The sequence below is a fragment of the Petromyzon marinus genome, chromosome 3 (genome assembly GCF_048934315.1).
Source record: "Petromyzon marinus isolate PM22_M1 ecotype Great Lakes invasive population chromosome 3, UKy_Petmar_22M1.pri1.0, whole genome shotgun sequence".
NCBI lineage: Eukaryota > Metazoa > Chordata > Hyperoartia > Petromyzontiformes > Petromyzontidae > Petromyzon > Petromyzon marinus.
In genome coordinates, this window is record NC_133669.1 from 11,287,570 (window position 1) to 11,431,748 (window position 144,179).

General features: G+C 44.1%; 4 protein-coding genes across 6 annotated transcripts; 2 read left to right on the plus strand and 2 right to left on the minus strand.

Moving 5' to 3' along the window:
- Window positions 1-24,652: 24,652 nt before the first annotated feature.
- Window positions 24,653-42,227, minus strand: DDX1 (DEAD-box helicase 1). 2 transcript variants are annotated; one of them, XM_032974004.2, is made up of 26 exons: window positions 42,094-42,227; window positions 39,151-39,202; window positions 38,202-38,265; window positions 38,021-38,050; window positions 37,587-37,683; window positions 36,845-36,892; window positions 36,625-36,708; window positions 36,096-36,179; window positions 35,675-35,751; window positions 34,788-34,860; window positions 34,537-34,613; window positions 33,941-34,055; window positions 33,267-33,405; window positions 32,577-32,637; window positions 32,237-32,335; window positions 31,935-32,024; window positions 30,991-31,179; window positions 30,269-30,320; window positions 29,973-30,119; window positions 29,167-29,258; window positions 28,789-28,861; window positions 28,586-28,658; window positions 28,455-28,497; window positions 28,187-28,282; window positions 27,141-27,261; window positions 24,653-25,333 (listed from the first exon to the last, which is right to left on the minus strand). In XM_032974004.2, the coding sequence occupies exons 1-26, from the start codon at window positions 42,107-42,109 to the stop codon at window positions 25,203-25,205; spliced, it is 2,223 nt and encodes a 740-aa protein (XP_032829895.1). In that variant the 5' UTR covers window positions 42,110-42,227; the 3' UTR covers window positions 24,653-25,202. The 2 variants fall into 2 exon arrangements, with proteins under 2 accessions (XP_032829895.1, XP_032829906.1); XM_032974015.2 differs by lacking the exon at window positions 42,094-42,227 and adding an exon at window positions 41,663-41,818.
- A 913-nt stretch (window positions 42,228-43,140) lies between these two features.
- RTCA (RNA 3'-terminal phosphate cyclase) lies at window positions 43,141-62,599 on the plus strand. Its single transcript, XM_032974028.2, has 11 exons — window positions 43,141-43,426; window positions 47,484-47,584; window positions 50,652-50,795; window positions 51,799-51,922; window positions 52,262-52,320; window positions 53,083-53,224; window positions 54,737-54,861; window positions 55,572-55,630; window positions 57,017-57,111; window positions 59,537-59,641; window positions 62,370-62,599. The coding sequence occupies exons 1-11, from the start codon at window positions 43,379-43,381 to the stop codon at window positions 62,466-62,468; spliced, it is 1,101 nt and encodes a 366-aa protein (XP_032829919.2). The 5' UTR covers window positions 43,141-43,378; the 3' UTR covers window positions 62,469-62,599.
- A 15,154-nt stretch (window positions 62,600-77,753) lies between these two features.
- On the plus strand, window positions 77,754-120,304 carry LOC116953651 (venom phosphodiesterase CdcPDE-like). Of its 2 annotated transcripts, none has more exons than XM_076074053.1 (26): window positions 77,754-77,772; window positions 85,123-85,219; window positions 90,601-90,682; window positions 93,272-93,433; window positions 94,393-94,518; window positions 95,511-95,571; window positions 97,462-97,559; window positions 98,140-98,219; window positions 100,805-100,924; window positions 102,396-102,505; window positions 103,237-103,302; window positions 103,904-103,976; window positions 104,511-104,619; window positions 105,498-105,626; window positions 106,122-106,153; window positions 107,196-107,323; window positions 108,509-108,578; window positions 109,102-109,189; window positions 110,499-110,674; window positions 112,203-112,251; window positions 115,103-115,257; window positions 116,144-116,276; window positions 116,699-116,770; window positions 117,119-117,251; window positions 118,342-118,492; window positions 119,247-120,304. In XM_076074053.1, the coding sequence occupies exons 2-26, from the start codon at window positions 85,139-85,141 to the stop codon at window positions 119,415-119,417; spliced, it is 2,655 nt and encodes an 884-aa protein (XP_075930168.1). In that variant the 5' UTR covers window positions 77,754-77,772; window positions 85,123-85,138; the 3' UTR covers window positions 119,418-120,304. The 2 variants fall into 2 exon arrangements, with proteins under 2 accessions (XP_075930168.1, XP_075930166.1); XM_076074051.1 differs by lacking the exon at window positions 77,754-77,772 and adding an exon at window positions 82,505-82,771.
- Window positions 120,305-121,549: 1,245 nt separating this feature from the next.
- CCN2 (cellular communication network factor 2) lies at window positions 121,550-128,613 on the minus strand. Its single transcript, XM_032974060.2, has 5 exons — window positions 128,396-128,613; window positions 127,553-127,769; window positions 124,823-125,083; window positions 123,700-123,911; window positions 121,550-123,164 (listed from the first exon to the last, which is right to left on the minus strand). Exons 1-5 carry the CDS (start codon window positions 128,444-128,446, stop codon window positions 122,862-122,864), a joined length of 1,044 nt encoding a protein of 347 aa, XP_032829951.1. The 5' UTR covers window positions 128,447-128,613; the 3' UTR covers window positions 121,550-122,861.
- Between the last annotated feature and the right edge of the window lie 15,566 nt (window positions 128,614-144,179).

Below are 144,179 nucleotides of genomic sequence, written 5' to 3' on the forward strand. Positions count from 1 at the left end.
CCCTGGTCTCGTTCTCCACCCCTCCACACTCCCCCATTAGTGCCGCCCCTTGATTTGCGGATCGAGAGCGGCTGCTGACTGACGCGCTGACGCAGCTGCGTGTCTCTCCCATCCGTCGCGTCCGCGCTGGGACGTGCCCTCATTAGGGGGGTGGGGGGGGGCGCTGTGGTTCGTTACAGCCGTCGCGATCAAAAGTCTCTGAGTGAAGCGTCTCAGCCCGGCCTCTCCGCGACCGGACCCTGGCGTCTTGAGAGCCGCCAGCCCCCTGGCCACCCCCTTGGCCCTGCCCACAGCTCTCGCAGTCCCGCAAATTGATGCGACCCGATACTGTTTATAAGATTAATTTCCAGAAATTGATGCTGTTGAATTTCGTTCTTGTTCCTGTGACAAATTAAAACGGCGCTCTGCGTTTTATTGGGATGGTAATGAAAGATGGATGGGTTTTGGCTCTACAATGAAATATACTGTACGCTTCTTTTTACTTCTCAAGAAAGGCCATGACCTTAGAATTCTGGTAACATGAGGATCCTGTAATAACGGCTACGTATGCTGCACCGTATAATTATAACGTCCGTGCGTGAATACCATATTGTGAATTTTATTTCGGTGTGCCGGTACTAGCATTTAGAACAGCCAACGTGAATAAAGATTTGACTGTTCAACACCATGTCCCTCACATCCCCGTCGATGCACGGTGTCGAGCGGCGTGGCCACATTTAGATGCTTTATAAATCAAAATTATGTTGCATTCACTTACACGTGGAGACAACTTTTTTATTTCATGCCTTGAAAATACTAGAAAATGTAGGGGCATTTGATATGTAAGCAGCCTACTCTTATTAGGGTAACAAACAAACCTTAACATAGTAAAACGTTACGTGAAAATGTATTTGCCTTTGCAAAAAAAACCTAGTATTTTATTATGCCCAAATCTCAGAAGCGAAGCAAAGATTAGCGTGGTTAGTACGCGCTTTGGAGACTACCAGGGCTTCTCAGGTGTTGTAGGCACGGGGACTGCGTGGTGTGGCTAGGAGATGGCAGTGCCGAGTGATCCCCTCAGACAGTGTGGCTTTGCTCAAGTAAGCTATCAATTTGCAATTGCCAGTTCATTGAAATGCATGACATAGACCAATGCAAAACTACAACGCCACTGCCGTAATGGTTTAAAATGGTGGTTTTGATCCGTAGCTTGTACACCCACTGCCTTACGATTTTTTTTCTTTCATTTTTGTATTGAGCACCAACTGACTCTATTTGTCATTCCGAAATGAACCGGCACATCTGCTTGCAAGGGCATGCAAGACATGCAAGAAGAGGCGTGGGCGAGGTTTGCCTGGAGCGGAGTGGGAGCTGAGCCGCGGAGGAGATAAAAGGGAGACGGGTGACGTGAAAAATCTCTCCCGAGTAGAGGGAGCGCGCATCCCACAGCACCGTTAGCCGGCCACGGCGTGAATGAACTCTTTCCGGCGCGCGGACTCCACGCGACCCTGCCTCCTCCTCCTCCTCCGTATCCCACGGTGAGACAGGTTTACAATAGAGAGCTGCCAAGTTGTGCAATGCTTTGGAATGCCGCCTGGCTTCGGTTACGGGTTTTATTAACTTAGCGTCTGGAAAGGCGCGGCCATGCAGCTTTGGTGACTCAACTTCGTGGAGTGTCGGAAACAAGAGTGAAACTGCCCAAATAATTGTTTGGAACTTGTTGCTCATTCACTAAGCCTTTTGTTCCGGAACCCATTCCACATTCATGACTAATCTGTAAAAAAAAGTTAAGTTGCCAGTGGCATGAAGCATATTTTAAGCCTTTTACCTTTTGGCTGTCATTTACTAATTGCTATTCGAGTCAAGACATGAGATAAAGATGTTTTATTTATTGACTACCCATATCTTCGAGTGACACCTCACTGAGGAATGATTCCAGAGAAAGGACCACAGAAATTCTGCTAGTGTCTCTTCAATGGAATGCTCTCACCACAACATTTAAGATAGTACAGTTTCAGTGACGCATCTAAGAGATTTGCGATTTGTCAGTCGTCCGTTTTATACATCGCACTCATTACACACAAAGTGCTAGGCCACAAATGAACCACAATACCTCGCTGATCTCGTCAAGGAACAAAAACCATCACGTGAACTCCGGTAATTCTCGCAGCGGCTTTTGGCTAGCCATCGAACAAAGACGCTCACTGCATCGTGCGCCTTCAGATGAGCTTCTGCGGCCGTCTGGAACGGCCGTCCTTCCGATAGTAGGAAGCCACTGGAGCTATGCACTGGAACTATGCACAATATTGAAAACTAATTTATTTCAAATTGCTTTTTGTGTTTAGTTTGTCGTCCTTCCCCCGCACCTCCGATGAACGTTGGGATCAACTCATTGATTCCTGCGTGCGTGACACAGGCGTCAAATCACCTAGAGGATCAATTATTTTCAATTCCTAACCCATGTGTGTGATGGGCCCGCATGACCTCTGCTGCCTCAATAGAAAGAAACTCAATTCTTGAACGTTGATCACGAATCACGTCAATTTGACGATTCAATGCATCGTGGAGTCGGAAGTGGGGGGGGGGGGGGGGGAGGTTGCAAATAATAAAAAAATAACAATTACTGTCCTTTGTCGATCTACTGCTAGACGAAGGTATCTCTATGCTATACCAGTTATGATGGTTGTTTAACCATGCATCACGATGGTGGACAGTGCCAGTTAGTGGAGGGGGGGGGGTCTCCAGGACCAAGTTCGGTTATCACTCGCTCATAACGTTTTCCATGGGCCGAAATCATACGCACCGCTCCACCCCGTAAGTCATTGCCGAATCTCTACCGTCGCGATCTAACCCAAAAACCCTTTATTATGAGTAAGTGCTCACGTGTGGGGCCTTTCTGTGAGCGATTCGTGAGCTGGGCAGTAACGTTTACCTTAAGCCACCTTGGGGACACCCGCAGCACAGACAAAAGCATTTGGCGCGATGTCAATATTATCGACGGCAAAAGCCATGGGTCAGTGCAATATGTCCGATTGCGTCTCAGACATGCTCACGCAGCCCTGCCGGGTGGCACGAACGACGACCACACCATGGGGGACGGTGCCGTGATGGTCAAATCGGAGTGTGCGATCTGTCGGGCATTCACAGAAGGAATGGAAACAACGGCCAAGCAGTGGCAGCAAGCTCTCCCTTGCGTTCATGATCGAGATTTACGTAAACGTCTGGTAAACGTTTAAGCGGTCGACGCACACGTGCGGCCATGAATTGTCGCGTTCACGTGACACGTTATCGCAGATATGTGACCTCAAGCAGTTCGCAGATAAGAGGAGCTGATTTCTGTTATGGCCTGCAACCCCCCACCAACATCACACGACATTTGAGCAAGAGTGACCATAATTGGTTAATTTAATTGATACGAGCACGCTTGGCTGATGACCAAATTATCTGCGGTGGCGAGATGGGCAGCCATGGTAGCGAGTTAACTACCTCGCATGCTGTATATTTAGACGTTGCATGTCTCTCTTCCCCCGTGGTGGGTTTTTCCCTCCACATTTAGAAACATGCATTAGAGTATTTGATTGATATAAATTTCCAGGTGATGAGCCATCTTTTTTAGCTATCATTTGTGACAAGGTCGCTTCTGGTCAAAAAAACAGTTTATGTTAGTTTGCCCCTGAATGCAACCAATCTCGTTAGAACTCAGAAGCTGAGCAAGTGTTGAGCCTGTTTTGTACTTGGATGGGTGTCCACCTGGGCTTGTCAGGTGTTGTAAAAGTGGCGCTGTAAGATAGTCGATACCAGTGCTTACTGTCGCCAACTTGTGTGTGCGTGTGGATGTTCTCCGTGTAACTTGGTTAACCTTTAAGATAACCCAATTTTTCATTAAAGAAATGGGCCAAATATCTCAAAGCACAACGTGACTACTAGAATCAGTAAGGTTTGCCTGATATAATTGAATGTAATCTTTCCTAATCTGAATGGGAAAGTGTTTCTTGCATCCTGGTGACAACTCGAGTAAACCCTGAGCAGACTTTGAATTTGGGTGCATCACAAAAGCTGTTCTTGGGCTGTCTGAGCCTTTGGCTCCAGGGGAAATGCCAGGCAGTGGAAACACAACAATCACTCATTTAAAGGAATTAAATATCAGTAGGGCAGCTTTGTTAATTGAGAAGGAATGTTTAATTTATAAGGGGATGTTGAGAAGGGTTGAAACGTGGATTTTTTTTAATTAGGGGATTGATTTAGGAAATCTGCAGAGACACTGCGGGCAGATCTTGGTGATAGGCTGTTGAGCTATGCATGAGGGAGAGACATGCTGTGAGTGAGTATGGAGGTATGTATCAGGGAGACGGAAGCTGTGGGTGTGTGAGTGAAGCTATGCATCAGGGAGAGGGATGCTGTGCGTGTGTGGAGCTATGCATCAGGGAGAGGGATGCTGTGCGTGAGTGTGCAGCTATGTATCAGGGAGAGGGATGCTGTGCGTGAGTTCGTGGGGGGCGGTGGGGCAGGCGGCTGTCGCACAGTGAGAGTGATGTGAAGACAGAGCCCAATAAAACTTGCCTACAGGCACAGGCGTGCCTCCTGCTTGACTGCTTAAGGCTCATGCTTACTGGTGCTTGAAATAAAAATACTGCAACATTTTCAACAATTTATTGCATTATTTTTTTATAATGATTTCTCCATCCAACGTAACCTGGGCAGAGAGTGTGACGAAAGTATTGGCAAGAGGGCCTTGATTAGCTTCGCTCTTGTACAGCATTGTTCGGGTGGTTAAAGCCACCACCATTGATGCAGGAATCATTGGGGTTTTTTTTATTCTCAGTTTGCTACATAATAGCATGCGTCCGTTGTCCTATCAGATGCCAGCTCATGTCAGATGTGGAAACACGTGTCCGATATTACATTGGCCATTGTTCACAGCAGGCTTATGTTTTGAGCCATGCATTTTGCACTGTATCAAATTAAACTCCGAGGAAAAATGGTTTTAAAGCTTATTCAACGTTAATATATATTTTTTTAAAATGTTTCTTTATTAATTAATTTGTTTTTGTGTAACCAAATGTATTATCAATGTGTTATTTTCACAAATTAGCTTTTATTTATTAACCATACGACCCTTTTCAATGAATAATTGTGATTTTGGGTTCAGTGACTGATTGAAGTACTTTATTTTTCAATATACAGTCGTTACTCTGCTTGTGACTTTAAATGAGTTCGTTGTACAAGAGAGTTAAACATAGTTATTTATTGAAAATAATTAGAATGTTAAGTTTATTCTACGTTATTTTGGCAACTTGAAAAAAATTACTCAAATATTTTACCTAAAAAAATCCCTGGAGATGAAACATCTCGTATGGAAGGATATCCAGGGTGTGTGTATTTGTGCACGTGGTTGTGCACGTAGTATGTCAGTGCATGTGATATCAACATTTATCCTGGGCCTCGCCTAGGTTTGCTCAGTCTCAAATGAGTACTTGGTGCAGTATGAACAAATGGTGCTGGGTGTGCTGCTGGCAATGGCACTTCGTCATGTGCAGTGCGGGCCTTAATGGGTGATTTCTCACTTAACAGCACTTGTTCCAAAAGTCTACATGGAGGAATATTGTTGTGTTCATGTGTGCCCATACATGTGTAGTGTCAGCGGAGCAGGAGACAAGGTTTTTCAGGAGCACCTTCTTTATTAACGCCTTCACAGGTCCACAGGTTTGCCCTCGCACTCTCCCCAGTCGCCGAGCCTCGCCTTAACACAACCCTGACCGTGCAACACCGATGACGCCGACAGAGACAGCCAACAACTCTCCAGCCGCGCAATATCCAGCGAAGACGACGAGACGAGTCCACTCCCAGAAACGGCAGCCACGAGCTCCCGCTCTCGGCTGCTTTTATGCCACCCAGCGCGGCCTCGCTCCACCCTGGCCGCGCCTCCCTTCTCGAACCCACGAGCAGGTTCCAGGGGCTTCCAGATAAGGCTCTCCATGACCCTTGCCCCAGTTCCTCCGCCGTGCCGACACACACACCGTGTATATGCTCACCGGTGTGTCTACTGTTCATCCACCGCAGTTGCCGCTGCTGGACAACAGTCAGCGCTGTTACACTACACGTGTATGTATATGCGGGGAGCGGTTAGTGTAGTGGTTAGTGTAGTGGTTAGCGCGCTGCGTGACGAACCTGGCAACCCGGGTTCGATTCCCCCTCAAGGCCAACACCAGTGACGATTATCTGAACTGGTCCTGCGCCTCCCCCAAGTGGTCTCAAATTAGTACCTGGTGCGGTGTGTAAACATCGTCACGAAGGAGACAAAGGCGGTCCGGCATGATGTTGGCCACCCACCCACTCGTGTGCCGTGCCAGCCGTCATAGGTGCTCGCTAACAGCACTTGCCCCAACAGCCTGTTCAGGCTATACGGGGGATCTTTGTCTGTGTATGTACGTATGCATATAATGTATTCTAATACTTTGTAAATTTTTAACATGCATATTATAAGTCCAAATGTCTCTGCAAATTCACGAAATATATTTTATTTCAATTTGAAGCTTTCGTGACTGCAGGAATCAATACTCGCTGGTGCTTTCGGTAAAAGTCACGTAGTTAGAAAAAATAATAATAAAAGAACACGACGTTTCGGTCGCAACACAAGCGTCCGTCATCAGGTGAGAAAGAGTAATCTGCTGTTGTGGCTTTATATAGGCACGGGAGGAGGGGGGTGGGGCTTTGTAGAGTCGTGGCTGTAGGAGTTCACGGTGGGGAGAGGGGAGAGATGGGGGAGGGCTTGTGGCGTGCAGGGCCTATATTTAAAGCCACAGCAGCAGATCATTATTTCTCACCTGATGACGGACGCTTGTGTTGCGACCGAAACGTCGTTGTCTTTTATTATTATTATTTTTCTATCTACGTGACTTTTACCGAAAGCACCAGAGAGTATATATTTTATTTCATTTCAATGCTGCCTACATTTCCACGACCACACCACCTGTGTTGTACCCCGATGTTTACAGCATAAGTCAACTGTTAATAATGTTAACACAATATGATAAGGATAACAAAACTGAGAAAGTGACCTTTTTTTATTCCGTTGTTGAGAAACTCGTGCAAATTAATGACCGCACTCATTGTTAACTCTTTTTTATATATCATCCGGAAACTGTGTAGGTTCTTTCATTGTGATAAATTTCCGTGTTTTTGTCGAAGTCAATGTTACATACACACTGAGGCTGCCACTGAAACAATGTTGCTTTTGACGGCTGCCAAAAAGTATTTTGGGAATGATTCATTTTCCATTTCCACAACACAGAGTTTACTCGTACAACCTAGGAGCACCTGTTTAATTTCCGGAAAACCCACATTCGCAGTTTGATTACAGAGTACATATGCAACACAAATTGCGCTCGTTAGTGTGCCTATTTGCTTTCGCGGCACGCCATTCAAATTGAAATATCCTTACTTGTGCCCCCACACGCATTTAAGGGTCCGCGGTTAAATAAAGTGAGTGCTTAGGTGAGAACAGCTCTGTCAACATCCTTGTCGGAGCCACGCGGAGTGTGGCAGCATATATAGTTTTGTTAGTCTCACAAAAGACAAACACATTTCCCGTGAACAAAAAAAAAGCTGTGGATGATTGATGTTCGACGTGTTGCTTCGAAGATGACCTGGCACGTAATAATGATATAATAATCAAAGGCATGACAAAGACATTGTGCACATTGAAATTATATTGCAAAGACCAGGCTCCACGAATGGTATTTGCGTTTGTATAGCGATTTCGGATGTTAAGTTAGGTGGCCCTTTATTTACCGATCTTTATCTGTGAACTTTACACCCACGGTCATAAATTTACAATCCAGGCACACACTATTTTTCTTTAACGGTCTGTGAATGAAATGTGCGGGTGACACACTGTGTGTGTGTGTGTGTGCTCAGTCACAAAACAAAGACACAGTTCCTTCATTTAGCCTTAACAGACTGTCGAGGCACCTTTGAAGGGCAGCACGAAACGCGAGGCAGTGGGTGGCTATCACCACGCCCGGCCACCTTTGTCTCCCGAGTGACGATGTTTATACACAGCGCGCCAGGTACTCATTTGAGGTTGAGTCGACCTAGGGGGACTGCAACGACTGGTTCAGTTATTCGAACTCGGGCCGCCGTGTTCGTTGCACAGAGTGCTAACCGCTACATTACCGCTCCCCATCAGTCACGCAAAGGCACACAGTGACACGTGCAGGCCCAGTCACATGCAAAACACCAGCACACCCACATCACAAACATCACCCTGCTGTAAACTTCCTTCACGGGCATTGCACTTTTCATTCCAAAATGCCTTGCTTGAGAAAGTTCCGCAAATGAATTTAACAAAAAGTATTATTATCGACATGTATTTTAATGTTAATTGTTGCTTAATATATTTCTGGATATCTTGTGTAGCCACTTTATCAATTGTTTTTTTCTTGTCTTTTATCTGGCGAACACAAAAACAAAAAAATCGTACTCGTCTGTTAAAAAGTGTCGGCATGTACACATCGAGCACAAAGACAAATATGCCCCGTATACCCTTATCAGACTGTTGGGGCAAGTGCTGGTATCGAGCACCTATGAAGGCCGGTAGGCCAATCAGAGGGTGGGTGGTCAGCACAACGCCTTTGTCTCCCGAGAGACGATGTTTACACATCGCACTAGGTACTCGTTTGAGGCTGAGTTGACCTAGGCTCATGGACCCGTTCAAACATTCGCCACTGTCGTTGGCCGTGAGCGGGAATTGGAACTCGGGGAGTCCGCTGGGTTCGTAGCGCAGTGCGCTAACCGCGGCGCCACCGCTCCTCCCCCGCAGAATTTTCCCTCTGACCCACTATTGCCTTGTGTACACCTCGCACGCATACAAAGACACACAACTCTCTCTCTCGCTCTCCGCTGAACGCTCAAGCATGCAAACACGGAGTCAATATAAGTTCACGGCTTAGCGCCCGGCACCGTTGAGCAATCTCGAGCGTGGGCGTGGAATGTGCCCAAATACACTCCCGACGACACCTGATGCCCAGGTATGATGGCTGAAACCCACCGGCGTTGCACGCATTACATACGGGGGGGTTGCAAGCCGCCCACATGGGAGCGGACTCCGACGCTGACAAAAAAAATGGGATTCTTTAGCTTACAAGCTACAGATCTTGTGGTTTGGGGTAACCAAAGCAAAGATTGCCCATTTCATAACTTGCGTTGGCCGGCGTGAGAAAAAGGTGGCTGCTGTTACGGCGCAGGCTTAGTTGGGAAGGCGCGCGGATGTCCCCCCCTCTGACCCACCCGGTGCATCGATGTTGCGATGTTAACACCAGGGGTCTTAGGTAGGCGACGGACAAAAAAAATAAACACGGCCATTTAAGAGTTAAATATTAGTGGGATTTAGAATGTTTCAAAGAATGTAGTGTCAAAAAAAAGCATTCCTCTTATTCTGGTCCTTGTGCATTAACGTCTGAACAAGAATTGTGGCAGATGAGTTCTGCCACCTACTGGCAGCGATGACGTCATGTCGCAATGGTTCGTGAAGAGCGCACGCTTTTAACAGTTTCCATTGATGGTTCAGCACTGTGTTCCATTGGTTATCCAAATAGATACGCAGACAATACCGTCTCCTTCATATATCTGTCTCTCCACGTAAAACAAAATCAAGTTTATATTTAAACGCAATCACTATCCCAACGGCCTTCTGGCAGTGTGTACTTTATACTCTATGGTTCTTTCAGTAAAGTAACGTAAAATATTTTATTTTATACCTACGTGACTTTGCCGAAAGAACCAAAGAGTATGGATTCCTGCAGTCATGAAAGCTTCAACATCAAGAGTGTATACTTTCTGCAGCATTGATTCAAAGGAAGCAAACTCTGGACCGGGTTTCGACGTACATTGTCTAATCAGCATTGCCAGGCTTAACTGGGTGACAGATTGCTGAGATACAATATATATATTTTTACGTGATACCCTTTGTTATTTTAACACGTAGGCTTTCGCGATCAATATTATTCATAATAAAGGTGTTTAGGGTGAGATTAGTAGTGAACTAATTGTCTTTTGTCAACGTGACACTTTATTTTGCTGATTGGCCGTGTCGGGTGGTGGAGGGTTTCAACACATTTATAAATAACGCGATCTCACCCAAAAACCTTTATTATGAACCCTTTGTTATTGCGAGCAATGTCATATAAACCACGGGCCGATTGTGGCTGTGTTGCGTCGGGCTTTAGATCAAATGCTGAGCGAGTCGAGTCTGCTGCTCATGGAGTACACTCCATGTATTTTGAATACGAACAGCTGGGGATTCCTGAAAAGAGGAGAATCATGTTTACATGTTGATTTAAAGCTTTCGTGACTGCAGTAATTCATATTCTTAGTTTTTTCGGTAAAGTCACGTTGAAAAGAAACAACAAAATAATACAATATATAATATATAATTATTATTGTTTTATATATATTTTATTATTTTGTTGTTTCTCTTCAACGTGACTTTACCGAAAAAACTAAGAATATGTTTACATGTGTTTGCATTTAATGCCAATTGGTGAGAAACTTTACTAGCTTGGACTGGAAGCAATGCGTTAGCCAGTGAAGTGTCAATCAAAAAATATTCATACGTCGTTTACATAACTGATGGACAGCCTGTTGAGATGCATGATCTAATTCTAGATTTGAAGCTTTCGTGACTGCAAGGATTCATACTCTTTGGTTTTTTCGGTAAAGTCACGTAGATGAAAGAAAATCAAAATAAAGGAAAACAACTAAATCAAATCACGACGTTTCGGAGGCAACACAAGCTTCCGTCTTCAGGTGGAACAGTCACAGCAAGATAGCTGCATCAAGTGGTGAGCTCTGAGACCCTCGAGCTTATATACAGGTTAAGGTGGAGGGGAGGAGCCAAGCAGGGAACGCCGACGACGCCAAGTTAATCCGTCTTTTGTTATGTTGAGGGTTCGGGGGAAGCGGTGGTTCACTGCACGGGGGCAATGAAAAAGAGTAGAAAAATGGTAAAAAAAGGCTGTGCGCTTATAAGGTAGCTGCAGTTTTGACTTGGTTTATGACATCCTTCCAGTGGTTGCTTAATTTAAAACCATCCTCTCGGTTAAAGTTGTGTCTATGTTTGTAAATCTGGATGGCTTCATGGACAAATCTTTACAAATTGAGTTGTATCTGCGGTGACTGCTATATCGGGGAGACGAAACGACACATTTCTGACCGAATTCGCGAGCACAAATCAGATTTGAAACACGGCAGAACGAATTCTTCGGCCGTGGCTGATCATTGTCTCAACACAGCGGGTTCTCATGACATTGTTTTCTCCGATACCAAAGTACTATGCAAACCTCCCGGTTATTACCAAAGATTTGCCCATGAAGCCATCCAGATATACAAACATAGACACAACTTCAACCGACAGGATGGTTTTAAATTAAGCGACCACTGGAAAGATGTCATAAACCAAGTCAAAACTTCAGCTACCTTATAAGCGCACAGCCTTTTTTTTTTAACCATTTTTCATTGCCCCCGTGCAGTGAACCACCGCTTCCACCGAACCCTCAACATAACAAAAGACGGATTAACTTGGCCTCGTCGGCGTTCCCTGCTTTGCTCCTCCCCCCCCCACCTTAACCTGTATATAAGCTCGAGGGTCTCAGACCTCACCACGTGATGCAGCTACCTTGCTGTGACTGTTCCACCTGAAGACGGAAGCTTGTGTTGCCTCCGAAACGTCGTGATTTGATTTCGTTTTCTTTTATTTTGATTTTGTTTTATCTACGTGACTTTACCGAAAAAAACACAAAGAGTATGCATGATCTAGTTTGCACAGTAAACATAGTTCTTGAACGGCATTGTGTTTTAGATCAATTTCACATGTTGTTGAACGATGCCACCAACACACAGAATATATTTCTCTTCAATATGATGTCACAAGCTCTTCAATATCCACTGTTCAGCATAGGGGCACACTTTGATGATGATGTAATACACATTACATTACTTGACGAATGCCAGTGAGGGTGTTTGGATTCGGTGCAGTGTGGGATTACTTGATCACAGGGTATTGGTGTCTGGAAATTGAGTGAAGTAGGAGACGCGCTCTCAAGATAAGTGTACATTAGGATGATAAACAAGTCCAAATGTGAAAACCCAGGTTCAAGCTTGGGATTTGGAAAGTTTTAAAGAAATAAAACCACGGTTGTGTCATCTTCTCCGCAAAGTTAGACGTGTTTATCGAGTATTCCGCTGATCACAGCCCTGTCATCGAGTGGTTAGGCGTTGTACCTGATTACATCATTCACATGAGCGTGCATCCGTGAACAGAAGCAGTGATAATGTATCATAATAATAAACTCAAATATGAGTGTGTACATGAATGGCAAGATATATCCACTACATACGGGGACTGGAACGATTATCGCCTGCACTTTGTTTGGAATAGAGCTGGTGACCTGGAGATGTCTGGAAAAGCACGCAGAGAATATTTACAAAAATGGAGAAGTGACTGATGGTCAGCTGAACTATCGGAGTCAGACGTAAATTTATCGTCTCGCTGACTCAATTGCTGCTCCCTCTCGAGCCTTCGGATGAACTGTAAACGATACAGCAGGGTAATGTAGCACGTAGCAAATACTGCGCACGACACTTTTTTTTTGTTGAACGCATCTCTTTCACGGTGACTTGGCAGGTTTGCGGATAATATTTCAACAACAACAAAAAAAATCCGCTACGACATGCTTGTCTTTGCTCATGGCTTCAGACAGGTGTGCTGAGTAGTGTTTCCTTCCCGCTGTATCCCCCCGCATGGTTTCAGTCGAGGTCCCCTTACGCGCCCTTGCTGTGCGGACTTGGGTTTTCGCCGCATTAGCGGCGTGCTTCGTGTCCGCGACACGCGAGCGGGTGTGCGCTGTATTGTATTCGGTTCTTGCGTAGACGTCGCGAATCAATTGGCCTCCGTGGTGTGAGCTCAGCTGTAGCCTGGCTCGGCTTGCATGGGAACAGCTGACTGACAGCTGGCAGCAAGGGTCTGGTGTGATGGAAGGGGGGCGGCTGAACGTGCACGTCACGCATTATCTCCCAGAACGCAGCAAAGGAGTCTGCGTTCGTATAGGTGCATACATCTAGACGCGTGCATTTCGAGGTATGTCCCAGGGCCAGATCGTGATTGAAGGGAGGCTCGGGGTCTGTTTTCCTTTAGGAGCCCATCTTTGGGAGTGCATTTTTTTCGTCGAAATGTTGTCATCACCACTGCTTCTTACATATAGCTGTATGGGTTTTGTTGTTGTTGTTGTCAATCCACGTCCACATAAGGGCCTCGTCATGCGGTGCGGGCCACAGGGGTTATTTGACCATACTTCACCACGCTGCTGCGTGTGGGTTTGTGAAGGTTCGGGGGCATTGATATTGAAGCATAGTACAGCGCAACAATAGGTTTTTGTGCAACACTTGTTTAATCCATGCTTTACCGGATCTCGGTTTAAAATGCGATTGTTAAGCTTATTCAAAGTTGAAATGTTTTATTTTTTTACATTACGACATAACTGACAGTAAAGCACGTCGTGATACTCTCGCTCTAAATTTACTAATTTGTGACACTGAGAACCCTTGACCTCCCAACACAGCCAAACGTTGCAGAGCAACCCTCACAACCAAATTCAGCAAGTTAGTTACAAGAATTGTTGTACAACTTACTGGTGAGTTGAAACAAGAATAAATTGTGAGGTAAATCCTTGTGCACGTGACGATCAATTTGTGCGGCTGTGTCAGATAGTTTAACGTCACACATTTGGTCAGTTCATCACTTGGTTTAAACCGAAAATCAGTTCCGAATCATAATGTTGCCTACGAAAACCTGCATATTTAATCAACAAATTGCCCTATAGCATTCATCATAGTGCTACAGTATTTGTTTTTACCATTATAATCAACATATATAAAATGTTAGGGGCCAGTCAAAATCTGAGGCCTCAGACTGCAGCCCTTCAAGCCCCTGTGCTAAAGCGCACGGGATGCGACCTTTGACCAAATCAACTGGAACACACCCGATCTCGTCAGATCTCTGAACCTAAGCAGAATTAAGCCTGGATAATGCTCGGATGGGTGACTATCAAATGCATAAAACAGGCGTTGCAGTCTACTGCAGGGCTAGTGCTGTCAGCAGAGGGCAGTGGAGCAAAATCCACAGTTGCTCTGTACTATGCTCCTATGTCTATGCTCTTTGACTTCACCGACCAAGACTGACCAGCGTTATGAAGTGTGGTCTAACAACCCCCATAACCGAGCATTGCGTGGAGATTCCTTCATCCAGCAGTGATTTGACAAAGGGGTGCCAATTATACCGAAATGGCTTCAAAGTGACAATTTTAATTATGTTTAACTACTTTTTTATTATATATCTCACTCAGTGCAATCTAATTCAGTGTTTCATGGCTTCTCCAGTGGCATACGAGTCGGTCTGTATTGGCATAGCTATCATGCAGCATATGCCACCCTTGAAGTGTACTTCTGCGGTAGCCCAGTGCCCAATGACCCCACTCCAATATATCTAGAGGTTACATATCTGTGAAAATACCAAATCAAGAATGGCCCTGCCACGGAAACTTGCAGGAATTATCTGGGTCGCCTCAGCTGATGTGCTGTGAACTGACACCCTCTAACTGAATCCACTCCGTGGCAGGGTATTGCGCTCCAACTTGTTCCGACAGCTCATACACAAAACTGCTAGATGTACAATTAAACGACACATAGCGCATCATACACGGAGCACTGAAACTGCCACCAATAATATGGGATCCCTGTTCTGGCCTACATAGATGCATGCAATCTGCAAGGGAATTTACATAATTTTCTTGCCACTGACATTAACCAAGGTCTCAATGATGTACCTCTGCCAACTCAAGTTCTGATCCCCATTCTGGGATCGCGCCCTCACCATCTCACCCAGATCCAGAACAATGCTGGTGAACAGAGTGGAACTACACGGACATTCACAATGAGGACCTCATTCGAGACTCAAACATCGCACCCCTTGTCTTTGACATTCCTCAAAGACACCGGTGCAACCATCAACTCCATCAGAACGCCAACAAGCCGATGTGCCCATCCCCTTCATAAATGGAAAATTAAAGACAAGGAACATTGCGATGGTGGCCATGCAACCCACAATGAAGCAAATCTACACAAACGCTCCTGTAGCCCTTTCGTGGCCAACAGACCTCGACATTGGCATTGAGCTCTTGAACATTTTGCCATAAGCAAGAGCAGTATCGTAGCTTTTTGATATATCTACTGGTTATTCAGTGTTTTCTTTGTATCTCGTGCGTGTGGGTTTTCTCTGGGTGCTCAAGTTTCCCCATCCCACGCAGTGAAATATTTGATGAAGGAGTTGCCAAACATCCGCAGCAGGATCCTCCTTGGGAAAAAAAAAATTGCACGACTCACGGAGACTTTCCTGGACAAATAACAGGGCATTACGAATATTTTTTTACTTTTTTTCAGAGCCCGTGTAATATTACAGGACCTTAACTCGCATTGCTAGAGCAATGCTGCCAAAAATAAAAAAAAGCTTTTCTTTGCTGCTGATTATGTGGAGCCGTTGATGCGATGGAAGGCACACAAAAGGCACTGTGTTTAATGTTCATCTTAATGTGTGCAGTGTTAACAAGTGGGTAAATATCCTGGCTCTCACACCACTGGAACCCTTGACCATTAAGTGACTGCAATTTACTGTAATAAAACCTCCGACCGCAAGAGCTTTGAAGTAGATTAACCATAATTGGTGTATTTACGTTGGGAGTTTTTAGCTTGTGCCAAATCAAAGTTATTATGTTGTACACGGCATAAAACGAAGTCCATTCGTTACCAGTGCTCTCGGATTTTTTGGATTAAAACCCACAACATCCAACAACACCGTGCCAGCGATGCACCTACGTGAATGAACTCCGTTCATTCCAAAGCCACAAAACGCTTAATACATTTTTTTCCACCGCCCCCCATCGGGACCGCTCTACGACGGGATGGGATCGCCATTCACACTTTCATTAATAACGGACGGCGACGGCGTGACCCGCGGCGAGCGCGCGCCGAGTGCCGCGGAGCGCCGCTTGCCCGTGTAGCACGGAAACGGCAGCGAGACATCCTGGGCTGGAGGGGAGCACCTCCCGGGGGCGACCCTCACTTCCCGCTCCACGCAATACCCCCCCCCCCCCCCCCACTGAGCGGTCGCGCGCGCGCGCGTCCGTGAATCGCGCGATTCACGGACGTCGCCACGGGGGGCACGGAGATCCCTGCCACGAGCCGGAGGCGCTCGCCACCGGCCCGCTTCGCAGCGCGCACTTCAAACAAGCGGCGGATTCTTGTTGGTGTTGTTGTTGTTGTCCGCTGTTGCGTTGGTGGGAGAGCCACAATTCCCCTCCCGTTTTTTTTTTTAATACAGCTCTCTTGATGTGTTTCCTGGCTCGAGTGAGCGGATGTTTGTTTTTTTGTTGTGATATTCGACCTTTCGCGCCGCGTGCTTGGGAGTTTCAGTTGTCCGACGTTTTGCCTCCAGTTCCTCGCAGGTTCATACCGGAACAACACGCGGTAGAGAGCTATACAACCGTTAAAACCCCACGCAGTCGTAATGCTCATTTGAGTCACCTATCTGCACGGGTCAGACTCGATTTATGTAAGAATATAACTTTCCCTTTGGCTACGATCACACTGCTTTCAGGCGTCTTGTATGTCAGGGCTATTTTACTTCAGGAAAGAGTTCACAATCTTACGTTCAATAAACGTTGCGTTCCACAAGCTCCCCCCCCCCCTTCACTATCCAAATGGCTTGTTTGTGAAACATCTTCAAAGCTTTCAGTAGTGAAAAAGCACGTGTCCGCGTGACATCAAGGAAGTGTACCTGCCGTGTGTGCTTATGGCCTTAAAGTGGCGTTTTTAAAAGTCGGGCTTGAAAGATGTTGACGCACGAGCTGCTCACAAAGTTGCCGTCCACGTGACCTTTATTGTCATTTTTTTTAAAACAAAGCAGCTAAAATGTCCTGGGATCGTGTGCACATGTAAATCTAGACCGGAAAATATCTTAGAGTGTTTAAACGATTTTGAGAAAGTCACACACACACACATCTAACATGTTTAAGAAGCAAGTGGCTACACTTTGCTGCCCTTAACTCTGGAACTCGCTATCTCTGTCTATTCCGTTCACGTACAGGCCTAATTCCTTCCTATACCTCACTTCCTACGTTTCCATGCCATGATACATGCTCACCAATACCGCATTGTAGACTTATTACCACCACATCTAAAAAAAATATAAAAAAATAAGCTAACTCTCTGCTTTCTCCCATCACAGCTCCTCTTCACCAAGGAAGTGATGAAAGTTATGGAGTGTTCAGGAAGTGCAACTGCACCGCGACACACAGGCCGGAAGTGTCCAGTTTCCGAGGTACGGGCGAAGAGGGGAGGAATTGGACAAGGGGGTTTGGGGGGGGGCATTCAATACCTTGCACCAGGGCCCATGCCAACCACGTTGTTCCACTGCTCATAGATACAGTAATCACAATTCATGTCCCCCGACCCACCCTCCGATATGCAATTGTACCTAAACGCTTCATGAATGAATGTCACATTACGTTATAAAGAGTAGAGGCGCAGCCCTGCAATTGCTTGCTCATGTCACTGGTGGTTGAAGGGCTAGAACTAGATGAAGCTAGAGACAGCGCCTCTAAAGGCTATTTGGCTGACTCTTCCATACCGGCCAATTAAACTAAACTGTTGATATGTATTTTACCAGGTAAAGACCACTGAGCAATATAGCTCTTTTTCAGAAGCGATCTGGCCACAAAAAAATCACGGCTCAACAAAGGGGCTTACTTATCACGTGCAAATGTATCGCAGCCAAATACTCTAAAAACAGATTTCTAAATGTGGAGGACCTGGAAAAAAATGCACGGGACCATGGGGAGAACATGCAAAATCCAAATATACATCAGGCGTCAGGGTCGGGATCGAACCCACGACCCCCTGTAAACCACGCGAGGTAGTTAACATCTCGCCACCGTGGTGCCCCTTTGATATCTTGTAAGAGGTGAGATTCCCCACACTCTACCCCATTGCACACTTTACCCCACCACTTTCCGGAGGTGTAGCCATTTATACTGCTGAGTGGACATATGCGGGGGGCAGTGTGGGGGGGGGGGGGAAGAGGTGGCCGGAGGAGAGAGTTCAATAATGTTGCCCATTGTTCCAATTGCCTGGCCGGGAGATCGAACCGGCGACCTCTGGATTGCAAAGCGCAGCGTGCTGCTGACCATCGCACCACGGCGAGCGCCTCCCGTGTCGCATCGCGCTGCGCCGTGCCGACTCCTTTCATCACGTGGGCGCATTTCCGCGAGGGTCCGCAGCGTGCGTCTCGAAGGAAGGGCTACATCAGCACATCCCTCGCCCCGTAACCCCTACACGCCACAGCTGTTTGTTTGACATTACCCACACAGACCCTTCCCATTTCCATTCCCCTAAATAGACTCAATTAGCGCTAATTACGTTTAATTCACTTCCCGCACTTTTAAACTCTTGCGCGCAGGGGCCGAGACCTTAGAAACGAGTATGCCCCATCCCCTGCACCTCTCCCACCTCCCGCCCGAACCCACTCTCAAAAAACCCACGCTGATGTAAGTTGATGTGAGGCGTGTTTCTGTCTGCCATGGATGCCGGTTAGTGGTTATGTTATTGAAGTTGGAGAGACCGATGTTTGGAAAGGGAAGCGTTGTATTTGTAGTTTGTGTATTCAGGGCTCTCGGTTAATGGTGATAATAAATCATTTCATAGCCGAAGACCATTGCAATTCAAAATAAGTAAATAGAAAACAATAGCAGTCCATTAGGTTACAGTCAATTACCAGTGAAAGCTCTGCACCGAGGTAGCGGCGTGTGGCACAATTAGGTAAACGTTTGAGGCGGCCGGGCTGGACCTGTGGTCAGCGTGCTAACCGTCGAGCCGGTTAGCATGGAAGCCTGGGTTCGAATCCTGGTGCCACATGGCAATTTGCTGCCAGGAAATACCAAAGCATGCCTCCTATTGTACGGTGGATGTTAAAGGGCAGACTTAATGCACAGTAATAATAGCAAATCCTGAATTTTGAAATGAAAAAAGCTAATTTTTAAGTGTCACCATGATCAAGAATCATTTGGAGCTTCGCTCAGTTCGGTGTCTGGCTGTGAGCCAACAACGGGAATTGTAGATTTCTATAGCGGGAAACCGATTATATCAATGGTGGTATGACCATAACTAGTTTTCCGCGTACCTCTTGCAAATAAAACAATGCATAATAGCAAGCTGACAACTGTGTTGTTTGTGAACGTGTTATTTTGGTATAAATGTTCTTCGTAAAAATAATAATTGACACCCCCTTGTCAATCCACTGTTGGATGAAGGGCTGCCCTTGCCGTGTCGGGTCATGAAGGTTGTTTTGGCCATACTGCACTTCACATTGCTGACCAGTGCAAGTCGGTGAAGGTGGGGGGGTAGAACTAGTTCATATGTCACTTGATACCTCGCCACTGATGTTAGCCATGGCCGGCAATTTAACTCTGATCAAAAGGCCCAATAGCATACTGCACCAACCACTGCACCACAACGTCAACCGCGATTACATGGACTACATATGTATAATTGATATGCAGCACATTTTTAATTGCAGCCTGCAGTGTATTATTGTTTTAAAGATTATGAAAGCATCTCATAAAAAGAGATGAAAAGGGGGAAAATAATTCATCACACTGTTTTTCACCAACTAGCCAAAACAACACACAACTGCTTATTTCCGTTTGACAATAAGGCAAGGCTGCCTGATATTAAAATGGGTGGCGTTTTCAAAGTCCTTGTTTATTTACATTTTTCTAATGTGCAATGGTGTTTTTTTTCTTCTTCTTCTTTTTGATCGTTGTTTGTTTATTTTCCAATTAAGCTTACCGGTTGTCTGTGTGGTCCTTTAAGGAGCATCGTAAGCACAAGGGATTTCAAGATGAATGTCTCCCTTACGTCTTCATAATGTTTGGAATCGAACAAGTACTTTAACCACCACGCGGTTTGAACATTTTACTTTATTTGACTAATGTATTCCAGTTGACCATCTTTTGACGGGCCCTTTTATAGGACAGTAAAACGGTTTTATGGTTCAAAGGTGGTCAATGCCATGTTAGTGGGCAAACAGAACCTAAAGCTTTACTGCCTCTTTTAGGTGGTTCAAAGGGAAAGTGGTTACCCATGCTTTTCTACCCGCGTTGTGCCTGTGCAGTAATATCGCACGAAATCAGCCACTGTAAACTTATATTTGGTACAATTCGCATCTTTCTTTTTTAGGGCACTACTCTTTCAAACCCCCAGATATAAAAACCCCATTGTGCACGCGACCTCTCGCTGTGCAGTAAAATCACGCCGGGGCTTATCTCTGCAGTTAGCTGTTAAGGACACCGCACACGGGGGAAAGGAAAAAAAAAAGCTCAAGCCGTTTCAACGCATTCCGATCCGTTTACAGGAACACCCAGGCTCTGGATCCCTCCGTGGGCTGCGGTCCCTATGAGCCACCCGCGTGCGGGTCCCCTATCCCCCCCACCACCACCGCCACCACCACCGCCACCCGCCCGTGCGTTGCGGGCATTGTCATGGCTAATTGAAAAGTGCCAGGACGGTAATAAATGGGTGGCGAGCGGAGCTGAGAACACAGCCGGCTGGGTGTTCACACAGCCATCGGCGGATTAAAATGCGACCGGCACCCGTTACGCCGGCCTCCGGGTCCGTGAAAGCAGCGCGAGTTATTCATTCGTGGGGTCTGTTCAACCAGCGGTTGCGATTTATTGCGCCGAATTGCCACCTTTGGACTTGAACCCCGCTCCGTGGACGCTTTGAACTTCAAGCCGTGAGGCCGTGTTGCTTTTAGGGCATAACCGGCGAAGCGTTTCAAATCCACAATCAAGCAGCTGAAAAGCTCACGTCGGCACACATGCAGGATGCATTAGAGCCACTATTCGAGAGGCCCATTAATGACCGTTCCTCGTGACTGGACACAGCCCATTTGACATCGTTCGCATTCCAGACCGTGTGGTCGACGAGAGGACAGGGGCTGATGCGTCTTGGGTCGAACGCTTTGGCTTCGCGTGCATCCTGACACTTGATATAAAGCGATGGCACCGAGCCAGAATTCAAGTTGAAAAGATAGTAATTCATGACTTTAACGGCAGCTTAGAAAGCATCACGATACGCCGTGATTGTTGATGCACGCTCTGTTATACACTGCCATATCGTCCCTCGCTTATCTTTATTCTTATGCAGTAAAAAAATTTGATTATATACTTCCATACTAAAATCTTAAATGCTAGTCTGGCTTAATTTGAATATCTTTTTCAGTCTTAATGAATAGCATGTGTTAATTCCACACTCAGGAGTGGCTAAATTTACGGTAAAGCCACATTTGCTAAGATTATGTTTTAACAAAGGAACTCTGCACTTGCCGTTTGTTGGGGTGAGGATGTTGTGGTAATTGTGGTCACCAGACCCATCAAATGAGATGATGGATTTACTCTATAGAGACAGGTGCTCAACCATTCAGATAACTGTCCCAACTTCCTCTCTTTAGTACTAAGCAAGCAAATTATCATCACCCACCACAATTTTAGAACAGAATAACAACGTATTAATACTGCTTATCCTCTTTTTGGGAAAAAAAATACACTTGTAAAAATGGTTGTGGAATGTTAACATTAATAAATGATCATTCATAGCCCATTGTCATTTTATTGCTGTATGGTCTCCCCATGTCATGTTGGTAAATGGGAGTTGTGTGACCATACTTCACCATGCCGGTCAAAGCGAAGGGTGGGGTTTGGGTGGGAAGGCATACAGAGGTCCAGTTCATATCACTTGTCACTCATGTTAGCTTTGGCCAGGAATTGAACTCTGGTCGTCCTGTAGTTAGTGTCGTGTACTACTTTGTGGAGGAAAAAGCACATCTAACCGGTTTGCCCATTGAAAATCCATTTAGGACAAGAAGAGCACATAAAAATATCCAAATAGGTCTATAACCTACTTGCTGTACCATACTGGCTTCTATAGGCCTGCATGTCGTAAAAAAAGAAACAAGTTGTTTAAAACTGAGTGAAAGGCCATCAAGACAAATGTCTCCATGGGAGACATGGGAAATATTGCGAACAGCGATAAATGTTCTATTGAATTTAACTGTGACCTGACGAGTGAGAGAGTCTGCAATAGAACATTAAATTACAAAGCCTGTCTTTTTTAAGCTGTGGAGGATGTGACGCTTTGAGGACATGGAAAATTCTGCAGGGGAGCCTCAGAGATAAACTTACCACCACTAAGCCACAGTCACCTCTTTCCTTCCCAGGCATTGTGTTCAAACCCTTTACTGCGACATCTTCAACATCTGCTTGCAAACAACTGTGTTGCTAATGCACCCCCCCCCCACCACCACCACAAGTCCTTGACTCACCCACCGTACCAGGCTACAAGGTGAATATTAAGGTTGCAGTACTGCAGCTATTAGATTCCTGATCCATCTGCACTGACGTCAGCTGGGTGAAAAACAGGCTGTATGAAGTGATATCTTGGCATGTTTGGATGCCTTTTAGATTTGCTGTTGAAGACACTTTGTTGCTTAGATAAGATTCGTGTCATCTCGTGTGTGGGTTTTCTCCAGGTACACTGGTTCCCTTCCCCACACTTGAATTCTCCAGAAGAAATTGACCAGCAACTTGCGCGAGATGGTGGTGTTTTTTTCCGGGTTACGTGAAACTTTCATAGCTGGCTGAGGACGGCCAATAAGAATGTGCACTGCCCATTACACTGACGCAGTTGTAAGCCCCCTGGCAAAATGAAGTTTGATTCCCAGCCACAGCTAACATCAATAACCAGTGATATCTGAACTGGCACTGACTGGCGTGGTGAAGTATAACCAAGCAACCTCCATGACCAAAATAATGGGGGGTAGCAATGGCTTTATACAGGGGTGTACATTAGATTACGTAAGTCGAATGAGCTAACTCTGGTGAGGTATGGCATGAAGTATGATGAAATAACCCCCACAACCCACATGGCATGGGAAGACCCTCATCCAACAGTGAGCTTCAAAAGGCCTCTGAACTTGTATGTAAATTATGTTGCCTCTGGTCCTATTTGACCGAAATAGTGAGAGCCCCCACCACCCCGTGTGGAAGGTGGAACGCCTGCATGCACTCTTTGCCGGTGGCCTCTTTTCAACAACTTCCTCTTTGCTGCGAAAAACCGTGGAAAAACAGGAAACGTGTTAACATGCGTGTGTCCCTTAGCGCAGGAGGCGCAATTTACAACTCGGAGCTCCTGCGCAGCGGCACTGCCAAGCTGTCCTCATGGGCTGCTTCCATCGCTACAGCAAAATGCTGCATTCGTCATTGTCGCTACTGTAGTTTTTTCTTTCTTCCTTCCTTCAATTGACTTAACAGCGAGTAAAGATGCAGCTGATCACACCACGTGATCAGGTTCGTCAAATTACCGGTGTCCCCCCCCTCCATACTCAAACGACGATTCAGCGGTGGTCATCTCTGACGGCCATCCTGAAATATGGGTGAACAAATAACATTCTGATGGAGAGGACAGGCTATATATTGGACAACCTATGTTTCTCACATAGTTGTACATATTTTATAAACTACCGAGTTTATGATGTGCCGAGTTTAAATCCAAGTTCACTCTCAATTGGGATTTGAACTTACGTAATTATTCTCGGATTGTTCGGGTGAGAAACAGGTTCAAACTCGATGGATGATTGTAGAAACGAGTTGCACGCACAGGCAAGTTAACATCTTGCCAAAGACTTTGGTACGTATGTAATAGAAACAAAATATACTGCAACATTTTAGTACAAGTTTTTTAAAAATATTTAATTAATTTATCCGCTTTGCAATGCAGCACAGTGTTTAAGTCTAAATATGCAACTGTTATGCAGTGGTAGCCGAAGGTAAAATCACAACAGCATGCACGTTTTTTCTGGGAATATAGCACCACCATGTGCAGTACTTTACAAGTGCACAAACTGCATTACCGAGCATTGCGTGGCATGCAAGTCAGTGGCTGCGATGCATTTTCACAAAAACATATGTTCAGTTGAAACATGTGCCGTGGGTAGAAAAAAAGCAGTGGTGCAAAACCCATTGTTGTCATGTTTTATCCTTCCCCACCTTGAACCCGCATTTACCAGCGTGGTGGAGTTATGGTTGAAATTACCCCAATGAGAACCCCAAAGAGCAAGGGGAGGCACTCATCCAACAGTGCATTGGCAAAAGGGCTGTCCACAGTACATGTATGATTACCAATATACAAACACAGAATTTCCCCATGGCCACGTGGCCATTCAAGGAGTAGGCAATTTATCATTGCCATCAGTCATTTGTGTTGAATTGTTGACACTTGACTTCATAGTTTAGGTTTCAGATTTTGTACCGAAACCACCTGAAAAAGAGGCTTACATATCCATAGGAATACAAACTAGATGTTTAAATGTTTTAATCAAATGATTTTAATTATAAATTAAAGTCACATTTCCCCGTGCCCTGAGGGTTTAAAATCAAACTGCAGTTAGATGTAAAATTTGCTGTCAAAGCTAAATGATGCACAATGTTAGGAATGACAGTAAATGCAGTAGTTGTGTTTTATGATTTATTCACAGCTGGGCTCAAAACAATGCAGTCAGTCGTACATCTTAAAAGTGAACAATGCCTGCTATTACCTAGCGGTGGAAAAAAATAGAAGATGTTAACAAATCCCTTGTGGCCTTTTAGTTCATCCACATAATGCACTTTACATTCTGAAAGTAACAACCCACGAATAAGTGCTGTGTGAATTTGTGGAAAAAAAAATTTCAACTCATGAATATCACAACTATAATTTAGTGAACGACATTGTTTTTTTGTCACAAGTTTTAGCCACTGTGCTTTACCATTATTAATTATAACACACACTTCCGGTCATCTTGTTCCTAAGTGTAACATTCTCCGGGATATAAGATGCACTTTTTCCCACTGTAATATAAAGAAAAAGTCGGGGAATCTTTAATAATCTGAAAGGTGTGTATGCGAGATTAGATTGGTAAAACTTGAATGAAACCAGGTGCAAGTTTTGGGGTGCGTTTTACTTTCCGGAGCATCTCATAATTCGGAGAATACGTTAGGTGTTGCATGAAGATGCTCACTAGCTCAGAAGGCGCGGAACGGTTGGTTGGGAAGGAACCCCAGTTGCAGGAAAGACAACTGAGCTTCGCTCTCAAGTGCGGCAAGCTCCTGCACACTCGGCGCCAGCAAGTCCACATGGCCCTTGTAGCCGCTGCCTGCCATGGGGAAAGAAAAAAAACCCCATTCACACCATCATGAGTGTGAGCCTTTTAAAGGCCAGTCTGCGTGATATAGCCAGGTGGCTCAGAGATCAGAGCATTTGGGCTGGCAACACTGAGGTCATGGGTTTGATTCCAGGTAGCCAAATCATGATTAAACTGGGTTCTCAATTATAGCGAGCTGATAATCTCAGCTTGTTCACCAATGACTGAATAGAATTACATTCCAACAATTTGTACTTCATTCGCTTCAAGAATGCAAAATTCAGTTACACTGTCAGTTTCACTGTCCTGCAATGAATATTAATCTCGCATGGCATAGAGGGTGGGAAAATGCTGTGTGGAACAAAAGTAATTTTAATACATTTCAGAGGTAGCTCTGTGATATCTATTTCCATTGGCTGTTCTCAATCATGGTGAGTAGACACTACCCTGGGAGAGATCTGAATGTATACTTCCTCTTATGACATGATGCCAATAGCACTATCGGGATTAAATGGCTAGTAATTTTCAGTATTTCTCTCGAGTCCCTTTAAATTGTACCATCATGAGTTGCTATTTGTCCACATTTAGAAACATGCGTTTAAATGAGTTGGCTGTAATAGAATGCCAGATAAGTCACTTCGTTGAGCTATCATTTGTGACCAGGTCACTTCTGAAAAAGAACAGGTCAGTGGGCTTTACCTGGTAAAATAAAACGTTTGGTTTCAGTTTATTTTTAGTGATTTGCTTACCTTTCCTATACTTTGCACTCCTATCGTTTGTTGTTGCAACTTTCTGACCCGCCCCGACTGGACATTTGTAAAAAAGAGCTTCATAGTTCATCGTATTTCTCCAGGATAAATAAATAAATATTCAGATTACGAAAGGTTTATGATCTCATATCATGCTCGATGCCCTGCCTTGGTTGGGGCCATGTCTCCATTCGATTACAATGTTATAGCACATTGTTCTGTCAACACCTGATGCTTCTCTAGGCTCTCACAGAGGTTTTTGAAATAAAATCAATAGTTTCCACTTTGGGTCGGGAAAAATTGTGTTGCTCTGTAAGAAAGAAAAAAAAAGATTGCTCCGTGCGGAAGCTTAAAGTTCCACGAACAGATAAAGTTTCCAGGGTTAATGTAATCCCTTTCCAAACATTACTTGTTGAATAATTAACATTTTTCATAAGCAAGAGGAAGGGAGGAGTGGAGGAGTTAATGTGATCGCCACGCTTTAATAACCATAAATAAGCAATCGCAGCACTTCCTCGTGTTTTACAAACGGGAGGCAAGGGATTCGTACCAAAGCTTATTCAACACATGCATGAAAACTGAAATACTTCACCCTTATGGCACTATGTAGCTTATGCAGAGATTGATATACTGATGAGGGTGTTTTTTTTGTTTGTAAAAGCAGCACAAAGGTCAGTTGAGGGAAAGGAGATCATCACAGAGGTGGGAGGAAGGCTAATAAGGGCGTTTGAAGATGAAGGATTATGTATTTGTTGTGCAGATTCATAGCACTCGAGGACCAAAGCACAATAATGTGGTTCCTTTTTTTTTTACAAATCAGGTTGCCGTTATAGTTAGGAGACTAGCAGCACCGATCGATCATCTCAAGTTTTGAGGTGACAGATTTAGGGAGTCAATGGCTACAGTGATCAAAGCACCAAGTAGTGACAGCCATGCATGGAACTCAGGATGAAGCAGTCGAGGAGTCAAGCAATTATTAGCAGAGTGGAGCCATGAAGGCGTTCAGTGATAAGAGTTTTTGGGTGACGGTTATGAAAGGAGGCCGGGTGTGTGACTGGAGTGGTTAATACCTCCAGCTGCCTTCTTCTGGCCGTACACCACCTTCCCGTCAAACTCATCCGCAGGCACTTTGATGTCTGGCTCCACCTGCTGGACGGTGATGCCCAGGTGCTCCTCCACATCTGCTAGGAGCTGCGTGTGTTTGGGAGGGGGAGCAGAGCAGTGGAGTGGTGAGAAAATTATCTCACTCAAGTGGCTCGGACTGTGAGTCTCTCTCTTAAAATTGAAGTATATGATGAGAAATAGATGATGTGTAAAGGTTATCATCTGAAACCATGTCGACAATCCAGGGCTTTGGAGACGAGTTAATTGCAACAACTAGCAGTGGCTTTCACCCACATTCTCTTGGCTTTAGCATAACTCTTCAAAAAATAACCTGAAAATGTCAGTTATTGATAATAGTGTTACATATTTCAACTCTATAAGCCGGAAAACCTCCACATACATATCCTAGGCTTACATTTCAATTTTTTTAAAGAAAATTACCCCCAAATATTTGGGGAGATAAATTCGGATTTTTTTGCGGTTTTCTTATCATAAGTAAAGACTCAACTATATTGTTTTCCAGTGCTTACAAAAAAAACAATTCGAATTTACGTCACTCAGAACCACGCTTCTGAACTCCAAACCTGCAGGGCTACAATGTGGTCAGTAGAGGGCAGTAGGGCAAGTATATTGCTCAGCCATTTGTACAAAAAAAATGATATCCCATATGCATGTGTTTCAAATTCTTCTATTTTGTATGCAAGCATTTGGTTACAATTTGATAGGTGCGAAAAAATATCGCATATTGTTAAGCAGGGGTTGAGCTTTAATAGTACCTGGATAGGTGTCCACAATGCATGAGCAGGTTATCGTAGTGCTGCGGGATGTGTCGGGCAGCCGAGGGAAGTGCAAGCAAAAAAAACATTGCTGTACTGTACTTCTACGTTCACAAAACCCACACGAATAAACATGAATTATGGGCAAATAATCCCCAAGGCCAGCATGGCATGGGGGCCCCTCGTCCAGCAGTGGATTGACAATACCGCATAAATTGTACCGTACACACGCTCACCTGTTGCTCGTTGTACCAGATGGTGCAGCCACCTTCATCCTTCAGCCTCGTGTTGTAGCAACCGCGCCCACGGTTGGCACAAACGTGGTACCACACCTGTGCGGGTGAGTGACCACAGCCAAACTTGCAACTTTGCTAAATAGTTAGCTCGTGACTACTCCATTGCATTAACTGTTTGTCGATGCTAAATTATTTTGTAATTTTCAAAGTAGACATATGTCTCTCACAGTCCTCGCCCAGTTATAAAGTTCATAAAAAGTTGACTTACCTTTTCTTTTTCCGTTGCTACCAAGGAGATGGCCAACCCCATTCTAAAGCAAGCAAACCAAAAGTGTAAATATTGGACATCAGAGTACATGTGTTTTAAAATGTTTTAGAGCTATAAGCATCACACCATACCTCTCAGCTCTGCCTACTCTGCCAATGCGATGAACGTAGTTCTGCTTTTCGTCGGGAAGCGTCACGTTTATCACTGAAAATGCACACCGTTTTGCATGATTAGTCCTCGACAATAAAACGGACACACAACCCGGTGTGGTATTTTGTTCGTGAAAAGCCAAAGCGTGTTTTATATTTGTCATGGTGCTGTGGCCAAGACTGACCAAAAGGAATCCCAGTAATATCGATGCCTCTTGCTGCAACATCAGTACAGATCATGAACCGCACTTCCGCTTTCTGAAAAGGAATTAAAATAAAAATGTAATATTAAAGGCAGTCGATTGAAAGGTTGCGTGCAATCGGGTAAGGTGTGGGTATTCCCACCTCTTCCAAGATGTCTAGCCAGTGTGGAAGAGTAGGCCAAATACACCCTCCAGAAGGGCTCTCTAGAGTGCCCTCTTAGAAGCCTCTTTCCACCAGCAGTGGCATGAGCAAGAAATTCCCTTTAACTTTTAGTTTTAACGTTGCAGCCTCATACATTATGCAATTTAAATAATGGTTTTTAAAACCCCTTCAACCCTTTTGGCATAACTGGTAATTACCTTAAACCTTTCTAGGTTGATTTTGCGTTCGTTTGGTTTTCGGTCGCTGTGCAGGCAAACGCAGGAGTATTGGTGTTGTTTTTTGTCGGGCCCTGCGAGTGGAGGGGACTTTATTGGTACAGCAAACAACAAATATGACAAGCGCACCAAAATTGCAGGTCCAAGAATCTCCCTGCTAGAGCGATCGTGGAATGGTGCTCATCTCTAATGACAGAATGGAGCCAATCCTGGAAAATTATAGATTCCAATACCAGGGGCAAAATCTATTGAATGCATTACCAATATTGGCTTTAAAAAAAGTTTGTAATAATTTTGACCCTGGAGGGATCAGTTAATGCCCCCACCCCACAAAAATTTTAACTCACAACCTTTCCCATGTGATTTAAGCATTCTAACCATACCATCACCCAACAGCACATGCAAAAACTACAAGCCAGTGCTGAAGCGCAACATCCTGTATTTCACACGTAAGCTCAGACTTGTATAAACAAGAAAGATCATGCATATGCATGGCTTATGTAATATTTTCCAAAGTCTTTTTCGATGTTTGACATTGTGAGATGTCACATGCAAAGTCTTTTTGTTGCCAAATTTTTGGCCAGCCCTATGATCAATTTGACTGGTTTCTGTAGGCCAAGTCGCAAACAGCAACAATTATCATAAAGAAGATATAAGATTATCTTTACAAGAGTCATCATACCCTACTCTTAAAGACAGACAAGCAGAGCTAATGCATGCATGCTTTCAACATTAGTCAAAAAGTGTTCACAAAAACAGACTTAACTGAAGCACGTTGTGGCACATACCTCCTCCAAATTGAATCATGTACTGCTCCAGGTTGTCGCAGTCGAGTTTGGTACGGCAAAAGATGATCGCCTGGTCCATCTTATGCTCACGAATGGCAAGCAAGACGTACTCGCCTTTCAGTAACTTGACGGCCTCTGACCACATCTCTACAGCGACATGCGAATGAGCCAGTTGTCACGTTTTCAAGTATTTCAGCGTGTGCTAACATTGGTCACAGGCACGCTGTCAGATTAAATTTGGCTTGAGGTGTATTTATTTCAGCATTTTTAAAGTATCAAAGTAAAAAAACACTTACCGGAGCTGTTGGCTCCAGGTCTTGTATTATCCTTCTGATGCACACCATCTGTCTGAAATGTGGAACAAGTGAATTGCAGTGTTACGTTTTGTCAGCATCAACTAATATGTAGAACATTTCATCAAAAAACTTTTGGTACAGCAAAAATTATGCGTGGGATTAATTCAACTTTACTGAGCCCATCGAGAGCACAAGATTTAGTTTGTGTTTGGGAAAATCGGCACTTGTAGTTTCATAATATGTATACACAGGTTACTTGGATTTGGTTGTGACAAAGGCATATATTGGCATATGGCAAATTATGCAAATTATATTTAACAAAAACCTTTCTTATCACTGGCTCAAGACTGCAAACTGACATAACGACTGTTCCACACTTTTACTTAGGGCAGAAGGCACATCTATGTAATTCAACACAGAAAATACAAGTGACCGCAATACAATTGTTCACTCTGTGCCAAATAGCTCAGTGGCGACGGTGCCTTGGTCTGCGGTTCCCATGCGCATCACGGATGCCTGTGAATCAATGACGTAACAAACAAGCGTGCAGGTGTGCAACTGCACCAGGGACCTTGGACCAAAGGGGCCTAGGGGACAGGGAGCAAAGTGTCGGGGGAGAAATTAATTGGACAGGGGGCCCCCCCATTTAATTCCTTGCAAAAGGGCCCATGCCAAATGCACTACTCTTCTTCTGCTGCTGCTGCTGCTGCTGCGGTTGGTACCATAATGTGGTTGCTGGCCATGCGCTCCCAGGAGCGGTCGGCCTTGGGATTGACAGGCACCACCACATGGTGCACAGACTCGGGCACGCAGTCCTCCCCCTTCAGGTCCACCCAGATTGGGAAGTGCATGATCTTCTCGGACAGCTTCTTCACATCGAAGGAATGCAGGGTGGCCGAGCACACGATCACCTGCAGCCAGCGGGGGCAGACACACATGATGAGGTGAAAGGATTGGGATCAGGAATGGGAAACCTACAGGCCAGGACCCAGTAGGGCCAATATCCACAAAAAGGCCACACATTGAAACAGCCCGCAAATTACACCGCTGCAAGTATCGTAGATGCACTAATTGGTTACTAAAGGCAAAACATATGTACTAGACAGCACTGTTTCTCATTTTAGAGCCACGTCCAGTAACTTCTGCCACCACAAAGGCCTCTTGCCGTGACGAGTAACCGAGTTGTGTGTGTTAATGTGTGACTCACTATAGTTATTTATAAGTCCTATTCGGCCCTCAGAGAGGAAAAGGTTTCCTAACTCCTGATATAGATGCTGCATAACATGAGAAGGTTTTGTTTGTTGTGTGGCATGCAGCAACCACTTGTCCCAATGCACGTGTTAGCAGGAAAATAGCCCTTGCTGGTATACATTTGTGCAAATTTTACTAATTTTCGAACCAGTAAGCACATGCACGAGGTCCAATATCTGTCACGAAAGCTAGATTAAATTTTATGTTTTTAAGCAGGAATGGCCTGATGAGCTATTAGGCTCTGTTTCAACGGTGTCCCACTACGGTGCATATCGTATACAGTATAGATTTTAATTACAATCATAGGCATAGCATTTAACAAAAACACACAATCACACTACATTATCTTATCATGGGTGCAGCTGTCAGTTAAAATGCATTTCTGTGTCGTTATTTGGTCCAGCGTCCAACAAACCTGCAGTCGCTTGCCATCTGATGTGACCTGAGGGATCTGTCTGTGCAGACGTGTGATGAAGTCAAGGTTTCCTTGACTTATCAGCCCATCCTGCAAAAGCCAAAGCCAACATTATGAATGTATTATTGTCTGTGTGCACAACGGTGAATAAACAAGTATTCTATTATTCCATTGCTTTGCATGTAGGCTCCAGTGTTGCTTTCATGTTAAAAGAGTTATGTTTGCTGCATTCATTAGCTTTGTATTTAACTAATTACACTACATATATAATGATAAATAATCCACAAAGCTCCTGCACTCACCGCTTCATCCAACACAAAGAAGCGCACTTGGGAGACTGACAGCTTGCCAGTTGAAACGAGATCGTCAATTCTGCCAGGCGTTCCAATTACAATGTCAACCTGAAGGCACATAACAAACATGCACAGCATAATTAAAAATCCTCGTGTGTACCTTTGGTGTCACTTATTTATTTGAAGCTTACACTTTTTCTTTGGATCCACATTCTACAAGTGATATGTAGCATAAAAAAACTCAGATGTCTTTCAAGAAAAGGCATTTACACTCGGTGTCAACTTAACATTTGATCTTATTGTTTTATTTTAATTCCTGGAAATTAAACAAGGTGCAAAAAAGACGTACCCCATCGATTATGCCCTGCAGTTGATCTTTTGCTGCCACACCACCGATAATGAGCAATTCTCTGAATAAGAAAAAGGAAAATAAGCATTGCTGTAATTATTATATTTAGGTCCTATATTGGTATTTATAGAAAGAGAGCCAAAGGTATTTCCACACTAAAACAAGCATGGGGCAGAAATCATCTCTACTGGCAACCAAGCTTCCCATTTCTGGAACTCCCTGAAAAAAGTCGAGAGTATCAGTACCCATTAACCCTTCCCGATAGAAATTATGGACTAAGTTGTCCAAAAAAATGATTAAAACACACAAACTTCCGATTGTGAGGCAGGTGCTCACCAGTGACACTTAGTAAAACGTTGTTGAGCAGCACATTAGACGAATCGCAATAGTTTTTATTCCTTTGTTAATCCACTGCTGGATGAAGGCCGTGTCAGTCATGGGGTTTGTTTTGACCATGCACGCAAGCTGATCAATGTGGGTTGGTGAAATGGTGGGGTAGGTGTGGTGGGGAAGGAGCTGTACCAGTTTTGATATCACTGACTGCTAACGTAAGCCATGATAGCCTCGTTCATAGCAGTTTACCAACTGCTGCACCATGCTCCCCATATACTAAACATGGCTTGGCTGAAAAGTGTTAAGTAAGATCTGGGAAGGAGTGGACTAAAGGGGCTAAATAGTGCAGTTGCATACCTCAGTTTTGGGTTGTCCACATGCTTCCTGAACTGGCAGACGTTGTTGTAGGTCTGCTCTGCTAGCTCCCGTGATGGCTCAATGATAAGAGCCTTGGGAGCGTTGGGCTGGTTCTTGGGCTGTGCCATGGCCACGCTGCCTGTGCCGGTGTAGAACAAAAAAAGAAAGAGCATGCCAAGTGTTGCCGTTGCATGGAGTGGACGATATGGTTTCGCTTGCAGTAAGCATTACACCTGTGTCACAGAACAGCTCTGGAAGATCAAGCCACAGAAAATGCTTACCCATTTAATGCTAATTTTTTTTTATTACAAAGTTTTGAGCAACCCTCATCAATTTACCCAGTTTTTTTTGTAGACTAAGACCCGAACAGCAACTCAAATTTATACTAATATTTCACTTACATTGGTTATTTTTACGAGTTATTGTGACCCCATGGTACAGAAAAAATACGACAGTGCTAATGCAATAACACTTTAAACTTTAGTCAGACAGCATTCGTCGGGATATAAGAAGTCAGCATAATCTGTACCCCTGAGTGTTCGTGGCTGGCCTTGCTGCTGCTGCATTTTGTATGTCAAATAACCTGTGTCACTGTCTCTCCACCTGCAGGAGCACCTCCAGGAGCAAGGACCACTTATTTCAATGAAAACGCATCCACTCGATGTACTACTCACCTCTGTGTTCGGATGTAACTGTGCAGTTCTGAGGTGCTTTGGCCAGAGCGATGTAGCCATCCTTGGGTGGGAACTTGAAGTCTTCCTCGCCCATGTTAAACTGTAGTTCTCCATTCTACAGCATACAGGCAGGGCATTGATTTTAAATAGAGTATTAAGCAAGTATTTGTATTGGTAGGTGTATCCTTGTTTGGTAATTACAACATCGATCATATTAAGTGTATTTCCCAGGGAAGATTTTTTCCAATCCACTGCTGGATAAGGGCCTCTCCACACCATGTGGGTCACGGCGATTTATTTGACTAAGTCACCGTGCGGGTTGGTGAAGGCTTAGAGAATACATGAGAACCTAGTAGAGGTCAACAATGGATGTTCCTGTACTGCCCTCTGCTGACAATGTGAAGCAGTACTGTGACATGTATATATGCCAAACTTATTTAATATCATACATAGCCAACCGTGCTAATCAGGTGGGAATAATACATGCTTAAAATCATTAAGGTCAATAACAAGCCAATACTCAAATATTATTTTGAAACATAACTTCAATGATTTCGATAACTACGAAGAAAGTAAACCACACTTAATGTTGTTACCTTCAGAACACAGGAAGCAAACATAGCTTGGCCCTTCAGAGGTGGAGGGATTTCAAATGCCAAACCCAAATCTGAGCCTAAAAGACAAATAAGCAACAGAGGGTTAAAAACTTATATTGCCATATGACATATTGCCATGTGCATTTACAGATTAAACAATTTGCATGTTATAGAATGATGACATGCCAGTTTTTTTATATTAAATCAACCTAAATTGTATTGTGTTTTCATGCTGTCACTATACAACTTACCATTTTTGGCAAATTTGATGGTTCCAGCATCCATGTCAATGTAGGATCCCACAACATCATGCATTGTGAATGACTAAAATAAATAAACAAACGAGGATTTTCACACATTTCAGTTTTACCAAATTGAATTATGAATCGTTTAGTAGAAATGTAATGATGCATTCACATCGAGTTTTGCGCTCACGATTATGCATTGAATCACACATATGGTATATGTAAAAGGTTCACGTGACCATTGCAGTTAACAGATGTCACAAGTTTCATCAAAATGTAAAAAAAAACGAACTGAATGACAGTGATTAGTGACAATTAATTTTATTGCCAGGAAGGTGAATCATTATACCGCTCTCATTTCGATTTTCTGTATTTTAATTAAACCTATATTAAACAGAGTGATATGACTGTCTTGCATTCTGCATATAGCAATTGTCTGATCGTATTAATCCAGCATAATTAATAAGTTTTTGCACAGCAACATAACCACCATTAAGAGTATCAAGTAGATAAATAAGTATGCAAGGCCATGGCATTTTCTCAATTGGGAACACATGAAATGCACAAACCACAGAAAGAGAACATATGTACACCTGTATTTATGTTTTTTGTTTATTATGATAGCACGTTTTATTTATACAAATTGTTTGATGAAATAATAAGCATGCCATTAGCTGCAAAATATATTTAGGACTAATTGACACAGTGCAATAAATAAATGCAGCTTATGAATCATAGCACAGGATATATATTTTATGCGAGCATTAATACAGACAAAAGTCGTCATTGTTGATTATAGCATAACATTATTCATATGTGAACATATTGGCCCTTTAAAGCATACTTTTATATTTACTAGTAATTTAAAAGGGTTTAAATAACATTTTACTTACCTCTCCATAAGTGTCGAACTGCTTGTTGTTGGATTTCTTCCCCGTTCCACCAAACCCAAAACCAAACTTGTCAGTGCCTTCACAGAACGCAAGCAACACAGTAACAATGTGCTGGGTGTTTTACACATGGTAATTATAATATGAAGAAAAAAATCAAAGCTAAATACAAATCCTGATTTACTTTTACAAAATAAATTGTATGTGTAGTAATCACGTAATGTAACAGTTTTTTTTTATATATCTAGTTATCTAAACACCACTTAAAATATAGTTGAGTCTTAATAGGTAAAAATAAAAACAAATTTAGGGACAAAATTGGGGGCCACATTTAAGAAACCAAAATGCCACTGTGTCTACACTACAACATATGGAATTAAAGATTTTACAACAAAAATATTTTACCGACAGACATCTCACTTACCCAAGTCAAGAGCAGCTTTTATTGTGGACCAACCCACACGGCACAAACCTTCATCATTGCACATTATTTCATAATAGTATTTTCCTGCAAAAGAGAGCATCGGGAACATTCCAGTGAGATCATGAAATGAGCAAATTCTAATTCTACACATTTCTCTATGAAGTGTGTAAAAAAAAACATTTTTACACAATTCAAGCTAAATTTATGCTGCCATTCATTTTTTATGTGGTAAACGCTGCAAGTTGCCCCGGATGAAAATGAACAGCCACCGTGTGACTATGGTGATGAATCGCGGACCATGGGCCACATTGTCCAGCACTGCACACTTTGATCATTCACTGTCAACATGTCAGACCATTCCAGACAGCACCAACTGGCTCGCTGACCTTGACACGAAGATTTTAACGTTGTTGATCAACTCCCCACCATATGAAAGAAGATGTGTTCAGGGTAAACAATGTCATTGTAAGGATTGTATGCATGTACTCCGTCTTGCAATGCATGACAAGTAATAGATGGCTTTGCTCACCTTTGGTGACACCTTTAGTGGAGCGACAGCCATGCCATTCCTTGAACTCTCGGCTTTGGCAGCAGAGTCCATCAGGCCCGATTGCTGTAAGTGCACACATAATGACGTGCAACCTTAGTATCACTTCAAGGCCATTAAAAGCATAAACATTCGTAAACAATTACTTCAATTACAAATGTGCACAACACGTAAAAATGTTGCAATAATAACAGGTACTCACCGAACGCATTGCCCCTATCATATGGGTTCATCTGCCACTTGTTTAAAACTAAAGAGGCAAGGAAAGGGCATTAATGAAGCAATATTTGTTTTCATTACACATGTATTTTAAAATAATGACAGTTTGTGTTTTTCCCTATTAAACATTATTTCAGGTTGCTTTAGGAATGGAAATATCAGTCTTAAAATTCCAAATAAATACAGGGTGTCATTAAAATAATGTTGCCTATTACACCATGTCCCACATATGACAGATTGTTGGGAGAAACCCCGAAAATGTAAGCAAAATTTTTAAATCGCACTCCAGAAGCTCAAGAACTGAACAGCATGAAAAGCCATGGTTATCTATGTATCTTAGCTATGTTTCCATGCTGTGAAGTAATGTCACATGTCAGGCAGTTCCAGTTTATTATCCACTGTAGCATTAATGAAACATTGTCCATTCCAGACATGGCTTGTGACTTTTATTTGTTTCAGCGGTGTTATTTTTACCTTTCTTTTATGTAAGTACATTCATATATATTTTTATGTATAAATATCGATATGAATATTATCAGCTGTAAATTGGATATAAATTTGGTCTCTATGGAATGTATGCATGTTGAACTTCTTTCCCACCGTACGTCGCCAACCTTACTAATCGGAGGTGCGAATGGGCCTCACCCCTGAATTAGCCCAATATTTGGAGGACACACTGATTGATACCATCCGATACAGTAATGTCTTGCTGATCAGAAGCTTACCTGCTGGTTTGGAACTCACTGAAACTTTTCCTCCTTTACCCTCCTGCTGGTCCTTCAGAGTTTCGTACACAATCTGGATGACGGGGATGCTGAATGCCTGAATGATTAGGAAACAGCATCACAATGCAGGCAAAGCACAACTTGCTAACACTACCGATTTAGGCAGTAGGCTGACGATTTTTTTTTATTTGTTACCATATACAAATTTTCAAAGCTAATCATGCCACTTGATGAAAAAAAACATTTAGCAATTTTTGCTTAGAAAATCGGTGTGCGGTAAACGATTTTACAAATCAGCAGCTTACAGCATAAATCTTTGGGTTTGCAAGAGTGGCAATAAACACGAAATTTGGAAGGAAAATATTAATAGTTTGCGATTTTAGTAAAGGTGTAGAAAGTATGCACGTGCAAAAACCACTCAGGTGTTTACTTACTCCAGTTTTACCACTTCCGGTTTCTGCAGCCTAAACAATATAAAATACAAACTCGTTTATAAAGTGAAATGGCCACTTACAGTCAAGAGAAAACCACCGTCTTACAGCGCACACTAATGTGTTTGATATTGTGTACATTATTTTGCAGTGTAATTCATAGTCAATTTAAATTATTTCATACCATGAGGACATCACCACCTCCAAGGATGAGTGGAATAGATTCCGCCTGAATGTCTGTTGGAAGTCTGAGGGGTGGAGTGGAGATGCACATTGCAGGATTAAAATACATTTGCTGACATCTTGTGCAACATATTCAGGTCTCAATATCATATTGTTAGTTACATCTAATTTGAGGTAACAAAGACAACCATTTTTAAAATATTACAAAATGCCATATCATAGACTGTACACACATCTAGAACAATGCACTACAAATCCAGCAACTTGATTTCGAATCCCAGCCACGGTTAATATCAGTATGTAATATCTGAAATGATTCTGAGCCACTCCCTCACTAATTCTCACTGGCCAGTGTGGCAAAATATGGTCAAACAACCACCATGACTGACAAGGCATGGGAAGGCCTTCAACCAGCAGTGCATTAACAAAGGGCTGTACAGTATACGATACGTACCTAGAGAACTGCGCAAATATTAAATCCGCGAATATTAATGTTTAAATTTGTGGAAAATTGTGTTAGGGTGCATAAACATATATTAAGTTTAAACATATAAACTGTATGTATATATTAATGAATGCATACATTTCGTGATTTAAATGATCTTTAATAATGAGCATAAACCTATTTAAACATGCAAATATCAATGAATGAATACATATCTTAATTCCAATACATTGTGAAGGACAGTACTCGCGTGTAAACGGTGTGGTAGGGAAAGGCAGACTGTGGGAGATCAACAACTTCTTATCAGGTAGTAGCGTTCTACAGCCGCGAATATTGAAAACATAACCCTGAGAATTTTAAACAGCAAAAAAGCAGCGATTACTGCACTTTAAGTACACATCTATCGCTTGTTGTTGTTGTTTTGATAAGTGCTTTGTATTCAACGAAAGTATATGCTACTACATGAAGGATGCTGTTGTAGGATGTGTGCAGAATGTGGACTCACAGCCAGCCCATCTCCTCCACGGCCTGAGCAATCTCGGGCATCACACCCATCTCTGTGGAAACAGAGGTGAACATTTAGACATTGATCAAATATATATCGTGTGCATACGGATAGGCTCTTGTTGCAAATAGCAAATTATATTCACGGTAAAAAGTGGGCTTGTGCAAGACATGTTGCTAGAGTGGACGATGGTCAATATTAAGGATGGAATGTCAGCCAAGGGAGGGAACGCATCTACAAGAACGTATACCAATTAAATAGAATGTTGAAATCAGCTCGTGTGTTGTAGGTGCTGGGTGGTATGTTGTGTCGGAATATCATGTGATGACGACTGCTTGGAAAATACCATCATGCAGAAATGGATTGAGTATGGCTGATATCATTACAATGACTGACATAGCGATTAAACACCGGTAATCTCCATAACAATACCTTTCAAATAAGGAGATATGACTTAACGTTCCAAAACCGCCCACATAAAATGCGTTATTTATTTTCATTGTCACGTTAAAATATCTGGGGCGTGGATTTAATCCGAGACGTTTTAGTGGACAAATTATTATTTTTTGATTTAAAGCTTTCGTGACTGCAGTGTGTAACGCTTTCGCAAATGTACGTCTATAGGGGCCATCCATTTAGTGGGTACGCAAAAATCTGTCAAAACTTGACCCCTCCCCCCTCCCTGTACGCACGCGGAATTTTTACACCCCCGAATCCTATAGAACGGCCGATATTTAATCCACGCAGAAACGATCAAGGATTACTAATATTAACGTGTTTAAGCCGGACTATCTAACTCATTTGAAGGCCAACGTAGACAAATTATTATCGAGGCTTCATCCCCCCCCACCCCCGTTTCCTATGCGTACGCATTTGGGTTAACCCCCCCCCTCCATGCGTACGTACTAAATGGATGGCCCCTTATGCGAGGGATGTCATACTATAGGCAGATTATAAAAGCTACCATTACAATTTAGGAGTCGTTTTTTCAATACTCATCAATTCCAACTCAACTGAAAATATCCAGAGACCACTCTGTGGGAGGTTAATGTGTGTTATACTGGTAGGAACGAAGATTGTAAACTGAGTGTACCAGCCTGCAATAGATTAATGTGTCCGTCCGTCCGTCCCCTTTCAATACTTTAACGAAGTGAAATCTCGTGCTGTTGGGGTGTAAAATCAGCAATAGACAGCGCAGAGACTTGATGTCTTATTGCACCCAACATTTGGAAGTCACATTATCTCATTTGCAAACTTCGCTTTTGGGGCATGTGGCAAATTCACACACAGCCCACAGCCGAATACCATTTGCGAGGCGAAGTTCGAAGGCACCGTGACGTTACTTTGCCAATGTTCCTACCAGCCCACCCTGCAGGGACCTGTTCATCATCATGGGAATGCCATGTGTTGCTGGCTGGGGCTGCGAGATGGCCAGGAGACGGTGGTACACGAATGGATTATTTGTGGCCATCTGTGCAGTTGTGAGTGTTATCCACTCGTATCCGCGCGCTTTCTTACGCAAGTAAAAAAACGAATCAATGGAAGTGACCAAACATCGCAATGGAGCACCCTCCTGGAAGCAAACCTTACGGTAGTACCGAGCGATGCTTTTCTTCTTGATAAGAGGCACTGATACGGTATTCACGTAACGACGTGTGAATAACTAAACTACGATGTCCAACGATCGTTTGGCCCACTGAGACAATGCATTTTAATGCGAACTTAGCAAAGAAAACCATTACAAACTTTTAATTTGGCGTTTCAGCTTTGGTAATGAGCCATCTGACCCACTTTCACGTTTATTTGACGGTGATTTTCCTCATCAATTGTGCGTACTGTGTGCGCATTTTTGTACAACAGTATACAAGTATTGTGCGTAGGACATCATTTCCACGTGTTAATGGACGGCACAATAGCACGACATTTTTTCGATTTAAAGCTTTCGTGACTGCAAGGATTCATCTTCTTTGGTTCTTTCGGTAAAGTCACGTAGAATGAGAATAAAATAATAAAATAACACGAAGCTCTGTCGTCCCGACAGGTCTGTACCTTTCACCTGAAGACGGCCGCTTGCGTTGTGGCCTAAACGTCGTGAGAATTTTATTGTGTTATTTTATTATTTTATTCTCATTCTACGTGACTTTACCGAAAGAACCAAAGAAGAATAGCACGGAAGATAAAACCCCATAGCCGTACTCTTACACTACGCTGTCCGCCTTCAACGATTCATTTAACGGTGGATAGACAAAGGGGTGCAATTGTACATTCCATGGTATCGAGACGCGAATTGACACATCCATTCCCTTTGGCCTAACCCAGTTAAGGCGCATAACGCAATTATAGCGACGCCGCATGCACGTCAGACAACACAGTCACAATTCCGTCGCACGATTGCTGTTCGTAGGCAACCGCTACGGAGTAAGTTCTCTATAAACGCCGTCAGTGTGCTTGGATTTTGTTGTTGCTGTAGTCGTATCGCAAGGAACAATTACTTTCTTGACAGCGAACTCACCCGAGAAAGCTGTCATGATTGCTGCACGCAACGGTGGCGTCTTAAAAAATATATATTTAAAAATCGCGATTTGTAACCGCGACCCCGGGGGGGCTTCCGTAGCGTGTGCGATTTTCTGAGACTGCCCTGAACTCTTGAGTTTTCTCCTGGTTAACGAAGTCAGTGGGAATCTAAATGCCGTAAAAAAAAGGCGCAAACTGTTCCTGAAGTATTTCCTGTAAAGGTGAAGTCCTGTAATTGATTGCCACGTCAATACTGGCGGAAGGGGCCTCCATGAGAGTGAGCTGCACAGAGCACCTCGAGCGGTATTCGTCCTCCAGGGTCGATAAATTAGCTAGCGAATTTTTGGCGTGCCCGGTTAGTGAGGTTGTGTGCTTGGTTTTGTTGTTGTAGTATCACAAATGACGATTCCTTGATAACAGTGAACTCACCCGAGAAAGCCGTCATGATTGCTGCACGCGGTGGCGTCTATAAAAAAGAAATCGCGATTTATATTTCCTAGAGCGGTTACGCAGAGGCCGCCGCTGTGATTGGTCGAAGAGGGGCGCGGGTTGGCGCGCATTCGTGTTGGGAAATCTGAAAGCGGGGCGCGGCGGTCGTGTGAATGGTTCGATGACGTCAGCGCACTACAACTCAACCACCGACGCCCCGTTCGCCACTCGGTGACGGTGACGTCACCTACGGCACCTGTGACGGTGACGTCACCTACGGGACCTGTGACGGAAGACCCAGGTGCACTTTTTGAGGCCACGTGAAGTTGTCGAAGTTATCGCTGCTGAATGGAGGTCTCGGGATCAAGAACCCAGCAGGTGCAATGAGTTGTAGCTGACTGAGATGACCAGTATATGCACACCAGCTGTTCACCCAACTGTGCCAACTCAACCCTATGAGTACTGTTGTTACATTGTTTTTGTAGCTTTATTTTGTTCTGGTTGTGGTGTAATAGTTTTCTGCAATGTAGATTCACATTTTGTTTGTTGCGGTTGCACCCGACTTAAGAGCCGCATGGCTCACAGGGCTATACCTAATAAATGAAACTTGAAACCACCTCTCTCCGCCACTTCCACGTGTGTTGCCTCACTCAAGATGCCCGCCGATTGTTTAAGCTCAATGACGTCACGCCCAATTGCACATTCGTTTTAACGCGTGCGCGCGTGCGACGGAGGTGTTAAAGCACGATGACGTCACGCCCAATTGCACGATCGCTTTTGCGCGTGTGACGAGAGTTGTTAAAGCACGATGACGTCACGCCCAATTGCACGATCGCTTTAGCGCGTGTGACGGAGATGTTTAATCGCAACGACGTCACGCCCGTGTGACGGGAGTTGTTAAAGCACGATGACGTCACGCCCAGTTGCACGATCGCTTTTTGCGCGCGTGACGGGAGTTGTTAAAGCACGATGACGTCACGTCCAGTTGCACGATCGCTTTTTGCGCGTGTGACGGGAGTTGTTAAAGCACGACGACGTCACGCCCGTGTGACGGAGTTGTTAAAGCACGACGACGGGAGCTCGGTGGTGCCGCGCCGCGCAGAATTTTGCGTTTTGCGGTCGAGACGCTCTGGAGCGACGGCGGCGACTGGCACCCATCGTTCGCTTCGCGTTCGAACGCTTTGCTTGGCGGGCGGGTAAAACCATCGGCGGCTGCAGCGCGGCGACCGCCTCGTCGGTATCGCCTCGTGCGGCAGGCGCAGCTGCGTTCGGAGCGGCGGGGACGATGAGTGAACGTGAGCCCATGCACGTGGATGGCGACACCCTGGAGGGGGTGAGTGGTTCGCATCGCTGACATCGCAAATCTTTATTGTGCTGTTTTCTTGTTGTTGTTGCTGCGAATGCAGTGCGCAGGCGGGCATTGACGACTTCCTACAAAGATGCCCTCCGATGGATTTTTCTATGCGGTTTTTTTTATTTCTCCTCTAACGCGGTTTATTGGGTTGCTTTCGTTGCGATTTGTATTCGTTTCGTGACCCAAGTCACTGGGCAAAGGAGGCGACCCTGATCGCTTGAGTTTTGACCCGGTTTAAGAAGTCATTGTGAATGTAAATGCCTTTAAAAAAAAGGCAAACTGTTCCTGAAGTATTCGTGTAATGTAAAGGTGAAGTCCTGTAATTGCATGCCACGTCACTGCTGGCGGAAGGGCCCTCCATCAGAGCACCTCAAGCGGTATTAGTCCGCCCGGGGTCGATAAATTAGCTACCGAATTTGTGGCAAGCCGGTAGTGAGGTTGTTGAAAAAAATGTACAAGTTTTAGAATGTTAAAACACCAAACCTTATTGCAAGGCATCAAGGCTGCATTAATCAATGGCAAAACGGTCCCATAGATGCAACTGCTCGACCCGCGATATTAATAATTTGATACTTGCATTGCCTTTGTAGTATTCGCCTTTTGGTGTTCTCTGGACTGACAATGGTGAGACAAGGCCATAAACAAAGCTGTCTCTGCTGTAGGCCATTCGGTTTCAAAGACAATGCCCATAAATTATCAGAGCATTTTTCGATTTAAAGCTTTCGTGACTGCAATGATTCATCTTCTTTGGTTCTTTCGGTAAAGTCACGTAGAATGATAATAAAATAATAAATTGATAAAATAAAATAACACAATAATATTCTCACGACGTTTCGGCCACAACACAAGCGGCCTTCATCAGGTGAAGGGGGCGAGACTGTCTGGTAGGACAGCGCTGTCCTACCAGACAGTCTCGCCCCAGGACAGCGCTGTCCTACCAGACAGTCTCGCCCCCTTCACCTGATGAAGGCCGCTTGTGTTGTGGCCGAAACGTCGTGAGAATATTATTGTGTTATTTTATTTTATCAATTTATTATTTTATTATCAGAGCATGTTTGTTTGGATGCTCTGCCGCACGTACTTGTGGTTAATGCAGATTTCAGGCCTTGCAAATAGGTATCATTCTATTTGGTGTTAGCACATTGATACTGACACAAAGGTCCCACAGTGAGGGTTTTCTGTCAAAAGGATGGTTTCCAACACAGGAATTGTGGAGCTTCCACTGTCGGCGTAAGGACCTCATTGATGTCCGTGGAGATATCCCTTTACAGTACATTATTCCTCTTGTTGCCTATTAAGCGTGATTCCAGAAATCGCATACTGGTTGTGATTAAGTAAGTAGGCTTGGACAGGGTACGTCTCCAGGAAGTAAAGGGATCGAGAACAGCGACGGATTGGCAGCCAACGGATAGTTAACGCTGGAAGAGGACTTCATCCCCGTCTCGACTCGCTTGCCTCTCTCCGTGCCCTCCACTGGCTACCGATTGCCAGCAGGGTGACATACAAGATCGCCTGCCTATGCCACCCCATGCCTTCACATCTGCCTGCCCCCCCGTACCTCTCTTCATTATTGACGACTTGCAGCACAGCACACGGCAGATGCCTTAGCAATGCGACTCACTCACGACCTCGTCTTGATACCAAGATCCAGGACGGTCACGTCTATGTGCTGCTTCTCGGTGGCTGCCCCAACAGTCTGGAATGCCATCCCTCTGCACATTCTCAGCGCACATTCTCAGAATCTCCTCAATCGTCTCCTTGAAGAGACATTTAAGAACTCACCTCTCCAACCATGCTTTCGAGTGACTCTGAGCTTGGCTCCGCGCCTCTGAGTTGCGGCTGTTACGTCTGCGAAAATTTGCGCGCGTTATAAATTGCATTATTATTATTAACGGTGGAGACAGAGCGATGGGATCAACTTATGTGCAGGAGCTACATGGAGTATTACTGTGAAAGATGGCGACGGCTCGGGGAGGCATTCATCCAGCAGCAGACTGATCATGGTTGATTAACAGTAATGGAATTTGAATATCAAACACTGCTACAATTATGCCATGCAGTTGCGCATTGCAGGTGTCAGGTCAGTTGCAGTGTATTTTCTCCTCCTGTCCATAGGTGTCGCGTCTGCAAAGCTGGTAGGACATTTGCTGACAGCAAATAAGTGACTTTTAATGGGAACACTGCTGTGAGCTCTCCTTGGTATTGTATTACGGTGTTGGCAATCTCATCCTGGTGCAATGTATGGAGCGATTGTTGACTTTAATGGGAGGGGCGGTGGTGCAGTGGTTAATGTACTGCGCTACGCACCCGGAGTTTGGTTCCCGGCCACAGTTGACATCAGCGGGGAGTGATATCTGACCTGATCCTGTCCCACCTCGCTCCTTCACAAATCTGCACTGTTGAGTGTGGTGACGTATGGTCAAACAAACACCCTGACTGACACGGTATGTGGGACATCTAAATGTAGCAGTAGATATATGACAAGGGGCTGTGCATTATAAACGATTCCAAAGGTTTGAAACTAAAATCTTCAGCCCTTTGTCAAGCTACTGCTGGGTGTGATGTCCACTGCAGGCCACATCTGTTTGCCTCAGTGAAATGTGAAGTACACTACAGTTTCTTTGTGGATCCTCTTGGTAAACCATGGGCCTCACTTATTCAGTCAGTCTCACCCACCTAAAGCAGCATGTTGAAAACCTCTGATTACAAAGAATTGTCATCTGTATTTGCTTGAAAACTGGTGGCCGCACATATCTGTAATCTACTACGTTAGAAGTGGAGTTGGTCAATCACCCATGTTGACCAGGAGATGGCACTGCAGTACAAGTGTGTGTTATCTGTGGAATACTGTATAAGAGTTTTCAATGTTATATCCCCATGCCTAGTTTTCTGAAATACGCTAAAAACTCTAACTTCAATGTAATCAATATTCAAAGTAATTAGCTGAATAGCCAAATGTAAGACTCTTCCAAAACATGTTAAATCGCAATTTGTGATTTTTTTTGTACGAGTTATTTTTTGAGTGACTACTTGCTATCCCTACACATTTGTATCCAATCATGTACCGGATGTTTGTCCAATCGGAATTTCTTTGGGTTGTGCTTACCCATTAATGTTCCTTTATATTTCTTGCTTAATTAGCTTTTAGTTGATAAACTTTAAAGGAGTGCCACTTATTTTAATGGTTGTGTAGGATTAAGGGTCATTGAGATTATATGGGTAGGATTTAGAGTTTGAGGTTAGGAATTAGGGTGTATGGGATTAGGTTATGGACATGAGTGGCTCAGACTGTATTTTTTAACCAAGCATCTGGTTAATAGTAATCTTGGCCTCATTCGTATTATGCAACCGTTGCATAATGCAATTATGGGGCCCAGAATACTGGGCTCACCATTGCGAGGTTGTGAGTTAAAATTCCAATCAGAGGTCTACATAGGGCATCATCCCTGTGGAGTTTTTAACACTGTCGGAATTAAGTTTTGACTGTCAAATGGAGAATTTGGCCCCTATCGTAATATGTAAATGCATTTCAGCTACTTCTCAATCCACTGCTGGGTGATAGTCTCTCCACACTTGCTTATTTGAGTTATTTTGGTGGAGGGTGGTGATTTTGATATCACTTTCCACTTACATTAACTATGGCTTGGATTTGAACTCAGATCGCTGGGTTCATAAAGTACTATGTGAATCACTGCATTGCCACACCTCCTGGACCCTGTCATAGAAATATGGAATTTTTAGCACGAGCTTATGGTGCCAAACATAAGGCATTCCTCCACATTTTTTTTTCAAATTTCAACTTCGTTTTTCCGTTTTAATTCATGTCTATGTTATGCTTTGTTTTACTGCGTGATGCTGAAGATAAACTCATGATTTAATCCAGGAAACCCTTGTGAAAAAGACCATGTTACATGTCTTTGTTTTCCCATCTCCTGTTGAAAAAAAAGTTTTCTCGTTTTTCTTTTGGCAAGCCACGGTAGTCGTAGCTTAAGAAAATTCTGAGATGAACGGGACTGTGCACTTATTCACGTTTCAGGGAGGGCAGATCTTGAGGGTGTCCTCAGCCTTGAGCTGCATCCTTGGAAAACCCATCCACGTGACCAAGATCCGGGCTGGACGCCCCAAGCCAGGTCTCAGGCAAGGACATTCCCCTCTCCCTTTGCTCGGCTTTAAAGGCGACATGTCTGTTCAATGTATATCTGTTGTTAAGCGCTATTATAGTCGTGTTGTAATATGTTATTACTGCAACAAGAGTGAACTATAAATGCAACTATCAACATTCTAATTCGCTTATCTGTAGTGAACTCGATGATATTTGTGCATTGTTTTTGTTGGGAAGTCATGGAGTCAAAGTTTTACACAGTTGCTTCTCGTTAAGACGATCAACCAATAGTTTGACAATGATGCAGATTTCATTTAAGACAATGTAATACAATGTCGGCAGAAATAAGAATGAGATTATTATCGATATTGTGAAGTGGAGGGCCGCTCAAATTGTGTCTCGCCAGAAATCAGTTAATCGTGTGACTCAGTCAAACCTGATGTCACAGTGCTTTCCCTGCGATGCATTTGGGCACTGAAAATCTGAAGTTCTAAATATGGTCATCGAGAGCATCTTTCAGAATCTGAGATGCTTGCATTTGTCCATTAGAGGAGTTACTTTTTACAATAAATAGATATCCTACATTCTTTTATTTTTATTCACACTTTCCAGCTAAGTTTGATCCAATCAAAATAAGTTACATTTGAGTTTCAAGTTATGTTGCTCTTGGACAAATTGAAAGAGTTAACCAAAAAAAACTGCAATAATGGGTAAGTCTTTTTGGCCAAAGTGATGCCATCACACGTCATAATATGACTTCGTCTCACGTTTTGCCACTTGAAGGTCTAGCTGTCATTGCTAATTAGATACAGTACTTGCAAGGACAAACTGTCCTGGAAAGGTGTATAGAACCGATTAAATGCATTATTTTTCTTATTAATTTTTTATCATCCGATGCAACAACACTTTTACCCGGTCCGACACTAGAACCAATTGTGACATGGAAACAAGACATGGTCATCATGACACTGCTCCGTTAAACTTCTTTGCCAAATTTGTTTTAAAAAAATACATGGTAGTGAGGGTTGTCCATTGGGGAGGAGCTGAACCTTTGGAACCACTTGGCTAATGGAACGTGGAGTCTCAGACTCGGGCCCTGGTATGGTTTCTGAACCAAAACTGGGCTATTTTTTGCCAACTTGGTACCCAGTGTCATGAAAATGAGGAATCAGACATTTCACCCAGCTGGGACTTATGAGGTCAGTGGTGCCTCATTTGACTCCGTGTAAAAAAAAAAATCGCTCTGCAGCCCCGTTGAGTTGATGAGTGCTGGCAGGCCCTTACGTGGCTAGGGTTATTTTGTAAACTGTTTTGATGCTCTTGTTATGAATGACGCAGAAAACTGTTACACTTTAAGGCATATGATTTTTAAATATTGTAAATTCTAACTTGATCTGTTGCGAACAGTGCTGTTGCTATAGTAACGCAGGACTTAATGAAAGTATGGTGGCTAGTAGAGCATCTGTCTATCCCATATATGCTTTAAATCCGCTATCATGTATGGTTATTGGGTAGAAGAAACGACAACAAGAATTAAAAATTATCTTAAGTGAAAAGTTTTGTTAATTATTTTCAAGTGAGCACACCTTTGAACAATAAATGGGTGGACAGTTTGAACACTAACCTGAGCCTTTTTGTTATTTCAACTTTGGCCTCATTGTGTGCAATGTTCTGTTGACCTTGTGCAATGTCAGATCTTGCCGATTCCAGAACGTAATCCCATTTGCATAGATTGGTTTGTCTTTGGAAGGTCCATTCATGAATGCTACAATTTGAAATGTTTAATTATTTTTTTGTGCTACTTAATATGCTGATGTTGATGTAGAGCAGCTTGTACTTTAATGACATATACACTGCATAGGACTTCTTTTTTTTCTCTCATATATATGAGGTTACTTAAGTTACATGTCCGAAGGTGAAAGAGTAATTAAAACTCTTACAGAATGAGGCAGTCTTTTGTGATGCTTACGTTCTTTCTCTAAATTTAAAATATCTATTGGTTTTAGTTCTCCAATTCGGATTACGCTAGTAGCATGATTTCATCAGATTAATAATCCGTTCAGAAATCTCAGAGCAGTGTACCCCATGTGAATGAGAATGGTTAAAAAAAGATTTTTGAACTGGACTTTTGAAATATACTGCAGGTGGCCTTTTCATTCTTTACACATGACGAGGTTGCACTTTCCCATAGTACTGTGAGATTCGTATAACTGTTTTTATTCTCAGATCTCTAATTAAGCCAAATTACATTTATTTGAATTTCGTGAAAATAAGTTTGAACCCCAAATTTCAAATAATGGTTGTTTTTTTGCAGTCATTAGTGGCCAGCCTCGGGCAATAAACGAATTCATGGGTAGCTGAAACCCAGTTTGAACCAGCTTAGGTGCTCAGTGCTCTGACCTCTGAGTCAAGCAGCTAACCTCAATGGTCACATTGATGTGGTTATGCTTTAATCTTTCTTTTACATAACTGTTTACACTTATGTTGCATGCAGTATATTTTAGCTAATATAACTTGATTTCTGGAGTCTGTAAAATAATCTTGATTCTCAGCAGTTATTGGCTCTTCCAATTCGTTTTTGTGTCTGGAGTAGCTCAAATGTTTCCTTTACAAATTGTGTAGTATTTTATTTTTTCATATTTTCATTGAGAAGTAACTCCAGGGTTTGCCATTATTTTAGATTATAATTAAGACTTTGAATGTCTCGTCCCATTAAATATTCAAGGCTGACATCCCAAGATAGTTTCTAAAATTAGACAATTATTAAGTGTGAAGTAGTTGTAATGTTACGTGTATTTACATTACACATTAACTAATATTGGCTGTTAGTTAAATGTGCAAGCATTATTGGGTCAGTAAATAATGAAGCTGTGTGCAACTCTGCTCCCTGATAAGAAAACACGTTAACACACTTGTTGTGGAAAGTGTGGTTACCAGATTACTTACAACATACCAGCAAACAGTTTTCTGCTAAATTCAGGATCCCATTATCAGTTTTCTATGTGGACATCCTGTGAGAACATCCTATTGATGATTAAAAACCTTAGTCTTAACACACACACACTTTCATAACTCAAACAAAAATGTGGGCCCCTTGTGCAGACCACAGCATCTGATGGGACTCTCCACCCTGCGGGACCTCTGCGGAGGTCGCTTGGTGGGTGCAGAAATCAACTCGTGTGAGGTGACGCTGTATCCTGGGCAAATCCAGGGTGGCTCCCACCGTGCTGACACACAAACAGCGGGGTAGGATTAATTTGCACAACTTTACATCTGTGGACCAAATGTGCCATTGCCCAGAATTCCAACCTGCTTGTGCATTATTCGATGGGGGTGTAGGCCCATACCCATCGGTAGTGTTGTAGTCAGCGTGCTGCGCTACGAACCCGGTGACCTGGGTTTGATTCCTGCTCACGGCCAACACCAGTGACGATTATCTGAACCGGTTTTGGGCCTCCCCTCGGTTGACTCGGCCTCAAATGAGTACCTGGTGTGGTGTGTAAACATCGCCACTGGGGAGACAAAGGCAGTCAGGCATGGTGCAGGCCGTTCTGGCCTTCAAAGGTGCTCGCTAACAACACTCGCCCTAACAGTCTGTTAAAGGCTATACGGGGGATTTTGTCTTTGTGTAGCCCCATACTGGTGCTGTGTAAGTGTGCCACGAGTTGTGAGTTTAGCCAGTTTTTTATTTTATGTCTTAGTCCAGTCCATGGAAACCTGTGGAATATTCGTTGAGTCTTAGTCTGGATTTGGCATAGTAATTATCTTAGTCCACTCGGCTCAAGCGGTGAAACATTTAGTCAACACTCTTAGTTATTAAATATTGGTGTCATGGGCATACGAGTAAACAATTTAATGATTTTTTTTATTTTACCTGGTAAGGCTCGCTGAGCTATATAACTACTCAGAAACGACCCGGCCATAAATGATAGCTCAACGAAGTGGCTTATCATGTGGAAATTTATAGCAGCCAAATACTCTAAACGCATGTTTCTAAATGTCAGGGTCAGGATCGAATCCACAACCTCCTGTATACCAGGCGATGGAGTTAACATCTCACCACTACGGCTTGTTTTGTCATCGTCATTTATGCATTGGTCTTTGGTGGGTAGTCCTAATCATCGGCATGCTTGATGACTTTCCGCATAGTCATCGTTGACAAAAAATAAAAATACATATTTAGTCGACTTATATTTTCATCACTAATTTCTTGAGCAAAATTAACACTTTTCTCCCCCTGGGTGTGCAGGAGTGTATGTCTGATGGTGCAGTCTACGCTGCCATGTATCCTCTTTGCTGCTCGCCCTTCGGCGCTCACCCTGCGAGGAGGCACCAATGTCTCTCACGCGCCCCAGATCGACTACACGACCACGGTGAATTTGTCTTTTCGGTTTTGTATCTTCAGGCACTAAAGCAGAATGCTTTGGTAGTTTCCAAGATGTCTTTTACTGCTTGGCCAGGTTGTGCAACTTCCTCATGCAATGCATATTATTAATTGGTTGGTTAATGTAAGCTGCTCTTTGGTGTAATGTGGCATGAATCGACAAACATTCTCAAATATGTTATCGAACGAATATTGTTTGTTGAATTAATATCTTAACGTTAACCAGAAGTATTTTTTCGTGAGTAGTTGTGTTCTGTGTCATGGTTTGTCAGTATTCTTTTTTACATATCACATTTCACTTAAACATTGAAGTCCTGTTTGTTTGCAGGTCTTCAAGCCATTTGCCGAGAAGTTTGGGATTAAATTCGACTGCGACGTCAGAATACGGTTGGAATTATCTTCTTTGCTATCTTTTTAGTTTTTTTTCAGTTTTTCTTATGTCTGTCGGTTTCCTCCAATGTTATTCTTGTTGTGGAATCGGTGTCATGTCATGAGATGAACTTTCTATTCGAACCTCTCGCAGCGCAGCGCGAACCTTTGTGTTCAAGAATGACCCATGCAGGTGACCTCTGGGCCCACAATATGGGGCCACATTTTACTTATTTGCCATCTTAGTGACTTGGGCTTTGCTCCAGGTCCACCAGTTTCTTCCCACATGCGGAATCTTCAATGAGGCATTGGTAAATTAATCCAAGCAGAACCCTTTTGAATAATGTTATCGGATTAAGTTGAGGTATGCCGAAGAAAATGCATTTCTTATTTTGTGACCTGTAATCATTCTGTGTTAATATTAGACCATTATGTTTTCTGTGTTAATATTTGTAGTGTTAAGTAAATGTACATACCTTTTATTAATGAACGGCTAGAAGAGGGCTTCCTCACACTGTTGTGGGGGGTTATTTTAGGTTTATATGAACACATTTCACGATGCCGTTCAGTCCAGGTTTGTAAAAGTGGGGAACATATATGTTGGAGCATTGTATTGTACAACATATATTTTTTTGTGCACTGTTCTCTGGTGATAAAATAAAATATTTATTCTGTAAAAAAAATTTGTGGGGGAAAAATATGTTTGCTTTCATTTGGACATTGCTTCTAATGTTTAGTTTGAAGGTTGCATGGTGAACTGGCTTTGGTACGTCACTGCAGGGGTTACGAGCCCAAAGGAGGCGGGGAGTTGGTTTTGAGCACAGCTCCAGTTCGGAACCTAGAACCCATCACAGTGACTGAGCGAGGAGACATCACAAAGATATACGGGAGGGCCTACGTAGCCGGCGTTCTTCCCATCAAGGTGAGACTTCCTACGGCTAATTCTCTCACCGATCGTCGCGTATCCAAATTTGCCACAAATTACCATGGGTAAGGATATGTTGGATAGGAATCGTGAACATCGCCCAGATCTAGTCCACGCAGATTTAATTGCCTCCAGTTTTAACCAGATGACAACCTGATGAGTTTGTGGGCCAAATTGATGTGTTATATATGATGTACATCAGCAGAAAGACAACAAAGTGGCAGAACATTGTGGCCAATTGGTCATTTGTCTTCCAAATGGCGAGCAGGAATTCCCTTTCCTCTAACACATAAATCAGCCCCTGTGTGTTTATACAACGAGTATTCGGCTCCACAGGAAGGAACCACAATTACAATAACTTTAAGGTTTGGTAATTTTTTACAGTTTAGCCTCTGACTTTGACATGGTCTCTGGATGGTCTTTTCCTGTTCATTATGCCATAGGATATTTTGAGCAAAATTCGAAACAGATACCATTGCTGTTATTGCTACAACATCAGTGCTCTCTGTTGGTGTTGTAGCAACCTGTCACATGAATGTTTGACTGCAAAATTTAGAAACTGAAATCTACTACTTTTCTCATCTGGCAGGGAGAATTTAGCAACTTTATATTTAAGCCACATATAATGTTGCTAATTTCCCTTTTCCATATGAAAGAAGTAGTTTTCAGTTTGCAACTTTGAATACTGAAAACTCTAACAATGACTTGGTGGCAAGCGCGCTGTTCAAAGATATGTATAGTATAATTTATATGCATCATATGTACCTTCCGAAGATGATAATTATATCTTCTTTGGTTCTTTCGGTAAAGTCACGTAGAATGAGAATAAAATAATAAATTAATAAAATAAAATAAACCAATAAAATTCTCACGACGTTTCGGCCACAACACAAGTGGCCTTCTTCAGGTGAAAGGAACAGACCTGTCGGGACGACAGAGCTCTGAACAGACCTGTCGGGACGACAGAGCTCTGGCCGAAACGTCGTGAGAATTTTATTGTTTTATTTTATTTTATTAATTTATTATTTTATTCTCATTCTACGTGACTTTACCGAAAGAACCAAAGAAGATGAATCCTTGCAGTCACGAAAGCTTTAAATCGAAATGATAATTATAATAAAGCAATACAGCCTCTTTTATCATAAGTTGCTAGTTAAAAATGATGTCTTTTTAAATTAACTATTTTTTTACATTTAATGTCATGTCTGATTAAGAGTTTGGTGGTGAAGCGTTGATGCGCTACGTGTCATTTATTCAATCATCTTTCAGTCAGTTCGAACGTCACCGATTCTCCTGCTACCCCCATCGTCTGAAACTCCCCCCAGCCATCCGTGCTGTCGACTGCCTACCCATACTCAAGTCCCAGCTGAAGAGCTTTTTTTTTCCTTTGCCTACACTTGATGGGCCTCCCTCCAAGAAATAAATACGCCCATTGTTTCTGTACAGCATCTTGAGATACATTCACATTTAAACACTATGTACATCTACATTGTATTCTATTTCTGGCAGATGGCAAAGGACGCTGCAGCAACTGCTTTGCGAAAGCTCAAGCAGGAGTTCCGTGACATAAACGTTAACATTAGCGCCGTGCAGGAGCCCAGGCAGGGTGCTTTCGGCAACGGAAATGGCATCATGTGAGTTGTTGCTCAACACACTCACACACATGAACACCGCAACGCAAAGCGACATCCGTCCAGAAGCCTCCCTTATTTATTGCTCAAAGAGGGGAATTCTGATAATCTGGAGATTAACGCTACAGTGGGTGAGAAGTCATTCTTGTACAGACACGCATTGCATAGAACATTCTAATCGAATTAGTTGTAAATGTGTGTACTTTATTAAGTTATATGGGGGTAGAGTGAGGACACAGTGGTTAGTGCACTGCACTCTGGACTGGACCACTCAACTTCGATTCCTGGCCATGGCTCACATAAGTGGCAATTGATATTTAAACTGGTTGTGGGTGCAACTCTTTCACCAACCAGCAATGACCAGTGTGTTGAGGTATGGGAGGCTTTCATTGAGCTAATGATTGATAAAGGGCTGTAAATTGATGAATAATATTATATATTGACTTGTATATTCACTGCTGCTTTATTATCTGGCAGCCTATTAAATGAGAGGTATTTTTTCAAAAGTAAAAATCCATCTTAAAATGTTACAATAAACACATCTTCGGTACGTGAAGTTATATTTTACCGAAATGAGTGATGATAAAAAAAATGCACAATTTTTTTTATGTTCATAAGCAGATATATTAAGTGGCCATAGTGCATGTTAAGTTTTGTGCATGATTGTGAAATGCCATGTAATGATTTTAGATTTTTTTTTTTTACTTTTGTAGAGTTTTTGCAGAGACGAGCACTGGTTGCATCTTCGCAGGTGATGCACTTGGAAGGCGAGGTAAGATGAAAACTCAGAACCTTCCTCATTCAAGACCCACTGGAGAGTGTAACAGTTAGCACAATGGACTTGCAATCCAAAGCTCACCATCAGCAGTTGAAACAATGACCACGTTTATTAAATCCCCCCCCCCCACCTCTGTCCACCCATCAGTATAAATGGATAAACTGCAGTCACGGCTGGTCACTTGTGATGGGGTTTAATGTTTGGGTATTACCACTTCCAAAGGTAATGGCCAGCATAGAAGAATGGCCCAAGATATCCTGCAGAGCTTCCTCTTGTGGCAGTCGTTTCGCCAGCAGTGGCATGAGCAAGCAGTTCCAGGGCTCGTGTCTTTTACCGTTTTGCAGACCAAAAAAGCGTCTTATTTTTATTCCTTTTGGTTTTCATGCATTTGAACAACTTGTATTGTCGTCACATTTCCCCTGTTTCCTTATGTCTGCCTTGAGTATTTTCCAAACCACTGAAGCAGTCTCCCTTGTTGGCTCTAGTGAAGTTACAGTTTTGTAAACATTCCATTTAATCTGTGCGAAATAATGTGCCAAAATATGATGCTTAAAGTATTCTTATATTTTTTTATGCACAACTTTGTTCAGTTAACTGTTTACATAGAAAGCAAGCTTACCGACACATTTCTGTGATTTCCTCTGTTCTAATTTTTTTTATGTTATGTCGATCAGTTTTTCCCTCAGCTTTATATGCATAAATGAATTGTAAAATCACAGGTGTATTCCCATGTTTTACATCTTTTTTTATATTATTTTGCTGATTTAAATTTCCGAATGTTAAGCCACTTTGTTTGTTGAGCTGTCATTTGTGGCCAGGTCGCTTCTGAATACAAAAAAACTTAATAACTCAGTGGGCTTTGCCTGGTAGGATGACAATGGTTAAGTTTTATTTGTATGTTCGAGTGATATATAATAGAGGGTTTTTTTGGGTTAGATCACCTAATATGTGTCGTTAAAACCTGTCGCCACCCGACACGGCCAACTAGCAAGGGTTTTCACGTAAAGAGAATGTGCCCAATTTGTCACTTGTACAGCACACCGGTGTATTGGAGAGCCAAGACAAAACATTTACAATCTGAGTACGACGTTTCGCCATTAATTACAACTAGCTTTATCAGGCGACAGCCAGATTCGAGTATATTTTTTGTTTGCATTCTGACCACAAGCATTGTGGTCAATGCAGACATGATTCCTTGTAAAAAAGGTTTCAGTTTTTTTTTTACATCTTAACACCTGTTATGTTGCCAGAAAAAAGGGGGAAAACCTATTATCAGCTTTATAGCTCTTTGTATTCCTTCAGTATTCATAAATATTCTGATTAAATGTCAGCATATTTTTGAGATGTAATGTTTTATTTGCATGTTATTGTTTTTTTCAGGCGTGACTCCTGAACAACTCGGCACAAATGCTGCCGAAATGCTCCTCAGCAATATCCGGCATGGAGGCTGTGTGGACGAACATCTGCAGGACCAGGTCGCTCCTTACTCTGTTAATATGATGTTTAAAATAACGGTTTCCCTCCCTTTATGCGGGAGATGCATACAGTTAACATAATGTCCCACGTGCGAATCACATAACTGCATACGAGCGATTTCAAACCGAATTCTACACATTTTCGGTCGAAATAGGTTAGCCGCATATAGGCAAAATTGCACAACTTACCCTGCAATAAGCAAGGGAAACCTGGATAGCTGTTTAAAAATACAAGATTACTTTATCACAGAATTGTGAAAGATGGCGGCAGCTTGGAGAGCCGTTTATCCAGCTGTGACTAAGGTTGATCACGATGACAAAACTGCAAGCATCGAACAAGATTTAATATGCATAATCTTTCTCTGCAGTGTATAGACAGCAATTGTGTAGAATTTAATTTCAAACTATTTTAGTTTAACTTTTAGGCTTTGTTTTGATTAAATCCTCTTCCAAAAAGGCTGGCCAGTTTGGTAGAGTCAGTCAGAATACCCTTTAGGACAGGGGTCCCCAACCCCCGGGCCGGGGAATGGTACCGGTCCGTGGCATGTTAGGAACCGGGCCGCACAGCAGGAGGTGAGCAGTGAGTCCGCGCGTGGCCCGCCCATTGTTTTATTATTTACCACTTCCGTCCGCACCTCTTTCCCGCACTTGTCTCAGTCACAGTTTTGGTAAGCCCACAAGCTGACCCTAGTAGCCAAAATGAGTAAAAAACAAACGTCGCTGGAGAACTTCTTTGAAAAGGGGGAAAGACCCAATGATGAACCCCCCCCCCCCCACCCGGTCCGTGAAAAAATTGTCTTCCACGAAACCGGTCCCTAGTGCCAAAAAGGTCTGGGCCCACTGCTCTAGAGCATCCTGTAGTGGAGGCTCTTTCACCAGCAGTGGCATGAACAAGCAATTGCAGGTTTGCACTTTAAACATTTTACCTTTAATTGAATGAATCCACCTTAATCCAGCAGTGCATTATAAATGACTGGCGATTGGATTGTGATTACATTGAAGGTAAATCCTGCGTTATCATGTAACACTTGCTTTTAAAGCACAGCTTTGTTGCTAATTTTTCATTTCGCAGAGGTCATAACCACAACAGTAGCCGGGCCCAAGTTTTAAAAACAACATTTTGGAGGATATGTTCAGACCCTTGACAGGCCTTCCTGAAAACAATCCAAATGACAATGCTTACAAAAGCCGGATGCAATACATTTATTGGAACATTGACGCACGTTGTCATTCTGATTTGTTTCAGTATTTTCAGTGCTTAGCTGACTGTTGTTTTTGGTTTAAAAAAACACATTTGAGGTTGTCTATTTTATTATTTAAGCATCATTGGACACTATTGTTGGGTGCAAGTTACATTGGTACTAAATAATAATTTACAGCTCTTTTTCAATAATGTGCTGGATGAAGGCCTCCGCATGCCAGAACAATGAGGCCGAAATCTTTTGCTAGGTGTTTGAATTATGAACCGTTTGTATTAATTATTTAGCAATTTATGTCTACCATTGTTTGTGCAATATTAACATGAAACATTGATATATGCAAAGTAATGTAAACATTTGTATGTTTAATCATCATTATTGGAACCAGACATTTAAGGATGTGACTTTTTTAAATGCCAGGAAAGGGCCTTGTAGATATTGTGTAAATTACTTTGTAGGATCCCATTTATGTTGCTGTCTGTCCTGAGCGCAATGTCTCACTGAATGGGCTAAACAAACCAACTGGTTAAAAATACATCAAGAAGCATTTGTGCATCCACTGGTGTAAATGTGAGTGAACGTTACCTAGTCTGATCGGACCTTTGGGAATAGTTCTCCTGGGATGTTGAGCCAGTCGAATTTGAGCTGCATTTGGCAGCATTAATGCGATGAATATCACGTTGCAGTCTGCTTTTCGCTTGCAAGTTTCAGATTTACTGCGATACATCCGTCCTTGAACGGGCAAAAGGCGAGTATGCAATATATTTAACGTGGAATTGGCCCTTCTTGGTCACACACATCATGTGAACCTTATGGCGGCACCCCGGAGTCCCAAATAAACGGAAGTCAAAATCGTAATTTATTTATTTTTGGCGACTCCATCCCACCGCGCACATAAACACCACGACCCACCTGCCGCGGATCATTCTGTTCTCATGTCCAAGCGCAGCGAGGATGAATGCACAAAAGAAGCAAAACTTTGAAACTTTGATTAGCGCATCGTGTAGGGCTCGTCGAGAGAAGTAGATTGCCGCATCGTTCGCCTTCAACAGACATGAAATGACGTCGCAACGCAGTTTATGCGAGAGCCAGGGGCTTAAGGGACCCTGGGGTCCCGCCATAAGGTTCATATGTACATTAGCTTGAATCTGCCTGGCTAATGTTCGACTAAGTTTGTGCTTTACGGTGTAACCCAAACTACAACTCATGTTTTCATTTGTCAACAGATAATAATTTTCATGGCGCTTGCAAAAGGAACATCCCGAGTGCTGACTGGACCCATCACCTTGCACACACAGACAGCCATCCACTTTTCAGAGGCGATGACCCCGGTAGGTTAATGTCCTTTGCTGTTGGATGTCAACATTTTAAAGCATTAGTGATTTTCCCCTCAAACAAGCACTCTGGTGCTCAACTCCACTTGTGGCCCTTAGCAATGGGTAGAAATACTTTCTTCCTGAGGTGCGTTCAATGGGCAGAGGACCCCAGAGTACTTTGCTATTGAATGACCTAGATTTGAAGATTTCGTGACTACAAGGATCCATACTCTTTGGTTCTATTCGGTAAAGTCACGTAAAAGTATAAAACAAAAAATAAAGATTCGTACAACAACAAAATCCAGAATCTGCTCAACGATGGAAGTTACTCAAAAATAAAAAATGACCCTACTAATAGCCTAGCGATAAAAACCAACAAGATCATCACAAGTTCGACCTCCCTAATCGACCCAACTAAACGTCCCTCCCTAAAAACTTCTGCTGCAAGACCCCCTAGATTCTATGGTCTTCCCAAGATTCATAAAGAAGGCGCCCCGCTGTGACCCATCGTATCCACGATCAACTCCCCTACCTATAGACTAGCCCGTTTTCTGTCAGATATCTTGCTACCTTTCACTGGCAAGACCGCGTCAGCAGTACTTAACTCAGCCCAATTGGTCTCTATGGTCAAAGACGTTGTACTGTCCCCTGACGATATCCTTGTCAGCTTCGATGTGGTCTCTTTGTTCACCAAGGTCCCAGTACCTGATACCATTGAAATAATTGAAAATTTGGTCCAACATGGACTAGACCCCGACACACCTGCACTGGTTAGGCACTGCCTCAACAATACCGACTTTACTTGGAATGGCTCCTTCTACAAACAAAATGAGGGCACTCCCATGGGATCCCCCTTGTCACCAGTGATAGCCAATATTTTCATGGAGAAATTTGAATCAGACGCCATCCAGACTTCCACCCTCAGACCTTCCCTGTGGAAGAGATATGTAGACGACACTTTCGTCATTTGGCCACATGGCCCCCCGGCTTTGAACCTTTTCCTAGACCACATTAATTCCAGACACCCTGCCATCAAATTCACCATGGAAGTGGAGAAAGATGGCAAGCTGCCATTCTTGGATGTTTTTTTTGAGAGGAGACCTGATGGCTCATTGGGACATTCTGTCTACAGGAAACCCACCCACACAGATTCCTACTTGAAACCTGATTCCCACCACCACCCGATGCAAAAGAATACTCTCATCAAAACGTTATACCACAGGGCTCATTGCATTTTGGACCTACGCCACCTGACCAGTGAATTAAAACATGTGCATCTGGCCCTCAAAAGGAATGGATACTCTGACCGTACCATCCGCCAAGCTGTTTCTCCCTAAAAACAGAAACAACCACTTGATACTCCGATCAAAACCATCACACTGCCATATATAGCAGGCGTTACTAAAAAAGATCTCCAAAATTGTAAACAAACACAAGATCCTGGTCCGGTTCATTACAGTACACAAAATCCGTGACCTGATCCCTTCCGTGAAGGATGTCATTTCTGACTTACAGTACCCCGGAGTTTACAGATTGATCTGCACCTGTGGTGACTGCTATATCGGGGAGACGAAACGACATGTCTCTGACCGAATTCGCGAGCACAAATCAGATTTGAAACACGGCAGAACGAATTCTTCTGCCGTAGCTGATCACTGTTACAACGCTGTGGGTGATCACGATATATTTTTCTCCGATAGCAAGGTTCTTTGCAAACCCACGGGTTTTTATCAGAGATTTGTTTACGAGGCAATTCAGATTTACAAACAGACACAATTTCAACCGAGAAGATGGTTTCAAATTAAGCAACCATTGGAAAGATGTTCTAAATCGAACCAAACATTAAACTCATTTTCAATGGTACAGTATATTTTTTCAAGTAGTGGTATCCCAAACTTTCGCAGCTGCTTAAATTCCCTTTTCACACCATCAATATGTAAACTCCCCCTCCCCCCCTCGCCGGTCTGCACATTTTCACCCCCTCTACACCGTTCATCATGCTAAGTCTGCCAATTAAATGCTAATTTTTTATGCTAATTCCTTTGTCAAGGCACCTTAATGCCTCTCACACAAGCTTAAAGGTCGCGGTCTGAGCTTGGCTGTGTTCACTCCAGCGCTGTCCTCGAGACAGTCTGGTCCCTTCACCTGATGAAGGCCACTTGTGTTGTGGCCGTAACGTGATTTTTTTATTTTATTTTTGTTGTTTTATACTTTTACGTGACTTTACCGAATAGAACCAAAGAGTATTGAATGACCTGTTAGCCCAGAAGCTCATCGTAAACATGAGTGGTCTCAGGAACTTCCTTGCTGAGCATTAGGTGGGCGTGTCATATTGTTTCAAGATGGCAAATATTCGCTACCAATGCAGCAGGCGTCCATGTTAGTTAATGTTTCCATCCTGGTTATGTAATCTTGCAAAAAGTAGCATTTTTTTCCACCATTTTAAAAACTGCGCCATTTAACAAGAAAATTAATTATCATCTTACCAAAGGTTCATCGCTCTCTAAATTTAAATTTATACATATTCAAAGGCTTGGGTTTCTTTGACCATGAACACAGCATCTGTGTATCACTACCAATTGAAATACAATTGCCAGTCATAGAATATGGCATGGTTATGAACCAAAAAGTTAAGAGAAACAGGCGACGAGTTGAAGCTGCATGAAAATAGTTGTCTGTTCAAGCTGTTTTGAAATAATCTTGTGAATTGTGGTTTTGATTTGCCGTTTTAATGTCCCTTTAGGCCAGGTTTACAGTGAGCAAGACCGAGAGTCAGCTGCCCAATGCTGATGCTTACATCATCGAGTGCCAAGGGATGGGAGCGAGCAATCCAAATATCTGAATGTGTGCCCTTGATTTAATCACTGAGGCACTGCTGGATGGTTACTGCAAAACTTGCGTGCAAGGTGGTATCAGCATTATGTGTCCATTGTCTTTCATTTGTTGACAGATTTCTTTAGTCATATAGAATGTGCTTTGAATGGTGTTTTCATTGTTTGGATTCCCAGTTGTCCACGGTCTTGAAAACATCAAACCCTCATCTGAGAGACACATGAAGGAAAATGTATCCCAATGTGTATTGGAGGCTCCCTTTCCATTTTATTTATACTGCCATCGTCGCTGAAATGGAAGGAAACCATTTAACTGTAACGGTACACAAAATATCCTGTGTATAGGCATAACCTTCGCAGTTTACATTGCAGAATAAATTATGTATGTTGAACTTCTTCCGCACCATACATAGCCAACCGTGCTAATTGGTGTTCGATATTCTTGTTTAAGTGCGACAAAATAGTGTGTGCACTATTTTATTATATGTTCATCATAAACCATGTACTATCCGCTGCTGTATGAAGGCCTATTCGTTTCCTCACCATCCCCCCCCGCCCCCCACAGTCCTACAATACCGCAATTCATCTACACATACAGTAAACGGATCTCCTCGCCCCAGCTTCGTGGTGGTGATCCTCTCAGGCTTGTTTTCTCATCTTACTGCCGTTCAACTACCAGTGTCATCCATCGGCCATCGATCCCTTCTAGCGTTGCGCCCTACCCAAGCCTTTTTACCTTAAGTCAAAATGTCGCAAATTTTCTTTTGTTCTGCGATTTACGTGTTCATTATTTTCTGGCTCTCAATTAATATCCCATCTCCACAAGGTGATCCATTCTCTGTGTTTGTGTGCACATTTCAGCATCATTGTACATGCCAATTTAACGTTGAAAGTAAATGATTATGAATGCTATACATGCTTAAAAATGCACTTGAACCACATACACTTAAACATGCAATGTTCTCAGTCTGTGTATTGGAAAGATGTATGTAAATAAAGTGCCAAATACCTGACCTTTCTCTTGCAGCACATGGAAATAAATGTCTGACATACTTCATATTTGCGGTTTGTGCTTTAGTTTTCCATTTGCGCTCTTCACTTGCAAGTGTTTCCAGTTGAAATGTTAAACAATGCTGCTTTGCAAGAAAAACAGGACATTTGTTATTTTTAAAAAATTGCAATGGCTGTTTAACACATTTAATCAACATCATGGGGCTTGGCATACTTCGTTGGGTAAAATGTCCAAACTAGCTCAGAAAAAAGATCCAAACAAGTTACATGTTTTTGTGCTGGCTGTTGAATTATTGTGGACGTGATGAACAGTCCTTTTAGCTAATTTCAATGGCGACAACACCCACATCTCCATTTGCGCTGCTATAATTATCTTATTCTTGATATCCCTGCTCTTATTTTCCTCCTAAAAATGAAAAATGCTTCCGTGCGTTATTTTTTTAATCTCCCCGTTTAACTCTAACAGTTCGCATCTCCTCCAACTCCACTGGCTTCCCGTTTATTCCACCGCTGTCTTTCTAAATATCTGACGAAAGTCTTTAAATCTCCCCATGGCCTTGCCCCACCATATCTTGCCTCATCTCCTGTCTCCTCTCGTCCACTTCGTCCCCAATCTTCTCTGGACCTTCTTTGGTTCTCTCGGTAAAGTCACGTAGAATGAGAATAAAATAAGACAATAAAATTCTCACGACGTTTCGGCCACAACACAAGTAGCCTTCAGGTGAAAGAACAGAACTGTCGGGACGACAGTGCTCCAATGAGCGTTGTTAAGATTCGTAGCGTCTTTTTAAGCTCGGTGAGAGGCGTGAAACCTCTTTACAAAGGAGTTTAAGTATCAAAGCAGGATAATTTAGCATTGAAATAGCTGAGGGATTGGCTTGTGACAGAAATAGCTATGTTAAAGTCAGAGTTTACCTATCAACCGAGGCATTTAGTATATGGACGCTAAAGGCCTCCAACTACCCAACTATCGTACAGTAAACCTATGTGAAAAAACTGGGTCTGTATTACATCAATATAATAAATGTACTTAATATATTCTTCAATAAGCTGAGCTATTAATCACAAGGCAACTGGGTAAGGTAATGCCAGCGAAAGAGCTGCGGTCTGACGGTCACCGTAAAATGCAATTAATTAAGAACCGAAATTGTTTAAAACATCTTTCCAATGGTTACTAAGCCAGAATTCATCTCGGTTGAAATTGTCTGTGCTTGTATATGTGGATGGCCTCATGAACGAATCTCTCATGGTAGCCGGTTGGCTTGCAAAGAACCTCCGTCTTGGAGAAGTCGATGTCATGTGAACCCACTGAATTATAAGTGATCTGCAACGGCAGAAGAGTTCGTCCTACCGTGTTTCAAGTCTGCTTTATGTTCGTGGATGCGGTTTGAGATATGTCGTTTGGTTTCTCCAATGTAGTTGCTACCACAGAGGTACTTTAGTTTGTAAATGCCCGGGTACTGTATGTCTGGAACAGCATCTTTTACAGATGGAACCAGATCACAGATTTTATGTACTGTGTTGAATCGGACCTGCATATTGTGTTTATTCAGGATTTTGGAGATCTTTTTAGTAACCCCTGCAATGTAGGGTAAGGTGATGGTTTTGAGTGGCTCCTCAAGAGGATCCTTCTTCATGACTGGAGTGATGGCTTTGCGGATTGTGTAGTCGGAGTAACCATTAGCCCTGAGAGCCTGGTGTACGTGCTTGAGTTCACTGGCAATGTGTTCCTGGTCGGAAATGCATTGGCTCTATGGTATAGAGTCTTGATGAGGGAGTTCTTCTGAGATGGATGGTGGTGGGAATCCGGTTTCAAGTAAACGTCTGTATGGGTAGCTTTTCTGTAGACAGAGTGGCTCATTGAACCATCAGGTCTCCTTTTAATCAAGACATCCAAAAAAGGTAGCTTGCCATATTTTTCGACCTCCATGGTAAATCTGATGGCTGGGTGTATGGAATTGATGTGGTCGATAAATTGGTCTAGAGCAGGCTGGCCATGTGGCCAGATGACAAAAGTGTCATCCACGTACCTCTTCCATAAGGTCGGGCATAGAGTGGCAGTCTGGATGGTGTCGGTTTCAAATTTTTCCATGAATACGTTGGCTATAACCGGAGACAGGGGGGGAGCCCATTGGGGTGCCCTCAGTCTGTTTGTAGAAAGTTCAATTCCAGGTGAAGTATGTGTTGGTTAAGCAATGTCTCACCAGGGGGGGGGGGGTACATCAGTATGTAGTCCTTGATGAACCAAGTCTTCAATGATTGCGATGGTGTCAGGCACCGGAACTTTGGTGAATAAGGAAACCACATCAAAACTGACAAGCAGGTCGTCTGGGGACAGGGAAATGCCTTTGATTGTCGATACCAGGTGAGTAGAATTTAGTATCGCAGAGGTGATTTTTCCAGTGAAAGGTCGCAGTATATCAGCCAGAAAACGTGCCAGTTTATAGGTGGGGGAGTTGATAGTAGAGGCTATGGGACGAAGGGGTGTATCTTCTTTGTGTATCTTTGGAAGGCCATATAATCTTGGTGGTCTGGCAGCAGAGGGTTTCAACGAGAACCGTTTGGTCTGATCAATTAATGCTGTTGAATCAGAGATGATTTTGTTTGTTTTGGTAACCAGGCTATTGGTGTGATCTCTTTTTATTTTTGTATAGCTGCCATCGTTGAGTAGTTCTTGAATTTTGTTGTTATATTCTGTTTTGTCCATGATGACAGTGGCATTGCCCTTGTCGGCTGAGAGGACGACAATATGTCTCTTTTTTAATTGAGATAATTGAAAGCGTTCATCTTTGCTGATGTTGCTAGGTGGCATCTTTGCGTTTTTGAGGGTTGCAGCGATTTCAGATCTTGTTACGTCTGCAGAGATGTGACTTAAGCCCTTGAGTGCAACGTCGACATGGGCAATGATATCATTAACTGGTATGTGTCTCGGTGTGACAGCAAAGTTTAGCCCTTTAGCTAAAACGGATTTCAGGCCATCCGAAATGGAACTGTTACTGCGATTAATTACGACTTTGTTAACATCTATCTTTTCGGTGTGTAGACATTGTTGCTGTCAACGTTAAGTGTGATTTGTAGAGTATCTTGTCTAACTGATCTAAATTTCGATTTAAAGCTTTCGTGACTGCAAGGATTCATCTTCTTTGGTTCTTTCGGTAAAGTCACGTAGAATGAGAATAAAATAATAAATTGTTAAAATAAAATAACACAATAATATTCTCACGACGTTTCGGCCACAACACAAGCGGCCTTCATCAGGTGAAGGGACGAGACTGTCTGGAGGACAGCGCTGGAGTGTCAAGAGGTTTCACGCCTCTCACCGAGCTTAAAAAGACGCTACGAATCTTAAAGCTCATTGGAGCACTGTCGTCCCAACAGTTCTGTTCTTTCACCTGATGAAGGCTACTTGTGTTGTGGCCGAAACGTCGTGAGAATTTCATTGTCTTATTTTATTATTTTATTCTCATTCTACGTGACTTTACCGAAAGAACCAAAGAAGATGAATCCTTGCAGTCACGAAAGCTTTAAATCGAAATTCTCTGGACCTCTGTCCCTCCTCCCTGTGCCCAATCCTATTTTTGGTCCTCTCTTCTTGCACCTCCTCCACTGGAATAAACTTGCCATGTACATTAAGAAGTCGCCCTCCTTAACCTCCTGATCCTCTCTTAAAGCTCACATCTTATCTTGCGCATTCTCTTCCCTCCACTCCTTCCCATCACTCCCCTACCCTTTCGTGATCCATAAATACCCTCTCGCGGTCGCTCATTCCACAACCCTTGCACGCACCTGCCATCTAAATCATTGTCACCATTTCTTTAAACTTTGCTAAGCGTCTTGAGGGAAGGCGCTCTTCTAAAAATCGATTAGACATAACCGCACTTAATAGTGCGTGTTTTGATTTGGTGATAAAAGGACACGGTGTGACATTGGTATTTGAATCGCTTTTTGGTGTTCACAAGCTAGTTGCAAGCCTTTCCAAAAGGTGTAATTAAACAGGCACTTATTTTATTTTGAGTGGTGGCGCAGTGATTAGCATGTCGTGTTATAAACCCCGGTGACAAGTTTCATTCCCGGGTACAGCGAACGTAACTGACGACTGAGATCTGAACCGGTTCTGAGTGCCCCCTTCAATACGCATTGACCAGAATGGTGAAGTATGGATGGCCACCCCCCATGATGGACACGGATGTGGAAATGCCTTTCATTTAGCAGTGGTTTGACAAAGAGCTATATATTAGTATATGCAGTCTCCTTTTCAATCGCTACATTTGGCTATATTTGAGTAAGTGTTATATATGGTACAAGGTCGTTAAGTGTAACGGTGGCCTTCACCCAAGAAGGAATCGCTGAACCTCAACTCCATTTTCAGGAAAGTGCCGCATTGTGTTTGTCCGATTGCCTCTTCAAAAGTTGTTTTTGCCTCACGGGTTCCGTGAAACATTTGCGACCGGTGACGAAAAATAATGAGAAATCTATCCTGCGCACTCAAATGTATGTATCGGTTATTTTATTTATCTTTGAATACCCATGATTTCTTGCACATTGATGCTTCTGCACAGTAATAAAGAACAGTTATACACCAACATTCCCTTTTAAAGATCGTAAAACTTAGTGTGTGTGACTTAAACCACGTATTTAATTTATATTCGTTTCTGAAATTGCTCCCACTAATCTAAATGGACAGAATTATTGATATTCTTTGCTTCTTTCAGTAAAGTCACGTAGATAGAAAAATAATAATAATACATATTAAGTGAATAAAATAATATAAATAACCACGACGTTTCGATCGCAACACAAGCGGTCGTCATCAGGAAAAGGACGACCGCTTGTGTTGCGATCGAAACGTGGTTTTTATTCTATTTGTATATTTTTTATTCACTTTATTTTTATTTTTCTATGTGACTTTACCGAAAGAACCAAACAGTATGAATTCCTGCAGTCACGAAAGTTTAAATTCAGAATTATTGATAGTCAAAGGTCGTCCTTTTACACTCTGCAATGAAACCTGTATCATTTCGTTGGCTTATGTTGATTCCGCAATCAAAATCCCCCCCCCCACCACCACCTTTATGACATGTTTGGAACTTGCTTACCGCATCTTTTACTGGTTATGCTTACTGGTTGTGCTTGCTGTGCATTCGCCACGGTGACGTGATGTTAACTCCCTTCTCGCCTGGTATACAGGGGTCGTGAGTTCAATCTTGACCCTGACGCCTGTTTATTTGGGGTTTGCATGTTCTCGCGAATGCATAAAACCTTGTTCCAATGGGGAAAATGAGGTTACCTTCCTGGTACGAGTGAACACAGGGGTGGGGGGGAGGGAAATTGTAAATGTTTAATAACAATTATTACAAAAAATAAATAATACATTATAAAGATCAATGCTTATTTATTACCGATGATGATTTGACGAAGGTGGAGGTGGTGGTGATGATGATGATGACTTCAGCAGGATGACAACAACGCACAGCAGTTATCATTTTTAGCACTCTGGGGAGCGCTAGCCGCAAAACGCTTTCCCCGATTGCATTCGCGTTCTCTTTCAATGGACCTCACAGTCGACGCGTTTGTGACCAAAAATGAACGAGTCCGCTCCAAGTACGCACGGAAGCAAAAGTGCACAATAGCGAGTTAAGAGTGGGATTACTGCGAGACTTGAGGACTCCCAAGTGCGTAATCTTCGCAGACAGTTTCCGATGGAAAAAAAAACCTCGATGGTCTCGCACGACTCCGTACGCTCACGAATACTGGGAGTCCGACGGGTCGCGAATAGGGAAGTTCGTGGGCATTTAGGAACACGCGAATATGCGAAACTTCGCGAATACAGGGTTTCCTGTAGTTGAATGGTTTAATTGTTTAAAGTGAGCATCTGCTTCTACGTATTTATTTGTGTTTCGTGCAAAATCGGCTCGAATAAAAACTCTGGTTTAGCACTGTTCTGTTGTCCCTCGAAACAGGTTTAATTCCCGACCACGGCTAACGGGGGAAGCGAGACGGCGCATGCACGAGAACTTTAAAACATCCACTTTGAACGCAATCTGAGTAGAAACGTGTGCTGCTATGAGAGATTCACCACGCATAATACAGCAGGGGCAAATTGTTCAATGGGCAACAGCGAAGGTGTGAGCTTGAAGCGAGGCACAGAAGGATGTAAAAGGAGGGCTACTTCGCTAAAGATGTTTTTTTCCTTTCTTCTATGCCTATTACATCGCTCACATCCCGATGACAATGACTTAATCTCGCGACAGCACGTGCGCGTCATGTCATCTTTGTTTTCCGGCTCGGAAGCTTTCATCATCATCATCGTCGTCAGCCGTGATCAATCCACTGCTGGATTAAGGCCTCGTCAAGCTGCCACCCTCCAATGCTCTTGCGATGTAACGATGATGCATCATTACACTTGTTTATCCAGGAAAGCCTCGCCGAGTCTTTAGACTCTTTCAGGAGGGTCCTGCCAAGTCATTGCAGTAGGTTACGTGTCTGTTTGCCTTGAATATTGCAATTGAGTAATTTGTGGCAGATTTTTTTTTAAATTCATAATCCACATATCACTTGGACGCGTTTCCTTCCTTGACTGCCACTCATTAATCCTGAACGTCAGCCATCATCCCTTCCAGCGACGTTATGGTACGTGACCATGTCTTTGTCATGGGTATGTTTTCTCATCCATGTGTTGCCCTTCCCATCTCCAATATAATTCCAATACGTCATAGCAGGTAATATGCATTCTTTAATTACAATTGTTTAAACTTCCGAGGACAAACGCACTTTGGAAAAGCGGCTATTGAGTCCATGCTGATGCGTCATTTTTCTTCGCAGCTTCTATTCAACCCAAAATTTCCCTTCTTTATGAGGCAAAATATTGCTCTTTCACCAAGCAGTAGTGCGTTTGGCATTTGTAGCGGCGGTTCATGGTTAAAAGGTCCAGGCCGCCCCAGTTAATACTGCGGGTGTAATAACTATTAAATGAATATGCACTGTCAGCTTCACAGTGGACATTAAAAAGATCCCCTGACATTGTTCAAAAAAGAATCGTTCACGTGTGCCGGCATCATAGCCTAAAGTTGAATAATTGGAATAACCAATAGGAGCATCACCCCATACTGGCAGACGAATGCTCGCTTGCTGTGTTCACCTTGTGTCGCACAGGGACGAGTTGCCATTAGGGAGTGTCCTGGGCTATATAAAATGTGCACTGGGACGGTTTTTTTTATATATACAGGTAGTCCCCGACTTACGACGGAGATGCGTTACGACGACCCCATCGTAAGTCGAAAATATCGTAAGTCGAAAATGGCCTAGCCTACCCCAGGAATCTTAAAGAATGGTGATAATTTAGCAAAACAGAGCAATTTACAGTACCGTATTGTATAAACTATATACTGTATGTCTTTATTAATTACAATACTGTATTGCACAGTAAAATTGAAAGTAAAAAAACAAGGTAAATTCTTAGCCTACCTATATGAACTGCAATTTCATAGAAAGTTTTTTTCAGGAAACAATCCGATCTGCTATATATATTAAAAAAAAACTTTTAACATGCATTGAACGTATATATCGTATCGTGATAACCCTAAAATGAAATCGCTACAGCTATGCATCATAAATGTGTAGTGGAGTAGGAAGGTGTGCTGGGGAAAACTGCGCGATTGTATTGATCACACGGACAGTGTAGGGTTTATCTGGGGTCAGCCTGAGGAGACGGCGGCAACAGTGGGGTCGTGTCAGGACAGCCAGGTGAAGAGGCTGGGGTGATGGGGTAACGGTCGGGCCAATTAATCCAGAAGGGCTGTGATTGGTTGGTGCTGTTGCTGGGGCCGAGGAGGCGTCGAGGTGTCTGGAAAAAGGCAGGTGGTTGAAGACGCGAGGCGTGCGGAGGCACGCGGACCAATTAATTAGTGATTATGAGAATGGGGATAAATTGGGGGGAGACAGAGAGAGAGAGGGGGAGATTGGAGTTGGGAGCTGTGCGGTGAAGACGTGGAGTTCGGAAACAGAGTTGAGAAGAGAGTTGGAGCATGGTGATAGCGAAGCCGAAGCAAGACGAAGCAGTTAGCAGTGGAGTGAGCATAGTGATAGCGAAGCCGAAGCAAGACGAAGCAGTTAGCAGTGGAGAGAGCATAGTAATAGAGGAGCTGGAGACGAGGCGTGCGGAGACAGAGAAGTGAGATTGGGTTTCGCTGTGTGCGACGACGCTGTATAGCGGAGCAGCTGAGGAGGACAGCCAGCAGTGGAGAGAGCGTAGGGATAGAGGAGTTGAAGACGTGTGGTGTGTGTGGTGTGTGCGGAGCAGAGCGACGTGACACTGGGAACCAAGGTGGTGAGCGAGACGGGCGAAGCAAGGCGAGCGAGCCGTGGTGTCCGGGACACGGTGGCGTGTGGAGGACGTGTTAAACGATTAAAATAAAGAAGTGGTTGAAGACAAAAGTTGTTCGTGTAAAGTTCAATCACTACACATGCATTGAACGTATCGTAACGTATCATATTCTACTGTACTCACCAAGAGTCTGTCTGTTTGCATACTTGAACGATGTTAGGTTGTTGATGGCTACATGAACTTAGTTTTCGAAAGATGGTGGTGATAAAGTTACAGTATCGTACCTCGTACGCTGCTGCGTTTGCCTGCCGCGCGAAATTAAAAAAAAACATTTTACAATTTTGTCATATCGCCATCGTAAGATCGAAATATCGTAAGTCGGACCATCGTAAGTCGGGGACTACCTGTATATAGTATGGGCACAATATAAATGTAAGTATAATTTATTAAACCGCTCCGTTCCTTTTCCGAGTTGTGGCTGTATCTCACCACACAATTTTGCAGTGTGCTTTACAATTGAGAAACACGTGCAACTGCGGTCTGGAAGTCCACTTTCAAAGTGTGCATGCGATCTTTCCCAAGTCAGAGGGTCTTCTCGCTCAAGTGAATAATGATGGGCACTGATTATCTCTGTTCCGGCAGCCCTCAGCCAGTAGTGAAAATTGCACAGGACCTTCTGCATACTTAGTACTCGCAAGAAGCCTGTACCAGAATCTAAAAAGTCAAATAGTTTTAACTATTTAAAATGTTTATTTGACCAGGCAAGGCCCTCTGAGGTATGTAGCTTTTTTTTTTAGAATCGACCTGGCCACTAAGGATAGCGGCTGAACGAAGTGGATCATCGTCACGTGGACATTATTTTATAGCAGCCAAATACTCTCTAAACGCACTTTGATTCTAAATGTGGAGGGGAAAACCGGAGGGCCCAGAGGAAAATCCATCCGACCACTGGGAGAACAGGGTTGGGATCGAACCTACGACTTCCTATTACACAAACTGAATGGTTTAGTTAAGAAAAAAAACATGTTAATCTGCTGATTGAATTAACATTGTGCTAGAAGGTGCAAAAGTGTTTGTTGTAATCTTTACAACCAAATATTTATATAACCTTCCAAACGTCATTCTGGTTCCAACAGGACTGCATTTATAGCTGTATAAACAGCTGACCGAAGCTAATAATGATTTTTCACAGACTGGTTTCTGTTTGATCTCAGATTTTTGTTATGGGAAATTTGTATCTGTAACTGTTTACTCGAAGCATATATACACACACAACATTTTCACGAAACTTAAAAACTCAATGAGCATGACTATACGGGTCACATGGGTGTTGTCTACAACTCGGTTAGGGCATCAATTGTCGGACTGCATGTTTTGTTATCAAACCCAATGGTGTTTATGCAGGTTTCACATTCTGAATGGCAATACAAGGGCATTGCTGCCATGTAAGGGAAAAGCTAAAGAATGGACATGAACATTCCTATACTGTGGTGCAAAGCAACCAGATGATTCATAGTATGTTTGGGAGGAGCTGGACATTTTACATAAACATACTTGATTTGAAGCTTTCGTGACTGCAGGAATCCATACTCTTTGGTTCTTTCGGTAAAGTCACGTAGGTATAAAATAAAAATCACGTTTCGGGCGCAACACGAGCGTCCGTCATCAGGTGGGAAAGCGAGTTTATGAACATACTTATTTTTGGCTTATCTCTGATTTGTCAATGTTTTGTTTTGCATATTCGATTGAGCAATTACAGTGCTGCTATACCGCCCACAATGAGACACTAGTATCATGATTTGCATACAGCAATGTATGATATTGTTCACATCAGGCAATCAGTTCATAAAAATCAAAACAATGTGCCGCAAAAATGCACTGCACTGCCTTATCACTGAACATGAATACGACGTTCGAGTCAAATGCATTGTTTCGGGGGGAAATGTGAATAGCTTCGTCTGAAAACTTGGAAGACCGACAGCATGTTTGTAATTATAACAAGGTGTCACATTACGTTCATGTTGCATATACTGTACTTTTATTTTTAGCATTTATGCAATCCAAATATAAGGTTACCTTTAGATTCAAAGACTGAGCTTCATAAGCAAATGGTGATAAAAGCTTTCTATGATATTGTCCTGTCTCGGGATGAAGGTCACGGCTAATTTGTGACATGTAACACGTCTACGAGTGAAAAACCATAATATAAACGTTCTGGCCACGTATCTCAACGGTAGATACTCAAATTCGGAAATTTCGTTCGTTTGTCCATTCGTTTCTTAGTCCGCTTGTCCTGGTGAGGGTTGCGGCGGCAACATTTTCAGTAGGCGACAGACTCCAGCTCTTCCTGGGGAATTCCCAGGCGTTCCCAGGCCAGCTGAGCGACATTCTGGGCCGGCCCCAGATCTTTGCCCAGTGGGGCGTGCCCGGTAGAGTTCCAGGGGGAGTCTACCAGGGGACATCCTTACCAGGCGTCAGAACCACGTCAACTGGCTCCTCTCGATCCAGAGGAACAGCGGCTCGACTCTGAGGCTTTCCCAGATTATCGAACTCCTCACCCGATCACGGAGAGTGAGCCCGGCAAACCCTGCGGAGAAACCTAATTTCGGCCCCTTGTACCCACGATCTCATCTATTTGGGCATTATCCAGAGTTCATGGCCATAGGTGAGGGTGGGCATGTAGATCGACCTGTAAACCACTAGCTTTGTTTGAGAACTCAGCTCCCGCTTCGCTACCACGGAACGTTGCAGTGCCCGCACCACTGCGGAAGCCACACCGTTCTGCCAGCCGATCACCTGCTCCCACTTACCATCACTCGCGAAAGAAACCCTAAGATACAGTACTTAAACTCCTCCACTAAGAGCAGCTGTGGTTGGGAAATTTGTGGTTGTAGATTAAGTCAGTCCATCATCCCTCTGGGGTCGACAAAGTACCTACTAGTTTGTGAGGAAGTCAACAGTGGTGGTCCAATGGATATATTCAGTGTTTCCTGCACTGTGCTATGAACCTGGCGACCTACGTCAAATTCCCAGCCACAGCTAAAGTGTACGAATCAGCCCTGATCCAGATCCACTTCACCAACCTGCACTGACCTGCGGAATGAACTGTGGTCAAACAACCCTCATTACTGAAGCGGTATAGGGATATCTGGAAATGGAGGCTCAAGCCAAATCTCAACAAAACAACTGGAACTGCATTTCATCTTGATGATAGAAGCGCCAAACACACTCTGAAAGCGATCTGCGGCAATCTATCTCGGAGTGAAGCTGGGCCATACACTAATCTTCCACGACCACACGAAAAAGGTAGTTACCAAGATCAAAACTATGATCAACCTGGTCCAGACACGGGAAAGCACAAGCTGGGGAGCATCAGCACCAGTGCAATGGGCATCAAAGATGGCCAATGCGTACTCTGTAGCCAAGTACTGTGCACCAGTATGGACCAGAAGTAGTCCCACTCGACTTGTTGATGTCGAACTGAACACTGCAATGCGGTGTATCACTAGAACCATCAAAGTCGACCCCAACACCCTGGCTGCCCGTGCTGGCACAAATCTCTATCCTAAACCCAATGCTGCAATCCTCCAGAAAGTCCTGAGAATCGAGGAAAACAGTCACCTCATTCATCAGGACCACCTCCCTCGTAATCGCTTAAAAGTCAAGCAAAGCCCTTTTGAACCCATGCGATTAACCTTCAACAATGCTAGTTCAACCCGGATGAAGCTTGGAGAGCTGAATGGAGTTCAATAGAACTCACAAACACCTTGTGAAAGACCCAATGCAGACGATGCTTGGGTTTGATCTTCCACGAAGCTCATGGTCCACTCTAGACTGCATACACACAAACCATGGCAGATGCGGATACCTGATGCACAAATTGAAAATTAAAAACCGCCCAGTGTATGACTGTGGACACCCAGAACACACCATGCAACATGTAATGGCACAATGCCAGATCCACAAATACGAAAGAGACATCACAGCGATGTTGCTCTGCATCTACATCTGCCATTCGGAAAAAAAGTTGAAGCAACGGATTGACAAAGAGTCGTAGATTATTATACATTATAAATATAAACTTTCCTAAGTACGCTGAATAACATGAATAGGTTTTGAGGGAAAATGGAAATTATGTCTAGAAACATGCGTTTAGAGTATTTGGCTGCAAAAAATGTTCACTTAAGCCACTTCGTTGAGCTATCATTGGTGGCCAAGTCACTTCTGAAAAAGAGTGATTTAGCTCAGTGGGCCTTACCTGGTAAAATAAAAATAGAAAAAATATAGTAATAGTATTGCAATGGCACTCGTTGGTTATAGCACTGAGTTATGAACTCGGCAGTATGTTTGATTTAATGCCACGGTAAACAGCTCCCCCAGATGCCATCGAATGGCTTGCAAAAAAATATACAGTTGGAGCCAGTTGCTTTTTCAGTGGATTTACAGGGCTGTGGGTTATTAGAGTGCATTGCGCGGTAATAATACATGGTGTGAATATATAGGGGTGCATGCTAAAAGTTGTGTTTGTCAACACTTTGCATGTCAGTCAACTTTTATTGCAAACAATAAAAGTTGCATTCATAATTGATCAAAGCTTTCTGAGCCACTTTTTTTGTTTCATTTCTGCCAGGTTAGCTTTCGGCTACGAGCCTTCATCATAAAATTTCTAACAAGCATGACTTTCGGTGAACATTACATGTATACATGATTTATTAACTGTGGAAGTACCCCCAGTTATGAGTTTAAAGTTAGTAGAGGCGTTTGGTACTGCTCCACTCTCCTGTCCGTTGAAAATCCAGAGTCACCAGTGGAAATTCTAAATTACTATGGTAGCGACCAGCCTCGTCACTGGAAATCCACTGTTGGCTAGCACCTGGGGGGGGGGTCAGACATTTGTGACGATGTGTGACGAGGGGGCGGGGGTGAGAAATGTGACGTCACATCAAAATGCGCAACTTTAAATAAATATATACAACACGTTCTACTTAATTAAATAGACTTTTTGATAAATGTTTTCTCCTACAACATCAGAGTGCAGCGCCACATTAAATACGCACTACAATGAAAATAGTTGAAAGCGTTTTAGGAATGCCCTCCTCCACAACCCTGAACGAGGATTTCAACTCGCAAACATTCCAATTGTTAGTTGAGCACTCTACCGCGACGACACATCCACAACAGTGAACTGGGATTTCCCAGTTGATGCACACGATAAGTTTAGGTGGAAGTATCTGTGCACTAAGTGAGTCAGTGGAAAAACGGTGGTGCAGTGGTTAGCGCAGTGGTTAGCGCACTGCACTCTAAATCTGGTAAACTGAGACTGATCCCTGCACCATGGTTAACTTTCGCACTGCCCCCCCCCGCCCACACCCCCCACCCTCATCACCAACCTACTCTAGCCAACATGGTGAAGTATTGTAAAAAAACCGCATGTTTGGCATGGCGTGGAGGTCTTCATACATCAATATACTGTACTGGTAATGGGCTTGTATATTTGCGTGAGTCAGTCATGACATTTTCCCGAATAGGTGTGGCCACAACTTGCACTTCCAGAATCACCACGTATTGTAAATAATTCCTTTGAGAACATGAGGGCATGAAAGTTTCATGAGTTTCGCGCATAGCAGAGAAAAAAAAACTAAAATGTAATGCTTTAAATCGAAAGTATACCGTGTTTCCTTATTATGCATGCATACAGGCGCGTGTGCGTTCCACAGGTTAACTGCATTGAAGGTACAGCAATTGTGGATTTTAAGGTATATGAGCCTAGTAATAGTTATATTATGTTCTATTTTATATACCCACGAAAGCCTCGCTGAGTATCAAGGATAAACGTTATGCAAGGCCCCACGTTGAAATGTTTGACTCCTACCATTAACCAGACAACTCCCACCGAGGAGGCAACAAGTTCCACACAGACAAATTCATTCGTGAAAGACTGAACCGCCATATCATGGCCTTCGTACGGCGTACGACCTCTGGTAAGTTCCAGTCTCTTATCCCAGTGCTAACATGACTCAATAATCCTTGGCCTCCGAGATCAGACGCGTTCAGGGTGATTTAATCATAGCCAATGTATGTGCTGGGTGTGCATTAATATATTTGAGCACATTTTCGATGACATTTACATCGCAGTATATAATCACATACTTGTATATCACGATCATCAGCAGCCATCAATCCACTGCTGGTCGAAGGCCTACCGAAGCTGCCAGCATTCCTCATGAGCCTGGAATGCCACAGTCCGTATAGCACCTGTACACAAGCTGATTTCATTACTCCATCTCCCCTGTAGACGTCCTCTCGAACTCATGTGGCCTACATAATATGATGCCCGATATACTACTGCAGCACGTTGCATGATTGCTCCTCTCTGTTAGGTCACCGGCATCGGAAGGCAATTACATTTTTGTTAATGCTCACTTGTTGAAATAATTACATTGCCAATTACAATTAGAGCATGCATTTGTCCAACGATGTAATGCGGCGCTGCCCAAAATGCAGTCCTTGCTACCCACCACCACGGCACACGCCTTCCCATGTTCACCAGTCTTCTCGGGTTCAAATACAAGTCCTCACTCGCTGCAGACGCGTGGTTGCGAAGTGGAACACATTTAGAAGACCGATATATTTACATGGCTCACGATGGTGAATTACTTCATAGGCCACTCATTTCCAATGGTAAATCACGAAATTCACTGTTAGAGGCCGTCCATAAATGACGTCACGCACCTAGGGGGGGTGGGGGGGGGTCAGACATTTGTGACGATGTGTGACGAGGGGGAGGGGAGGTTTGAGAAATGTGACGTCACATTAAAAATGCGAAACTTTAAATAAATATAGACAACACTTTCTACTTATATTCTTGGTTCTTTCGGTAAAGTCATGTAGAAGGGAAACAATAAAATAATAAATATATAAAACAATAAAATTATCACGACGTTTCGACTGCAACACAAGCAATCATCATCAGGTGTGAAAACCACAGCAAGAAAATTTGAAAAAAGTGGCGTTTTTTTTACGTTAGCACCACGGATAGCGATTTGGCAGTTATTCAGTTGGACGAGTCCATCTATGTTCGGAAAAGAGGAGGGGGGAGACGAAAATAATGGATGCGGTCTGAAAGCCACCGTAAGCGTGAACAATCAATTAAGATCCAAAATGGTTTATCAAAGGATTTGATAAAGCATGAACAATTGAACCATTTGGCGGGACCCCGGGGTCCCACAAAAATCAGGTCAATAATTATTATTTTTCAGTCCGCCCACTCGCGATCCCGACAGCAACGCGCCGCCCGCCCAGACTCACGCCAACAAGCGCCAACTGGCGGCGATCAACACGTTGGCGGCGATCAACACGCGAGCCCCGGGGGGCGTCCGCCGCAGTCGCGCACGGCGACGACGCCCTCCGATCAGCCGTTGATCCTCAGCTTCTTTGCCTAGGCGAGCCCGCCCCCGCAGTGAATTTAACGTGTTTATGTAATTTTTCAACTTTTACTAAACTTAGTGCCCCGAGTAGCTCTCGACGAGGCCAATCGATTGACACTAGTTTTGTTGTCGGTAAGGCAAGACTCGTGTCGCTACGCGGTTTTTCCCACCCCGGGGCAGTGATGGGACCCCGGGGTCCCGCCAGTTGCTTCAATTATCAAATCCTTTGATAATCCATTTCGGGTCTTAATTGATTGTTCATGCTTACGGTGGCTTTCAGACCGCATCCATTATTTTCATCTCCTCTTTTCCGAACATAGATGGACTCATATAATAAGAGGGGTTTTCCCCCTTATTTTCTGCCAACAAAACTGCAACCTTTTTACAAGGATTCATGTCTGCATTAACCACAATACCTGCAGTCAAAATGCAAACAAAAACATACTATGATAATATATGCATTGTCTTTGAAACTGATTGGTCCACACCAAGGGATGGCTTTCTTTTGAACCTCGACCCAATTGGTGCTCGACCAGATGACGCCAAAAGGTGTACAGCTCAAAAACAATGCACTATCAAAGTAATGAGGGCTCGGGTTGAGCATCTACATCATTAGACTTCCTTTGCCAGTACCAAAGGAAGTGCATTGTCTTTGAGCTGTATACCTTTTGGCGTCATCTGGTCGAGCACCAATTGGGTCGAGGCTCAAAAGAAAGCCGTCCCTTGGTGTGGACCAATCAGTTTCAAAGACAATGCATATATTATCATAGTATGTTTTTTAGTTTGCATTTTGACTGCAGGTATTGTGGTTAATGCAGACATGAATCCTTGTAAAAAGGTTTCAGTTTTGTTGCCAGAAAAAAGGGGAAAACCCTATTATTACATTTTGGTACTGGCAAAGGAAGTCTAATGATATAGATGGACTCGTCCATCTGAATAACTGCCAAATCGCTCTCCGTGGTGCTAACGTTAAAAAACCGCCACTTTTTTCAAATTTTCTTGCTGTGGTTTTCACACCTGATGATGATTGCTTGTGTTGCAGTCGAAACGTTGTGATAATTTTATTGTTTTATATTTTTTATTGTTTCCCTTCTACGTGACTTTACCGAAAGAACCAAGAATATGAATCCCTGCAGTCACGAAAGCTTTAAATCAAAATTTCACCGACTTGAAGAGTGTGCACATAATCAAGTGTAATAATTTATCAATTTGCCTTGGCTGCATTTCCGTATTTGAACGTCCCATCATTGTTGTGAGACTGAGAGTTATGCGTAATATTAGCATCAGGGGCGGAGCCACAGGGGGGGGCTGGGGGGGGGCTCAGCCCCCCCTGAAAGTTTGGGGAAGTCGGTAATTGGGATAACCGTATATCCGGCTGCTGTGAAATGCTGGCTGGCACTTTGTGCTGCCCTGCAGCCTGCCACCTTGTGCTGCCCTGCAGGCTGCCACCTTGTGCTGCCCTGCAGGCTGCCACCTCGTGCTGCCCTGCAGGCTGCCACCTTGTGCTGCCCTGCAGGCTGCTTGAGCGGCAGCCTTACGAACTTATCGAACTTATTAGCCACATCAGTGGCTCCGACCTATTAATAAACTCCGCGCTCAAATCCAATAAAATTGTTTTATACATTTTTGGCGCCCATTGGAAAACATAAACACACTGAGATATCTCAGAATATTGAAGTCGCCCCCCCCCCCCCAAGTCAAAATCCTGGCTCCGCCCCTGATTATCATGATACTATTGCAGACATGTCTTTGGTTATGCTGTGTCGGTAGATGCATCCAAGCACGCATTTTCTTGTTTTGATCACATTCGTCAATAACACCGCCTCAAAATTAAAGCGTTTTAACAGGCAACGTTCTGGGGGAGCAATATTGCCCAAAACGTCATCTAATTGAAGAACAGTCATTTCCCAAAACGTCGACTATCACACATTGTTTTATTTTAAGGAAGTGATATTGACGAATGTGTGGAGTTTTATAACATTGCAGAGTATGGATCCCTGCAGTCGCAAAAAACTTCAAATCTGAACTTCAAATCTAGATTGCAGAGCAGTTCGAAAATTTTCCTTTCGAATGTAAATGGCGTTATTCACGCCGTACGCGCCCGATGATTGCTCAACACGCCCCGCCTGGCGTAGTTTGCGCTAGTTGGCAATGGACACGGTGAGATTGCGCGCGTGTGTGTGTGAGATCGCGTGTGTCACGCGTGGCGTAGGGCGCGCTCTTCATTTTAATCGGCGCTCTACACATCATGTGCAGGTAGTTTAGCAATCATCGGGCGCATGCAGCGTGTAACGACTTGAGATTACATGCCGAACGGTGAGGAGTCGCTCTAAAGGTGAAGGGAGTGAGGAGAGGCTAGAAATCATAGAAGCCCTGCTTTTAAAGCTGCCAAACCACCACCCGCATGTAATAGAAATCACATAAACCCTGATTTTAAAGCTGCCAAACCACCACCCGCATGTTGTTAAACAAGATAAACGTCATATTCTTAGTTTTTTCGGTAAAGTCACGTTGAAGAGAAACAACAAAATAACAAAATATATATAAAACAATAAAACATTCTCACGACGTTTCGACCATAACTCAAACGGTCATCATCAGGTGTGTCGGTTTGCATAAATTTATTTTGAAAACGGCATATTTATTTATATATATAAAAATAACGTTTGCGTCACGCGCAACGATTGGCTGTTTGCCAGGACTAGTCCATCTATTTTTTGAAAAGAGGAGGGGGGAGACGAAATTTGTTTTTATGTATGCTGTCTGAAAGCCACTGTAAGCGTGAACAATCAATCAAGAACTGAAATGATTTATCAAATCTTTCCAATGATTGCTAAGATAGAATCCATCTTCTCACATGAGAGATTCGTTCATGAGGCTATCCACATATACAAACACAGAGACAATTTCAACTGAGAAGATGGATTCTATCTTAGCAATCATTGGAAAGATTTGATAAATCATTTCAGTTCTTGATTGATTGTTCACGCTTACAGTGGCTTTCAGACAGCATACATAAAAACAAATTTCGTCTCCCCCCTCCTCTTTTCAAAAAATAGATGGACTAGTCCTGGCAAACAGCCAATCGTTGCGCGTGACGCAAACGTTATTTTTATATATATAAATAAATATGCCGTTTTCAAAATAAATTTATGCAAACCGACACACCTGATGATGACCGTTTGAGTTATGGTCGAAACGTCGTGAGAATGTTTTATTGTTTTATATATATTTTGTTATTTTGTTGTTTCTCTTCAACGTGACTTTACCGAAAAAACTAAGAATATGAATTACTGCAGTCACGAAAGCTTTAAATCAAAATTTAAGATAAACGTCGTAATCTTTGGTTCTTTATTTAATATTATACCCACGTGACTTTACCGAAAGAACCAAAGAGTATGGATTCCTGCCGCTACGAACGCTTCAAATCAAGAAAGATAAACGTCGGGGGTTTTTTTTGGTGGCGTTGTGAAACCCGATAGATGCCTTAAGCCCGCAAGGAGTTAGGTGGAGTTTCCCCGAAAGAAGGAGATTTCGCGATACGTGAACCGAGGTGAGTGTGCAGCAGCAGCAGCAGGAAGCGGTGTTGTTTGCATGTTGCAACACGTGGGGTGCACTGCAATAACTGCGGCAGTCCAGCGCGCTGAGTCTGTGTGTCTGAGTATATGAGATTGTGCAGCCCACTCCGACGATGGACTGTAGGGGCAAGTGCTTTTTTAGCGAGCATCTACGAAAGCCAGCACGGCACACGTAGGGGGTGGGTGGCTCATGGTGCATCGTAAAACCGCATCCGCACAAACCACGGCAGATGCGGATACCTGATGCAAAAATGGAAAATGTAGAACTCTCCGATGTGTGATTGTGCTCATCCAGAACAGACCATACAACATATAAACGACGCAATGCCCCATCCACAAATACGAAGTACACGTTACGGTTGGCTACGTACGGTGCAAACGAAGTCAACGCATAAACATCACAGCGATACACTCCGTGACTCCTGACGCGGTTACCTGTCTTGACCACCTCAATGTGCAGTTGTAGTTGCTACTCTGCATCAACATCGGCAATGCGAAAGAAGAAGTGACGATGTTTGAAACACCCCAGCAGGTACCAAATTTGAGGCTCGGTCGACCTCGCGGAGGCTCTGGACTGGTTTAGATAATTATCGTCGCTGGTGTGGGCTATGAGCGGGATCGTAGCGCAGCGCACGAACCACACACTCCACCGCAACCAACTGCCTCGTGCACCGTGCCAGTCTCCACCGGTGCTAACATCAACTTCTCCCCAACAGCCTGTGTTTGGAAAACGTTGTGGGATCTTTGTATTCAACGTGCGTACTTGTGTGTTCGTGGGCGCCGTGGTGGCGAGATTTTAACTACCTCGCCTGGTATGCACTTTAGAATCAAAGCGCGTTTAGAGTATTCGGCTGCTATGAATGCCCACAATGGTAAGCCACTTCGTTGGGTTATCATTTGTGGCTTCTGAAAAAGAGCTATAGAGCTCAGTGGGCCTGACCTGGTAAAATAACGTAAAAAAGAGTTTCGTTTATGCTCTCTGGTTCTTTCGGTAAAGTCACGTAGATAGAAAATATATATAATAAAATAACACGACGTTTCGGTCGCAACACAAGCGTCCGTCATCAGGTGAGAAAGAAATTCGCCAGCCCCCACCCGTCGTGAACTCCTGCAGCCACGAAAGCCTAATCATTGGAAGGACGTGATAAACCACGTCAAGTTTTAACTGCTGTGATTTTAACTCAGCCACCAGTGCTGTATTCGTTTACTAATTCAAGCTCATTGACATGCTAATTTCTCCAGCCCCCCCCCCCCGTCCCTGCACGCCACAAGCCCTCCCCCCTCTCCCCCGTGAACTCCTGCAGCCACGACTCTACAACCCCCCCCCCCTCCAACCGTGTCTAATGACCTGCCACAACAGCAGATCATTCTTTCTCACCTGATGATGGGTGCTTGTGTTGCGACCTAAACGTCGTGTTCTTTTATTATGTTTTCTATCTACGTGACTTTACCGAAAGAACCAGCGAGTATGGATTCCTGCACTTACGAAAGTTTCAAATCAAGTTTTGTTTAGTTCGTCGATGGCTATAGGGCGCCGCGAACCTGCCCTGAGTTTTGATTCTAGACCACGGCGATCACCCATCAGTCCGAGCAGTCTCTGAACCGGTCATGGTGGAAATTCCAAATTCACGCAATACTCAGCCTTAAACGAGTACCTGGGTGCGCTGTGAAAACATCGGCACTGGAGCGACAAAGGCGGCCGATCTGGATGCTGAATACTGAATAAATAGGTGTTTGCTAAGAGCACATTTCCCAGCGTTCTACGTATTTGACTACACGTGGCATTTCTCTGTTCCTGCAAGCTCGCATGTGCATACATGTGTGTAGTAGACCAGGTGTATGTGCGTGTCAGTATTGATCGTGTGGGTGTGTGTGGATTATTAGCTGTATCAGTCCAGGGTCTCAAATGAGTACTTGGCACGGTGTGTAAACATCGCCACTGGGGAGACAAAGGCGGCCGGGCGTGGTGCTGGCCAGCCACTCCCTCGCGTGTCGTGCCATCCTTCAGATGTGCTCCCTTACAGCACTTGCCCCCCAAAAAAGTCTGTTGAGGCTATACGGGGGAACTTTGTCTTTGTCGGAAGCACAAAGGTTTCGGAGGCGGGGCGGGTGTGGGGGGAGGGAGTTGCGGGCAGGGTTCATGCCGCACAACCTCCGTGAGGAGAGACACAGAGGGAGGGGAGACACATTGGGGAGAGACGGACAGAGAGAAGCCGCACAGCTGACCGATTTGAGATGCGTGTTTGCTGAGTATTGTTTTGTCGTTGGGGCTACTGCTGCTGCTGCTGTTGTTGTTGTTGCTGCTGCTGCTGTTGTTGTTGTGAAGCTGTGATTCGGGTTCGATGCTGCCATTGGAGGAAGTCGATTACCAATCGGTGAGGCCGACCAAGGACAAGGTTCGACCCTACAAGATTGGAGTACTGGTGAGTACAGGCATGCTGGTGGAGCGGTGGCGCTGTCATTAGCGCACCGCGTTATGGATTTGAATCAACGCTACGTTGATGGGAACCGGTACTGCCCCCCCCCCCACCGCGTGACCAATACGGTGAAGTATGGACAGGGCTCGAGTGGATTGACAAGGGTGGCTGTAAATGGGAAAGGTCGTCTCGAGTTCTTCATTATGAGACGCGTCAGTGATTAGCGCCTTGCCTGGAGCGTGCGAGTGCGTGCACGTGCAGCGAGCGAGCGAGCGAGTTCCCTGCACTCACCTGTTGGGCTCCGCTGTTAATTGAGTCAATGCAATGTGCAGGGTGGGGTGGTGCAGATGTCTTTGTGAATCCCAATTAATTGTGACCCCCTAACTTTTTATTTTATTTTATATCGTTTACGTTACATTACACACATAATAAAATGGGGGGGGGGGGGAGGAGGATCATAAGACATCTGGACCACCGTGTAGAGTGCAGAGTATGTGTTCAGTCATCCTCATCAACAGTAGCCAGGATCTATCCGCTGCAGGATGAATGGATTCTTCCCATCTTTCATTGTCTTAACCCTTCTAGCCAGTGTGTGTGTCCTGCTCAAGCCCACGCACTTTTTTCGTAACAGTCGATACGATGTCCCAACTTGCCTGTGTTCCGTGGTCCATATGTTTCGGGCTCTTTCTGTCTCCAAGTTGCAGTCCACGTATGCACTTTCCCCGTGAACATGGACACGTCAATTTGTAAACACACTGTTGGATCGGGGTACGCCCACGACGTTCCGGGTCGTGTGGGCGTTATTGAGCCATACATACCTAATCATGTTGCCCAGCGCGGGTTGGTGACGGTGAGGAGCAACAGATGTGCGAGGACAGAAGCACAGTGCTGTATAATAGTGGATTGAGATGCAGTGCCCTCTGCTGCCATGACATAGCACAGCTGCGCAGACGCTCATGGGAACCTGGGATGCTGCTGCTGTTGTTGGCAATGGTGCACAGGGACAATTAACAACAACAAATATCAACACATTCGTCTGCAGCACTGCCTTAAAATAAACACATTTAATCGGCGAAGTTTTGGGCAATGGCCATTCTTCATAGCACACAAATTAAGGTGGATAGCATCATTTTTGGGCGCCACGGTGGCGAGATGTTAACCACCTCGCCTTGTATACAGGGGATCATGGGTTCGACCCCAAAGCTAATGGAGTTTGCACGCTCTCCCCGTGGTCGCATGGATTTTTATCCGGGCCCTCCGATTTTTCCTTCCGCATTGAGAAGCGTGCATTTAGTGGATTTGGCTGCAATACATTTTCACATGACAAGCCACTTTTTTGAGCGATCATTTGTGCCCAGGTTGTTTCTGAAAAAGAGCTATATAGCTCAGTGGGCCTTTCCTGGAAAAAAAAGTTTCTATTAGTTTGATTTATCCACGATGAAGGGCCAATTCCAAAAACGTCGGCGATTTTTTTTAATTTTAAGCCAATGTTCATGACGAATGTGAATTTATCTGTTTGCGAATGGTGGTCGCACATCCAATCATTATCCAGGCTGAAACCTTCTCAGCTTCTGAGATCTCGAGATGTAAAATTCATTTTTTTTAGAACTGCTTTGTGTGTTTAGTTTGTTGACTATTTGGAGCGCATTCTGGTTGATCTGGCCATAGGCCACCTCTCCACACTTCTTAGCAAAGGGTGCAAAGAGCAAGTTAAGTACTTAGCACGTTATAAAGAAACACTTGCCGATCTATGTGTGGATGCTGCCGTGGTGTGACGGTTAGCCACAATGTTATCGATGATATTGAGGTTATTTTTGTTATTTGTGCTTGTGCACCACTGCCAATGCAGTATCACAAATTAATTAGAATTACATTGGCCGGTTGGTTGATGTTACACTTTTAATCAACATAGAGGATTTGCAAATGCACGGTGTTAAACCACTTTAAAATAGTACTGTATAACAAAACTATTCTAATGTGAACCGGTTTCCAGAGCAAGTGAATTACAACATATTCGTAGGATGGCTAATCGTTGATCAACTTACACACACACTGTCAACTCACATTTGGAACTACAGTTAAGCCGTCACGTACACACGTGTACTTTGCCATTCTGGCACAGCGAATGTTGCCACTCCGAGAAGTTGTCTTGATATTACGCGCACCATGCCCATTTTGTGCCATTGTGTGCACCTCACAATCCTCACTGCTTCACTGACTCTCGTCGCACACTTCCATCGCTTTGATTTGACGTGGGCAATTAAACACCCAGGGAGAGAAAATAACCATCGTGAGAGTCACAGTGGCGCGACCGGTTGTTGTTGTTGGATAGTTTTGACTTAAAACTTTCGTGACTGCAGGAATTCATATTCTTTGGTTCTCTTGGTAAAGTCACGTAGATAGATAATTAAAATAAAATAACATTTGAATACGTTTAAATTACAAATAAATGCAAAAAAACCCACGACGTTTCGATCGCAACACAAACAGTCTTCATCTCTCTGCCTGATGAAGATCGCTTGTGTTACAATCGAAACGTCGTCGGGTTTTTTTATATTTTTTTATTTCTTTTTATTTATTTGTATTTTCTATCTACGTGACTTTACCGAAAGAACCAAAGAATATGTTGGAAAGTTTTTTAAGATGTCCCGTCCCGTGCAAAACACTAATTTTCAACAGTTGTTGTTTCTAATAAAGTATTAAAGCTTTCGTGACTGCATAAAATTACTCATTGTTTTTTTTTCGGTAAAGTCACGTATGTAGAAGTACAATAAAATTATATTAAAACAAAAAACAATCACGAGGTTTCGATTACAACGCAAGCGATCTTCATCAGGTGTCAAGAACAAATCACGGAGGTAAATACAACAAAAAGACGAGAGACGAGAATTCAACAAACCTGAAAAAACATGTGAAGCACATCCAGTCAGGCCAACAACACAGTTAGACACTTCCTGGAGGACCACGAATTTCAGAAGAGTGTTAAATTTCGTGTTCAAACTTTGGATTGCACATACCAGCATAGATAGAATGAAAAATGCGAGGTACACGGTCAGTAGAAATACATATACAAGTCCACCAAGAGGTAAGGAGGGAGGAAAGACGGACAGGGAGGCAGAGAGAGGGGGGGGGCGGAGGGATGAACAGAAGCTTAAATAGGAAATACGGTTGGAGGGGCCAGAGCGAGAGTGGCAGCTCAAACACGCACATCTTACACATACAAAACGGCAGCTCAAAAAAGGACCACCTCTTGTAAATACAAAACGGCAGCTCAAAAAAGGGCACATCTTTCACATAATTACAACGGTAACTTCCCCGTAGAAGTGTGATAATAAAGTATTAAAGCTTTCGTGACTGCATACAATTATTCATTGTTTTTTTCGGTAAAGTCACGTATGTAGAAATACAATAAAATTATATTAGAACAAAAATTATATTAGAACAAATCACGGAGGTATTTACCTCACGGAGGTATTTACCTCCGTGATTTGTTCTTGACACCTGATGAAGATCGCTTGCGTTGTGATCGAAACGTCGTGATTGAGTAATTTTATGCAGTCACGAAAGCTTTAATACTTTCTTAACACACTTCTACGGGGAAGTTACCGTTGTAATTATGTGTAAGATGTGCCCTTTTTTGAGCTGCCGTTTTGTATTTACAAGAGGTGGTCATTTTTTGAGCTGCCGTTTTGTATTTACAAGAGGTGGTCCTTTTTTGAGCTGCCGTTTTGTATGTGTAAGATGTGCGTGTTTGAGCTGCCGCTCTCGCTCTGGCCCCTCCCCCCCTCCAACCGTATTTCCTATTTAAGCTTCTGTTAATCCCTCCTGCCCCCCCCCCTCTCTCTGCCTCCCTGTCCTACTTTCCTCCCTCCTTACCTCTTGGTGGACTTGTATATGTATTTCTACTGACCGTGTACCTCGTATTTTTATTTCTATCTATGCTGGTATGTGCAATCCAAAGTTTAAACACGAAATTTAACACTCTTCTGAAATTCGTGGTTCGCCAGGAAGTGTCTAACTGTGTTGTTGGCCTGACTGGATGTGCTTCACATAATGTTTTTTCAGGTTTGTTGAATTCTCGTCTCTCGTCTTTTTGTTGTATTTACCTCCGTGATTTGTTCTTGACACCTGATGAAGATCGCTTGCGTTGTGATCGAAACGTCGTGATTGTTTTTTGTTTTAATATAATTTTATTGTATTTCTACATACGTGACTTTACCGAAAAAACCAATGAGTAGTTGTTGTTTCTCTTAATTTTCTCTCCCGTCAACCGTCACGTGATATCTGACGACGAGGCCAGACGAATGTGTACACTCCTCCCTTTCTCTGGTCATGGCGACCGCTTTCCTGTTGACCTATATTGTTCTTGTTTAGTCCTCATTTATGCCATCAATCCACCTCTTGCATAGGTGACCTCTACATTTTGTTCCTTTCATATAGCAATGCAAGATCACTGATTGTAACGTGCTTGGTCTGCGTTTTTTTTTCTCAAAATCGAAGAATCCTGCATCTTTGTACATTTTGTACCAGCCTCCTACTGGCTTATGTCATTCCATTTATTCTCTTTTCTTATTTTTTTAAGCCTCGATGCTGTTTCATTATAACTCTTAACATGAGATCTTTGTTGAGTGTGTTACCATGATGTAGCGAGTGGCAACTTGGTTATGATAGGGGCCATTGAGTCTTTGTTGTGATGCGCTCATAGCTCCCATGATTTAATGCGGCACACAAACATGAGTTTATCTTATTCTTTGGTCGTTTCCGTAAAGTCACGTAGAATGAGAATAAAATAATAAATTGATAAAATAAAATAACACAATAAAATTTTCACGACGTTTCGGCCACAACACAAGCGGCCTTCATCAGGTGAAGGGACGAGACTGTCAGGTGAAGGGACGAGACTGTCTGGAGGACAGCGCTGTCCTCCAGACAGTCTCGTCCCTTCACCTGATGAAGGCCGCTTGTGTTGTGGCCGAAACGTCGTGAGAATTTTATTTTGTTATTTCATCAATTTATTATTTTATTCTCATTCTACGTGACTTTACCGAAAGAACCAAAGAAGATGAATCCTTGCAGTCACGAAAGCTTTAAATCGAAATGAGTTTATCTTCTTTGGTATTCATGATCCAGTGGTGGAAATTCCACATAACTGTGGTGGACCCCAGTCTGTCAATAGCATGCCACTGGAAACATCTCACAAAGTGGTCATAATTCTATTGGCCCCAAAGGGATGGTCTTCCCTGAGCAGTGAACTGAATTTTGACACATTTTAAATAGTGTATTTTAATGCATACTTTTATGGCTAAGGTTTGTAGGGTTAAAGCAATGACAATGCTGAATTAATATTCTGCTTCATGAAGACTTAAATGATCGATTGTCCCCATTAGGTGCTTGCTGCATGTCTTGTGGTGGTAACCTTGAGTTTGGGACTGGGTCTTGGAGTACAGTTAAACCACTATAAAAAGAAAGGTAAGGCACCCAACACACAGTTAAAAACCCACTTGTCTCAGTCTAAAAAATATGAATGCGGTGTATATAGACATTGTGTTATCCATCACAAACACTTTCAGTCAACGGCATAGGTTTTCGTGGTTGTGCTTTATAGCTCTCTGATGTGTCTTGAGGGTGTGCCGTGCGTTGCTTGGCACGATGCTTCTAGCACGTGGAGCGAAACGTCGGACCTTGACGCCAAACGACACGTGGTACAAAGAGGAAAACACTTCGGAGAGGTCTGATAGATCATGCATGTAGAAAAAGCTTAACAGAGGATAGAATGTGTTAATTTCTAGTTTCCACAGTAGTTTTAGATTTGTACCTTATTTTGAATAGTTTATTTTAACATAATGTAACATTTTTATAATAACATTTATAACGTAAAAAAATTCTGTGTTATAAAAAAAAATAACTGACCGAGTAAGAAAAAATGCACCACTGCCAAGATATAAATTGATTCCTGTTAATGGCTAACATCAGTGGCAAGTGATATCTGAAGCGGTTCCTGGCCCTCTCCCCTTCACCAACCTGCACTGACCAGCGTGGTGAATTACGATTACCGTATTTTCCTGCATATAGCCAGCATACGCATATAACCCGCAGACGCATATACCCCGCAAAAATAGCGTTTTGTGTAAAAGAAATTTCAGATAGCCCGCACCTCCCATATAACCCGCAGGGTCTTGTTTTGTTTGTAAAAAGTGGTATACCCCACGGGTTATATGCTGGAAAATACGGTAAATAATCCCAACATGGCCTTTATGCAGCAATTCACGAACAAAGGGGCTGTAGCTATTAGCAGGAGCAATCCAAAAGCCTGAACCAACACATTTCTAGAATTGAGTGAGGTTATGCGAACTTTAAAAAAAGGGATAATGGGAGGGAGTTTACAAGTTGAGCACTGTGATGAAAATCGAAGCATTCTGTCTTGCAACATGGTAGCTAATTCGCACTTTATATGAGAGTAAACAACCAATCTGGTGCAATCGTAAAGGGTTTTCACAATGAAGAGGATGGTAAAGTTACCAAACATTTGTGTAGAGGAGTAGTGTGATGACGTCATGCCATGGGCGCCGTAAGGTGTGATGACGTCATGTCAAGAGCACTGCAAGGAGACACCCTCAAGAATGGGGGCAGGTCCAAGAAAAAGGGAGGAGCCCCCCTAGGGGATACTTAAAGGGGACCCCGTGATGAAGGCGAGGTCGTTGTGGGAGCCCGGGGTGTGGATCGGCTGAAGGAGGTCTCTCCCGCTCGTGACCGGACGGTGTTGGCTGAACCCCCCGTCCGGGCTCGACGGGTGGGAGAGCCGAAGGGATAGCCGAGGGCAGGGCTCGAAGAAGGTCATGAGTACTGGCTGAGCATGAGCGGGGCTCTTCTCTCCTCGGTTGGGCGGTGTTGGCTGAACCCCCGTCCCGACCCGAGTGAGAGAGCCCAAGGGATAGCCGAGGTTAGGACGAGGAGAGCCTAGGGGTCCACGGGAAGGACCGAGCATAGCGAACACCTACCTTTGGTTTGAGCCGAGTGTTAAACCTTGTTAATAAATGACGAAAGCCCTTACACGAAGTTCCGTCTTCGCGTGGTTCTACGCCTCAACATTTGTAAGAGTATGAAGTGAATCGGTGAACAACTCTACTCGTCGATAAACACCAAATTAACATTTTGATTTAAAGCTTTCGTGACTGCAGGGATTCATATTCTTGGTTCTTTCGGTAAAGTTACGTAGAAGGGAAACAATAAAATAATAAAAATATAAAACAATAAAATTATCACGACGTTTCGACTGCAACACAAGCAATCATCATCAGGTGTGAAAACCACAGCAAGAAAATTGAAAAAAGTTGCGGTTATTTTTAACGATACATAAAATCTGTGATCTGTTCCCGTCTGTAAAAGATGTGATTCCGGACATACAGTACTCTGGCGTCTACAAACTAAGTTGCCTCTGTGGTAGTAGTTACATTGTAATTCAGTAGGCTCACATGACATTGACTTCTCCAAGACAGAGGTTCTTTGCAAGCTATCTGGCTACCATAAGAAATTCGTTCATGAGGCTATCCACATATACAAACACAGAGACAATTTCAACCGAGAAGATGGATTCTGGCTTAGCAATCATTGGAAGAATTTGATAAACCATTCCGGGTCTTAATTGATTGTTCACGCTTACGGTGGCTTTCAGACCGCATCCATTATTTTCGTCTCCCCCCTCCTCTTTTCCGAACAAAGATGGACTCGTCCATCTGAACAAACTGTCAAATCGCTATCCGTGGTGCTAACGTTAAAAAACCGCCACTTTTTTCAAATTTTACTGCTGTGGTTTTCACACCTGATGATGATTGCTTGTGTTGCAGTCGAAACCTCGTGATAATTTTATTGTTTTATATTTTTATAATTGAATTGTTTCCCTTCTACGTGACTTTACCGAGAGAACCAAGAATACCAAATTAACATGTTTATTTTCAACCGAAATTTCCTCAAATATACGCAAAGTATTAGTTTTTGTCTCCGTTGCATGTTGAGCCTTTGACAACACTGGGGCTGACGTTGTTGTACGCTTCTTGACAGTGGCAGAGTCCTCCCAGTCCACCCCAAAGCCGCCTGCACAGTCCTGCCGAGGTCGCTGCAATGGGCGAAGCCAGCCAGCGTCGCTCGACTGCGTGTGCGACGCCTCCTGCGAAGACGCAGGCAACTGCTGCCCAGACTACTACGACCTATGCCTGCTTCCCTGTACGTATGCCTTCCGGTGTATTCTATTTTTAATATACATGTGTAATACAGCGCTCAGAGATGCTGTCTTGCTTAAGTTATATATATATATTATATATTACAGTCCACCCGACTCGATGACATGTTCGCAGGTGGACGCAGATTGACTATACACAACTGGGTGACTCTATTTAGCTGCTACACGACGTTCTCTTTCTAGCTGACTCGACTATGTAGGTGCCGTCGATGTAGCAGCCACGGCAAAGACATACAACTACCTTCCCAGCCTTCCAAGACGATGAGGGCGATCCACCGTGATGGCAGCGACGACGGTCCGGACCCCGAATCCCCCACAGCAGCCCCGAGCCCCGCTCCGCGCTGCCTTTTATTTCCCCTCGGCTCTGCCACGCCCCTTTTCCCTGAACTCCCTCCTTTGCCTCACTATAACGCCCCGGGGGGTTCCAGCTCTACCCCCCACGTTGACTTCTCACCCAGTTACCTCACTTGACCCTGCCTGTCCTCATCGCTGCAATCATTGTTTACGGCCACTAGGCCCTGTACTGTCCTTACACATATATAACACTTTCCATTTGTCTGTCTGTAACGTGGGGTCATGACGATTCTCATCATCCATGATGATTTAAATGTTAATGTAAAGTTGTGTTGCTGTTTGGGACTTGCCCGCTAAAAAAATGGCCACATTTTTGCCCTTAAGTGATGTTGCCCTTAAGTGATGTCATGACGTGCGATGTCATCGCTCGACGTCACATGCCATGCACCGTGTGACCTTGTCTAGTTGTACAGCTCTTAAAGTAATGGCATTATCGCCGATTAAATACTTCTGAGGGCAAACATGTTGGAGAGTGTTACAGAATCCACAAATGTGCAGGACTTTTTTTGCTCGTTTTTGATGTATTTGAACGTCGGTGCGTCTGCTCATGATCGTGTCTGGCCGCTACTGGCACACGCCGTTGTCACAGTGACATCCTGGGAATGCACGCGGATTCGCTGTGGGGAGAAGCGACTTGCGAACAGCAGCTGCCACTGCTCTGATGACTGCATGGAAAAGAAAGACTGCTGTACCAACTACATGACCACCTGTAAAGGTAATGCAGCGTTGGCTGGGTGGAAGCACACATGGAGTGAGAATCGCAAAACGTTTCCAAGGCAATAACTAATGCACGGGAGTTATTTAGAACTGCTTTTTGTACTGAGTTTGTTATTGCCCCCTTCCCTGTCGCAACTCCGATAAGCACGGTGGGCTACGTACGGTTCGAAAGAAATTCAACATAAGCACATACATAAACTAACAGAGGACAACTCGTGTACAGTGACATCATTGTAGGCTGGAAATAACTTATTAATTCGTTGAGTATTTGATTATTCACATTGTTTGAAATACAAATCTAGTATTTGTGTAAAAAAGAGCATACAATTTGCATGCTATTTTCATTAAAAAAAACTATATCCACACACGAGGCTCAAAATGAGTATGAGCTGCACTGAGTTTCCTGTGTCTTTGGGGCCAGGATGGCTGTCGGCAGAAGGGCCTCCACCTCTAGAGAGCCCCTCTAGAAGGTGTTTTGGCCTACTCTACTACGCTGGTTAGACAATTTGGAAGAGATGGGATTACCCACCAACACGTAACCTCGCAATACGCTAACTATGGTGTAACCATTTATACTGCTGGGTGGACAGAGTCGGGAGGATATAAGAAACGTTCAAGCGTTGTTTCAAATGGCCCGCGTCAGGAGATTAAACAGGCGACCTCCGGATTGCAAGCCAAGCGTGCAACCATTATGCCGCTCCAGCATCGATTCTTTATCGTTGATTAATCAGTTTACTTGATTAACCGTTGCAGCACTTCTTAGATTGCATAGGTCGCAGCTCTTGTAGGCTCAGGACAAAGTCTTTCTTGTTTCCTGACGCAATCCCCCTCACTTTTGTTATATTTGTTTTTATTGTACTTTAAATTCCACACTTTCTGTACACATTTCAACTGTGGACATATTCATACGACGATGTATGTATATATTTAATATGTGAGCTCTTAGGTAATTTGTGGTTTTTGTTCCCGCGTTCTCCCAATAATGGACAGGTGCCATAACGTGGTTGGCAGAACCCTGTGAAGATCTTGGCACTCCAAAATGTCCCGCGGGGTGAGGATGCATAATTTAAATACTTGCATTGGAAAGTTTCAGAATGATTGCTTGCATTGTTGTTATTTTATTTTATATCAAATAAAGGTTAATATTTCAACAACATACAGAAACACAAAAACTGTTTACACATTTCCGACATGTAACAAAGTTACACGTAGCAGTCCCCAGCTGTCTTCTAAGGAGTGACAGAGAAGAAGGAGAGAGAGAGAGAAGGAAGAATGGAGGAAAGAGAGAGGTCGGGTAGGGAATGTTAATAGAAAAGGTAACACGATGGAAGATACAACACCTGTGTACTATAAAGAGGGGGAAATATCTAAAACATTGCATTCGACAGCAAGTATTTATTTGTTCACTTTATGTTTATATGAGAAAAGGTATGCTATACGCCTTCATTGTACAAAATAATCGTGGAATATGCCCATTGGACCTGAAAATGTTTTAGTATCAATAATGTTAAATATTCTTTGGGTCTTTTGGTAAAGTTACGCATATAGAAAAATAAAATAATAAAAATAAGAATAAAGTGAATAAAAATAATAAAAATATCACGTTTTGATCGCAACACAAGCAATCGTCATAAGGTAAAAAAGAGGGGGAAAAGCTGCTGAGGCTGTCTGTTTTAAAGGTTTGAAATGGGTGTAGCCCAAGGGTCATAAAACGCAGTGGGCGGGGCTAGAGATGTTAATGTGAGAGAGATTAGCATGTCAATGTAAGAGATTAGCATGTCAATGTAAACGGCGGCTTTGTTCGTGTGAACCTGTCAATAATACTGAAACACGGTACCCCAATACCTCAGCCGTGGCTGATCATTGTTTTAATGCGGTGGGCTCACAGGAAATTGATTTCTCCAAGACGAAGGTACTCTGCAAACCCACTGGCTATCAACAAAGATTCGTTCATGAGGCCATCCAGATATATAGACAGAGACACAATTTCAACCGAGAAGATGGGTACAGATTGAGCAATCATTGGAAGGACGTTATTAACCAGTTTAAGTCATAACTGGCTGTGATGTTTCCATACAACCTTCCGATGCAGTTATTTTTGACTCTCTGATTTTATAATAACAGGTTCATACTAACAAAACCGTCGTTTACATTGGCATGCTAATCTCTTACATTGACATGCTAATCTCTCTCACTTTAACACCACTAGCCCCGCTACACCCATTTAAAACTTTTAAAACAGACAGCCTTAGCAGCTCTTCCCCCTCTTTTTTCACCTGATGACGATTGCTTGTGTTGCGATCGAAACGTCATGATATATTTTTAATTCACTTTATTTTTATTCTTTTATTGTTCTGTCTCTGTGACTTTACCTAAAGACCCAAATAATATGAATTCCTGCAGTCACGAAAGCTTTAAGTCAATAATGTTAAATGTTAACACTTTTTATTAGGTGTCATGCAGTAAAGCTTCATACACACTCAAATTTAGAAGAGAAGAGTTATTTAAGTTCACGGTCGGAGAGGTGAAGTTACCCTTCCCCGGGCTATCACCGTGTTTGATCTGCCGCTTAACAGCCCTCGCGATGTACAACATGCTCTGCAAAACAAGACTTGTGTGATAGCGATAGTTACGAAAGAATATGTTGTGACAGTTGTGCTGCACAGCTCTCCGATGTGCTTTCAGGTTGTACCTTGTGTTCTTTGCCACCATATCTGTTAATTCGCTCCATGATCCTGGAACTTCCTCAGGGACCGAATTTAGTTCTATTTTTTCTACACAATTAAACGGAATTTTGCTCCTAAAGAAGCATCCTGTACGTGGATCAAAACATCAGACAGCATGCTGAAAAACACGTGGTACAACCCAATAACACATTGTTCACTGCTGTCGGTAGATTAAGAGAGTTATCTTAAGCTGTGTGCCATGTTTGATGTCGCAGGTTCAAGAGGCAGCCTCTCATTTTGTTCTCCCTGGATGGTTTCCGTGCCGAGTACCTCCAGACTTGGTCCGCCCTTGTGCCCAACCTGCAGAAGCTCAGTGAGTTACTCTCACTTTATAATTGCCTCACCCTCGAAACATTTTATTAAGAGCAAACGACGCCATACAGCCGGTGGTACTGTGGCTAAAGCTCTCGACTCGCAAATCCATGTTGAGGATTGACCTGGGCCATCATCGTGGTGAGGGTCGGTTGAATGAGTTCCAACAAAGCGGTTGTCCTATGTGTAGACTGGCCCCTGTCATAGGAAAGTATCATTTTAATCACTGGCTCAGAGTCACCAACAGAGATGAACACTGCCACACATTAACGTAAGCAGGGAGACACTAATTGGCTGTGTCCGGTGGTGGCGGGTTTAATGACGCATTTATGCTTACGCGAACTAACCAAAACAAAAACTTTATTATGGACACGTAGGTTAGTAATGTACTTTGTCTACTCCCTCCTTCATGCACCTCCCAACGTGTCTCTGGGGCCATACCTGTCTTGTTCATCATCAAAGCACAATCCACCAACCCCTGACTCCTGAGTCACCAGGTTACCAACGTGTGTCACCGCATTCGGCTGTAGAGTGTGCATCATGAATATCGAACCTGCTGTCTGACCTGTTTATTCGAACAGGGTCCTGTGGCACACATGCCCCATACATGAGGGCAATGTACCCGACCAAGACCTTCCCCAACCACTACACCATCACCACGGTCAGTGCTGGGACAATATTCCTGCTCATGCCCTCTTCACAATGGAATTTACAACGTAAATATTGCTTATTTGTGTACTTTATCGGTAAGTTACACAGTAAAACACCCCTCCTTAAAGTACAAGTGACGCACATGCAGATGTTTTATGAAGCTTTACAGCTGAGCAAATAAAATCATCTGAACCTAATGGCCCTAGATTAGAGTGTAAACCTTATTTGAAGTGTTTTTTTTAAATAATTTTTGCATACGCGGGGTGTCCGTAAATATGTCATCATTGTTAATTATCGGCCTTGCCTGGTAAATGATAATTTCGCAGCATTTTTCGCTTCATCGATTAGAAACTACACACGCGATCACACGCTATTGGTACGAGTCCCATCCGTCTCGACCTCCGTTTGTCAACTGTGGCATTGGAACCACGACGTCGCATTGAGAGTTGAGAGAGAAGGGTTCCAGTTGTTTCCCGATGTCTCGGAATCCTTCTGTCATGTCCTGTTGAAGATCACTTCAAGCTTTATGATAAAAGCAAAACCTTAACTATACAAGTAACTAGTTGCCAACATTTAAACCTTGCATTTCAAGCTGATGTTTACTTTAAATATTCATCACAAATGACCCTCAGTGCTACAGGTGAGATGTAAATCTTTAAGTTTGCAACTGCCAAAATACCTGTGCAAAGCTTTCAGCGAACAGAACCCCAGCACATCGTCATGGGGCTTCTTGGGAAGCATTCGTTGCTTCCGCTGTGTTGTGTGATCGCAATGCCACGCGACTCCATCGGGAAGGTTTGCCGTTTATTTCGTGGTCATTACACAGAGGAGTCCGTTCTTGTGGATTAGACTCATGTACTCAACTTACACACACCAAGAATCCCGTGAAGGAAAGGCAGAGCTCTCCAGAAAGAGTGACTATACGTATTAGCTGTACATTTAAGTTACGCAGAGCATAACAAGCGAATGCGAGATCTGTTAAACACAAGTCGCCCCTGTGCTATGGGTGACAGGACTTGACTTGGGCGATCCTGAAAGCTTCCATTATATTTGTGGAAGTTGTGAGGAACCTTATTTTGAAGCCAACCTCACACCTGTACCACTGAGGTGATTTCTGTTTTATATATATTTTGTATTGGCTTGTGAAGGCCTCCATAACTTGACGCACATCTATAATTATTTAATGATGCATGATGATAACATTATTGACACCATGTGCTGCAGTGGAAGGAAAATATCTAGCTAATTGGCATTGTGGAATGATGGTCGACTCAAGTTTGTGTAAATAAATCGTGTTTATTTAGCATAGGCTTAAAGGCGTGTCATACAAAATTGCCAGCAACCAGGAGCAAGCCATAGGAAGTAATCATTAACACCTTTTGTGGAATTGTACAGGGTTGATAGGAACTTGTGTAAATAAATGATGGGAGGGAATTCCAAAGTCGGGGAGTTCGAGGAGAGTAGGATGACGATAAATCTTCTGCCCTGCCAAATGGTGGCTGCATGGACATAAAGGATATGAATCTGATTCCTTGACGTTGGTGAAGTGGTTAAGATGTGACGTTTACGTGAACAGTGGCGGTGGTTGCAGTGACAAAAGAGTGACAAGGAAGTGACTGAATGATGGCGAGAGAGTGACTGGAATGATTCGTGTGGTGAGCAGAGCAGCGTCAGTCTACCCAACGTCTTGACGTTGCCTTCTATAAAGCGATTGGACAGCAGTTTTCCATCCGTGCTCCGCACTGCTAACCTTGTGCCTTGTGTAACATCCGTAAATTATACATCAGAGATGTGGAACGGTTTTGGCACAAAAAGGGAAAACCAGCCTTTTTTTTTCGTCCTCAGTTAATCTTAAATTGGGTAGGGATATGGATAGCAAGATTATGGCGGGAGCAGAGGGCATAATGAGTGATCTCCCACTTCGAAAAGGTTGACTAGGCGTCTTAAACAGCCTTGGTTGATGGAGTGGAAAGTGTGTGGTGGAGGCTAGAGTGCGATGAGTGGGACAGAGGTGGTCATGGCCCAGTGCATGGAAGTTCTTAAAGACGGTGGAGTGTTACATGTATTTCACCTACCATTTCAATGTATGCTGTATTCCTACATGGGCATACCCAATTAACACCAAAATGTAAACTTCAAATACAGCACTTCAAATTATATTAAATAGTAGAAAACTCCCATCGAGAGTTTAAGTAACCCGCATTTCGCCTTGTATGAGCTATTGTAGATCTCAGCGCAGTTATCACTTGGCTAACAAAAGGGAATGTATTTTGATTTGAGATGACCGCCGTTGATTTAAAAACAAGGAGTCTGACATTTATCGATGTGTGAATAAGGTTCGTGTTTTCCGTGGAACATTTTTACAGCTCGCCATGCGCACACTGCTTGAGAAGGCCCCCTTTGCGCTGGGAGGTAATCCTTCAATATCGCAACGCGGCCGATGATTGGACAACTTAAATTAAGAATTGCAATTAGGGTGCATATTATGTATGCAACAATGCACAGTTGTGCCATTGAGCCGCATTACTGCTAGGTCGATAACCCTGCAGCAATGTAATTTTCTGTGATTGTTTTGTTTTTGTAACCTGACATCAGGGCATGTATCCCGAGTCTCATGGGATTGTGGATAACAACATATATGACGTGATATTCAATGCCAACTTTTCCCTTGGCAATGAAGAATCTGCCACTTCGAAATGGTGGGGAGGCCAACCGGTAGGAAACCCATACATGGCGCACACACAGCAGCACACACAACACACACGCGTGCAAACGTACACACACACACACGTGTGTAAATGTACACACACACGCGCGCAAGTGGTACAACCGCCTGGGCCGCTGTGGCCATGAAATCTCAACCCACGATTGGGAAGTTCCAGGGAGAAGCGGAAGGATTCGCCACCCTCGAGTTTCGATGACCCGTCATAATTCAGGGTTGCAATTCGATTGCAGAATTGACTCCTTTTATTATGCCATTGTGGTTGATGCAGCAGCCTCCGGTGACTGTGTAGTGTACGTGAACCTTTTACACGTGCGGCCGTTTTTTTTAAAATCCACTGCTGGATGAGGTCCTCTCGACAACGTGTGAGATTATTTGCTGAAATGTCACTGCTGGTCCCAGTGTGGGTTGGTGAAGGCTGGGAGCATAGATGTGGCAGCACATAAAGGATGCCACTGTGGCAAGATGTTAACTATCTCGCCTGGTATACAGAAGGTCTTGGATTCGATATAATCCCTTGACACCTGTATATTTGGAGTTTGCGTGTTCTCCCTGTGGTCGCGTGGATTTTTCTCCGGGTCCTCCCGGTTTTCCCCCTCAACATTTAGAAACATGCCTTTTAGAGTATTTGGCTGCTATACGTTTCCACATGACAAGCCACTTCGTTGAGCTGCCACTTTTAGCCAGATCGCTTCTGAAAAAAGAGCTATGTAGCTCAGTGGGGCTTACCTGGTAAAATAAAAAAATAGATTTTAGTTTAAAAGCACAGAATGTTGCTGTACTGCTCTCTGCTGACCACCGTGTAGCGTTCCAGCAGCCTACAATAACCTGGCGTGCAGGGTGGCTGCCTGTCCGAGCTCTGTCCAGGGTTAACCCGACTTAGCTTCTGAGCTCTGACCAGATTATGGTCATCATGGTAATAGGCATTTACGCAAAATATATACGAAAGTAATTGATTCTTGCACGTGCTTTTTTTTCTTCTAATGTGTGCGTTGATAGTGTAGAATGTTACTATCGTAAAATTATGCATCGTTCCACATTGAAATATGAGCGCATATAGGGAGGGGAGCGTATGTGATTAAAGGCTGTTACTTCTTCAACCATTCAGCATCATCATCAGGACTGATGATGATGCCAATTCATGATTTATCCACTGTTAGATGAAGGCTTCCCATGCCTAAATTGAAAACGCATCTCCAAAATGGCTACGTATGGTGCAAAAGAGGTTCAAAATACACGCGTACGTACACGCGTATGCCACCATCATCTCCCACGACCCAGTGATGGAACAATCCACTCAGCAGCTGCTGCGCCCGAGCTGATCGCACTATTCTTAAACGTTGACCAGCAATCCATTCTGGTGACATGTCCTGCGATGTCCACTTACTTTCACTACAACCAATCAATGAATGACTTCATAAAGTAATTAATTTATTTATTTGAAATGCACTTGTTACTTTTCAGATATGGAACACGGTAACTTACCAAGGGTTGAAGAGTGGGACCTATTTTTGGCCTGGTTCTGACGTTGCAATTAACAACACTTACCCCGACTACTGGGCAAAGTACAACACGTGAGTAGCCAGCAATTGCAAGGCTTTGTTTGGGAAGTCTCATTGATTCGTGTTCAGAATAAGGGGGGCAAGGTGGAAAAAGACAAAAATGTTGTAATCTAAATGAAAAGTAAACTGAATTCAATATAAGATGTAATCTGAGTATCTTCTTATAACCAGGCTTGGTGTGGCAATTGAGTCAGTTAATGCCCTAATTGTGTCAGTTAATGCCCTAATTGTGTCAGTTAATGCCCTAATTGTGTCAGTTAATGTCGTAATTTCTGGAATCGGTTGGGCTTCCAAATGCATCTAAATTTAATCCCGACGATAGCTGCGTTGGATTAAAAATCTATGAATCGGCTCTACGTAAACTTTCGTAAATGTTTTGAATGACTATTTGATTGAATGTTTCAGGCCTGCCCAAGCCAGTTTGTTTACATTTCATCATATTTTGTGCAGTGTTGTCCTTCACCTCTACTTGCCAAATCTCGTATTTTTCCTATCCTGAATGTAGGTGTAATTTACCTTTTTCCTGAGACTAATTCACATGGTGCTGCAATGATTTCTCATCAAATTTACATTTCTAAACTGTGAATGCTTTTTTTATATATTGTGCTCTTAAATGTTTATTGATGTAACCCAGGTTGCCCTTGCAAAAGAGGCAGTGCTGTTTCACGACTCCCAATGGGTTTGTTTAATCTCCTGTTAATATAAACTATAAAGGCTACTTTCTAAACCCTTTCTTTCTACAGAAATGATCCGTATGAAAATCGGATTAAAGTCGTTTTCAAATGGTTGGACCTGCCAGAAGACCAGAGGTAAACACCTTAGTTTTAATTGTGATGAATGCTAAATATATAACATTCAGCAAAAAAATTCCAAATCTCTTTTCTTCATTGATGAAGACCCAGAGTTATCTTTGTAAATTCCTAATTTGAGACCCTTAGCCTTGGAGATAAAAAAATGGCTAATTGAACACTACAAAAATGTGAAACTTTTAACATGTTTTATGGAACCGTCCAAAAGTTCGTAAAATATAACGTTCTCTTTGTCACAAGATTTCATTTATGTGCAGAGACTTAAACTCAATTTAACATCCCGTAATTTCAAAGATAAATTTCCCCCCTTCCTGTCTGTCTGCGTTATTCCCGACATGCACCTCTGCACGCTTCTTTGTGCACTTTGCAGCTTTTGCTCCATCGTATTTGTCACCGTTCATAGCAGGTAACATACACTGATTAAAGACTCTCTTCTCTAGCCACGTTGCTATGTCGCTTTTCACCACTAAGGTCAGTGTTACAAAGATACCTCAATCTAAATGGATTGTTGCATTGCAAGATGGATGGTTAGTGACTGTGCGAGGAGACCTTCATCTAACAATGGATGATTATTATTATTAAATTGTGTCTTTCTGTACAGGCCAGATTTTTACACTCTTTATCTAGATCAGCCTGATGGACAAGGTCACAATTTCGGCCCCGTGAGTGGTCAGGTGAGTGCAGCATACCAGATGCTTTCATATCAAACGGCCTTATATTGATTTTTTAATTAATTATTTGTGTCGAATTAATGAGTTTGCTGGTTAAATTCTCAAGGTTTTTTTACATTTTTCAACTAATTTTAGTGAGTTTATGCGTGGGTTCTGTCCAGCCCTAACGCAGGGGCCACGATAGTGCCCGTGGACATAATCCAGCACGGGGTATTCTCTTCTTTAGTTCTCTCTTGCTAAGTTTCCATGAGCCATATCCATTTCTACGTACCCCATGAACTGCGGTCACCTCATCGCTCACTTTCGGATGTGCTTCTGCGGCCGTCTGGAATGCTCTTCCTTCCGATATTAGGAAGCCACTGGCGCTGTACTTTTAAATAATCGAGATTGACAACCAATTTCTTTAGAACTGATTTTTTTTGTTTAAATTGTTGTCCACAGCTCACTTCCGATTAGCACGGTTGTCTACGTGCGACGACAGCGCTGGATACTCCTGCTTATAGCGGCTGTGATTCAATACGTTTTCCTCCCCTGCAGGTGATCGAGGCACTGCAGGATGTGGACCGCATCATTGGGATGCTGATGGATGGCCTCAAGCAGAGAGCCTTGCACCAATGTGTCAACATCATGATCGTGGCAGATCACGGTGAAATGAAACACACTTTAATTATTTCTGCCAAACACACGAATCACAATTAGGGAGTTTGGGGGGGGGGATCAATTCAACCCATCATCCGCCTGGTGTCAATAAAATTACTACCAGGTTGTGGAATAAACATCACCGGCACGGTATCGCAAGCAGAAATGAGCACCATTATAACGCGGGGCCAAGTCTGTATTTCATTCTATAAATGATAATTGAGGGTTGATACCCAGTGTATGTAGCTTCTGCTATTTGCATTCTTCAGCATCTCTCGTATAATTTTATAAATAAAATAAATAATAAATTATGACCCTTTGCCTGTCTACTGCTGGATGAAGGCCTCCCCATACCGCATCACCAGGGTTGTTTGGCCAAATGTCACCACACTGCTCAGTGTAGGTTAGTGAAGGAGAGTGCCAGGTGTGATTCAGATTTGTCACTCACCACCGATGTTAAGCGTGGCAGGGAAGCAAGATCATCCAGTTCACGGCATGGTGTGCTAACCACTGTACCCACCACTCTACCCTGCAATATTTTAAAGTGTAAATATGAATTGAATCGCATGCTAGATGCGTGATCCTAATCTGTCACTGTTTAACCGAATAGGTTCTCACGGTTTTGCTGTGTAGCCCTCCAATATTATATTCAGGTTTTAATGCGTGTTGTTTAGCACGATGTCCGACGTTTCACTCCATATGCTGTGAACATCTTTGTTGGAAGAAGTTCGCAGCTTGTGGAGCGAAACGTTTGGGCATCGTGCCGAACAACACCTAATACAACCCAAAAAAAACTTATTGGAGTACTCTTTAAATCATGTGACTGTTCATATGCACATTTATTAATGATTGCATGTGTGTATGTATGTATGTGTGTGATGGCAGGGATGGATAAGATAAGCTGTGACCGTGTGGAGCTTTTAAATGAATACATGTCTCTCAACAACATCTATGTCTATGAAGGCCCCTATGGTCGCATCCGTGCAAGAAATATCCCACAAGACTACCACAAACGTAAGTGTGTTCGTTTGTTGTCAACCATGCGAGGATTCACGGAGTTGGTGCGATGGTTTGGGTTCATTTGTGGCAAGCACTTTGTGTGTAATGAGAAGAATATTTTTTTACGACTACAAGGTTAGTGTCTCGGATATTTCCCAATGGTTTTCCCATTATCTGAGCCATTGTGTGGATAGGAGGAAGTGGTCGGGAAAATTCATTTTATTATCTGAATCTTTGCACAGACCACTCCACCATGGCCTCGTTTGAATTCAAGGCCAGCCTATGGGGGGGGGGGGGAAAGGACGTGTTGTTGTAAAGCCATTAAGTGATACATTATATCACTGATGTCCGTGCTTAAAGTTCAAAGTTCTCTCTTATCTACCGTTAAGTATATGCACACGATCATTGGACTCCTGTTCCTGAAATGTGTTTTTTCTAGAAGAATGCATACTGTTGTGGTCAAGGTTATGTGATAGATCATGACTTTGTCACTTGGTGTTGCCATTGCAGTGGACAACGAGGGCATCGTGAGAAACTTGACGGTAAGTTGCATACATTAATTTACAAGCATGCAAATATTGAAGTTCTAAAAACATGTCGGTCCCTTCTGGAAAATAACACCCATCGATATATACTGCAGCACGGTACTGTATTAGAAAGTGGCATTTCTTAAGAATAAAATAATAAATGTATTGTTAGAATAATAACACTATGTAACACGATTTTTGTCCCTGGGTAGTAAGTGTTATTTTTTAATTGCTTATGCGTAAAAAGTATGGAAAATGGCTATTATTCCCCTCATACTTTGATTTTGTGACCAGGACTTAGTGTGAAGGAATGACACAAATGCACACGTTTTCTCATTGAAAATAGGTACATTTCAAAATACCACTGTCCTGGTCACAAAAGCAAAGTTTGTGGGGAATAATATCCATTTTCTGTACTTTTCAGGCGTAAGCAATTAGAAAATAACACTTACTGCCCAGGGACAAAACACAATAATTGTTACCCAATGTAATCAACAGCCACTCTGTCGCTCCACTGCTGAATGGAGGCCTCCCCTACACCATTTCGTTCATGGGGGTTATTTCACTATACAGGGCTTCAACATGCTAGTTGGCGTGGATCGGTGAAAGGAATACCCAGTTGAGATATCACTCGCCATTGATATTCGCCATCGCCAGTAATCAAGCTCAGGTGCTCGGGTTCATAGTAAGCACAGAGCATTATCCACTGCAGAACCGCTCCGGAGGACTGCATATACAGCTTATACTTGTGGATACTTTTACTGAACATTGTTTTAGATTGCCACCTACTAATGCAGTAATAGTCCTTTCATGTATTCAATTTACACAGGAAAACCAGAGGTAGCTGGACGAAACTGCCGGTGGACAGTGGAAACAGTGAACACCTAACTTTAATCTCCCCACTTCTGTCGAAAACATCTGGAAAACCCTTCCACCAGCAGTTGAATGAGCAAGCAATTCCAGGGCTGCTACTTTACCTGTACATTATTTCTGCATGTAGTGGGCCAATTCTTTATTTTTAAACAAATCAATGTTTATTGCGTTTCTCACATTTCAGTGCAAGAAAGAAGGACAGCACTTTAAACCCTACCTGAAGTGGCATCTTCCCAAGCGATTGCACTATGGTGACAGCCACCGCATCGAGACCATTCATTTGTTTATGGAACGGCAGTGGCAGGTTGCCAGGTGAGGCATGTATGTAACAAAAATAAAACTATTAAAAACTATGTTTTTTTATTTGATCAGGTAAGGCTCACTGAGCTATGTAGCTCTTTTTCAAAATTGACCTGGCCACAAACGATAGCTCAACCAAGTGTCTTGTCACGTGGAGATTTATAGCAGCCAAATAATTTAAAAACCGGAGGACCCAGAGGAAAATCCACACGACCACGGGGAGAACATGCAAACTCCAAATATATATAAGCATCAGGGTCGGAATAAAATTCACGACCTCCCGCATACCAGGCGAGGGACTTAACATCTCGCCACCGTAGCGCCCCTAAATAACAAACATGTTTAAGCTGGTTGTCTCTCCACTGTTGACAACAGCGACATAGCCACTGTGGGCGTCGTGGGCGTCGTGGGTGTCCGGATACCCCCAACACAGATGAAGGACTGCGCACATCATGTCAGTCATGACGGTTGTTTGACCAAACTTCACCATGCTGGTCAGTACGGATTGGTGAAGGTGGAGGTTACCCAGGACCACTGGCAGAGCTAGTAGGTGGGGGGGGTGGGGGGGGTGGCACGTGCCCCCCCCCCAATGATCTGATCGAAATCCCTAATTTCGATCGGATTATTGGTAATAAATCGGCATTTTGTGAACCCCACTGCCACTGTGTAGCATATTATTATGTGCCAGGGACTCAATGAGATGATAGGACAATAGTCTGAGTCCATAATTGGCAATGAGTAACGGCAAAGCGGTTATAAGTGACTCACAGAATTGTGCGCAGTTGCGTATACAGGACACGACTTCCCTGAAGGCATCAACACCTTCAGCGAGCGCGATGCCGATCACACAACGCGGTTCGAATTCGACCCTCGATCGATGGCTGTGCCATCGACGCACACGCGTCTAATAAAAAGCAAGGGACAAGTCCTTACTTACTAACAAGTCCTCTATCATTTTTCATTGCTGGAGGGGTTGCCCCCCCTACCTGAAACTCCTGGCTCCGCCATTGCCCAGGACCAGTTCGGATATCACTCGCCACTAATGATAACCATGGCTGGGAATCGGACTCAGGTGGCCGGGTTCATCGTGCAGCGGGCTAACCACTGCATCACCGCTCCACCCCTACCATACGAACGTGATCACACTAATAAATAAACTGTGTTGGTGCCTATTTCTTGGATTTGTGATTTGTTCAGGCAATATTCAGCAACTGGAAGATGTAATGGTGGGAATCATGGCTTTGACAATGAGTTTATAAGTATGCAGGTACGTCATTTTTATGTTTTGTTTTGTTTATTATTACTGTAAAGCCATGCTGTACTGTTGCTTGCATTAACATTGCCTTCTTCTCTTTAGTGCTCTGCCCAATGGCAGGACTTTGGCTCAGATTCTCTCCATCCTGTCTTATAATGAGCGTAATTTTTTTATTTCACTGTGTTGGTACCCCTTCCCTCCAAGTCGCCAAGCAGCATCTTTCTTGGCCTCTTTCCCAACATCTTTCCTTCGAGAACATCCTTCATCAATGTCTCACCTCTGATGCCCAATCCACACCTCTTTTGGATTTTTCTCATTAGACTTCTTTCCTTCTGAATATGATCTTAACTTCATCGTGACTTTTTCTCTCCAATCAATGGATTTTCTACATTTAAGACCTTCTCATATAATTTCCTCTGAGCCCAAATTTCTGTCGAATACAACATTGTGACCTTAATATTTATCCATTTATGTATACTGTATTTGGAAATGCAATGATTATGAGTTAAGAAATACACATTCTGTTTTTTTTCAGGCAATATTTATAGGATATGGACCTAAGTTTAAGAACCAAACAGAAGTTGAGGCTTTTGAAAATATCGAGCTGTATAATCTGATGTGCGGTAAGCAGAGCAATAATCTGTTTAACACATATGCTTTCGCGACCAATATTACCCGTAATGAAGTTTTTTTTGGGGGGTTAATCGCGTAAGTAGTCGTAATCGCCAGCAAAACAAAAATGTTCTGAGATTATTCTACCAACACATCGGTGTGCTGAAATAGTAACTAATGGGCATGTTTTGTTTTCGTGACAAACCTTACTAATTGGCTGTGTCAGGTGGTGGTGGGTTTAACGACACAGTTATATTTATGCGATCTAACCGAAACCTCCCCTCTCCCCCCCCATTATTATGGATCATTATAACAAATGTAATAAACTGTTACAGGGGTCAGAAGCATGCGGCTCCGGAGCCACATGTGGCTCTGTAAGGACTGCTTCATGACGTTAATTTATTTAAGGGGCCGTCCATAAATGACGTCACGCGATTTTGGACGATCTTTGACCCCCCCCCCCTTCGTCACATGGCGTCACAAAAAGTCAGACCCCCCCCCCCCCTCAAATATGACGTCACAAAGCTCTGCCCCCCCCCCCCCCGAAAAAAATATAAAACATGCTCCAAATCGCTTTAAACTATTGTCACATTGTAGTGCGTATTTAATGTGGCGCTGCACTCTGATGTTGTAGGAGAAAACATTTATCAAAAAGTCTATTTAATTAAGTAGAACGTGTTGCCTATATTCATTTAAAGTTGCGCATTTTGATGTGACGTCACATTTCTCAAACCCCATCCCCTCCCCTCCCCTCGTCACACATCGTCACAAATGTCTGACCCCCCCCCCCCCAGGTGCGTGACGTCATTTATGGACGGCCCCTAACGACTATATTGAGTTTTTTTTACTGAATTCGAAAAAAGATTGCTGCTCTTGTTATTTCGGTTGCCGACCCCTGCACTGTTATATAATTGCAGCACGCCCTTCATCGGACGCAAGCATCTTATTCATTAATTACAATCGATATTAGAATGCAGTCATGGTACACAATTTTTACTTAGTATTATAATCATCAGCCATGATCTATCCACTGCTGCATAAAAACCTCTGTAAATTGCCATCATTCCACAAGGTCACAACATGCACCATGCAGTCTGGCTGACTTCATCACTCCATCTCCGTGGTGGACATCCTATCGTGGACATTCCCTCCTTTGTCTGCCACTTTGCCGTTAATCTCAGCCACTCGCCATCATCCCTACTCGCGATGTGCCCTGCCTAAGCCCACTTAATTTTCTTAACAGTCAATGCGATGTCTTTGGCTTGCATATTTTTGTGATTGTTATATAATGGACTCAACGCATTGCTCGTGTTTTTACAGATATTCTAGAAATCACACCATCGAAAAACAACGGCACACACGGCAGCCTCAACCACCTGCTAAGAAGTCCATTCTTCACCCCGTCGTTCCCTGCCGAGCAGTCAGATCCCTTGTCCTGCCCTCTGACCTCCCTCACTTCCACGAACGGCCTTGGGTGCACATGGGACAGCACTCTGGTACGTATGCATTTGAGCTATTGCTTTGTGGAAAAATTCACAGCATGATTAGATAAATCAGCACAGTTTATATCATTTAAAACTTCAATATAGTTTTCCCCCAGCTATATTCCGATGCTATTATCAGCATTAGGTAATGAGACAAAGCAACCGATCTCTCGCAGAGCAGTACACCCGTTCGTGTTAAAGAATGGTCCATGGAAGCGTATATCACAGAGCTACTTCTGAGAGTGAACTCTGGTCCACGCATTCTAGGTAGAACTTTCCCACCTCCCTTGCTACCGATAATTATCTTGTCGCGTGACACTCAAAACAGATTTAATATGATGCTTATTTGTGCATTCATAGGTGACCAGGCTAAGACCATCAATTAATCAAACTTAAAGACCTGGTGTCATTTACAGGCAGCTGCCTGACTCAAACTCAGGATGCCAGTGGTGCTGGCTGAGAACTCTCTCTGAGCCTCCTGGCCACCGCGAAATATTATATTTTTTTGAAACTCTAACGAGCAGGAGAGTATTGATCCCATCCATTGGTGTTCCACATTCCTGTGGTGTTCCACATTCCTGTGGCAATGGCTTGCCTTTCCATATGACAAAAATTGTTGACATTCTAAAAGGTGACATCAGAAACATGGTGGGCTCCATTGACCTCCAACAATCTCTCAGCACATAGCCTGGCTCATTACAATATTTGCACAGGTGAGCCACAAACTGTTTTCGTGAGGGTTTCACTTTAATGGTTAATCAATCTCGTATTGAGCAGTTTTTGTTTTTGTCCAAATAACACTCATCTACATGTGGGAATAATAGACAAAAGTACACCCAGATATTCTGCATGTCTACTCGCTATACTGTCTTCCCACAAACGGTACAGCAAGTAGATATGTGGGGGATCGGCTCAACAATGCGAAGAACGTAATCAACTAATTCGATTAAATTCCTTTGAAAGCTCCATTATGTACTATAGTTTTCAATTACATTGCAAGTAAAGCATTGACTTGTCATAAAACAGACACCGACATACAGGGATCATTTTCTAGACTCGCATTTACCCCAGCTTGGTAATTTACAAAATCATTCACGGCAGCCACGTGCCAACGCAAGCTTTGCTTTTATTTTATATTTATCAAACACTTTTACACGTGACTGCCATACAGAGTGCCAGATATGCAAGAAAAACATAAATTCTCCTGAAATAGATGGCAGCAATATTGTGCGAAGTGGCTTATGCATGAATGGCGTCACGTTTAGCCGCAGATAGTCCTTCCACATTTGAGCTGAAGAACCCGGAGTGCTGGCCCCACAACCCTGGAGCCTGCTTAAGGCCTGGGCAAGGAGGTGTAGTCACGTGTTGGCCGGGATCATGATGATTTGGCCGGCTGGCTGCAGTTTTTGCTTCTCCAGAAATGGTTAACGTGACTGGGTAACTGCAGGGGACATGCTGTGTTAATGGCCCGTTTGTGTTTTGTGTTGTGTTGTGTGTGTGAGGCCTCGGTATACGTTCAACCCCACTGTTTCTCTTACAGGGTGAAGAAGTTGACGTGAACCAACGGTTAAATCTGTCCATCGCTGATGGTAAATGGACTGCTGCCCCTGTTTAGAGAACATGTTTAACATGTCCGCACTTTTTAATTCACAAAAAGTCCCAACGTTCAGCGCAGTTTTTTGTTTCCCAAGTTTCAGAGCATTCACCTTAAGGACTATTGCAGTGGTCCTCGACCGGGGGTACGCGGACCCCTGGGGGTACGTGGCAACGTACCCCCAGGTGGCAACGTACCCCCAGGGGGTTCGTGAGGTGATTTATAAATGCGTGAAATTATATCATACATGAGAGTCATTGGTGAATAATCTTGTGTGAATCTGGGAATATTAAATAACTACGATAAATTGAAACCCATATGGTAACCTTAGAACGATTTAAAATACTTTTATAAACTCATGGATCATAAACAATGTGGTTTCCAAGAGTAACCAGCGAGCGCAAACTAATGACGTCATGCATGCAGAGCCTCCGTTGATTTTTTTTTATTTGCTTGCAGTTACAAACCAGTTAGGGTACCTCACAAAATTGGTTAAAATATTCATGATCATTATGCATAAAACATTTTTTTTTCTCAAAACCACGTTGGTTGAAACAAAATTCAACAAGGGGTACAGTCGCCAATTCAAAAGTGTTGAGAACCACTGGCCAAATCAAAAGTGTTGAATCAGCCGAAGTTCCGCTTTGCATGACGGCAACAGTTGTAGTATTGTGGAGATACTGGCCCTTGCCATGGGAATATAGAATTTCAACCACTGAGTTCAGAGCTTTAAATATACTACAGCATTGCCGCCGAGCTCGTTTGCATGGGGAACATTTTAAATGTTGACCACCAAGGCTATCACAGCACTGAGAGCATCAATGTTCTTTTCGATGGGGCATCAGGGCTTTGTCTCCCCACCAGCTTGGCAGGCCCGGAACGGGGAGGCAAGCAATGGACGTTCGCACCCCCACTCCAAATGTTTGTGGCACAGGGGTTTTGAGCGAATTGGCTTAATTTTAACAGGAAATATTAATAAACTATGTGTTATTAAACCCGAAGGCATTGAATGAAAAAATTGGTAAGGAATATGTTGTGTACCGCTGTACACAGAGGGAGAGCGGCTCGCAATTGGAAGGTTATGATTTCAAATATTGTTTGGGGGTTGACTCGACACATTATCCCTCCATGGTCGATAAAATGTGTACCACTTTGTGGGGAAGTGAACAATGGTGGTCCTAAATTTTGATGTAAAGCTTTCGTGACTGCAGTAATTCATATTCTTAGCTCTTTCGGTAAAGTCACGTTGAAGGGAAACAATAAAATAATAAAACATATAAAACAATAAAAATTCTCACGACGTTTTGACTATAACACAAACGGTCATCATCAGGTGTGAAAACCAACGGCAAGAAACATTTGGAAGAAGTGGCGGTTTGCATTTATTTTTAAACGGTGTTTGTATTTATTTATTTTAAAAAACATTAGCACCACGGGCAGCGATTTGGCAGTTTGTTTAGAAGGACGAGTCCACCTATGTTCTGAAAAGAGGAGGGGGGAGACGAAAAATTAATGTATGCTGTCTGAAAGCCACCGTAAGCGTGAACAATCAATTAAGACCTGAAATGGTTTATCAAATCCTTCCAATGATTGCTAAGCCAGAAGCCATCTTCTCGGTTGAAATTGTCTCTGTGCTTGTATATGTGGATAGCCTCATGAACGAATCTCTCATGGTAGCCAGATGGCTTACAAAGAACCTCTGTCTTGGAGAAGTCAATGTCATGTGAGCCTACTGAATTATAACAATGATCTGCCACGGCCGAGGTGTTGGTCCTACCGTGTTTAACACGGTAGGATAATTTCAACCGAGAAGATGGATTCTGGCTTAGCAATCATTGAAAGGATTTGATAAACCATTTCAGGCTTTAATTAATTGTTCACGCTTACGGTGGCTTTCAGACAGCATACATACATTTTTCGTCTCCCCCCTCCTCTTTTCAGAACATAGATGGACTCGCCTTTTTAAACAAACTGCCAATTCGCTGCCCGTGGCGCTAACGTATTTTTAAATAAATAAATGGGAACCGCCACTTCTTTCAAATGTTTCTTGCCGTTGGTTTTCACACCTGATGATGACCGTTTGTGTTATGGTCGAAACGTCGTGAGAATTTTTATTGTTTTATATATATTTTATTGTTTCCCTTCAACGTGACTTTACCGAAAGAGCTAATAATATGAAATAAAAATGGTGGTCCTACGAATAGACTCGCTCATGCCATAGTTACGTGGAATCTACAGACTTTTGGAGGCGAGAAGGCAAACAATAGACGTCTCTTTCACTGAAAAAGCAATGCACAGACACACAGCAGGGGAGTCTTACTATTTTACTGTTGAATAAAAAATGTAATGTACTAGAGACTTCTTAGGCTATGGCTTTGCTCGGTGGATAGACGCTGTAGCCGAGGAGCCCGTTGCATAAAAACACAAGCATTGCAATCCTAGTTAGGGATTCCAGTTGGCATTCTTTGCAAATCAAAACCAATGCCCCTCCTGCTGATTTTCCTCCACCGAAACAAACAAATGTTCGTGGTTGTACATTTGACAGCGGTGCATTAGCAAAGGAAAAAAAATCAACACATTCTGCTACGAAGAAGAGCCACTGTCGAAAAGGTCGCCTATTATCTTTTTTCCTTTTAGAGCCATAGTGTTATTGATGAACGCGTCGAACTCCCTACTTAACATCGCCTAAATCCTGCCGCCCAGTCCCGCAGCTCTGTCCCCCCCTCCCCGCCTCCACCAAAGAGTCCGTTAGCCCCCCAAACTTGCTAAGTGGTGGCGCTTACCCAACGGATGTTGTTTGTCATGCAAAGCCCTGCGATTGTGCGTGGTGTTTTGGTGTTGCGCAGTTCAACTCTTCGAGCAGCAGCATTTACCCCTGGGACGACCTGCACTCACGCTGAGCGGCAAACGCTACTGCCTCCTGCACCACAAGAACTTCGTGTCCGCATACAGCCACGACATCAAAAGCCCGCTTTGGAGCTCCTACACCGTCAGCAAGCCAGTGCGTAGCCTCCACATTGATAGACGAGCACGTTCAAACAATGCGCCTGGCAGTTGGGGGGAGAGTTCGCGGGGGCAGGGGGTGACCCGGCCATCCTGTGTGGGCATGTTTGTGGCTCGGGTATCCCCCCCCCCCACAATGAGTCTTTATTGTGAGCTCTCCCAAACGAAACGTCCCAGTTGAGTGTTAACCAAGTTTTGGAGCGCTTACAAGAAAGGCGAGTTGGCTACCGCACTAGCCCCACCTGCTGTTCACAAATACAATGATACACTACAATTACGCGATGCAATATAACACAGTTTGTTGGGATCTATGTAACACCTAAATGCAAACGCACCCCCTTGCGAGTAATGGTTTGGGTTCACTTGCGTTTGTTTTGCTTTTATACAATACAAAGCAATTTTGATCTACAGAGCCGTTACAATTTCTCACGGTCTTATGATGCAACATTCAATCTATCTCCTATGCAGGAGCTGAGTTTGTCGCTCCATCTCTGCTGTGGATGTAATCTCGAGCGTATTCCCTCCGTGCGGCGTTTAGGAATCAAAACACGTCCCTCTTTACACGCATTCCAATGCGTCTTTTGTGAGATTCAAGATCAATATTAATCGATACATCGTTCCACGATTTTAATGTTAGGGTGAAATGAAATTGCATACATATATATTTCCAACAAAAAATAAGATTTAGCATTTGAAATGTATAAAGCCAATCCTGTGGTCAAGCATCTCACTTGCAAGTGCTCAATGGACCGTTACGTCACAGGAAAGGGAAGAGATGGAGCCGGCTCGTGGAGGCCTTTATTTAGCAGTGGATAGTTCATGGCTGATGACGATGTGGTGAAGCAATGCAATGACATTGTTGTGTTGTTGCTTCGCCCACCCAGGCTAACAATTCTCCACTGCCAGACTTCACCGAGGACAGCGTGCGTGCAGACGTGCGACTTGCGGAGGGCGTTAGCGCCAACTGCTCTGCGTACATTGCCACAAACATCACCTATGGCTTCCTCTTCCCTCCCAGTGAGTGCCTCTTCTAAACTTGCTGTGTACACGTGCAGACTCTTAGTGCTTGTCCGCCTGACACACGCGGTAGGCTGCCGATTTTGTTGTATGCTTTTTTTTCTATTTTATTTCTTCCCGAATTGTGCTATCGCGCCCTCCCGGGCAGAGCCACTACCTAAACCCCATTGTCTCACCATGGTCTACGGGGGACGTACTGCCGCTAACAAACTACTTCGTACGTTGGAAAGCATTACATAATCCACGTGCACGCAAGATTTTTCTTCCTTGTCTTATGCATACCAAACGCGAGCGGAAGCTGATATTTGATTTGTGCCGATGCGCGTATCAGACCCCAAAAGTAAAAGAAGCCTTCCTCGCACTCCACGTTATTGCTTTCAGTTGTTTCATTCGTCAGCAAAAATTTATCTCTCTCTCTCTAGATTTGGTGGTGAGTGATATTGCGGATGGCTTTACAACTGGAAACATCGCTCCCATGTACGCTGAATTTAAAAGTAAGTTTCCGAGTGATCAGTCACGTCACATAATGGATGGTTATCTCATGTGTATTCTAAGCATGATCCGCTGCTGAGGCAGACTGTTTTATATATTCATCGCAATTACACGTATTGGAATGCAAACACCCAATCAAATTTAAGGCTTAGTGGTTTAAGTTAGTCTCTTGATTAAATGTAATCTTTTGTCATACTGTTGAACGTGTAAATATTGTTTTAAGGGATTTTTGTAAAATTAAACGATTATTAACATGCAATGTTAATCTACTATGGCAATTGATGCAGTTCATTTCTAATACACATGTTTTTAGGTTATTTTTAAGTATAAGGCTATTTCACTCTTTTCAGAGTTATGGAATTTCTTCCACAAAGTCCTGCTGGTCAAGTACGCTGTAGAGTCAGATGGGCTTAACGTTGTGAGCGGTCCCATCTTTGACTTCAACTTCGACGGCATCGCTGACAAACCAGAAGAAATTGCAGAGTAAGCATCCCCCACATTCAACTGACCTTCCTGCACCCTCTGAGAAATGCCAAATATTTACAGCCCTTCACTCCACCGCTGGATAAAGGCCTCCCCACACACCATCACGGTGTAGGCCCTGCCAGTGTGCGTGTGTATTAGTGTGCCGTCGTATTGGTGACTCTACGATTCGATGGGGCGCCACTATGGTTCTTTAACAACGCCGGGAGGCTCCCTGTCTGCGTGGTGGCTGATGAGTGAGAGGTCGTGGGGCACCCAGCAGCCTTCGAGTAAATGCGGGGGTGACTTGGGGCCCTTGAGTGACAGAGAAACGTAGAGCAGAAGCAAGAAGACAAGGCATGTGAACGTGCGAACTTTGACAATTTGATTGAACGATGACCACCTCCGTGTTCTCGGTGAGGATCACGGCCAGAAGAACGTGAGACACGGTGGGCATGGGTGACAGATGAGTGAAATGTGAATTCATTTGATCAACTAAGCAATGCTTTACTGCCTCCGTTATACAGCGACTCCTCTACTTATGAACGAGTTAAGTTCCAGAGGTCTGTTCGTAAAGTCCAACGTTACTCCTGTCGATTACAAACAGGTTGTACGGCATGTACAACATGGCTTTAAAAGTTAATCATCTCCTGCAGATGTAGATGCCACTACCGCCATCTATTGCGCAGCGGTTGAACTTACGACTCTCGGTCCGAACAGGCAACTGGACATATGGACAGGTTTGTTCGTATCTCTGAAAGTTCTTAAGTCAAACGTTCGTAATTCGAGGAGTCCCTGTATATGCAATACTCTGATAGTGCGCTGTTTTTGAGTTGTACGCCTTTTGGCGTCTTCTGGTCCAACACCAATGGAGACTATGCTCTAAGAAAAGCTGTCTCGGGTGTGGACCAATCAAATTCAAGGACAGTGCATATTATTATCAGAGTTGTCTTTTTTGTTTGCATTTTGACTGCTTGTGTTGTGGTCATTGCAAACATGATGCCTTGAATAAAGGTGTCAGTTTTTGTGCCAGTTAAAAGGGTAAAACCTATTCCTGCATTCCAAGTGTTATGCGTGATTGCCATGCTCGCTGTGCTTGCTCGAGTGGCAGGTTTGTAGAGGGAACGGATATTCCCATCCCCACGCACTACTTCGTGGTGCTCACCAGCTGCAAAGGCCAGCCTGCTGGGAACTGCACGGGCCAAGTGGTCAACACCGCCTTCATTCTACCCCACCGCCCCGACAACAGCGAGAGTTGCCAGGTACCCGCTTGGCATCTGCCAGACCTTCGCCAAGTGCTGGGTAAAGGACCTCTAGTATCGTGTCGGTCATTGTTTGACCATGTCTCGCCAAGCTGCTTGGTGCGGGTCGGAAGAAGAAGAAGAAGGGGCCCAGGACAGGTTCAAATGCCACACTCGCCACTCATGTTTGCTGCGGCTGAGAATTGATTTCAGGTCGCCGGCAGTGGCGTAGCAACAGCACTGGAGCCCACAGGCCGGAGGTTCTCAGGTGACAGACTATTATCCCTTTCCCGTTCCGAGATGACTGCAAGTTGCAGGTTGGATCCCGTTCACCACTGAATGTCGGAACGCGCAAGCGGTTCAGAGTTAAGAATATTTAGAGAGCCATAGTGCCGTTTTTTAAAAAGACTTTGTACTCAACGCCGAGAACTGTCGCGACACGACTGCACTCTATGATAGCTGGGCCCAAACTGTGCCACGCGCCCTCCCGTATGTCCTTGTGGGAGCCTCGGTACCGATAAAGTTATTTTATTTAACTTTTTCTTCAGGTTCCATTCCAATGATGTGCACGTACCTCATCTAAATGGGAAAGGGTTAAGAGGAGGGAAATTGGGAAAGGGTCACTCCATTTCCTTTCTTGCACCAGGACCCATGCCAGCTATGCGAACGCCGCTGGTCGCCGGGTTCATAGCACAATGTGCTCACCATGCCACAATGACAGCGCAGCATGCCAACATCAGTAACCTTGCGTATTGTCCCTGTGGTTTTGCTGCAGACCGGAGTGGCTCAGGAAGCATGGGTGGAGGAGCGAGTGAGGACTCACACAGCGCGTGTGCGCGATGTTGAGCTTCTCTCCGGCCTCAGCTTCTACCAAGATCCCAGCCGTGACCAGAACCAAGTCCTCCGCTCCAAGACTTACCTGCACGTCTTTGAAACCGAGCTCTAGTGCTATAAGTAATATTGTTATTTTAATTGAAGAATGTACAATTAACGTTTTAGAATATTCAGCAATGCAAATTTGAAATGCGTGGGCATTAAAAAAATGAAATCTCTAATTATATTAATCCTGTTTTTTATCATTATACTGACCGTGAAATCGTGTCATCTGTTCAAACGATCGTCTACAAGTTAGTTTTCAATGAGTGTGATCTTAATTGAAACATTTTACCGAACACCACCCACTCCTCCAAAGACTTAGACAAGTGCCAGCAATGTGCTTGGAAGTGGAATATAATATAGGAACACGTGATTGAGTGGCCTTCATTTTGTGTGTGAAGGTAGAATGGCAATCGTCAGATTAATCTGAAAACCTGTCACACTCAATTGGGATCGTCTACAGTACTAAATAATACATACACTCGCTTGGTAGCACTGTATTAAAATGATTTGATGCACAATCTAAAGGATGCCAGTTCAAGTTCCGGTCGACATCATCCATCTGGAGTAGACAAAATGAGTACCACTTTGTTGGAAGTTTACAAGCAGTTTATTTGCAGACAGGCCGACCCTGAAATTGAAATCTCTTGTCCCAGATTGTTCGCCCTCCCAGGTCGTCCTTGCTAAAAAAAAATCACTCTGGACGTCTCACTGGGTTCTCTCTCTCCTGGTTAAATTGCATGGATAGGGTAGTGCATTTTATGCTACAGTGCTATCAATTAAGATGGGTTTTTTGACGAGCTATAACACTGCCTCTTCCTGACCCCCCCCCAAAGTGAGACACCTTGACTGTCCCTTGGTCCCCCAGCTAAGGCGAAGTTCTTGTAGCTTGCGGATGTTCATCGTCTCTAAACCTTCTGGGTCTGTCAATAAAAATAAATCAAATGAGTGACTCAATATGTTGTAGATTCTCTGCTTTGAGTATGGGCATCCGTCCATTGAGGCCTGTATGGGTGTATATTTATTTGTTGAATTTCTTTCGCATGGTACGTAGCTAACCGTGATAATCGGAGGTGTGTAAGTACGAGGAGTGGTGTAGTGATTGACGCAATGTGCTACAAATCTGATTTCACTTCCCACCAGCAATCATTCCTGGACCTCCCCTTGGTCGGCTCACCCTTACGTTATTTGCCAGTGCACCGTTTGCATAGAGGAAAAGACAAAGGCGTCCTGATGTGGTGCTGGTGTGTTTATGGACAAGTGTGCATGAATGTCTATGTGAAGGTGTTTCTGTGGCTGTCTTGTGTGTGCACACACACATTTGTGTGTCCCTTTGAATGAGAGTTTGGACCAGTGGATCATGGTGTATTCATCTGGATATGTGCGGGGGTGTGGGTGTCTTTTCACGCGGACATATGTGCGTATATGCATGCCTGCGGATTTATGGTTGTGTATCTGTGGATGTGCGCGTGTCTGTGTAGGTATATGTGTGTGACTGTCCATGTTTATGGGTGTGTGGACGTAAAAGGGAGAGGTAGTATAGTAGTTAGTGCACTGCGCTATGAAGCCGGCAAACCCAATTCCTGCTCACAGCCAACATCGGTAACATATTTATGAACCTGTCCTGTGCCTCCCCTAGGTCGACTCTGCCTCAAATGAGTACCTGGTGCAGTGTGTAAACGTCAGTATTGGGAGGATGTTATTGAGATAAAGGCGGTCGGGCGTGGTTTTTGTCATCCACCCCTTCGTGTGCCCTGCCAGCCTTTATATGAACCTCATGGCGGTGCCCAGGGTACCATAGTACCCCGGCTCTCACATAATGTCCGTGATGCGGTCACTTTTAGTGTGTTGATGGTCCACAATGCGGCAATCGACTCATCTCGACGAGATGTACACGATGCACCACTGCGGTGCGTACCGCGAGCATTCAGGGTTTCAGCGCAGTAGCACTGATTTAGGATTGTTACCTCAGTCGCGGAGTTCAGTACACCCCTGAAAAAAATGGCGTCCCAGAAATAAAATATTTAATTGCCCCAGGGTACCGCCATAAGGATCATATGTTCTCGCTCACAGGGCTTGCCCCAACAGTCTGTTTAGGCTATCGGGGCATCTTCTTTCATTTAATGAAAACATTTGGTCTAAAACCAAGTCAGGTTTTATTTTTTTACAGAAACGTGGTCAATGTCACAAAACTCGGCGAACTGTATCAAAAATAAACTTTATTGCACAAGTGCAAATGCATTCAATAACATTGCAAACATAGGTATGCCCTATAAGCTGCATATTAATACACTGAAACTAAAAAGCACGTAAACAAAAGAAATGGAACACGATAGCAACATGGTTGATATACAGCATAAGTTAAACATTGTACACGTTATATACAATATGTACAACATGTCACTAAATCCTGAAAAGATAACCAATTAGAAATGCATTATCTGCACTCGAATAACCAAAGAAAGGTATGAGAAATATATTATTATATCAGAGAAAACTGTTTAGATATGAAGTGGCTACACGTGGTGCCAAATTATCAATAACTTATAAGTTGTCAAATATCGCGGAATTTGAAATGAATGTCAGACCCATAAACGTCACCATACCACACTTTGTTAACACGTAGATATGTTACATTTACATTATAAAAAAACAGGTTGAACTTTATAAATAAGGAACTATATGAGTTTGCACAAAATTATGCTTCAATAATTATACGTTGTACGTTTAATTAGTATAAACTCAAGAGTAGGAATATTTACAGTCGTAAAGTTATGTTCTTAGAGGAACGCGTTCAGATGCACTAAAGGCAATCCTGGCCTAAAGATCGTCAATCATGATTACAGATTACGTATTAACCCATCAATGTGCATTGATTTAGTTTTCTAAGTACGCACCACTGTATCTAATTATTCACCACATTCATAAGTAGCCAAGTTCATTTTTCACACAACCCCCAAGACAAATTTCAAGGTTTTTCGGAGGGTAGAGTCACATACATTAATTAACAATTTCACTCGTCAGATCTTAGAAGCTAACGTCTCAGAAGCCAAGCGGGCCAGAGCCTGCACAGCACTTGGAGGTGTGGTTGACCACCATGCCCAATACTGCACCAGGCGCTGCGGGCAGTAGAGGGCAGTGCACCAAACTTAATTGCTATATTGCACCCCCACCAATCCCCTAACTTCACCAACCCGCACTGACCAGCGTGGTGAAGTATGGTCAAATATCCCTCACGGCCTGCAACGGCGTGACGGAGGTCCTCATCTAGCAGTGGATTGACAAAAACGGGCACATGCAACGCATCCAAACTGAGTTACATAATGTAAAGCCATACTCGAGGGTCTGCCCTGCCAGTAGAGGGCTCTCGTTTCATCCACGGGCCCTGGCCAGCTGCCACTCCAGCTGCACTTGGGCCACGGTGAACTTAATAGGAGGGAGGGAGGGAGGGGGGGGAGGCAGTGGGGAATGGTGGTAACACTTGTCCGTCTTGTCTCTGCCGGCAAACCCCCGTTCACTTCTTGGCCATGTCTCCGATCATGTGCCGCTGGTAGGGCGAGTCGAAGACGTCGTTGGCGCTGGGGCAGTTGTAGTGGCAGGCGCACGTGTGTATGACCATGACCTGCCGGCGCAGGCGTTCGCCGCCGGGGCAGCGGAAGTCCACGGAGGCCGTGCTCGTGTGGTGCGGGGTGCAGCAGCGCCCGTCTGTGCACTGGCCGCAGTACTTGGGCCGGAACGTCTTGACGCTCGTGCAGCCGGAGAACTCGAGCCGCTTGGGTTTGGCCGCCTTCGGGGTGCGCATGCACTTCTTTCCCTTCTGCGGACAGGTTGACAGATGGAGAGGGAGGGAGGGAGCGAGGGAGCGAGAGACGCGGGTCAATGCGTGGTTGGTCGCGGGTACTGAACACGACCCAGATGCACTGTCGAGAGTCTGTGTGGCCGCACACTGCTGTTGGCGGGCAGCTACCGGTGAAGACAGGGTTTCACGGCACACCCAGGGGGTTGTGTTGGCCGGAACCATTGCCCCGACCCTCGTGTCCGCCCCAGTGCTGATGTTTGCACCAAGTGCCAGGTACTCATTTAAGGCCGAGTCGACCTTGGGGAGGCCCAGAACCAGTTCAGATAATAATGAAATCTCGAGTGGCAGACGCAGTGTGCGGTGACCCACCAACACGAGCGCCAAAGCAACGCAACACCCGCCATGGCATTCGGCGATTCTCGTGCGACCGCTAACGCAAGACGAGGAGTAGTGCGAGTCGCGTGCCATTTGTTTACAATGCTCCGGGTGACCCCTCCCCCCACCCCCCCGTGCGTTCGTAACCCGGGACCCCTTTGCCCCAAAGCAAGCGTACCTTGATGACATCCTGTAGCGGCACGTCGCAGGGTCGCACCGTGCACAGGCGAGTCTGTCGCTCGAGGCGGCACTGGCGGTTGTCGTTGGTGACCCGCGACGACACCCCGAGGCCGCACGTGTGCGAGCAGGCGCTCCACTCGGTGGTCTGCACGATGCAGTTGTCACGCACCGATTCCGGGTCGGGCCCGTAGGTCTCCTCTTGGCGGTACGCTGCGCCGGGAGAGGACGGGAGGAAGGCGATGCGCGCGTTAGTGCGTCGTTCTGGTTTTCATTGCCGCTGTCAAGTGTGGCTTACAACAAATCAAGGCCGTTAGCCATGGAGTTAACATTTTGGAGGGGGGTGGGGGGGCAAATCTTCCAGGGGGTCTGGGGGTTCCCCCCCCCCCCTCAGAAAAAAATCTACATTTGAAAACGAATTTCCTGCCTAAAATATTTAAAAATTTTACTAACACATCGGATGGACTTTATTTTTTTACAATAATGTCTAATAGTGTTATTGTATTACATTGCTCTGTTTTAAATGTTTTACCTTTTTTTGTTTCATTGTATGTTAATGTCAGAGATTAGGGATTAATAAAGTACAACCATAACCACAATCATATAAACAGAAATCTCTTTTATAGCGCGTTCGTGTCCAGCGTTGGGTTTGAAAGGGGCTGTCAAGTAAACATTGTGGGTGTCGTGAGCGGTAGGCGAGGTCAATATCAGAGCGGGCGAGGAGGGCACCACTCTCACTGTGTGTGCGGGGCCAGTGACGGAGTGGGCGTGGCTATGTAGAAGTGGGAGGGGCTGGTGAAGGGAGGGACTGACTGCCAGCTCACCATGGGTCCCGGTTGAGCCTCCCATGAAATTTGACAGATTTTTAATGCCATGGGCGAGTGAGTATATCATGAATACAACTATAGGTCAATTGGGTGTAGATTTGGGACGATTAGTCAGTTGAGTTTAATCATCATCAGCCATGATCACTCCACTGCTGGTAGAAGGATCCCTGATTCTTTGAACACTTAAATTTTTGTTCCATCAGATGTGAATCGGTGACACGTGCAAATCCACCCCCCCCCCCACCACTGCACCCCAATCCCCACGTGTTTTTTGTTGTTGTTGTTATTTATATTTACCGGGTAGGGCGAATCCCCCGAGTGGCGTGGAGTTGGGCTCCTTGCGTCCGTCGCACACCCACTCCTCGCAGCACTTGCCGGGTAGCTTGACGTGCCGCGGGTGCGGGCAGTCGGCGCTGGGCAGCCGCACGTCCTGCGCGCACAGCGGCACGCAGCCGATGGCTCCGTCCACACACGTGCAGCGGTACTTGCAGCTGGGCTCGAAGCTCTCGCCGTTGAGGTACATGGTGCCTCCCAGCTCGCACGGCACTCCGTCGCGAGCTGCACGGACAGAGGAAGGGGAAAAGGGAAGGGGTTAAGTTCAATCTTGACTTAAAGCTTTCGTGACCGCAGGAATTCATATTTGTTGGGGTCTTGTTAAAACAGCTTGCCTTTAGTGGTTCTCCCCCCCCCCTCTTTTTTTTCCACCTGATGACGATCGCTTGTGTTGCGATCGAAACGTCGTAGTTTTTTCGTTATAAATATATATATATTTTTTTAAACCTATCTACGTAAGTCGTTTCCTGGCGATGAACGGGAGCCGGGTGGCTGATGGCCGAGGTGTAATCACGCAGAGTGCGGCAAACTGCGGGACTCGCAATGCCGGAGCTCGGCAGCTCGATTCGATCGTGGCGCGGCAGTTTCAAGAACGGGGGAAGCTCCCTAAATCACCGACACCCGACCCCGCATGCCCACGCCGCCCCCTTCCCAACCGCTGACGATGACCCTGTCAACCCAGCAGTGGAAATGGGGCACAACCACAACGGTGTGGTGGGGTAAAAATGTGGGCGACAAGAAGTTTGGGCAGCGTGGAGTAGAAGGCCAAAAGGAAAAGGAAAAACAACCTCTTGCTCTCGCGGAAGAAGCTGTTCTACCAACATTGTGTGTGAGCACGAAGTTACAGGGCCGTACCTTTATCTTTTACGAAAGGGGATGGTGGAGCGGTTAAGGGGTGTGTGTCACGGTGGTTAGTTAGCGCATTCGCGTTTTAAAGCCCGGCGAACGATCTGAGCTTTGATTCCCGTCCACAGCTAACATCAGTGGCGTCTGGTATCTGACCCGGTTCTAAACCCCCGCGTCAGATTATTTTCACCGACACGCACTGATCAGAGTGGTGAAGTATGGTCAAACAACGCCCATGATGACCGACGTGGGGTGGGGAAAACCCCTTCATCCAGCAGTGGATTGTGAAAGGGATGTACATTATCGCGTAATTTTACTAAAGCGCTGTTAGACATCCCCTTGTATGTCGTGCAATACTGAACAAGTGCTCTCTCGAAAGATGTGCTGGAAATGCTATATTTAGCCAACCAAGCGTTATATTTGTACTTAACAGTGATTAACAACACATCATGCGAACATTTATAACCGCACAAGACAGCGTTAGTAGCCAACGACGGTGATAGGGATGTAAGTGCACCATTCTAATCGCTAGATGGCGATGGAGTACAACAACATTCGCAGTTACAATTCTGACACTTCAACCATTTTTTGACCACTTTAAATTACGTTTAAATATACATTTCGTCGAAGGATGCGTTAGTTTTCCACCACATCATTGGAGATTGTTTTTGTCCCGTAAATATTAAGTTTGTTTACATTTGACTGACAAGTGTTACCCTCTTGCACATAATTCGCGCTCGTGTTGTTTACATTCTCTCCTCAGTGTAAGCAGCTGGTACATTTATTTGCACCGGACAAATACGCGCACGAATGTACACCAGGTGTATCCCTTGAAACGCCCCACGATGAATCCCTGTAGCTCCAAGCCTGGTTTGAGAGCGTTCGGTCTCTCAGCCCGCTTGCTGGATTTTGTCTCCAGGTCCACCGGGAAATTTTCCCGCTTCCACATTTAGAATCATTAAAGAGAAGTATTTGGCTGCTCTAAATGTGCACGTGATAAAGCCACTCCTTTGAGCTATCGTTTGCGGCTAGGTCGCTTATGGAAAAAAAATGAGCTATATAGCTCAGTGGGCTATACCTGGTAAAATAAATCGTTTAGTTTTTAAAATCAAAAGTTTAATTTAGTTTTAAATATATACTGTATAATAAAGAGAAGACGCCTCCACCTTAACCGTGCAACACAGCGAAGCTACAACGCGCACACTCGCCCTGCAGGTGGAGCCCATAGCCACTTCTCGTTGCGCAAGGTGTGAGTGAGTCTGTGCCCAGATAAGGCGTTAAGAGGTGTGCAACGTTTATTGTGCGTGCTATGTACACGCGCCCCCATGTGTTTGCGCACCAACCAATGAATCGCGCCTGGGTGTGTATGAGCCAAGTATGAGTGAGACAGGTGTGTTTGTTCCAGGTGTGCAATCCAGATGATGTGTTCCGTGAGTCTGTGCGTGTAGCGGTTAGCGCACTACGCTACAAACCCGGCGTCCCGAGTTCCATTGTTGCTCACGGGTCAACACCAGTGACGATTAGGTCGACTCCGACTCGAATGAGTGACTGGTGCGATACGTAAACATCGCCACTAGGGAGACAAAGACGGCCGGGCGTGGTGTTGGCCACCCACCGTCTCGGCCTGCGTAAGTGCTCATCAACAGCACTTGCTCCAACAAACCCGTGAATCTTGTCTTTGTGTAAAAATTGTGCGCTTCAGCTTTTGGGTCATCCAGATAAGAGAGCGTGACCCATGCGTGCGTGAGCCATGCGTGTGCTCCAGGCGGTAGATGCCGCGTGTCCCACGGTGTGCGCGCGCGCGTGCGTGTGTCTGAGCGCTCCAGGTGCGTTGTTCGCGCCTCTCACCAGAGCAGACGCCGATCCTGATCTGCAGGTCGGTGCTGAAGGCGCAGTAGAGGCCGCGGTGCGGGTCGCACGAGTCCGCCTCCGTGCAGACGTCTCCCAGCTGCTTGGCGCAGACCTTGCAGCAGCCGCAGCCGTCGGCCACCAGGCTCACGCCCACGGGGCACACGGGCGGCCCCTTCGGGCAGCGGCAGACATTGGAGCACTGCTGGCACGCAGCCTGTGTGCGTGTGTTGTTGTGGTGAATGCACGCACGGTCGAATGCACACGTAACACACGCGCGCGCGCGCACACACGCGCGTTCGTGCAGGTGCACAGACACACACAGAGAGAAAACACAAAGTTAGAATTTGCACACAAAAAATCCACACAATGCAATTTCGTCACCGCGTTTCAAAAATTAAGTGGCTGTCCCATGGATATACTGGTCTCCCCGCCTAACTGCCATAGTAACGTGGAATCGACATTTACTCAATGGGAACCTTGCAAAGCAGAGATGAGCATCGCTTGAGCGCAGGGCACCCTACACGGCATTCTTTAAACTCACAACTTAACCGGACTTTTGTTTTTTTTTTCCATTACAAATCGCGCACGTAATCTACAGGGCGCACGTGTGTGTGTGTGTAAACTATCCAAAAACAAACAACGCAACACCTGGACAAAGGCGCATTGCAATCTCGCAGACGTCCGTCGTAGTAAGTCTCATGTTTGTTTCCAACCAACAATTGCCAAGACGCTACCTTGACGCTTAAAAGATGTGCACTCTTATTACCACCCGGACAAAAACGTAACCAAAAAATAAACTCAGCAGATCCCATAACCGCTGTCAGACAGAAGGCTGCTTACCTGATAGAGGCTGGCAATAAGGACCACGCAGAGGACGAGGATTCTTGCCATGACGATCTCGAGCACAAACGAAGGCTAAGGTTGCTGTCTTTTCATACACTCAGCAAAAACTTTGCTGATGTAGGTATATATAGAGAGAGCTTAGAAATCTCAACCACTTCTTTCTTGCTTCTTCGACTGGGTAGGAAAGACCGATTGCTGGACGGAGGGTTCCCTCTCTGCATTTATACACTTGAGCTCCCTACCCACCCCTCTCATTCCTCCCACCCCCACCCCCGCTCTCCACGGGGGATGAGGGGGTGAACGAGGGGGTAGGGGAGTGGGAGTTCGCATTCCTTGGCTCGGGCTGTGAATGCTACTTTCGCACCGATCTCCCTGGCTCAGAGCACCCAACACCCGACTCCCAGACACGCGCCATTCCTCCGTGCCGCGAGGGTGAGGAGGGAAATGACTCAATGCGCCGCCCAAAAGCCGTGAGCCTCCGGCCAGACGGAAAAATCAACTTTGACTGCCTGTCTGCCTGCACGCACGCGCGTGTATGTGTGCTTTGCGTGTGTGCATGTGGCCGTGCGAGGAGCGGTGGCCGTAGCGGCTAGCGCATCGTGCTACGAAACCGGTGACTTGAGCTTGATTCCTGGCCACGGCTAACAGCAGTGGTGGTTATCTGAAGCGTTTCATGGTTTCCCATAGGTCGACTCAGCATTGAACGCGTATACCTGGTGCGGTATGGAAGCATCAGCATTGGGGAAACAAAGGCGGCCGGTCTTAAGAAGAACTCGCGAACAGCCATTTCCCCAACAACCTGGAATATGATTTTGTGCGTGTGTCCATACAAACTCTTGTGTTGCAAGCGAGACAATGTCAACAGTGATTAGTGGGAATAGAAACACCTATCTTGGATACAGGTTCATGTGAGTAATGTGCTTACATGGTGTGGTGAGTGAAGGTCAGCACTGGGGAGACAAAGGGGACGATATGAGTACGTATTAAGGCCGTTAATAGGTGCTCGCTAATATAACTTGCCCCACCTGGATGTCAATACGGAGGATTTTGGCATTTGTGTGTTCGTGTGTGCACATTTTATTTTGTCGATAAGCAGATTTTCTCCGTTTAGTTAAAAAAGTGTTTTCCCCACAAGAAAGTCTCGGGGCATCCCTGACGCGAATCTTCGTCGGTGGTGTTGAGCCAGTGCCGGCAATTCCACATTCCCACGGCGTGGTGGCATTCTATAAATGACGGCCACCTTTGGCTATTTCACAAATGTGCGGTCAGGGAGCACCTATTAATGTAGGCGTGATAACGGCACAACTGGTCGCCTTTATTTCCTGGGTATGAATCTTTGCACTGCGTTCCAAGTGGTCATTTAAGGCTGAGTCGGCTTGATAGCAGAGTGCCTGGAAAAATATTCCACATGTTACTCCTACATCAGCATCATCATCATCATAGCACTGATAACGCCCACGCCAAATGCATTCTCTTGAATGTTATTTTAAAATCGGCATGTAACGCACAGCCACTGCGTCGTCATTACCATGCACAAATGACCGCATATGCCTCTTGCATCGACACACGTCCTCGGGAAACACCTGGTCCACGCCATAGCAACGTAGAATTGCCACGACTGTCTCGGGACCACCAACGGAGATACAGCGCCACCCAAGGCTCACGTGAGCAGGTAGACTTCAATCGCAATATCAAGAATGTCCGTCGGTGGAAAAATCCATGATCGTAACGCGCGCCACGCTCACGTCTGCGGTGCACACGTTACCCTTTAAAAAAAAAAACACAACAGACAAGCATACGAATTGAACGAATTCATATAATGCCACCATGCCTCACGACTGCAATCAATGCGGGTGGAAAAAAAAATGTTCAGACGTTCCATGCGGGCCTGCATTGACAGCCTTACAATAACTTTCCGTTGGCAGTTGTACGTCGGCGTCGCGAGAGCGGATTGCACACGGGGGCGCTGTCCAAAAATGATGGCATTCCTCTGGCAAGCTCCGCGCGGCTCCTTATAAGGACTTCCTACAGAGGAATGTTGCCGCTTTGTGAGTCACCCGTGGAGGCAACTCGTGGAAACCGTTCGGAATAAAACCATGCTCCACGCATTGCTCACATACCTGCTGCACACTTCGGTAGCAGTCGCCGACTTATTAGTGCATGCCAACCAATGTTGGCAGCCAGATGCTTAAGACATTAATGATTAACATACGGGTTCGAGTGGCTTCCCACCAGAGGAATGTGGAATGTTTCACCAGTGAATCTGGGCTGGCAAGTGGATATGAGCACCGCTCCAACCTTCGTTTTTTGGGCACGGGGAATTTTTAATTTCTTCTCGCTTGTTTAGAATGTATACAGAGAAAAGCTTGATTGCGTTTTTAAAGTTTTGTGTATGTCGTTGTCCAGCTTGCGATTTGGAGCCAATTGCCTCGAGAATAATCATAGAAAAACCGACTGCGTTGGTGGTGTACAAGCACAAATAAACCATTCTTAATAACACTGCCTTCATCATCGTCAACCATTTTTCCACTGCTGGATGAATGCCTCCTCAAAGCCGCCATCTCTCACGGTCCCATGATGCAACAATCCATCTGGCTCCTGCACACGAGCTGATTTCATCACTCCATCGCCGCAGTGGTCATCCACTCGGGTGTGTTCCCTTCCCTTTGGCTGTCGTTCAGTCATTAGCCTCGACCACTGGCCACCCATCCGGTCAGCACGGTTGGCTACGTACGGCGCGAAAGAAGTTCAACATACATCGTGACGTGCCGTGTCTTGTCCATGGCAGATGGCAATGGCCGAGTCCTTGCGACGACAGTACTCCAATTTTGTACTTTAAGTACTCTGACGAGTACTTTGAAGAAGTGCTATTTATCGTGAGCTTATAGTATATTGCAATAGTCTTGCCACTTGCCAGTTAGTAAACCATACGGCATAGAATGGGGTTGAGCGGTTGTGCAGTGGTAAGCACATTGCATTATTTAACCTGGCGTCCTGGGTGTGATTCCCAGGCATTGCTAACATCAGTGGCAAGTGAGATCTGAGCCAATCCTGGGAGAACACCCTCCCTAGCCCCTAAGACCAAGATCCCGTTTCGCCTTAACAGACTGTAGGAGCAAGTGCTGTTCGCGAGCATCTATGAAGGCCGATATGGCACACGAGGGGGTGGGTGGCCAGCACCATGCCCGGCCGCCTTTGTCCCCCTAGTGGCAATGTTTACACACCGCACCAGCTACTCATATGAGGCTGAGTCGACCCAGGAGAGGCCTGGGATCGGTTCAGATAATCGTCACTGGTGTTGGCCGTGAGTGGGAATCAAACACGAATCGCTGGGTTCGTAGTCCAGCGCGCTAACCGCTACACTCCCCAGCCCCCACCCACTCCTTCACCAAACTGTACTGACCATCGTGGTGAAGTATGGCCAAACAACCCTTATGACTGATATGGCAAGGAGAGGACTTGATCCAATGGTGAATCGATAAAGAAATCTCAATGATTGTTGTTACACAATAGCTTGACATTGAACTAAGCATAAGATATTACATTATATTTTAATACCACACTACTGTTTATCAGAACTAAAAAAAATATGCATCATCAACATTGTTTGCCTATTCAAGTATTTTTTTTTACGTAATCAGTTTTGGTGATGGATGGGTTGGTGTTGAAATGGGGTGAAAATTGTATCCAAATTTGGCTCTCACGTGGGAAACGCAAATTCAACTTAAGCAATGTCCTGATTGATGTTTGAGTGGAATAACCCACGTGCGGGGCCGTGTGTGACCTGCCTGCAACTCAACTGGACCACACAATGACAAGGCTGTGCAGGCCCCAATGAATCATTGTCAGGAGGAATGGATCATTGCTTGACAGTGACCGTGTAGAAGGGCCTTAAGAGGGGAAAGTGGTGAACTCTCCTTTCGAACCTTGACCAAATGCTTCGTTACGTGCGAGCGTGCATATATTTTCACCAACCTTATTTAGAATAAATTCATGAATGCAGTATGATTTATTTCCCAACTTTCTTTTTTAAGCAACCCTCCCTGTATTTATCCAACGTTCTGCAAAGACTCTCATGGGCTCTGTGTGGCTTTTGTGGTGTTTGCTGGTTGGGTTATTGTGGCCACGCATTCCGCTATCATCACCAGGGCAGCCGCTCTGCGTTGGGCCCCCACTCCGTCCTCTTAACGCCCACGTTGTTCTGAACGATGCGTAATGGAATAGAGATGGGATCTTTGAGAAGTGCCAGCACCACTCTCTCCCCCCATCCCCCACGCATCACTTGACCCGGGCTGTTCACAAAAGCTCGTTGAGACCTGGGGAGTCATGGGAACTTGGTGGGATGATTGTGCTGCTGCTGGGATGGCTGTAGTATTTGCAGTGGCTGTTTTTCACGATTTTTTTACTTTAATTCAGGATTGGCTGCAGTATATGGGAGGAGGGAGCATTTGTTTTAATTGATAATGCTCGCTGGGCGAGCAGATGCAATGGACACAACGATGGGGCGGTTTCATTTGTGCTCTCGAGAGGAGCAAACACGCAATAATGAACAGCATTAAGGAGTCAGATGGGCTGCGTTAAGTGGATTTCCATACGCAGTTAATTATACACAAATGTTTGTAGATGCTGCAAGCTTGGTGCTTCTCAAGTGCCTTTAACAAAAACAATTCCTAGAAAGGAGCCAAGATAACCAATTATTACAATATATGGAATGTGGATTTTTCTTTCAGAAGTGATCAAATATAATATTAATAAAATGTGGCTAAAAATCTTTACACTCATTTTATCACGAAATAATGAAAATAATAATTAAATCCCCTTGTCAATCCACTGCTGCATAAATACGTCCCCATTCCGCATCAGTCAGAGGAGATGTTTGACCATACTTCACCATGCTGGTTAGTGCAAGTTGGAAAGGAGGCCCAGTACTTTTGAAACATCACTCATCACTAAAGTGAGCCATGGCTCTGAGACAAACCCACCAGGTCATCAGGTTTATGTTAGCACAGCGCGTGCCACCGCTCCACCCTAAATTTGAATTCTCATAAAAATGTTTTTATCAATATTGCCAGGTGACACTGGATCACACTCGTGAATTCAATTATTTCTTATGAGTCAACTAATTCAATCATCTCTCCAGAGGGAATCACATGAATACCACTTTTCTGCAGGACAAAATGTATTTGTCTTTTGGAGAGACGGTCCTCACCATATGAATGTGGAATTTACACTCCTGGGTTATGGCCACCAATGGAGATGTGCACCGATCGATGCCCATTTGAGCATGGGGACACACCTTATTTTTCTTAAAGGTAACGATAACGAATAATAACTACGAATCTGCATGGCATTTAAAAACTATATGTTAGTCTCGTAGCCCCATGACCTTCTACGCTGTTTGGAACATGACGGATTCCTTCACTGGAATCTCCTTGCCAGCTCTCTTTCCATTTCTCTTTTTCCATCCAGTCCAATGTTGGATGGTTGACGTCCAGTCAGACCGTGGTCTTTCCATACATTACCAGTCATTGTCGTATTTATATTTCCTAACTTCGTGCATGGCACACTGAGATCCCTGGATGAATTGCCCCTTATAAATGTAAATTAATATTAGCCCTCCATCACTATCCTTTGCAGCCGGTTACTATTCATCCTGGTGACATGTCTGGAGTACTGTGTGCATGCATAACTTCTTTCACACCGTACGTAGCCAACCGTGTTAATTCGAGGTGCGGGAGGACAACAAACTAAACATAAACAGCAGTTCAAAATAAATTATTTTAAATTTTGATTTAAAAGTGCATAACTCCAGTGGCTTCTTAATATCGGAATATTGCAGTTACCTGCACGGGATCTCACTTTGCAGTATTATTTACAGGACTTTGAGGCGTGTCGCATGCTCTTCACACAAAGTTTTAAATATTATCCGGAAGGCTTACATTTTGAAGGCAGTGATTCTCCTACTTTTTTCTTGCCAACTTTTTACCACCCCCCTGTATTTTGGGCCATGAGTATGTGAAACACATGCTGTCTATCCTTTTGCAAACTGTGCCACTCATAAAGCAAAAATCCTCTGCCTCGTGCAACACCGGATGGCCAGGAAGCCCATTGGTACGCGGTGTGTGAATCGCACTTATGTGCCAGAGGTACCCCCCCCCCCCATCGCAAGTGGGTTAGGAGCATGCTGTGATTTATAATGGGGCACCTCTCGGCCGCCACTTGACGTCCGCTTCTGGGCACGCTCACGCCAATCATTTTATGGCCCCCAAACAAGGAAAAAATGTAACAGTTTAGCTTCAACAAAAAAAGAGAAATCTCTAAATGCCAATTAGCCCGAGCGGCTTGTTCTACAAATTTGAGGTGAAACAGGAAGAGGTGGAGTAAGGTAAGACGCGCGTGTTTAATCAATGCCCCCGCACGTGAGACTAACGAACAAGTGGAATAAGTGTGTGCGTGGAGAGGGGTAATTGCAGGGGGGGGTGGGATTTGTATTCCATCGAGGATGCTCATCAGGGGAGTGCACAATGAGAGCCGGTTTACTGGGTGACCTTTAACATCACGAGGGATTTTTATGGCGTTTAACCTGAGCACCCTCGGCACGGAAAACCGAGTGCCCGCGATGCGACGTTTGCCGTTCGCATGCCTTCCCGTCTCTCCTCCTTCCCCGTGCGGGGCTTTTGCAAACATCGCACACCCTGGCGAACGTTTCCGCTCACCCGACAGCGTTGCGAAATGTGCACGATTCAGGAGGCCGGTGTAGCGCGTTTGGGAAGTAAGTAAATAAATAAATATCGGATTTTGATGTTTTTGTGCATGTGGAGTGAACAAAAAAGGACTTGTTTGTGCCATTTTGCCTCTTAGCCCTTGGATTAGTGCTGCTGCTGCTGCATGTATTATACTGAAATATTACTCGTTCTATGTTTGCACCACTTTCATGTGAATGTTGAGTCATGACTGATTTTACATATGTTGCATTTATTTTCTTCATTTGCATGTTTTTTTTATTTCTTCTTGAGACGCTTATGTTTAAACGCTGTATTAAAATACAAAAAATAAAATACGTACAAAAATACATTTTGCACGGCACTTTGTTAGTCCACTGCTGGATGAAGACCTCTCCACACCTTTCGTTAATGGGGGATTGTTTGACCATACTTCACCACGCTGGTCTGGGCAGGTTGGTATAGGGGTGGTATAGGACAGATTGAGATATTACGCAACCCCTTATGTTAGCCATGGTCAGGAAATAAACTCAGGTTGCTAGATTCATAGTGTGGTGCACTAACCATTGTGCCATGATTCCATAACAAGTGAAACTTATTTGTTGACAACCACTTGTAAATCCGTGGCTGCATGAAGGTGTATAGATACCGTGTGGGTAAAAGTGGTTGTCTGACCACACTTCACTAGTTGGGTCAGTGAAGCTTAGTGACTGGGTAAATTGACCAATTTTTTATTATTATTTTGCAAACGTACAATCTGTATTTAGGCAATGAACAAAGCTTTTTTTCCCACTCTCAAAGCTCCTGTGACAGATTGACTAACCCATAAAATAATATCATGGGAATTTATCCAGTATCCTTCCATTTTAAGCTTCACATAGCCACCGTATTGTTCGGTGATAAATATGAGAGAGTGATTCACTCTGCACCTAATTGTCAATTGTATACAAATCTGGCTCGCCCAATTGGACGAGGCTCAATCGTGAAAGCAAACTGCAGGAGAGAGCCCGGGTCCATCAACTCGCAGCAAATAAATACCTCGTTTGATTTCAGGCGGCTGATTGGCAGCTCATCGCTTAGCACACGGGAACAAGTTGCTGGCGCCACGACCAACTCAACAGCCACTCTTTTATTTTTTTTACATAATTCACTCATGCAACGCGACCCCCGTGAGTAAAGGAGAAAGTGTCTCCGAACACATAACAAAAACACAAAAACAAAACGACACCCATTCAACGTGGGTGCAGCCGCGTGCTCGACACCGCGCCGGGGACTGACGGACGCGCGAGAGCCGAAATGGCCCAGAGGAGCACACTTCGTGAACATTGCAGCAAGAATAGCGCGGGAACGTGAGGATTTGTTTTCAAAGCGATTAACCTTACAGGGAAATGTAGCTTTAGCGGGCAGTGGGGGGGGTGGGGGAAGTGGGAGCTCATATGGTTCTGTTCAGGACACGCGTTGGAAGTCGATGTAATTGTCGGGAAGCACGCGCACCGGGCAAAGTTTGCGTCGGGCCACGGGGCCAGGCCGGGATTGTTACCACGCGCTCGGCTCGATTCGCTTCCTTGAGCCGCGCTGAGTTGCGAGCGGTTGCGCTTTGCTGCGGTGAGCGATTAGAACGTGGGGGGTTTTAAAAAAAAATGTTACTTGACATGTAAACAACAACAAAGACGGCGACGACGACGTCATCTCTGTGAATTTACATGGCGTGTTAACGCAATTGCAACTCAAGAAACTCTGCAACCAAATGCACCTCGAGTTCCTTGACCCCCCCCCCACCACCCTTCCAACCCCCTTCACTCAGCTGAACCAGTCAGTGTGGTAAAGTTTAGTAAAAAAAAATAGACATAAATGACACTTCTTTTGGAGGCGTTCATGTAGCGGTGGAATGACAAAGGGGCTGTAGATTATTACTGTTAAGTCATTACTACTGCCCTATGGGCAGACTGGTCCCTGCCATGGCAATGTAGAATTTCCACCCTTGACGATGAGCACAGGGGTACATGTTATTTGTTTAGCGAAATGTGAATGAAAGGTGTTAAAATGTAGAATAATATAAAGAAATTCATTCAATAAAATTAAATCCATCATTTTACTCGGAGGCTTTAAAATAACACCCAAGTGTCTTGTGAGTGTGTTTGTGGCTTGCGTGGCTGTCACGTGCCAAATCCAGCCGTGCGGGCAAACCGCCACACAGAGGAAGAGAGCGGCAATGGGCGAACACACAAGGGGCACGTGGGCAGTGGGGGCGGTCAGGATGTGTGTGTCCGCGTACAACGCCATCTGTGCACGTGTGTGATGGGTGGCGAGGGGGGGGCACTCACGCAATGAGACGAGACATCGTGCGTCTGCACATGGAAGAGAGGAACATTCACATCAACGAGTCAGCTCTTGTTTTGGTTTGTTTTGGCCGTGCAAGACTGCAGCAAAAGAGAAATGAGCACCGCTGGCAGTGTAGTGTTTTGCTAAGTGTTGGTAAAATAATATTATTTTGGTACAATTTAAAAGGTGACTTTGTAGCAGCTGAGCGACCTAAATTAAATTTTGAACATTCCGGAGCTGCTCGTGGTTTAGGTCCACCGTTTGTTTATGCATAAATTGATCTTCCATAGCAAACATGATTCAGTGTTTTCTTGGAAAATATTAATGCAGGTATACATACAGCATATGCACACCTTGAAAATGTTTGCAAAAAAGGAAAATCATGACGCGACTCAATGATAATGAACTGTTGATCGGTGTCTGCTTATAAACCTACTTGCAACGATTTATTCAGAATCATAATCAAAATATGTATCTCTACTGGAGGATTCCGATGAGCTATGAAGCTCTTTTTTTTTCACAAATGTCCAGTAGGGGCACGTCAAAACGTTACAACAACAACCACTACCAAAACACGTGCAAAGTATAGGAAAGGTAAACACATCACTCTAAAAATATATTCAAATAAAATGCCACTATTTTTTAATATCTTTCCACATAGCATAGACCAGTGGTTCCTAACCTGTCGGTCCGCGGAACCGATGTGAATAAATACGTTGAGTTTATTTTCGTTGTCGATGCGATGCTTTTCACTTGAAGCCACGTGTTTCACCGCACGGTAGTCCGCTGAAACTGTTTAAAGGTTGACAGTTGGTCCGCGTGTCCAGAAATGTTGGGAATCACTGGCATTGACAATGCGGTAGACTTTTAAAACATCGCACACATTCGTAAATATTGTTGGGTTTTTGTCCATTAAAATAAAACACATTTAAAAAAAGAACCAGAACACTTAATAATACAGAAATTGTTATTAAATATATATGGAATATACACGCAGACAAAAGCAACCTTTATTGTGTAATATGGAAAACAAGTTGCAGTGGATAATTCAAAGTGAACTTTTTTTTATGAACCAGGTGAGAACTCAAGAGACCCTGAGATAAGTCTCAATTTACAAGAGTGAGCACACCCACTTGAAGATGTTCCTTGTTCATGTTTTTGTTTGTTGCGGTTGCACCCGAGTCAAGAGCCGAATGGCTCACAGGGCTATACCTAATAAATGAAACTGAAACTGAAATGAACCCAAGCGGACGCCCACCTCGAAAGGCGCGATTTGATGAGATCAGCACGATTCGCAAGTGTGAAGTGGAGTATTGCATCGCGGGTCTGTGAGGGATGCCGATGGCTTAAGAAGGTCCTCACAACGGTTGAATTTGATGGATTGTAAAAACAGCGTGTTGCGCCAACCGCTGCCCCATTTTTCAAATTATAATTTATTTCTCAATGCTTTTACATTGTATGATAACAGTAATAATAATGGTCACCATTGTGTTAAATAACCCTGTCATTCTCAACACTTGACAATATTGGCTCTTGCCCGGCAATCAACGTTAGTCACGTGAATATCAACACACGTGTTCAGTTGCCATGACTGGAATGTGCCAATTAAGTGAAAACTTAAAGTTCGCCCATGATAATGCGTTTCTTTTTTGCCTTGGATCAAGGCTGATTGTGAAAAATTGCAGCTGTATATTTTTTTTTATTTTCAGGGCTGTAGAGTTGAATGCTATCCACATCGGCAGGGCCGCGTGTTTACCGCCGCGTGCATATGCGTGACTGGGTGCGTGTGTGTGTCTGGACACGTGAGCCACTGCATAAATGCTGCTTCGGTGAGGCTTATGAACAAAAAAAGAAACCGACACATTGATGTAAAATGGCATGGGTTTTGCATTCTGACAAATTCCGTTAAGCCTTTGGCTGAAGGCCATCGGCTACGGGAGATTTGGGCGTTGGTGTCAGCCACACCACCCCTTTGTGTGTTGTATATTTTTGCTAACAGCACTTTACTCAACAGTCTGTTCAGGCTACTCGGTGTATCTTTGTCCTTGTTTGTGCCTTGTGTGTGTGTAAGCCACTGGGGAGCGGCGGTGTAGCGGTTAGCGCGCCGCGCAATGAACTCGGCGACCCGGGTTGGATTCCCGCTCACGGCCAACACCGGTGACGATTATCTGAACCGGTCCTGGGCCTCCCCTAGGTCGACTCAGCCTCAAATGAGTACCTGGTGCGGTGTGTAAACATCGCCACAGGGGAGACAAAGGCGGTTGGGCGTGGTGCTGGCCACCCACCCCCTCATGTACCGTTCCGGCCTTCATACAGTGAGGGAAAAAAGTATTTGATCCCCTGCTGATTTTGTACATTTGCCCACTGAAAAATAAATGATCAGTCTATAATTTGTATGGTAGGTTTATTTGAACAGTGAGAGACAGAATAACAACAACAACAAAAATCCAGAAAAACGCATATCAAAAATGTTATAAATTTATTTGCATTTTAATGAGGGAAATAATTAGTTGACCCCTCTGCAAAACATGACTTAGTACTTGGTGGTAAAACCCTTGTTGGCAATCACAGAGGTCAGACGTTTCTTGTAGTTGGCCACCAGGTTTGCACACATCTCAGGAGGGATTTTGTCCCACTCCTCTTTGCAGATCTTCTCCAAGTCATTAAGGTTTTGAGGCTGACGTTTGGCAACTCGAACCTTCAGCTCCTTCCACATATGGGATTAAGGTCTGGAGACTGGCTAGGCCACTCCAGGACCTTAATGTGCTTCTTCTTGAGCCACTCCTTTGTTGACTTGGTCGTGTGTTTTGGGTCATTGTCATGTTGGAATACCCATCCGTGACCCATTTTGAATGTCCTGGCTGAGGGAAGGAGGTTCTCACCCAAGATTTGACGGTACATGGCCCCGTCCATCGTCCCTTTGATGCGGTTAAGTTGTCCTATCCCCTTAGCAGAAAAACACCCCCAAAGCATAATGTTTCCACCTCCATGGTTGACGGTGGGGATGGTGTTCTTGGGGTCATAGGCAGCATTCCTCCTCCTCTAAACACGGCGAGTTGAGTTGATGCCAAAGAGCTCCATTTTGGTCTCACCTGACCACAACACTTTCACTCAGTTGTCCTCTGAATCATTAAGATGTTCATTGGCAAACTTCAGACGGGCATGTATATGTGTTTTCTTGAGCAGGGGGACCTTGCAGGCGCTGCAGGATTTCAGTCCTCACGGCGTAGTGTGTTACCAATTGTTTTCTTGGTGACCATGGTCCCAGCTGCCTTGAGATCATTGACAAGATCCTCCCGTGTAGTTCTGGGCTGATTCCTCACCGTTCTTATAATCATTGCAACTCCACGAGGTGAGATCTTGCATGGTGCCCCAGGCCGAGGGAGACTGACAGTTCTTTTGTGTTTCTTCGATTTGCGAATAATCGCACCAACTGTTGTCACCTTCTCACCAAGCTGCTTGGCAATGGTCTTGTAGCCCATTCCAGCCGTGTGTAGGTCTACAATCTTGTCCCTGACATCCTTGGAGAGCTCGTTGGTCTTGGCCATGGTGGAGAGTTTGGAATCTGATTGATTGATTGCTTCTGTGGACAGGTGTCTTTTATACAGGTAACAAGCTGAGATTAGGAGCACTCCCTTTAGGAGTGTGCTCATAATCTCAGCTCGTTACCTGTATAAAATACACCTGGGAGCCAGAAATCTTTCTGGTTGAGAGGGGGTCAAATACTTATTTCCCTCATTAAAATGCAAATCAATTTATAACATTTTTAATATGCGTTTTTCTGGATTTTTTTTGTTGTTATTCTGTCTCTCACTGTTCAAATAAACCTACCATTAAAATTATAGACTGATCATTTCTTTGTCAGTGGGCAAACGTACAAAATCAGCAGGGAATCAATTACTTTTTTCCCTCACTGTAGGTGCTCGCTAACAGCACTTGCCCCTATAGTCTGTTAAGGCTATAAGGGGGATCTTTGTCTTTGTGTAAGCCACTGAATGTGTGTGAGTATGAATCTGAGTGTGTGTGTGTGTGCTCTGCTGTGTGTATGCGTGTGTGAATCTGAGTGTGTGTGCCACTGTGTATGTATGTGTATGAGTGTGTGAATCTGAGTGTGTGTGTGTGTGTGAATCTGTGTGTGTGTATGTGTGTGTGAGATTGCGTGCGAACAGGGGGAAGTTGCCACCACTGTGCGAACTTGACCCGGCAACCTTGGCGAGGCTAATTAGCACATGGGGCATCACTTATGGCAGCACAGGTCAGCCGCTCCTTGCGAGAAGTCGCGTGCTGGCAAAGAGTTAAACATACATACATACACATCTACACTCACATTCAACAGTCGCATCAAGTCCCGGCCACAAAAACCCATTATGAATACATCTCCAGCCTCAGAACACCAACATGAATACATCTCCAGCCTCAGAAACTGAATATAAATACATCTCCAACCCCAGAAACCACAAATTAATACATCTCCAATCACGTACACCCAACATTCATACATCTCCAACCACAGAAGGCAAAGATGTAGATATGTACTCTTTGGTTATGTCGGTAAAGTCACGTAGGTTATAACTACGTTATAACTACGTTATACCTACGTGACTTTAGCGAAAGAACCAAAGAGTATTGATTCAAATCAAGAATGTAGATATGTGTAGCAGCACCCAACCAAAAAATAATATGCAATGAGAAGGGCTATGGAGATGCCCCGGGTACAAGTCAGAAGGCGTTAGGGGGAGAGTGAGGGGGAGATGGACGGATGCGGTGGATCTCGAGGTGTGAGGGACAGCGGATGCGACGAGAGAAGAGGCACGGAGTAGAAGCACAGAGAGAGAGAGAAGATCCGAGCAGCTGACCCGTGCAACGAAGGGACATTTGACTAAAAGAAGCAGAAGATTGGCTGTGTTGGTAACACAACGTGCCAACGAGCAGTCATAATTCCCAAACCTTGCTCCGCTTCGAGCGGCCAAAGCGTAAACAATTACAAGTCACCGGTAAAAGTGTGCCCTGTCTAATTAAGAGAAACGGCAACCAAAATTGGATGTGGATCTGTAGCATGGAACAAATTTCATGGCACGGAGCACAGTAGGTTGCGTGTGCTACAGATAACCACTGTCAGCAGACAGGGCTGGTATCTGACATCTCCCAGAGACTATTTGAGTTGAGACATTCCATAGCTGCACGCGTGTCTGTTCCGCTGCCATGAATTGCTACCTTTGTCTAAGCCACATTTTGGAAAGCATGTCAACTTCGTAAAACTGTCCAATAAATGTCTAGCAAAAGCAATAATTTATACGCATATATACACACACCGCAGTCACCGTAATTGTATTTTGCCATTTATTTTGACATCAGCACTTGTCAAAGGCATTGGACGGGTTCGTGTGATGCCCTATCGTTTTAAATCAATATTGGAATGCCGCCGAGCAAAACGAACACATTCATACAGGTCGCTAAACATTTGAGCAGCTGGCCCTCAAAGCAGAGGCAACATAATGCCCTGCACCTGCGACACATTTCGTTCCCCTGCATGACTCTGGGTATCCGGGGGGCCCCGCGATTCTCAGCACAAAAATCTCGCACCGCCATCGCATCTGATCTGTGTGACCCAGACATGGGCCTGCCTGTCAGCTAGCAAACCCTTGCCACATCCAACGATAGTTTATTATTTCTAGTAAAGCAAGTAGCCCGAGTGGCATTTATGAATCTATTGAAAACTATAACAAAAATAAAAAAAATAAACTATTTTTTTCTTTTGTATGCATGTTGAACTTCTTTCGCACCGCACGTAGCCACCCATACTAATCAGATGTCGCGTGGGAAGGAGAACAAACGAAACACAACAAACAGCTCAAACTAAACACATTTTTACCAGGTAAGGCTCGCTTAGCTATATAGCTCTTTTTCATAAGTTACCTGGCCACAAATGATACCTCATCGAAATGGCTTATCACGTGGAAATTTATAGCAGCCAAATACAGTCAAAAACATGTTTCTAAATATGGAGGGAAAAACCGGAGGACCCGGAGGAAAAATCTATGCCACCACGGGAAGAACAAGCAAACTCCAAATTTACAGGCATCAGGGTCGGGATCGAACCCACAATCTCCTATATACCAGGCGAGGTAGTCAACATCTTGCCACCGCGGGATTCCATTTATAAACTTTTTCTAGATTTTTTCATTTTATTGGATACGACTCGGCTTGCATTTCTCTTCTTCCTTAAACCGCACTGCAGATGTCCAAGTAGAATATTTTACATTTTTCCTTCAACTGTTATATTCCAGCGGTAATATAAGTGTCGTGTTATGAAACAAAAATATTTCCATCTGTGATATTAGCCGCATCAGATTCCACACTGGTATTTAAATGAATTTGACTTGTAATCAATGCGTATTACCTGCTATGACATTTGGATCATAAACATGGACAATAGTGAAGAATATGGAATGAAATAACAAAAATGTGCAAAGAAGCATGGAGATATTCATGCTTGGGATAGAAATAAGAAAAAGAGGAATACATGGAATACAGAACATATGCAGCTTAAATAAATATTTGCGAGTAAGAAAAGTCAACTTTGGCAGAACAAGGGATAATGTAATGACAGATAGGCGAGATTAATCACTGAGTGGCAGCAAAAGGAGGGAACAATCGCAAGAGGATGCACATTGTGCAGATGGAGGGATGAGACGGGCTCGTTGCCAGGTGTTGTGGATTATTGCATTGTGTGAGGG

Coding starts and splice junctions, on each gene's coding strand:
- LOC116953651 (XM_076074053.1), top strand. CDS start 85,139: ATGCTGCCATTGGAGGAAGTCGATTACCAATCGGTGAGGCCGACCAAG. Junction 104,620..105,497: donor CATGATCGTGGCAGATCACG/GTGAAATGAAAC, acceptor GTGTGATGGCAG/GGATGGATAAGATAAGCTGT. Junction 117,252..118,341: donor AAACCAGAAGAAATTGCAGA/GTAAGCATCCCC, acceptor CTCGAGTGGCAG/GTTTGTAGAGGGAACGGATA.
- DDX1 (XM_032974004.2), bottom strand. Junction 35,752..36,095: donor AAAAGCTGCTCTTGACTTGG/GTAAGTGAGATG, acceptor CGTTCTGTGAAG/GCACTGACAAGTTTGGTTTT. Junction 25,334..27,140: donor CCAGAAGAAGGCAGCTGGAG/GTATTAACCACT, acceptor TCCCCATGGCAG/GCAGCGGCTACAAGGGCCAT.
- CCN2 (XM_032974060.2), bottom strand. CDS start 128,446: ATGGCAAGAATCCTCGTCCTCTGCGTGGTCCTTATTGCCAGCCTCTAT. Junction 127,770..128,395: donor TTATTGCCAGCCTCTATCAG/GTAAGCAGCCTT, acceptor ACACGCACACAG/GCTGCGTGCCAGCAGTGCTC. Junction 123,912..124,822: donor CGGGGGATTCGCCCTACCCG/GTAAATATAAAT, acceptor CTCCCGGCGCAG/CGTACCGCCAAGAGGAGACC.
- RTCA (XM_032974028.2), top strand. CDS start 43,379: ATGAGTGAACGTGAGCCCATGCACGTGGATGGCGACACCCTGGAGGGG. Junction 51,923..52,261: donor AGATCGACTACACGACCACG/GTGAATTTGTCT, acceptor GTTTGTTTGCAG/GTCTTCAAGCCATTTGCCGA. Junction 54,862..55,571: donor GGCAACGGAAATGGCATCAT/GTGAGTTGTTGC, acceptor TTACTTTTGTAG/AGTTTTTGCAGAGACGAGCA.